Below are 144,179 nucleotides of genomic sequence, written 5' to 3'. Positions count from 1 at the left end.
GTAAAGTGGGTTCCAAAGCCGACGGTGTTTCACAGATGCTGTTGTAATGTAAGACACGGCAGGGTTTTTACTGGGGTGTAATCAGCTTTTTTCATTGTTCCACTGCTCAGTTCCCACAGTAGGGCTCGGTCCATGAGCCTTGATTCCATTAGAGGGATAAGACAGTTTGCACTTGGCCCTGTGTGGTGTAAGATCCTTAGTTATTTAGGGTTTCGTTTGCACCAAGGGCAGTAGTGTGGAATCGTGTTTATCTCAAGGCACTCCACACATAAGGAGGTGAGCCAGGTGGGGCCCCACTATTTTAAGCCTGTGCAAGGTAATTTATCTCAGTTCTGAAATACAGTTAAGTGAATTTTAACAGTGAGCTTACTGGCATTTTAGTTGCCTTGTTTGTGATCATCTCCTGAAAAACGGGGAAATGCATGACATGACATCAGTACATGGCATTTTAAAATTAAACTGATGCGTCATTAATGCCAATAAACTTTTTTAAAAGATGGGATTGAGGCATGGTTATGAAGCTGCGATGATTTATGTTAGGCTCCTGAACCAGTGGTACACTTGGAATGGTTCACAATCTAAACTGAAAAACCTGCCACCTGCCATTCTAGATCATTGGATCGATGTTATATTTGCACAACACTAATTGGACAACAATAGCATGCAAATACCTGTATAATCCTGCAGATTCAAATTCAATTTGTTAATTCAATTCCAAGTTGATCATTGATCCATCATGAGATGAAATGCTGCTAAAAATGACTGTTTTCGTATGATCGTTTCTCTTACATCGATGTATCTGCCATGTCAGTCCTCTAAAAACATGACTTAATACTCCAACAGGGATACCTTTCAGCCAAACCCACTACAGTAATGCCTGCTTGCCACATTGTACCATTACAGCTTGCCTTATTACTGTGCACAAGCGATATAATCATCCGCCTACTTGATTAATGTTAAATGTTTTTGGTTCATAATCTCTTCTTTACCTTGAGTCAAATATACTCCCATGTTGAATAAGCCATAAGGTAATCATCTTTGGTAAAGTGTGAGCATTCGCTGAATTGTACACCAATAAAACAGCATAAACACCATTTTGGTTCCCGTGAAACTGTGGGTTTGGAAGGTTCCGGCTGGAATAACAGAACGCATCGAACACACTGGACTGGAAATGAATGTGGTTGCAAGTGGAAAGGGGTTGCATAATGACCTGGCACCTGCCTACAGTGACGTGAATGATGACCAACCGGGTGTAGGCTTTAAAACCGGGAAAAGGTTATGGTTTGCCGCATAGGATGTACGTCAAGTCGAATTACAGTCGCTCATATCATCTTGCCGGGCTGCTCTCTCAAGTGTAATACTGTGTACTGGGGCCAGCATGTTCAACAAGATGAGAAACAAGATGTAGAAAACCTGAATAACATGTCCTGTAAAGCACATGAATACATACCACCATACCATGTAATTTTATTCTGTATTTGCCCTGGTAAAAATCCTTGAGAAGCCAAATAACAACCTTATCAATTACAGATTTTTGGTATTTGAGTGGATGATTGCTTTGGTGTTGCTGTTGCTGTTGTAGGTGAGAGCAGAGAATTATTACAGTTCTGCTCAGCTGTCATTTAAGGTTAAATTGAGTCATGCTGCCAGGACTGAATTTCATTGCCCTTCAAACACCAGAGTTCAGTTGAACCAGAATGAGGTCTACGTATGAAGTTTAGTAAGGAATTTAAATTCATGTTCTGTTTCTTTGGTCATTTAAATGTCAGATGTACTATTAGTTGCAGTTTTTCTGAATGTGGGCCTGTGCCTGTTTTTTGCCCCAAATGCCTTTTAAGAGCAATGTCCAGGGTAACCCGGGATTATTCGAGTCTGCCGACGGCCTTCTAAACATCGAAAGGACTGGCTATGCGCCATTAATTAACAGCCTTTGCTATTTCGTAATCGGCGTCGGAAATACTTCAGGATGTTACCTTGGTTGAAGGGTTTGTTTCTACCGTGACATAATTGCAATGCATGTGCCATGCAGTTAGCATACAATAAGTAAACTGGTTGAGTATACGGCTGTTCCACTGTGTAACACCGCGGGAAATGAATTTCAAAGAAACGCGCACACGTCACCTGGTGCTGCGAGGATGTGTAGACAGAGGTGTTTCCTCAGATATGGAGATGAACGGGGGTCAAGGCAAGGCTTCAAAAGGAAGTGTTGCACCGTTTTCTCACAGCTTCCTGTTCCTGAAGCGCTGAATTTTGTTGACTTCATGACCAAAGCCTTTCACGGGGTTGTGGGAGAGATCTCAGATCCTAACTCAGGCAGGGGGCTCAAAATATGGATTACTGTTGCCGGGACAGTGAGTAGCCCTATGACTTTGAGATTTCCCCCACATCTTCTGTAACAAACAAAAACACAACTTTGCCCTTTACCCATTCTGTTTCATATGCTAAGCTGAATCTTTCAAAGAACCTGTTTGTTTTTTGGGTCTATCTGGAGATATCACAATTGTTTCTACCTTTGTTTTGAAAATTTGTACGTGAGTCTTATTGAAGTGGTGTCCACTCATGGTAATACGAATGGAAAGTGAGGAGTCATGTTGATTTCGCTCAATTTTGCAACTGGCCAACTACACCAGATCCTCTGCTGTGAAATGTTAAAATATTCCAGCACAAATTATAGTTTAAAATGTGGAATTTGAAGGGTAATGATTTTGAACTGTGAGTAGCCTGAACTGCAGAGCAGTCAGTCTGGATACAAATAAATAGGAAACATTTTTCATCCAATCTTGTCCTTACGGCTGAAGCAGGAGCTTATTAACTTCATAACCCTAAAAATAGTGTTGGATTGATGGCTCAATAGAGCAAAGGAAATAAGGAAATTAGCTTCTTCTTGGAAGTGTTTTTCTCATCCTGTTTCAACAGTCTAATGCTCATATTGGCATGTTTCACAGCACAAATCACAATGAAAACCAAAACAATAATGTCATTGGCTCAGAAGAACTTAAAAAAATGTTATGCATCTCTTGACACTCTTCAGTTGTCTACCCTGGGCATGCTCACTGTAAGGAAATGTAGCATAAGGAGCATAAGTAAGGAAGTTAGGAACCCCATAAAACTGAGACCCCACATAAATAGATAGTGGCCTCCAGAATCATATTACTGAGAATATATTAAATTCAGTCTCTTGTTGAAAGGAAAGGAGACTAACTGATTGGCACAGTGCTTAAGACAGCTGTGAGATATCAGATAGACAACACTGTTCTGTTGATGTTGAAAGTTATGACAACATCTTTTAAAATCTGTTGTCCATTTTCTGTGTAAAAAAACTTTTTTGTATATTTTTTTTTCTTTTAAACTGTGTTACTGGTTAGACAGTCCTTATGTGTGAATGTATACAGTATCACACTTTGGATCAGGAAATTATTTTCACTTTTTTTTTTTCTTTTTTCATTATCATCTAAGGATGCTGTATATAAAGCTTGGAGCGAACATTCTCCCTTCAAACCAATTACAGATCCAATGAATAAAAGATGAAATATCATGCATCGTTTCCAAAGTACCTACCTCAGGACGATGAAACGGGATGGCTTTCCGGTTGGTTCCAGATGTGTTTCGGGTGGCTGTTTGAGGCATGGAAATGGCATGCTGATGACACGATTTATGTCAGTGTTTCCATTTCTGTCTCCCTGGTGGCCACAGTACATCTAAAAATGCCGGGTTTCAGCCTGTTTGAGCGCGCTCGTTTCCCCCTGGAGGCAAATGGCGCTTTTCAGGCGACAAGGCCCCTCAGCAACAATCACCCTGTGCTTCACCTCGCGACACACACAGTACCGTACGGTTTGATAGGCCTCTTAGTGTGCACTGTCCAAGGGATAAAAAGCACTGAGTGAATAGTTTAAGGGAGCAGGCTAACAGTTAGAAACCTATCTACAGAAGTCTGCATGTGAAATTGTACATGGCTAAAAAATTTAAACTAATGAGCTGGGCGTGTATGCAAGGTTATACTTGGCCTACAGTACGTACGTTATGAAATTACAGGCATCTTTCAGGTACCTACACTGCATTCAGGCTTAACATACAACGTGCCATGCCTGCTGAGGCAGACAGAGAATAGACATGGAGCTGGGTGTGATGATAATACCGTATTACCTTTGACTGAGGCTCAGAATCTGTACTGTTATTACTGTTATTGTCTCCTTTCCTCGCAGACCTGAACAGAGAGATCGCTCAGTCTGCCAAAACCATCAATTCGAGACACTTGATAGAGCTTTTGAGAACGGCCAAGCAAACGTCGAGCGTCAGGACAATATTTGACCTGGAAAGACACCGGACGAAGAGGTCGGTGTTCTTCCACACTGGGGTGAAAGTGTGTCCTCAGGAGACCATCAGCGAGGTCATCGCCAGCCATCAGGAGTACTACAAACTGAGAGGTGAGAGCCCCAGCATTGATCAAATTCTCCCCCCTTCTCCAGACCAGGCCTTTGCTCATTTCATACAGTGTATTTCAGCTTTTTCATTGATTTTTTTTCCTCACTTATATTTAATAAAATATTAAAAAGAAAGGAGTTTCTAAGCCATCACAAGCTCTCCCGTGCTCTGGTTTAGAGCAAAAATAAACTAAACAAAAACATTTTCAAAGGCGTGACAGAAGTGTGGATATCGCTTTATTCCTTTGCCTTTTATTTTACAGTTTGGTAACTTTTGTTGCCGTCTTATTTTCTGTTAATATTTTTAGAAACAAAAGGAATTGCAACAGCTTTCAGCGCAGCTGTAATTATCTCATGATGTACATAAGCTTTTATTTAATGTCTCCCAAGAGGGAGGGAAAATATAATCGCTTTGAGTTTCAACATGAACAGCAGAGGGAGGAACACCGTCTTTACTGCTTGTTCACAGTTGAACTTTCGTAAAATCTCGTAAGAGAAATCTCTGGCTCATTACAGCCTGCCTTAGCCAAGACCCCATGGTGACAGGAAGGAAAATGACAAGATTTGGTGTTGCAGCGTTTAGTTTTCTTGTTTACATAAGATGTGAAATTCCATTCTCAAGAGCTGTTAGAGTACTCTATTCAAACCATTTCCGTCTGCGCACCGGGTGATAAAGGGGAAGAGTGCAAGCACTGGACTGTCACCTCAAGCTCACTGAGCACTTCCCACAGCGCTGTGTGTCTTTGCTCTCCGAATGCAGGGACACCTCTCTCCTGACGTGAAAAAAGGAGACCAGGCAGTTCTGGGTTCTCCGCTTCAGTCTGGACCCACGCTCCAATATCTGTCAAAAAAAAACTATAATATTCTGCTGCGGAAATAAATCATCAAACCTTCACACCTCGAGCTGGATAAAAGAAATAGATCCTACCTCTTTCTGAATCCCCAGACCTCCTCCTCGGCCGAGTAGCTTTAAATAACACTCGGTGACAAAGTCATGCAGGCACACTTTTTTAATGTCAGTATCCTCAGATACTGCCATCCAGGCCTTACTCAGGGGAATGAACTGCAATCTAAGAACGCAGAGTATTTCCTATGTTGGACCAAGGTTATATTGCAAATATATTTGAAATATATTAAGGCAAATCAGAAAAGTATTGCAATATACCAATATAATCATTCATATATTAAACATTTATTGGTTGAGCAAAAAATATATTATCTAAAATATATTTTCGATACATTACTTTTGCATGATTATTGTCACGTCCATTGCCATGATGTACATATATACTTAAACATACACAAATATACACATAAATACATTTTATAAGGATTTTTAACCAAGCTATACCAAATTATTTTGATATTTGTCCCAAATGTCCAAAATCATTTGACATGTAATTAGGGAGGTTTATTGATGCTGTATTTCAGCTGTGTATATGTGCCAGACGTTCCACACCATTATTTCTTACTAAACTTTTCCTACACATTAGGCTTAGCCTTAATATAACCTAGCCCTGTGTCTGACCAGGAACTATTATCCATTATATAATTTGTAGAAACTCCCCACTTTTTTGTATTTGTAGAATGTGTGGAAAGAGTAATCATGTTAAATAGTGATTAGGTTAATGATTCTAAGCCAAAATAATGTGGATGCATCATAAAGCAAGATTCTGCATCCTTTCAACAAATGTAAAAAGGCAATAAAATCCTGCACATTCTTCCACAGAAGGAGGGTGAAAACCTTTTTGGAGGCTCAACACTTGAAATATAGCCAAACAAATGGAGTCTTTTCCTGGCAAGATAAAGACCCTTGCAAAACATTGATGTCTATGCTATTAAATCCTCATCAAGTGGGAACAAAAAAAATCTTCTTCAGGGAGAAAAGGGCTCTGTATTTTCAGGGATTTCCTTTGATGAACCGAATGAAATCACAGCGTAATTTGCACTGATGGGAGAGGCCTGTCAGCCAAAGTAATCTAAAAGAATCATTATGATTACGATAATGACTTGAGCGTAGATAGTACCGTTCATCTAAGGATCTGAAAGAGCTTTACAACATTGGGCTAACTTGCTCCATTCACCACCAATCTGTAGCACCTTCCTACATGTTGCGCAACCAACTTTTTGGCAACCTGGGTGCCCCGCCACATGCTATTTGTGGCAGTGAGGCAGGGATTTAATTAGCCAACTACGCGGGAGGGTGATTAGATGGCCAGGCTGCGGGAGCCAGATCAGGATTTTCGTCAGGATGTCACTACTCCTTTTCGATAAGAAGTCACAGCCATGACTTGTGGTTTGGAAAAGAGCACCTCCAAACATCACACACAGTATCCTCCTAGAAAGCGCCGGGGGCGTTATGTATCATTTAACGTGGTCCAGAGGGAAGAATATCCCCTCCCACTGTTCCACTTCTGGCGGCAACCTGGTTTTCCAAGGAAGGTCTTCCATCCAAGTGCTAACCTGCTTACCTTTAATCACCTGACAGGTGAAGGATACAGAGCAGTGTGCCTACTGACACTCACTGCCCCGCTGTTCTGTCCAGACGATGATCCAGGTTTTTATCAGTAAATTGGTCAAGCTGCTCTACCACTGAACAATGTGCTGTACATTTAAAGGGAAGAAAAGCAACAACAACAAAAAAAAACATATTTCCACGAATATGATTTATTGCTCCTGAAGGCCTGCCCAGATTCTGTGTAAACAACAACCCAAAATTATTAAATAAGGATAAATCAAGAAGACGGGGCTGTTTGGACATTTCCTGGCTTCCCTGCTGCAGTGCACACACAGAAGTCATTTTGCTTGTTTTTTCCCACATTTGTTTTGTTTCATTGGTTTCATTTTTTTTCTCTTAAGGAAATCTGTGGTGGTGTTTCCAGGAGACTGTGGCCTATGTTGGTGTAAACACTACACAATTTTTTGGACAACTTCATGAGCTTGATTTTTTCAGAAAGTAAAATGTAAAAAAAAAAAATATTTCCTTCAATTTATTGATCAGAGTTAAGGCAAAAGTAGATTGTAGTTTGATGGAATGGAAGTCTTGCTTAATCATATGTCCATTTTCTAATCATCATTGCATAATTCAAAAATAACACTGTTTTTCCACATTACTTTTTTGCTTCTTACACAGCATTATGAGCTTGATTGTCACTGAAAGTAAAAAGTAAAATAAAAAAAAACATAACTGTACCTTTGATTTGTTGCTTAAAGTTAAGTGCAAAATAGTATGCAGTTTAATGCAATAGAGGACTTGGTCAATCATACGTCCATTTCATAACCGTCATTGCATAATTCAAAAATAACAGAGTTTTTAGTGAGTGATGAGCGTGCATGCACACCCCCCTCGCTGTCTCTGCCCAGTGTGTCAGGAGGCCGTGTGGGAGGCCTTCCGGATCTTCTTCGACCGGATCCCCGGGACGGCCGAGTACCAGCAGTGGGTCGGCATCTGCCAGCGCGAGTCCCTCTGCATCTCGGACCTGGCCCAGAACTTCAGCAGCTCTCAGGAGCACACCAACATGGTCTATAGGGTAAGTGCTCAGACGGAGAGAGACAGGGCTATGCCCTTTAACCATGCCCTGGCTATGAGGAGGAGACACATTCAGCACTAAGGCAGACCTCAGATCAGTCAGACTTAGCACTGTCCACTATCTGGGTATGGTGTGCTCTGTGCCCTAACCCTCCCCTGGCTGTGAGGAAGAGACAAACTCAGCACTACAGCAGAGCACAGATCAGTCAGACTTATGTTCACATTTAATAAATTCAATGCCAGTACCCAGTACTTTTTATAGCTTAGCAGCATTTTTGAGCTATTTCTTTTTTGATTGATGAACAAACATGCAACAATCCTATCTGCTGCCAATTGCTTTTGTACACATGTCAAGTGTAATGAGATATTTTATTGAGCCATTAAACTGGCATTAAGACATAATGTACTGAATGACTGTCACCGCTAATGTAGGCAGAATAGTTAGGGGCCTGGAGCTTCACAGAAGCTCCATCACAGCTACATTGCAAACCACTGTTATGATCAGAATGAGATTTCCCAAGGTGTCAACTAATGCATGTGACACATTTCACTTTTGAACATCAAAGAGCAGCTATGGGGACCAACGCTGGCTGAAAATGCGTGTGTAGAAACCGTGTATTGGATGCTAAATCATTGCTTATGCTAATTTAATCGGACTCCAGAGTGTTAATGCAAATTGAGTTATTATATGTCTTCAGATATCTTCCGTCCTGCTGCTTATTTATATTACATTGCATCAAAGCAGTGCTGTTATTAGATTATTATTATCGGTGCTTGATAAAAAAAAAACTGCATTAGTGTGGATATAATGCATTTTCTTTGCTCGGTTCATTTTTTGATGGGTTTTAGTTATAGTCATGTTACAAAAAAAGCAGCGGATGTCTTAAGAGGAGACCCAACATAACCTCATCTTAAGAGAGCGTAATGGAATGGTTACTAATATTATCAGTACAAGTAATATTTCTACAAAAGTTTTTTTATAACTTGAATTCCATGTATGTGCCATGTTTTTACATCTTGAAAAAACTTGAAAAGTAGGGAAGAGGAGAAACATACCAGAATATTGCCTTGAGTACTACTGTCAGATGTTTTTAGATTACTACCCAAGCTATTAAAATCTTACTGACATACCTTACTTTACCTAATTACCTTGCTACCTCACAGACACCTATTTGTATGTATGACCAAGAAATGGAATCATATTCCTTATCCAGGGAGATGAGTTTGAATAGAACTATGGTCTGACACAGCCCCTCCCCACCCAAGGTTCTTTAAATCCCCCCACCATGCTTCATAACACAGGAAGAATCCCTAAGGAAAAATAATAAACATAAAATATATGTATTTTTAGAGGACGTATTCACCAGTCTTAAAGGTTCAGCTCTGAAGGCCCTCTCTGTGTACTGTACTGGTGGAGGTTGCTCTGGTGTTGCCGTCTCACTCTCCTCCCTGCTGTGAAACCAGCGGCTCTAGTTGCACGTTTCCCAGTTTGCAACCGGCAGCTAATCAGACACACAGCAGTGTTGCCATCGGGGGTCTGTCTCTGTGTCACCTGCACTGAGGCCCGTTCCTGGCCTCTGGGCTTTCCCTGTGACGCGCGTGTGTGTACGGTCAGGGCAAAACCACTCTGGTCCCCTCTGCAAGAACCTTTGCCAATCTGTTATTGGCCTGATGTTGTGGGTTATACAGCAAACATTGTCTCTCTTCAGGGCTAGGAGGGGCTGCGTGTCCCTTTCCAGCAAAAGGAGATGTAGCTGCCTCCACCAGGCATCCCTATGTACACAGCCAGCAGCCCAACTTTGATACTTGGCAGAAATCACCGCATGCAACGAAAAAGGAAACAGATGCCAGTTAGTCTATCGAAGTTGTGAAGTAGGAGTCAGCACAGAAAGCAAGAAAGACATATGCATTTAACTTTGAGAATTTAAAGTGTGAAGAGGCGTGAGCTTTTCTTTGGGTGAGATCTTATTTATTTATTTGTTTTTTTAAGATTTCTTTTCTAATGTAGTAATGTCCTCATTTTTTGTCTTTGCAGAGAGTGAGCTTGCGGGACGAGAGGCTTCGGGGACGGTAGGCACAAAAATCCAGTTGTCTTCTGTGAGCTCAGCCTGGCTGCTGCCACGCTGTGTGTTTGGACAGCCAGGCATCCACGGGGCCACTGCGCGGGCCCCTGGGACCACACGACTGTGGAGTCACCCTCTCATCTCCTCTCCCCAGCCTCTATCTGTGACCCACAAAATTAGGAACTCGTGCTGGCCTGTGTTGGGAAATCATTGGTTTTTTGTGACCCCATTCAATCCAGGGGCTGTTCGCTTTCCGGTCTGCTCAGAGAATCCTGAGAGACAAGCCAATTTACAACGGGATTGCACCAATTTATTGTTCTAAATTCTTTTGAAGGGGTTTGCGGCGCTGCAGTCTCGTTCTGTCTTTTCATACGTGAGGGTGTCCTGCCAAGTTTTGTAGTACGTGCACACCTGTCTGCGGGGGTTATAGTACATTACACTGCCTTTGCTTGGCGCAAACTCTTACCCACTGCATCTCACATATCTTAAAATTGTTACATTTTATACATGCATGCAGCTGGATATAATAAAATTTATTGAGGCAATTCAGGTTAAGTACCTTGCCTGAGCGTACAATGGCAGTGACCCACCTTGGAATCGAGCCAGCAACCCTGTTCCTATACAGTGTGGCAGTGTGATGTAGTGGATATAAATTGGGCTAATAATCGAAAGGTTGGCAGTTTACTTACTGGGGCACTGCTGTTGTACCCTTGGGCAAGGTACTTAACCTAAAATTGCCTCAGTAAATATCCAGCTGTATAAATGGGTAATATATAAAACTGTCACCCATGTAAGTCGTTCTGGATTAGAGCGTGCTAAATAACACTAATTTAATGTAATGTAATATATAAGATGATGAACCCACAAAGAGATACTCTTACACTGGGAGAAAGGGAGTTGATACATGGCCACAGTCAGAGTAAGGTTATTGTAAAGTCATACATGAGCAATTTTTAGACTTTTCAAGTGTTCTGAAATCCTTAACTTTTTCCACATGAATAAAAATTACATTTAAATGCTAAATTAAAGGGTAAGACATATGGGCATGAGGCCCAGCTGTTACAATATTAATATTTAGAAATTAGGCACGGAAAGTAGATTACGCTGTACTTCCTTTTGGGATTTAAAATGTCTGTTTCCCATGAAAGACTGCCTCATACCACCACTGAAACCCTCTTCTGCGAGGCTTCATTCCAAACATCTGTCCCCTGTTTCACTTTCAGAGAAATATCTTCAAACCAATTAAGATCCAAAGTGAGCCACATCACCCATGTTTAACAAGACATATGTAGGGCCCTCTGTAATTGAGCAGCTAAACTGTCACACCCTCAATGTGGTTTATCAGATGGCGAGGAGCTGGGCTTCTGATTACAGTGACTCTGAAGTGTATGTGGACCTTGCTTACCACCAGACCATATCCTGACCTAGTTCAGAGTCTGGATCAGAGCCTGGCTAATAAGAGCTTCACTGACAGTTACAGTAGACAGTGAAACTTTTCAGCCAGGCAGTGGAGTTGGGTCTCTGTTCCAGACCCAGGCAAAGAGCTCTTTAACTTCTACAGTATTCATACAATGAATATATTATATATATATATAATATAATATGATATATATCTGAATATATTCCAGAATATCAGTTTTAATGTGCCAGAGCATTACAGTGTGTGCTTAGCAACTCAGAACAAAGTGACTGGTGAACTGGTTATAGGGCAGAGAAATACCACCAGTACTAAAAAGAGAAATTAAATAACTGAATTAAACTGAAGTTTTCGAAACAGTATTTTAAACCTCAGCTAAGTGGAATAAAATGATACGAATTTGACACCTTGGTAAAATAAGTAAAACATGATTTGACAACTGGAGACCTACAGTATTATTGTAACTCTGTGCTCCCACTTGTACAGTATGCGTAGGAAGCTAAGCAGAAAACTATTAAAATTTCGCCTCTGATATCCCCAGCAAACCAAAGGCAGCTTTGCTATGGAAAACCTCCCTAGAAGGAGGACCCCTCATGTGGGACAAGCTTTGGGGTGCCAATGCAGGTCAAATTATGATGCACTTACAATGCCTGAACCTAATTGGACAGCCATGACCATGAGGAAAGATCGATTTTAATTTTGGCCACACAGAACACACAGATACCTGAGCTAAGGTTTGTTGACCACACACCCAACACTGACTCATCTTTGGTCCACCGTAAGCATTATGTAAACTAAATGTATGTGTGGGAGCAAGAAACTGTCAGTAACTGATGAAAACCATAATCCATAATTCATCAAAACATTTTAAAACATAAAAATATGAAAACATAATTCACAGATTTTTTTGCCATATTATTTGAACATATACAACCTTCTCAAAAAGTTGATTTGTCATCTTTCTCTGCTCTCATCTCCAGAGAGATGGTTACAGTGAAGCCTGAGGTGACCACAGAGAAGGTTCCAGAAACAGCAGGTAAAGTAAGATCTGAAACTGAAAACATTAATCTCACTGAAATGTACAGGAGGCTTTAAAATCATCAGTGATAAACTTATCTGTTGTTAAATTTCAGTCGTGATCATAGAAGCACCTGAAACAGCAGCAGAACTGCCAGAAGCACCTGAAGAACCAGCAGAACTGCCAGAGGAACCCCAAGAACCAGCAGAACTGCCAGAAACACCTGAAGAACCAGAGGAACCATCAGAAGCACCTGAAGAACCAGCAGAACTGCCAGAAGAACCTGAAGAACCAGAGGAACCATCAGAAGCACTTGAAGAACCAGCAGAACTGCCGGAAACACCCGAAGAACCAGAGGAACCATCAGAAGCACCTGAAGAACCAGCAGAACTGCCGGAAACACCCGAAGAACCAGAGGAACCATCAGAAGCACCTGAAGAACCATCGGAACTTCCAGAAACACCCGAAGAACCAGAGGAACCATCAGAAGCACCTGAAGAACCAGCGGAACTTCCAGAAACACCCGAAGAACCAGAGGAACTGCCAGAAGCATCTGAAGCACCAGAAGAACCACCAGAAGCACCTGAAGTACCGCCAGAACCGCCGACTCCCGAATCCGGTGTTCCCACTGCTCCTAGCTCTCCCACTGACGTTCCCAGTGGCACAGAGGCAGAGGAGGAGGTGAGGACAAACAAGTTTTCTTTTGGTCATTAACAGACTGCTGGCAGAAAGCAAAGCTTTAAAAAATCACTAGGATTTAGAGTTGGCCAGCTGTTGCCTTTGCTCCTCTCAGACGGTGTGGATGAGCTGAGAGCACCCAGCCATATGGAGATGGAAACCCCCTCATGTTTAAAGTCATTACAGCCTGTCTTCCTTCCGCAGGAGTCGGAGCTTCCCAACGTGGTGCCCGAGCAGCCAGAGGAACAGGTGGTGGAGTTCACCATCACCGTCCTGGACCCGGGCTTCAGAGACCTCCTGACCGAGCCAGACACGCCTCAGTACCAGGATCTGACCCGGCACCTCCACGATCAAGTGAGGCTCAGACAGGAGAGGTCTTATCGTGGGCCGCTGCACCGGTCCGGCTGCCTGTGCTGGGGTCACGATGGTTGATTCACAATGATCACGTGATCGTTTGAATCTCTGGTCTTCAGGGGCCGACTACTTGTCAGGGGTTAATGGTTTTAAACTAGTTGGGGCAGGTCAGGCACCTGCTGTGGTATTAATTCCATTGGGTACCATGACACAGGATTGCCGCCATTTCAGCTTGTGCTGGCGGTGGAAGGGGGGAGGGCTTCAGAGAAATTCACGTCTAAAGAGGCTTAACGAGCAGGGTGGTGTCAGGAGCTGCAAAGCCAGCAGATTATTGAACACTGTATGGACAGCCAGCATTTGATTTGTAGACCTGAGAAGAAAAAGCATTGACTATGTCAAAACTTGGACAAAAAATATCCCTGGGGGTAAGCAATCATTTTCCTCTCAAACTGTACAAGCTACATGCCATCTCATCCCACAGTGAACGCCTGTGGGCCTGGCTTAAAAATGTGTCATCGGAGATTAAGTGCCAATTTGTGTACACTAATTGGCTCTCTAAATATTCAATTAAAAATGAATAATGAGAGTAAAGTAAACCTTCTGAAAGAGATCAATTGTGTCCATAAATGTGATGATCTCCGGCATCTTTTCAGAGTCATAATTGGAGACTATTCATCCTTTGATCTTGGTGAGCAATTCTAAAGGGTTTGCGCTGTTGTGATTTTACTAAGAGCCGCTGAAAGGCACGACACAAAGGCTCTTCACCGCGATGGATCCCAACGCTGTTGTATAATGTTGCGTCAGCTATCTGTCTGTGGTATGTAAGCACCTTGCCGCTTGCAGGTCAATTATTTCAGCGAACACATTGTCCTGATCATGGCCCCGCTGCACGTACTGCTGTAAGAGGTCATCCATTGTCACTGATGATGAATGATTGTGCCGGATTTTTTTTCAAGGACACACTGACGTCAGCGCTGAAACACTTCGTGCTGACAAATGTGAGAGTCTGTTGCAGAAACTTCTAGATGATCTTTCCTTTGTTTCCACAGATGCGTCATGTTTTTGACAAAGTTCCGGGATTTAAGGAGGTCCAAGTGTTGGGAATCAGGTAGGTCGTTTGATTGGCACCGGTGTGATTTTGTCTAGAAAGAGTGAAATGAACTTTTTTGCTGATGACATGCACTCTATGGATATCTGTAAATCAAAGGAGTGATGGATTAAAAGGAATGCAACAAATGCACTTTTGTAAGTCGCTTTGGATAAAAGCGTCTGCTAAATAAATAAATGTAAATGTAAAATGTAAATGTAAAACAAAGATTCATCGTAGATGTGGTTTGAAAGGCCATCTCCTCTTCATTACAGGGTTTAAAATAGTCATCTGAGAAATGTTTGCAATTGTATGAGTCAGGGAGTCGAGCTCTGTTTTTGTGTCTGACTGTAAAGTCAGGTCTGATTGCCTTGTTCGCCGTTTCCCGCTGATTATCTGCCTCTGGCTTGTAGATAATGGCGATGCTGCATTCTTTAGCGCAGTGCATTAGCATCTGCCTGTCTGTGTGACCGAACGCAGTATCTGCAACCTTCAGAATGATGTCATGAGCAGATGTGAGGTCCTTCGCTGTGGCTTTCGCTAACGAACATATGGCTTCAATTGGCCCGTCTGTGACTCAACACAGCTAAAGGTTGGACACGGTTGTTAATTTCCTACCTTTTCTTTCCAAAGTTTGTGAGTTTGACTCACTCAACAGCCTCCCAGAGCTTAGAAAAAAAAGGATTAAAAGGAAGTCATTCTAGACAACATCGCCCTCATCAAAGAGAAAACAAAAATCTGAGTTTGAGGAAGAACAGGCGCCTGTCTCTCCCATGTCAAATAGCACTTGCTGTGTTTTTAATTTGGCAAAAGAGTTCAGATGAGGCAATGGTGTTCTCAGTGATGGATACACTGGGAGCCAAAGTGCCTTCCTCATCAGTTTAAGAGTTTTGGAGTTGCTCCCTCTCGCTGCTTTGATGGGCACAAAGAGGGATTTTGAAAGCCTGCATGGGTCCCCTTTATCCTCTTCCTCATGTTCGTCCTCTTCTGACAATAGTAGTCTACTAAAAGGCTATTAGCAGGGGAGGTTTGGAACAGAAGGTAAAATAATACTGCTGTACAGGTACATCCTTTAGTGACCAAGGTGAGGTTACTGTGCGCACACCTTTCATTCGTTTTAGCTCCCGTCTTTGTATCTGTGCTTCTCAGTTTTATATTCCTCATCGGGAACCTTACTGACATGGTTTACTTCTGTTTGACAATCTACCCAGCTAAAAAAAACATTTTTAATAGCTTGTTTTTTTATTTATTTTGAAGGGACATGTCTTGTAATTGTCTCAATGTTCCCATGCCTTCTCTCCAGTTAATATGTTGTATGTACAACAAACCACAAAACTGTGTTGCCTATTAATGACTCTACAGCTGTTTCACAATGTGTTGTTTCACACTCATTTCTATAGTCCCGACTGTACAATATTATTCACTGGCATAAGGCCAGAAAGGGGTTAATTATCTAAATTGGCACACTTGTGAATCTCTTCAATCAAAACCTCTACTACATATTCTTCCACAGGGGAAATATCTTGTGAACGTTAAAAGTAGGATCAAATGCACAATGTAAACTATACAAATAAATCCACATGTCCAGCACAGAAAAAACAAAGCAAAAATAGCACGTACTGTACAATATTATGACACTGGCATAAAGCCAGCATAATATATAATGTTACACAGAAAGTGGTTAATTAAATAATTTGGCACTCTTCAATCAAAGCTTCTACTAAATATTCTTCCAGGGTGAAAATATCTTGTGGATGTTCATAAATGTAGGATAAAATGTGAAATGTAAACAAAACAAATGAATCTCTGTGTCCAATCCAAAAAATCTGACCTTACACCTTCCTGTGAATTCATTCAGAAGGTCACAGACATTCAGTGTGGTCACAGAAACGTGAAATACAAACTAAGTCCAGTTCCCACTTCAAGAAATTAAAAAGATGTTCAGCCAGATAGCCAGAGCTGTATGACATGCTGAAAAAATGTGAGTTTGTGGAATTGTTTGTGCTGACATTTAGCATGCTTTACTGTAGTAGTAATGAGAGAGAGAGAAGCCATTGTGCCGTGGATACATATTTTCTCTCCTCTGCAGATGGTATAATGTCATGGCGAATACTAATAAGCTCTTTTTTTCCCGTGCTGAAATGAAGCGATGCGCAGGAGAGTGGCGGGTAATTAAATCTAAGTGATGAAAAATGTCTTGTGCTCCAGTCTCCTCCTCCTGTGTCTGTGTTTGTCCCCGCCAGCTTGCGGCTCTGTGTTTTGTACCAGTGAAATGAGCCTGGCAGCGCTATTACCAAAACCTAAAGCAACCTGGCAATTACTCTATTTGAACATAACGAGCCATACAGCATTTTATGCAACTCTTCTATAAGTTTTTCCGCTCGTGTAATTGCACACCAGTTACACAGTGCTTACCTTGCTTGCAGTTAATTTCTGATTCATCTTCTGTGATTGCACAGGTAAATTTCCATCTCTACATAAAGTATGACTTCATTCAGTTCAGCAAAGGGGTGAATATTTCGATTTAATCTTGCTTTTGGAATGCTCTGGGGAAATGCACTTGATAAAGGCGAACATGACAATTAAATAATGCATTGTAGAATCATTCATTTGTTGTCTGAATAATTGCCAAGTTGTTAACCTCCCCTTTCAGGGCTTTGTGGTGGCTTGGGCAATGAAAATAAAAAAAAATGATGCCAATCAGTACTTATGGCTTCTATTCTAATCTGATAATACATTCACAGCCGATATGACCTTTCAGCCTGCAAATAAAGGAGACTTATTTAGCTTAGTCATAAAAACAAAGAAATTAATCAACGCAGGTCATTACCATAATAATCAAAATGCCATGTGATGAATTAGTTTACCCTCTGGTTTACCCATGGGCACATGCTGAATAAGTACACAGTTCTAATTATGCATATGAATATCTGCTCAAAGAGATGCTGTCACATTACCTGCCAGCTTTTACAAACTCCAATTAAAGAGTTCATCTCGGCCTAACTTGCATGCTGAAAGTAGCAATCTTAAAAAGCAACTAGCAGATGCTCTGTAATTTATCACAATGGCTAATGGTGATGATTATGGGTAATTGCATGTGTCATAGTTTTACCTTCTTTGCTCTTCATTTCTTCTCCTGCTCTTCCTATCTGAAATGCATTCTTCTTGTTCAGATCTGTCAGCATTACAGCGTGCTTTGTGATGTAGATGTCGTGGTAATGATTATAGGTAATTGCATGTGTCATAGTTTTGTTTCTTTGTTCATTGCTTTGGTGCTCTTCCCAGCTGAAATGTGTTCTTCTCGTTCAGAACCATCGGCATCACTGTCTGCTTCGCAATAGTCTTCGATACGGATGTAACTCACTCTGGCGAGGCCGGGGGTGACAGCGCGGAGGCAGTCGATCAAGTCCCGGCCCGAGGTGACGAAGAAATGGGCCCCTCTCCCGAAACCAGCCTGAGGGACGTGGTCACCAGGGTGCTGACTGAGGACAGCTCTCTTCCTGTGGCTCTCGACACCCTAAGCTTCGACTCTGGTAGGCCCCGATGTTTTTACTCGTTCACGAAAAAAATTAGCAGTTGCAGCTGGATAAATTCTCCCTTTTGCTAAATGCAGAATGACAATAATTCAGCGCACTCAAAAACAGCAGGGTTTAACTGAGGGACATAACAGGAAATATTTGGTTTCATTAAATATTTTCAGTCATAACCTTCAATATCTGCTGCAGTGTTTGGATTTTAAGACACCCGTTTATACGTGCTTTATTTTTATGTACAAGGCCTAGCAGGCATAAATCAAATTTTGATGCCAAGCTTGACATGGCTTTCTAGATAAACAGAATATGTTACACCTTAATCAGGTACTTTCGGAGCCCTGTGTCCTTGCCAAAAATTACTGATATTATGCAGAGCCATGTCTCTTTGTCAGAAACACTGATATCAGTCTAAAAATCAAAGAGAACATGCCACTATATGTCTGTGTCTCTTTTTAGAAAAATAAAGTAGACAAAGATTTATTATGGATGTTTTTACCATTGATTTCATAAAATTGATCATTGATGACTGACTCTGATACCCTGGAGTGATTTTGACTATGGTGTACACAGTGCATCTCTTTGTTAGTCAGGGAGAAGGCTGAAAACAGGCAGAATCTGTTAAATGTCAAGCCTGATCAAGCCTGGTGATGAGAAAAGCAGAAAATAACTAGTATTTTGCACATATCAAGAGTACAGCCCTTTCATGTCATCAGTATGTTAGAGGCTCAGCTTCTGAGATAGTCATGTAATGATCACGGAACAGGTAAAAGTCATTTTACGATGTCCCATGTTTTTTACCTAAAAAATAAATGGTAAATGAGATGTTTGTTTTCCTGCTCAGTATATTGAAAGCCTTTTTTACAGATCTAGAGGCCAGCCAGCCAACTCTGACACGAACCCCAGAGAGCTCTGAAGAAGTCATCGAAACAGTAAGTTCTCCAATTTCCTTCCTTACTTCTTTCTAACTTGTATACACATTCAGCTCTGGGCACTGCATATATGATACCTCATAAACAATGTATTGACTTTGAAAACAGACTAACAGCTATTGCTCGGCCACTCCTTTAACAGACCCCCGAACCGGATTCTCACAATGAGGTAACAGTGTCCACAGAGGAGCCCATAATAATGGTGGACAAACCCAGGCTGGACGTCCCACTCACTCCTGTGGAGAAGGAGAATTTGCTGGAGACTCTTCTGGAGCCAACTGCTCCATCAGAGGAAGAGGCGGAGCAGACTGGTGTCGAGACTGCCGTCACGTCAGCCATGGATGACACTGAGTTGACACCGATAGTAACCATAGTAACCGATGATGAGGTCATAGAGGAGTCCGAGCCCATCCATGTGAACGGACTGGAGCCGACCAGCCCCCACCAGCTCACAACAGTACCGCCGGTGACAGAACCGGAGGAAGACGTGGTGTTTATCACACACGTGATAGAGTCCATTGATGGGGGCAACAGTGAGCTTACAAAGGACTTAACCGAGTACACCCAAATACCTTCCGGCGAATCAATTCCTGGAGTTGAAGCAGAGGAAGACATCATCTCACCCGTTGCTGATTTTGTCACAACTGCCATTCCTGAATACGACACTGTTCCTAACATCATTGTTGAGGAAGACGTTGTCTTGCCTTCCAGCGATGAGCAGCCAGACATAGATCTAGAACTTGACACTGTTGCTCCCATTGGTGAAGTCTATCCTGATGTCACCTCAGAAGATGACACACTTACCAGTGAGGCAGTACCTGCTCTTGATCTTGAAGAGACTATACCCATTACAACCACACAGACTCTGTTCACGACTGTGACAGTGGCTCCTCCCTCTGAAGACGAAGGCGCATCAGAGACTGCAACAGAAGAATTACAATACACGTTACCCGTGACAACTCTGTCAGCCCTCACTCTGCAGCCACCAACTGCACTGATCAAGCATCTTCAGCCTCAGGAGGACGCCGAGGCCGAAGAGGATATTCAGACTGTAGAGGACACCAATGTCATTCAGCCAGAGGACACCAGTGACCTCCAGCCTGACGACCTTGAGTTTGGGGAAGACCTTCAGCTTGTAGAGAAACCTCAACTCGAAGAGGACAAAGAGGCTCAAGCAGAAGCTGAAGACATTCAACCTGTAGAGGACGCTGAAACTGAACCCCCTGAGACTGAGGTGAGTGATGTGGAGTTACCAACCGTGCTTGCTGAGGAACTTCCCCCAGAAGAAGACAGTGAGGATATCCAGGCTGGTGACCTTCAGCCTGTAGAAGACACTACTGTTGAAGATCTAACATCTGGGGAAGGTGTTGCTGAACCACCAACTGTGCTTGTTGAGGACCTGCAGCCAGAGGAGGAGACAGAGGGCCTTCAGCCTGTAGAGGACACTTCCATTGAGGACTTCATGTCGGCAGAAGGTGCTGTTGAGCCTCCAACTGACCTCCCAGAAGACATTCAGCCGGAAAAAGAACCTGAGGACCTTCAGCCTATGGAAGACACAGCTATCCTTCAGCCAGTAGAGGATTCTGATACTGAAGACATTACATCTGCAGAAGGTGCTGTTGAGCCACCAAGTCACCTTCAGCCGGAGGAGGAAACTGTTGTCCCCCAGCCTGGAGAGGACACTGAGGATCTTACATCTGCAGCAGGCCCCGATGAACCATCAATTGAAGATGTTAAGCCAGAGGAAGACACCAAAATTGTTACACCTCTGGAGGACGCCGAAGGAGCAGCAGCTGAAGAACCAACACCTACACCTGCTGTCGTCGAGGAGAGTATTGAGGAGGTGACCTCTTCACCAGACGTCAGCGCAGCGGGTGAGAAATACCGCATTGACTTATTTCAGAACAGAATACATGCTGTGAATGTAAAATATTATATGATTAAAAATAATAACGTACCATGATAGAGCGGCACAGCTGTACTGAGTTTAGTAATTACGGTCCAACCCCTGGGGGAAAAATTAATGTTCTATTTTAGAAATCTGGCAATTAGTGTTTCCTGCTGGTAAGTGTTCTGTTTTGTTTATCATTTTACGTATTGTAAACATGAGGCTTTCAACAATGAAATCATTAATTATACACTTAAGGAGGAAAATACTTTATCAGGAGATACAGCTTTGCAAAGGATTTTTAATTAAAGGGTCTGGAGTTAAGAGAGAAATTATACTGCTTGCTCTTACACAGATATCTTCTGACATGGCAAAATGGCCTGGAGATGCAGCTAGTGGTGTCAATAGTTTTACACATAATTTGATTAAAGGTTTTGCTAAGGATGCTTGAAAACCGTTTAATATTAAATAAAGCTGAAACTGTGACTTAATATATTTAATATTTTTAATATATTAGGCCACCACTTCAGCTTTATTTGCCTGAAATGATCTAATAACGTGTCAGACTTACATCAGTGACTGTGGTTAATTATAGACAGTTTGAATGACTTCATTTTGTTTAAGAAGATTCTTGAAATACATGCAATACATTATTAGTTGTAGTAGTAGTACTACTAGAATCACTAGTATACAAAATTTCTTCCTCACTGTCTTTTCTCTCGTGAAAGTAGAGGACAGTGTAGGCGAGGAGGGTGAGCCGCCAGCAGAGGGAGATGAAGGCATTGCACCCTCAGACCAGAGCCCAGCACCTCCTGTGGAGGTGGCCGTATCAGAAGCCCCCGGCGCCGAAACCACCACATCGTCAGCCCTGGACTCCGTGTCTGTGCCTGGGGATGTTCCCACAACTCCATCGATAGACCTGGGCCTGTTTGAGGTGGTTGTCACGGAGACCCCTCTGACCACGTCCATGCTTCCGATGGAATCTTCCGCTGGCGAAACGCTGACTGATGATGTGGAGATCCCCATAGAGGAAGTAACGGAAATCCCCCCTGTGGCCACAACGGCGGCTCCCGATGTGACCATTTTCGAGGAGGAGGACACAGAGGAACTGGCTGAAACCTCCTTGCCCCCTGTGTTTGAGGAAGACCTGGACGCTGATGTGGGCGTACAAGACATCGCGACCAAGCTCGACCAGATGGATGTGGTCAGCACCGAGACCATTGACTTGCTGGGGTACGGCAGCGGCTACCCCTTCGAAGTCACTGCCACCCCGCCTCTGAAGTACCTGACCACTCCCTTCATGACCACGGCCAGCAAGGGCAAGGAGTTAGTTGTGTTCTTCAGCTTGCGGGTCACCAACCTAATGTTCACCGACGACCTTTTCAACAAGAGCTCGGCTGAGTACAAAGCGCTGGAGAACGCCTTCCTCGAGCTGGTAGGTGAACACGTTTCTCTCCTCCGTCTTGTTTTTCTGCACAGTTTTCTCTCAGTTCTTCGTCATTAGCCTCGAGGCCTCGTTTCAAAGCAGCGCATGTTGCCAAGCTCCAGGAGTTATGAGTAAACCGCCATCAGCGTGGTCATATGTTTGGAGCAATTCAAAACAGAAATTCTGTGCACCCCACAGCGAGCGCTCACCTCCCTTTGTATCCACAAAGATGGACACAAGCTGTGAATTCCCAGCACGGGCCTGGTGTGCTTGCTGTGAAAGCTTATGGTTTTAAATGTTGCTGCAAGCCTCCGCATATTAATACTCCTGTTCTCCATTCAACAGCCCAAGGTCTACTGCCTGAGATGTGAGTGCTTCAGATACAGCACAGACCGGTGTATGTGATGATGGACAGCAATACTTACAATATTTCCTACAGTACAATCCTAAGGAAGTAAACAGATTTAAAGGGCATAGAACTAAGAGTAAAGAAACCCCCTACTGTTGCTGTAATTGAGTATGTGTTTCAAAATCTGTCTAAATATTGACAGGAAAAACAATGCTCTGTACACTTGACAAGACCGCACATTTGTGGATTTATCATTTACTGTAAATTTTTGGAAATAGCTTAAGTAGATTTGCACCTTATCCTTACCTTTTCGCTCATTCTCCTCATAGGAAGAACTTCAAACACTAAAAGTATACTAAAAGTAAAAATATGATTTTTGAGAGGATTAAATGGTTATCATTTCACTTGCAGTTAATGATAACTTTATTCAACTCCACTCCATTAAAAGACCATTTTGTATCAAATGGCTAGATTTTGTGTCATCCAAGAGACACATTTCTGTGATTCCAGAATGTACCCTGAAACCTTCAGTACATCTGAAATTCAGAGAGTGTTTTAGCTTCAGTATCTTTGTGTTGAACATTAATATTGCATACAGGCCTCAGATAAAAAGCTTAAAACATAATTTTTCACTCACATCCAATGCCAGCACTGCATAATTTTCCCTGAAGGAAAATACTTTCAAGCAAAATTATTTTAAGTGCCTTGTCCATGAACTTAATGTGACTTTTTAACCTGTGGACTTTTCTAGTTATGACAAACAATGACCAGCCAAGAGCCATTTAAGACAAATCCAGTACAATAACTGTACAGAGCAATATAAGTTGTCTGGCATCATCTTGGTAACAGTTTATGTGTAATCCACGTCTGTGTGTTTGGAGAGAGTTCCTTAACTTTCTCCTCTGCTTTTGTGTTTCTGGAACCTCAAAAATATTTTTGATCCCCATTAGTGTTCTTATAATACCCACTTTTTTGTACAGAATGCTCCGTCCATCTCTGATTTAAAAAATTTAGGGGCAGCTCATTACTGGATTGGTCTAATTTCTCATGGACAAACTTTCTATGGGGCATCTTGGGCCGTTTTTCACATGTCAGACTCAACTGAGGCTGGCTTTTCCATTTCAAAATTGTGCACCCCATAGTCTACCCACGTATTTATCAAAGTGGATAAGCTTTCAATTTCACATTTCACTGCATCCTTCTGAAGAGCTTTATAAAACTTACTCACAACTAGTGAAAGATTGCTTAGACAGCTTCTCTCTTTTGTATTTATCTCTGTTTTTTGCCCAAGCCAAACTGACCTTGGCAGTGTGGACACTTACAGCAAGATGCATTAACGCACTGATTTCATTTCAGGTTTACAAAGCAGTTTACTGTCAATGACAGTTTATGTGCTTTACATCAGTAGTCCAACATAACAATACTAATATAAATTAATGAAGAATAATAAAGGCAAACATTGCAAACAATATTTGCCAAAAATAGTGCTGCTGCCATGGTGTAGTGTATTAAAAATAAAAGCCTGCACATAATGTCTCATTAAAAGTGCCTATCAGTGGCATACCCACTAACTATTTTTTATGGTCAACTGAATGGGCCCACATCTAGAAAGACGCTACAACAGTAGTTAAGTATAACAAGTACATGGGTTAGCTTACCTTTTGCAGTAAAATATTATCTAACACAGCTAAAGTCTAGTACAAATATTATGTTCACACTGGAAGTGAACCTGACATTGACATTATTTGGCTACTGCAGGATCAGAGGAGCGTAGGCTGTCATATGACATGAGTTTGGAAGCAGAGACATCATAGCAGACATGTGTCAGAACTTTGAAATTATTGTAGAGACTCACAGTGCAGCCCACTAGTCACTGATGCAGCCCGGTAAGGTTATAACGCACTTCCCATAGCTCCAGGGCATAAAATGTCATAAACTCTTCTTTACCCTTATCATGCATGTGTTATGTGTAATGGCAGCTGTTTGTGGACGGATTAAATAACCCATCATGCTCTTGTCACAGTTGAATAACCCCCTCATCGTCTCTTGCTGTCCAGCCTGTGTTTCCAGCTTGCTGCTCCATTCATTTCATTTTATATTTGTTATTCCATGAATCTCGCACTGCCTTTTGCTGTGGCGCTCCAGCAGATACCATGTGCTTACAGAAGCAGCTGTTTTTGTACATTATCGCACTGAATGGGTATTTTTCATCAGCTGTTGGCAGTCCCGCACTGTTTATGAAATGCATCACGGAGCAGAAATCCGCAAGAATTTCAAGACTTCCACTTACAGCTCGTAAGATTTTTTTATATTTTTTTTTTAAGTAATTACCGTTGCTCGTAGGACCTGACGCGCTTCACGATCCGTTCAGCTACGGCTAGGTTCTGCTCTGTTTCAACGTGGCCGAATTCCCCCAGCATTCCAGAAGCATCGTAAGATGAGGATTTCATTGGCTTATTAAACGAGTCACTAAGACTTGAGATGAACAGTTGACCATTCTTAGCATTTGCATAAATGCTATGCACATTTTTTTTTTTTTTAAAGAAAAATATTCTTGTAACATTTTTTTGTGGACCCAGGAGCATTTCAGGTAGGAACACCCAGGCCTAGTACATCCAGGTGCATTTAAGGATAAATACATGTCATAGAAGAAGAAGAAAACCTTTTCTCATTATTGTCTTGAAAATCTCTCATCCGATGGGAAGGTAAATTGACCAAAGCTTAACAAATAAATGAGATTTGCAGGACAACAGTGTGCAGAAGATTCTTCCTCTATTACACGGGGCAAATATGTCAAATAATGTCATTCAGAGGCAGACAGAGGTGGAGATTAAGTTTAATAAACCTGGCCTACGAAATGGCGGCACATCGCAGTCCATAGGTTAAGTGATTGAAAAGCAAAGCCATGCTGATGTGCGCTCAATAAGATGCATTAATATCAAGCATCCAAGGTAGTGAAGTATGCAGGTTTGCTAGCGGTTTCCGTGGTAACTCACCTGGGAGCATGTGGGGACAGCAGAGAGGTCATGCATCTCGGAGTTGTGCTGTTTGAGGTGCGTCTCAGTCGCCCTTTAGTGCTGTATCTTACCTAAAAGTATTTTTATAAAGATCCCTCATAATGATAATAATATACATTATGGCCTGCATGCAGATACAACTGCATGGTTTAATTTCTAACAGTGCTAGCCGATAGTAACACCACCTGTTTATATGTTATTGCTATACTGTCTGCCGAAGACGGTGCTGCCCCGGGTGTCTGAACATTAAAGTTTCTGCCGAAAACGCCTTAGCGTTTGTAGACTATTGAGTGTGTTTACTGTGGAAGAAGCACACCACTTTAGCCAGCACTCTAACCTGAATCACTGTGATGTGGATAAGGACAAAAAGCCAATGATTACATTTTTTTTATATTACTGTTGTAGCCATGACACAAACTTCAGATATAGAATAGATAGGATAAGGCTTTTCAAAGCAGATTTAATCTAGGTATTCATGGTTTGATAGAATTCTCCTTTGCTATCAAACCATGAATGCCACCTTAGTATTAATCTAAAATGGTTTGTGTACACTGTTCAGGGACCTCTAATGCATTTTTTGAAGGAGACAAGAAAGTGCGCGCTGAAGGCAAACTTTGGCATTACAAATCCCACAACACAGGAAATCATTGAAGTCATTGCGAATCCTTGAACAAAACTCATTGCAGAGTTTGTTGTTGGGCACAAAAGAACTCTGCTAAAGATGCAAGTTTATTCTGGTCTTATTGTCTACATCGCTGTGGGAATGGAGCCCTATATGCTGACATGAACTGAATGCTGCTGAATTTTATTATTGTAATACATCCAGAAAAAGGAACATATTTTGTATAGACACAGCCCTTTCTCCTGCTTTGTGTAATTTTGATTATATTTAGCATATAATTTTACAGGCGCACAGTATTTTTTTTCCTGATGTTGGATGATTTTGTGATTTGAGACTCTGTGCATCACACTCTGTGCCTGACAATACATAATAATTAATATTAATGTTAATATATGTCAAAGTGTGACACAAAAAGGGTAATGAATGTAACTCCCAACATGCTTCAAAATACATGCCATTTATCAAAATGACATACAGTATGTATCACCGCTTCTAGGGTGTGAGAAAGGTTGGGTTTGGAGGTGCCGAGTGAAGTCAACATGCCTTGAGTTATGCTTATTTTGAGCTGAAATCTGCAGGTGTGTAACTGCAGACTGTGTAACTGTAGAGTGTGCGCTCTGTCCCTGCACACTCTGAGTACCCTTTTCAGCCTCAGATATGGCCATGGCTGAATATCACAGTGTGTCTCTTTTGATGACATCCCTACGTGTAAGAGCCATTTTGCAACACTAAGAGAGACCTCGTCCTTCGCTGGCAGAATTATAATTGAAATAAACACGTTCCTTTGAATACATCGTGTTATATAAGAATAGATTGGTCAATCGTATCAGAAATTACCGTATAAAATGCCAGTTCAGAATTCGAGGTGTAATGCAGACATGTTAGAATGAACTGCATTGTGTGTAAATATGTAAGAAGCAGTAGATATGAATTTCCATGCAATCAAAGCGTGAAGGTTGCATATGATGTGGTTATAGCGAAACTTTTTTTTGACTGGGTGGCACCCCCCGCCCCATCATTATCAGAGAAAAGAAAGGGATGGAGGAGGGATGTGTAAGTGTGATTTTTATAGTCATGGATGGGGACTCGTTGTTCTAGTTTTGGTGAATTGCACAGGGATTGTCTGCAAATTATCTTCTCAGATCTTTGTTTGGAACATCAATATATATGTTGATACAGGGGTGACTCTTGATAATAGCAAGAACTAGTGTTCTGCTGGTCTTAAGACTAGATTATTTTGATGCCTAACATATAACAACACAGTCTCCAGTCACAAATGACAAACACTTGTAGCCATTCCAGACCCTGATGGACTTAGCGTACGGGACAAATGCCAGAACGGGCAATACAGTGGAACATTAGGTATCTGATAGCCTACAGTATCATCAACATCTTTTAACCTCTGACACAATATATCTTGCCTTCAGATACTACATGTTTAATGCATTAATCTTCCCACCTTGTCAGCCATACAGAAGCACAGTGCACGCTTGACCTCTTTCAGCCATTTTCATTGCAGCAGATAAAAAAAAGCAATGAATTTGAAGAGTCTATCTGAGACGATAGCCACACCATTTTATTCAATCTGCTGCAAAATATCAAAGTATGGGCAGCTTGGAAATGTCAAGCTTGCATATTGTGTCACAGCTAATGACAACTGAAGTAATTATCCTCATCTTATTGTTTATGTTAGAGCAAATTAGTGTCATGCTGGCACGACAGACGCAGTATGATTGACACAGAAGACTGAGGAGACAACGTGCTGGTAACGTTGCTAAAACTTGGCTAGGTCATGTGCTTCTTTCACTGATTTTCAGTCAATCTTTTTGGTTGCCAACAGTTTCTGCTTTAAAAAAAAAAAAAAAAAACACTTCAATATATTGCAATTTAAAGTACTGTGTAATGACACGTTGTGAACGACATTAATATTTTATTTCTGGGCTGGCCAACTCCACAAACAGACATAAACACCCCCTGTAGTTTCTAGGAGACTGAACAATGTGTCCAGTGTGGGCATAGATTCTGCCCACAGGAGAATCAGCAGATGATTAGAGCTCGTATGTGCAGGATATGGCATAAATAACCTATGACAAATCATGCAGAAGATATGACTGTATTCATTATAACATTCTCCACATGTTCATATTGTTATTCACATATTAACATAAGGCTGTGTATTCTCAGTGTACATTTTACACAACAACCTTTATATTTGCAAAATGGAAAGCATTGAATTCAAAGCGAATGTTTTGATTTTGCCTCATTATACCTGTGCTTTAGTAAAATGGGAACTGCTATATTTATAAATAACTCGGGATACTCTTAAAATGGCCATCTCCACTGTCGTGGTGCAGAAAATGGCACTCAGCAGTGAGTCCAGAGGCTGCAGATGCCCCATACATCCCCTAGGCTTGCAATTTCCTATTATGATAAAGTTAAGCTTTTAAACTTTTTAAACTGGAAGTACACTTTAATCTTTATTTGGAGCTTACTGTGTTGTTTCAATGTCAAGGCAATTGTGTAACTTAAAATTTCTGATTAGATTTCTGAGAGGCCAGCTGGAACAACCACAAAAAAATAACTGGGACACTGCAGAACAAAGGAATAGCACTCTCTTTGCAACCTAGTGACCACCCCACCACCAGGGCCATTCTAGCCAAAAGGTGCTTTTTATCCTCAACCTTAAACAGCAAAATTAAGCACGTCTCCATTTATGCCCATTACAAACATATTTTAGTGCTGAACTAGAAATAAGGTTAAATAAGTAAATTAATTAATTAATGCTTCTTTAATCTTGTTGTCGTTTTCTTGCATTTTATTTAAAGCATGGCTGCCAGTTCATATTTTATTTCCATTTTTTCAAGACACAAATTTTAGTTGGTTTTTATCACAATTCAGCCCTGTAAGTAAACAGCCAGTACATCCAGATGTCTTTTGGATATTTACTTGCCTCTATCTCACAAAGCGTGAAGCCCGTAGTGAGGGTGTATCACCCTGCACTGAACAGGCCGTCAGTTTGTGGGGGTTGATAAGTGCAGTAACCAGGGACAGATTCTAATGCTGCTTATCTCTTTCTGTACTGACCCAGCACAGCCAAGCTTTCTGTAATCTTCCCTGTCAAGCCCCACCTTGCCTAAAGGAGTTTATGTACACAAAAAAGGGAAAAAAATCTCCATTCCAAAATAAAATGCTCTACTTGTCCTTTATAGCATATGTATTTATTTAGAATCACCTATTTAAAATATTTCTCTCAAACCTAATTTCAGTCCCATTGGGGGTATTAATGATTAGATTTTGCCTGAGGTTTCAGCAGGGGTTCAGATTTCAAGTCATATCACACAAACCTTGTCGCATTTTGTTTAGGAAATGATTTTAGGTCTGTATGTTTTGATTTTTTACATGAAGAGTAACCTAGCTAGATTTAATAAAGGTCATTGTAAGTGGAGAAGGCACTCCATGGAAATAAAAAACATCCATGGAATTCACCTGTTACCCCAGGGTTTATAGGGTCACCATGTATCTTTCACCTGGATACACTATGAACTGCATGCAATTTTTCACTTGCAATATTTCCATTAAGTCTCTCTGTGTAGCTAAACTGAAAATTCTGTTTAAGTAATGCCGATGATATGATATATGGTGAATATTTTACTTAAACCACCCTCTAGATTTACCATTAACTATAATTTGTGAATTACTAAAGCTTCTTGCCAGTCTTCACCCATTGCAATACACCTGCATCTGACTGGATATGAGATCGCTTTGGCTGTTATCTCTGTGCATGCATCTGAGGACCATACCAGTGAAACACTAGCCAATAGTTGTCAATTGGCAATAAAAGCACATCTATGATTTATATAGATGATGTGATCTATGCTAGCAAAGCCCAAGAAAATCTGTAGTACGTTTCTTGCAAACAATGCAGAAAGGTTGCGTTCTGTTTACATTCGTGTTTTGTTTCCCCTTGATGTAAAAGCGGAGAGAAGAAATCCTGTCTTTCTTCTAACTTTTTCATTCTGTTTTGCAGAGTTAAAATGACTAAAATTATGTTTACCGATTTTGAAAAAAAAAAAAATTGCAGGCATGCATGCATGCTCTTCACTAATAATCCTGGTCATTGTGGAGGCCCAAAGAATCTCTTCTAGCCAATGATTCTTTCTGCTGATGATGGATAGGTCATGCACTGTATCAGGTGATTAAGACACTTCAAACCTATTGCATTAGTGGCCCCTTTTCAACAAGTGTCTATTATGGAGATGTGTCCTTTTCAACTATTTCATTTTGAATAGAAAGTTGCAGTGTTTTCTTTTTTTTTTTGAGAAAGCTAATTTGCGTATCATTATATTCATTTTGCATTTTCAGAAACATTTTTGTTGATGGTGAGATACATCAGAGTTCAATAGGTGTGTGCGTCATCAATGAAAGACAACACTAGCGATGAAATTTTATTTCCATATTGCACATTTTACAATCAAGGCTGTTAGAAAGCACCAAATATAGGTTTCTCAAAGGGGTGAAAAAAACATGGGACAGTCTGGAAAAAAGAACATAAACTTCTTCCCTGACCCCTCATATATACAATGCACATACAGCGTGCGTGTAGATGTTCAGGAGGGATATGGGAGTCGTGACACCTTATAGAACCTCAAGGCTGTACTGTCCCTTATACAACAATCTCCTGAGTTTCCAAAAGCAAAATTTTACATAACGTAATATTCAACCTTTTTGAAGTGCCACTAAGTTCGACCAGATGAGGAACACAATGGAACTCTCCAGCCTGAGCTACTTGTGCTGAAATAAAATGATTCACTCGGGGTGTTCCATCGCAGAAAGGACACAGTGACAAACATCACCCACACTGGAAATTTACAGGAAGAAAAAAGTTTTTTTTCAGGCCCAGAACTTTTCAGGCACATTTTACTTTTTGGTGCTTTTGGTAAAGCCGTAGACAAGCACACGGTGAACCACTTTTTTGATGGCTGTTTTCTTCAATAACGCCATGCCGTAATTCAATAGCCTATGAAGCTCAAGCTGCCACCTTTTATGACACAATTCTGTAGACCTGCACAACCATGCAGCTTTAACTCAGCCACTTGGTATTTGGAAACACACCGCAGGGAAATACCTAAAAAGTGGCGTCTCGCCGTGGTACGCCTCCTGCATATGGATAATTTCCCTTCCGAAACAGAGCTGAAATTACTACCACTATCACGGCTCACAAATCACTGTGGAAAATGAGTGTCTTGGAAGCATTCACCTTTTAATATATCAGGGGGATCTGCTTTCTCATTCTCATCTGAGAGATCAAAGCCTGCAAATCCTTCAGCTTAGGCAATATCAAAGGCGGAGAGAGTGGCGTTGTTAGGCAGTGTATTCTCAATAAGAACAAAGGGCAGTGATGCAGTGCGATGGATTCTTCTTGAAATTTCTGGGTGGTGTGAAATGAGGTGCCTTCAAGACGTGTGTGAATCTTTGGGCTTGTTGTTGTTTCCTGATAACGCACTTCACTTTGTACCCTCTTATTTTGTTCGCGCAGCTGCTTCCTTACCTCCAGACTAATCTAACGGGATTCAAGCAGCTGGAGATCCTCAACTTCAGGAACGGCAGCGTGGTGGTGAACAGTAAGATGAAGTTCGCCAAGTCGGTCCCGTACAACGTGACGCAGGCGGTGCACTGCGTCCTGGAGGACTTCTGCAACACGGCCCTGGAGCAGCTGGACATTGAGATTGATAGTGGCTCTCTGGATGTGGAGCCCGGTGAGGGAAGACGTCTCTTTAATGTGTTTACCGGCGCAGGAGTAGCGTGAAGCGGCGGCGGCGGGGGGGGGGGGGGGGGGGGGGGTTCTCTGTGTGCTCCGAGGTCACAGAGCATTAGCTCCGTTTGCTAGACACACTTATGTGAATCAGCATGGGCATGTTGCTATTCTGTCTCTTCATAACGCCCGCTCAGAAATGAGTGGCCCAAACATTTTTAGCCTGGAGTAATATAGAGAAGTGACAGGAGAGAGCAGATTGCGTGTGAAGGTAAACACTACACACCCTCTGTTATGCAAAGCTGTATTTCAAAGCTGTTTGCAAAAACATTATCGTTAAAGGGCACCATTAAAAATATGGCGTGGCAACAGGGTACACCATAAAAACGCTCATTTTCTATTAGAATGCCGGTCAGTTTAATTGCATAAGGTGACTTTGGAATGCCTTACGGTAAATACCTTTTAAAACAACCCTCACATAAAGAAGGGGGCCTCATGAAAATCAATCAAGATGCCCTTGAATACATCGCTGGCACGGGAGGATTGTCAAGTACAAGGAAACGGGGGAAATGGCGGCATTTCATTAATACTAATGCAACGTTCTCTCCTACCTTTCAGCTGATCAAGCAGATCCCTGCAAGTTTCTGGCCTGCAATGAATTTTCTCGCTGCGTGGTGAACCGCTGGACCAAAGAGGCGGAGTGTCTGTGTGACCCCGGCTACGTCACGGTGGACGGCTCGCCCTGTCAGAGTATCTGTGCCCTCCAGCCAGACTACTGCCTGAACGGCGGACTGTGTGAGATAGTTCCAGGTCACGGAGCGGCTTGCAGGTACCTCGCGACGTCACAAAGAAAAAGGCCGACTTGCGGGCGCCTGGCTTTATTGTTTCACTGAACTTTATATTTACATGTTATGGATTTTTGTCCACTTTCAAATTGTTACACTTTTTGATTTTTTAAATTTTTTTTTGCAAATGCTCTGTTTGTTCTCAAATGACAGCAATAATGTACAGTCAGCTGGTGCCCCCTATTCCTGCTTTATGTGCTTTATTAGCTTGTTGCTCTATTGAATCTGAATTGAATCTTTGCTCTGCTGACCTGCCATGTTGTACTGAGGTGTGTGAAAGGGGGGAAAGCCACACCCGCGCTGTGACTGAACTGTGTCTTCGTCACTTGTCTTTTTTTTTTTCTAACTTTTTTAGATGTTCTGTAGGTAGATACTGGCACTTTCGCGGAGAACGCTGCTCCGAGCTGGTGACGCAGACACTAGACCCCTTCCTTTTCATAGCCTGCCTTGTTGGGGTTCTCACCATTGTTTATGCTGCAATAGGTGTCTTGATATTCATAAACAGGAAATGTATACGGACCAGAAAGACAGTGACTTTGGTGTAAGCAGGTCTTTTTTCGTAAACTTTCCTGTGTTTTTTCTGTAATACAGTTTTTATAACAGATAACCTGGTAGCTAATTCCAAAAGACTCTCACTATCTCTTCTAAATTTTAGACACATCAGTTTTACACCTGAAAGCACTGTGAGCCCAGGTTTTGAGAATGATTATGTTAACTTGGCTCCCAGAATGCATTGCTTCTCAAGTATCTGTGTCAGTAGTCTGAACATCTCAGTAACAAACACCTTAGCAATACTAACTTTATTAATTTGTCAGCTTGTACTGTTCTATTTATGTGTCCTTTTACTCTATCAGTTTTCTCTATTCAGTCTTACTGTGTGTCAAGCACTTATATGTAAAGCCCATGTAACAGTATCCTCTATTGGACACAGTATCCTTCAAAAAGGTGAAAGACTTTGAAGCATACTGTTCAAAAACTGCACTCAGTTTTATTACAAAAAGATATATTTTATTATATATATTCATTCTAAAATAGATTAAGCTAAACTAAGAGCCAGATGTAGTCCAGCCACAATGTGCTTTGACTTAGTCATTTTGAGTGACACATTTCCACAAGTTAATTTATTCACTTGCAATATATGCAATATGTGAGCTCAGTAATTACATGACCGGTGCGTAAGAAACTAAAATATGTTACCCTGGCTTAAGTGCGTTACTCAAAAGTGGGGACAAACACATTGTGGTGAGATTGAGTCCGGCCATAAGACTGAAGGTAACGTATGACTCAAACGCTAATCTTTTGTCACAAACCTTGGAGTGACGGCAGCTTTTCGACTTGTATTGGCTTCACCTTGTAAGGAACCCACCTTCGGCTCTGGATTTGTTTCTTGTGATTAACCGGTTGGTTAAATCTCTTGTAGCCTGGCTTGCTTGAGCAACCTTAGAAGCATGCCAGCATCTAACCCTGCTAAACCAATCAGAGCACAAAGCTACATTGCATATTGGAGTGATGCATATTTGTACATGCATAATTTGGATCACCACCGTTGTTTTGGCTCAGATTTCAAAAGGAAAACAAACAAAAAAAAAATCAAATGGGAATGGTGCCAGAATTTAGACTCTGCTACAACAGCTATATTTCCTTTTCAAAAGAGGATACTGCCATGCAACGCATAAGCATGGGCTTTTAATCTTAAGGAGGACTTTACCGTTCTGTGTGTATGTAGATGTCCTGACTAATGTATCTTCTTTACAGCCAACCTCTTGTCGTGCTTCACCCAATGTGATTTTCCCCTTGGAATAATGTATAGTGCCAACTGTTTTCTTGTTTGTTTATTTGTTCTGTTGTTTATTCATTATAAAATATTTTAAATACATTCATTTTAAATATGTTCCCGAAAAATTCTCATTTTTTCCTCTAATGCTTACTTAACAGATTCCCAGGGAACTACACACTACCAGGCCTGACAAGTTAGTCACAGAAATGGCAGGTTTTCATCAATGTTGACTACATAATGAGGTAAGGACCTGGTTGAAAACTATGCAGTTCTCATAGCACAGTTTTTGTTAAATTGCATCTTTGTCAGCTGCTAGGACCATAGAGAGACAGATGGAGCAGAGGCCGTTTATCACTATGACAACTACGCACTCTGTATTCCTTCCTGGTCTGGCTCTGGTCTTTCAGTTGTTATTCAGATTTTGAAACCGTGACAACTTTCAGTTCAACAATGCATGGAGAAGGTTTTTGGTGTAAGATGCCATTGTATGGTATCCTGTGAGAACTTCACTTATGATTCCATGAACCTTTCTAGCAATTTAGCATCCCTGAAGCCAGCCCTCAGAAAAGCAAATGTTTGGAAAGAAATGGTTGATGAATCCATGAGGGACAGATTTAAAGACTTTTTTGTGATGTCATTTTCCCCTTCCTCTATTTATGGTACTAGGATTTGGCACAGAAATAATTTTAATTATAGCTTTTACACAGTGTAGCAACAATAATGAACAGATTAAACAAACCGTGTCCTTAACATCATAAAGAGAGATGAGACTAACTATTTTTTCCGGCTCTGTTTGTTGAGGTTAAATCGGCACACATCAGTAAGAGCTTCCTATTGCTGAATAAAAAAAAACTGTTTTGGACCAGATTGGTGAAATGTAATCCTCCTTACATGCAGGCCAAAAGTAGATTTAGAGCTGAGAGAGCAGTTTCTACAATACACTATTACCCACTTACTGTTATTGATCAGTTTGAGAGGAGTACTTACTTTTGAAAGAGTAGTCTAAATTAAGACTACAGTGGGCGTTGTTAATCCTGTTTTTCATGGTACAGAAGTTGCTTATCAAACCACGCATTCGTCAGCCATGATTCCTGTGCCCGGTTTGTCTTCCTACAATCTGATAACTTTGGTCTTTTCTTTGGCTATTTTCCAGCTCTATCTTTGTACAGTAACAAATGACATCTAATTCACTTGACAGTCCACCTATTTTGCAGTTCTGACATACTTCAACAAATCTAAATAAATTTTAATTCGTCCACATATGTGATTAATTGCATTTTTCATATATAATTCACTACTACATCCAATGTAATATACATTGTATGTCATGATGGATACAATTGAAAATTCATGTTTGTGAGTAAATCTTGATGTTTCTATATATGCTCTTGTATTCTTCATAGGTATGAAGTTTGTTGTTTGAGTGTTGCTGAAACGCTGAGCAGCTTTGTTCATGCAGAACATCGAAGGCAAAATGCTGTGCAATACTTGAGCAGAATTACTATCAGAATAGTACATGCAATGCTGAAAGACAGTATTAGTAAATTGGGATGAATTCTATTTATCAGGTTATGTCTTTTAAGAAAGTGTCACTCTTAGCTTGTTAGCTTGTCGTTGACATACAGAAACGCTAACAGTGGCTATGTCCTGTGTTTTCTGTCTCCTGTGCAGACATGGCAAGTATCGGATGAATACAGAACTTCAAACTTTGTACTGAGGACTCAAGATACCAAACGCTTTGAAGGGATGGTTTTGTGATTGGCAGCAGACCATTGACTGAGCAGCAGAAAGTGGTGCCCTAAACGTCGCGCATGTCCTCTGAAGGCCCCTCCCTCTGAACTTCTCTCACCCTGAGCCAAATGGATTTTCCTAGCTCTCTGCAAATGCCTGTTTTGGTTGGTGGACTGTGCGGACAGTTGAACCGTTGAACAGGATTACCGATGGACCAAAGGAGTGGAAAGGAAAAGAAATGTGGACAAGTATCGGAATGAAATTAATTCGCTGCAATTCACAAACTCGTGTTTTCATGTAATGGACTGGCGATAGCATTTGAATGTTCTCGCTGTGAACCTTTGTACAGGATTACTTGTTGAATATTAGTAGTGATTTTTTTCATGTGTACCCTTGGCAAAGGTTAAATGTTTTTTTCCCTCACAATGAGGTACTTATGTAAGAACTGATGCACGGTATCACGAAAAGAAACTACAGGACATGACCATAGTAGCGATGAAATTTTAATGTTGTTTTTCTGTGTCCACAGAAATTAGTATATTTCAAAATATCACTCCCATTTAGCTAGTCATTATTCTGCAATAGTGGAGTTTCCATGTAAACGTTCTGTGGCTCAAGCCATTCAGGCTAATATCCAGTTTCAGTGAACGGACTCCATAGACGATGAGACCCAACTTCCTCCTTGTTGTAGCGTCCAGTGCGTCTTACATAAGTAAGTGAACCAAACCAAAACACCTTATGCAAACTCAACCATTGTTAACTGTTGTTTGTTTAGCATTGTGGTTTAAAGGTGACTGTTTTTTAAAAATTCTTTTTTCCTTTTTCTTCGTTTGTAGCTTAAAATAGAAGCAATTAAGTTTATTTCCATGTTGTAAATGACCCTTACACATTGAAGAACCAGCATTTTCAGTGTATGAATTTAGCAGCAATTAAATCCAAAGGAGTATTTTCCTTCAAGCACAGAGAACTGTTTTAAATGCGGATGGTAAAAATACATGAAGAAATTAAGTAGGATGTGATGTTTTTTTTATTTTACATTGCATTGTAAAAACTGAAGTTAAAGTAAATTTTCCTACAAAAATATCATTCCTTTTGCTTGAGTATTTCATGGCTGACAATATCAGCTAAGTGTAGAAATAACAAAACGTTACAGAATTCCTCAGACAGTATGAGTCTTATTATTTTTATATCATTTCCAAACAGGATGCAATACCCCCTGGCCATTGGCATCGTATCTGGAGGAGATGGTGAATGCGGAGAGTTCCAAACCTTGGCACTCCGACATGCACAATGCATCTGGTATCAAACATTTGTGTCAGTGTGAGGTGGAGGAAAAGGACACCAAGCTGTACATGGAATGTGTTTATTTTTCACATCAGTTAGAAATCAGCAATTAGAAAACGCACAAGGGTGAAAAAAAAAACCATTCAATCGGAGCTGTGATTGTGCGCTCTGTCTTACCACGGCCCCGCCACAATCAACCTTAATTTTACACCGTCCGTGTTCAGGGGATATCCAGGAGACTCCCGGGAGCAATCACTCTGGTGCTCAAATCATTCAGAAATAATCAGGTGGGGCACTAAGAGATGCCTCTGACGCAGGCCTGGGAGAGGAGACCAAACAATCCCGTCACCCACACGGTGCCCTGCAGCAGACAAACGGAGCGGTCACAAGCAAGCTGGCCTGGAGGAGGCGGTCCCAGCCTGGCACGAGATTGTCTCACACACACACTCGGTGTTCTTAAAAAGCCTTGCTTGTCTCCATTCCGCTTTGTTGCAGTTAAGATATTGCTATGTTTTACAGGGGGTATAAACATGCTTGCACGTGGAGATGTTCGTTTGTTGAGATGCTAATGTCTTCACCACCCCCATCCTCTTAAATCACCAACATAGTAATTGTTTCCTCAAAAAATACATCCTGAAAATTACATAGAAATTACATACATTCTTTCTGTAAATATATATAAGATATCCTGTATATATATCATGTAAAAATAGGAGGACAGTGAGGAGAGGGAAGACACCCTGCATATTCTAATAAGCTTTTTGATGTTCCTCTGTCCAGCTCAGAGCAGCTATCTGTAGCTCGCAACACTCCTTTCAAACTTCAATCACAACAGACTTGCATGCAATCTGTGTAATATTCTTGGTCCAAATGTATATCTGTCTACAAATATACAGTCACTCTTACACTGCATCACATACAGCACACTTTCTTACCAATTTCAGTATCAAGATTATTCACTATTGAGTCTATCTGAGGCAGTACAAAACGTTTTATGATTTTAGACATCACATATCTTTCTTGAATTATTGCATCATTTTATAAATCTCATTTTTAAACATCAGTATTTGGAAACTCCAAGCCTTATTGGTAAGTAACAAAGAATTAGTTTACAGATATGCTAAGGTCACCGGTAGAGAAAGGCCTTCTGAAAGCCGATAGACTTGAGTGGAGTCACTGCATAACCAGGGGTGAACTGGGGCCGTTGGCTGCCTCCTTCTGTGTTCATCGGATCAACGGTCAAAGAGAAACATACAACAGAAGGACAATGGGGAGAAAAAGGAACGGCAATGAAATTAAGTTACATTCAGTTTTAAACGTACTAGCAGTAGTAGTTACTTGGGTAAAAAAAAAAAAATCACAAGGAAAACATCTTTTCCCACAAATGGAAGCACTGCCATACTTTGCTCACCCTGCCTACCGCAGTGGCACATGATGGAGGCGGTCAAGTTCAGTGAAATTTAGTCACGTGACCAAGTGCATCTATCTGACTGTCTTCAGGCATGCACATCTATCATTGTGAGTCCTCGGAGGTACCTGCAGAGAGTGTGTGTGTGTGTGTGTGTGTCTCTGTCAGGAATTTGAAAAATACAACACTTAGTTCATTCTTCTTCACCCCTGATCATTTCAAGTTTTACACCCTGAAAATTTTTGTGCAAATTTTGTCCCATAAAACTGAAGGCGTACGTAATGTAAATGGCAAAGTTTCCGCCGGCATTCAGTGACATTGACGGTTGAGGAGGTCTGATGAAGAAAGAAATCATTATTGGACTTTCTGCATATACATGTAGCATTAATAATAGTATAACAATAGAGTGTGAGACAGTTTAACGATTGAACACTATCAATATGGATATCTATCGTTTATTCCTTTTTAACAGGTTTATTTTGGAGAAGCAGCTTTGAGATTCTTCCTATGCTCAGCAGTTACCTTGTCAAAAAGGAGTTCTTAAGGCATCTCAGTTAAGGGTAGAGCAAGATTAAAGCAAAGATCAGATTTGCATTGAAATACAAAATCCTGAAAAGGTCTAGCTAGCTGACTGACTTTCCCGTGCAGATTCACAGCAAAATAAAATAAAATTTAAAAAATCCAAAAAAAAAAAAAAAAAAACTAAAAAGTCAAAAACTAAACAAAAACTAAAACAAAAAAAGGACAAAAATGAACAAAAAAACCTGTTCATTTACAAGGTTGGATGCCCCCAGTCGGAAACGGATGTTTTTTTAAATGCCCTCTCGGACGGGGAGTGCACTCTTCCCTTTGCTCCGGCGGGACGTGGCGGGCGGCACTCTATCTGAGCATGTTCTGCAGCATGGCGGTGGCGTAGGTGGGCCGCGCCTGCCTGCTCTCGATGGCGCTCCTCAGGTACTGGATCCCGCCGCAGCGCTCCCAGATCTCCTCGAACTGGCGGGGCAGGATCTCCGCCCCCCGCTTCCGCGTCAGGCCCGTCTCCTCCAGGCTCAGCTCACACATCTCCATGTCGTCTTTCCCTGCAGAACGACGGACAGACAGACGGACAGACAGGCCTGAGACGGGGACAGCAGGAGGAAAGGAGCTGGAACAGCGACACCTTGGCAACAGTGCAGCATAGTGCTTAAGGAGCAGGACTCCTAACTGAAAGGTTGCCGGGTTCAATTCCCCGCAGGGACACTGCTACTGCACCCTTGGGCAAGGTACTCAACTTACAATTGCCTCAGTAAATATCAAGCTGTATAAATGATACTGTAAAAACCTGCAACTGATGTAAATCGCTCTGGATAAAAGCATCTAAGAAATGCCAATAATGGGAAAGAAAAAAAAAAAAAACCTGGGCAAAGAGTGTGCCTCCTAGTGGCAGAGACAGAGTGGAACGGGGGAAACGCTCTAGCCAGGACTGGAAAGACTGGTACAGTTCCATGTGCATGTTAATTTGCATTTTTGCATGTTGTGGAAACATTATGGCTACAGTACCTAACGATCACCAGCTGAGTTGGATTTAACATCTAACCAATAGCCACAGAAATGCTGGACGTCTGAACAGGTCATTTCTGAGGCTGTACAGAGAGCACAAAGGGAGCGTGGGTGTCAATCACACTGTTTACATTACCAAAGTGAGAAAAATTGAGCAGGTGCGAAATGATCAAGTAACAGCTGAATCTGGAGGCTGAGGTGACTTCCACTTACAACGGCTGGTTTGGTAATTAGCATATAATTCTGCAGTGTGATCATGTCTGTTGGCCTGGGGAGTGATGGAAAATAAATTTGGCAGGCTCAGTACAACCTTCACGGTACACAGCCTGGATCCTTAAATAAATCTGTACCAAACAGGCCGGTGGAAGCCTGAGTGAAACCAAACTCCCTGATCTCTCTGGCACAGGTGGGTACCCATCACCCAGAGAGTGCCCAGCTCGGCATCCACCGCCCGGGGGATGCCCAGGCTGGTACCTATCACCCAGAGAGTGCCCAGGACACTGACCTGCCACCAGAAGGATGGGCTGCTTGTCTGGGTGGAGCTCCATCTGCCGGGCGATCCAGGGCCCGTCGAAGTGGGCGTACCACCAGCCCTTCTTCTTGTTCTGCGGGTCCTTGTACTGGTCGCCGGGGCGGACAAAGGGAATTCGGAAGTAGCGCTGCAGCCGGTTCATGGCGATCTCGTGGTGCCGGGCCGGCACGGGCGGGGCGGGGTGCTGTTGGGCTGCCATGGGGGACAGGGTTGTTAGACTAGCCTTAACGCTGTCAGTCATCCTCTCCCTGTACTGTGGCGCTAACGTGCTAACGTGCTAACGCCAGTCTGTTTCTCTAGCGCAGGCATGGCGGAAAGAAAGCCCGTGTCAAAGACCCTGAGAAATTTACACTAATGCAACAGTGTTCTGTGCCACACGAGTCCATGCTGGCTCTACACTGAAAACACAGGGCAGTGATTTTACAGGACACACCTAAATCCTACATCATTCAGCCCAAAACCACTGTAGGGATGATCAAAAGTAAGGCAACAGATGAAGAAAAAAATAAAATAAAATAAAAATGGAAGTTTGGAAATTAAAAGAGAGGCCCCTCCTCAAAGTACACCAAAGGAAGCAGGGGCGGGGGGTTGGAGGGCCACCTTGTCCCAGCTTTGCCAACATGTCAAGGTGACCCACTTCAAATCTCACTGCAGCAAAGGAGCCTCTCACACCCTGCGCCAACAAAACAGACCCCTGTGAGCGCATCCAGAACCCTCGCACCCAGACACGGGGGGCAGGAAACAGGGTGCGTTACATTAGCGGGGTACAAAAAGTGCCCCCCTCCCTCATTCAGAGCTTTCCTCTACCTCAGATGCACCAATCCAACGGGAAAAAGGAAAACCCCTAACAAGCTAACTAACAATTTCAGTATTGTTTGAGTGTATTAATATTGGCATATTAATACAGTCAGATTTTTTAGTTATAGTGTCTGTCACTGGTTAATGTTCTTGCATACCAGGATAACAATAGGTTGCTGTTTTCCCCAAAACTAGGTTGGACAAGTTACACCTCATAAACGAAAAAAAGCAAATGAGGGGGGGTTGATGCACTCGAAATTTGAACAGGAAGCATAAAAAAAAGAAATTATGTCAGGCACATCAACACGAGAGCATTGCTAATTTGGCATTTCTGATTAAAAAAAAATATTAATATAATCAAAATATATACACTGTAATCAGCATGTGTGCATGAATGATTTAGCAAATCCCTGTCTTTCTGCCTGGGTGGAAATCAAATTGCCAGCCTTCCCTTACAATCAGCAGGTGAATTTGTTAGGTTATTGCGCTCTCATAAATCTACAGTAATAAGACAGTCTCCTGCAGCCGAATGAAATTTAGACAAATCGCTCTGTTTGCCTTACGCCTCCGACTCCGCGCAACCTGATCATGTCTGAATCAAAGTCAGCCACAACGGTTCAGTCGCTTGAAGACGTCTCCTCATTTGTCTTCATTCTACGGCAACATGCTTTGAGGTGACCAGACTAACAGGAGACACCTTGCTCATCACACGAAATGCACACGCATGCACTGCCCATAAACACCTTCCGTTGGTCTATGTGGCTAATCCTCTCACCCCCAAAAGGGAAAGTGGCATCGGTATTGCTCTGTGCTTCTCAAAGGGGTTCAAACTGCTGTTGTATCCTTCATAAGGGACTTGGCCTGAATTGCTTTGGTAAAGACCCAAGTGTATAAATGGATAATATGAAAAATACAGCCACCCTGGCTGAGGGGGTCTTTTTTTAAGCACAGAAATTAAGTAAATGTAACACAATTCCACAGGGTAACCGCTTCACAAAGAAACCACGTCGGCGCAATCCGGCGGGACAAACGTGTAATTAAGGTTGACTCTTGCATTTAAAGTCCCTCAGAAAGAAAATAATCATTTAAAAAAAAAAAAAAAGAAACAGAACAGGAGCCCTAGTGGAGAGAAGCACAGCGGCGTTTGGCTGCAGTTATGTTTGAAGGGGCACAGCAGAGCCTTAACGCAGGCCTGAGGGGAGGGGGGGGTCTACAGCAGCCGGCCCAGAGCACAAGCAGGTCTCTCCTTTCAGCCCAGCGTTAGTGAAAGGGGGGGTTTAGCGCTGCAGTTAGTCACTACACTCTCAGTCACCACTTACATGCTGTATTCATGAGAGGTGCAACATCTGAAAACAAACATGCCAAGTTACTCAGGTCAAACAGTGCATTCGTGCAAAGTACAATATTCAGTGCATCCCTAGCAGTGTAAAAAAACGAATACTGAAAAAGCATAACGAATGGCTACATTCATCACAATCAAATACATTCATTTCATATAAGAAACATTACATCGTAAGGAGATCTGGATAAATTATACAGTGGAAAAAAAACACATTAACACCTAAACTGTTTAAGAAAAAAAAAACTATGATGAAGTGATGAAACAATTAGTACAAATATATTCCAATGAATGTCATTGTCTGAATGTCTTCAAACCTTCAGACTCCCAATGGCTCTGAAGTGGCTCAGACAGTAAAAGATGCTTGTGTCATGTGCAGACTGAGCCCTAGGGCCCAGGGTTTGAAACTGGCTGTGTCTCCTGGGTGCCTACGAGTTACTCAGATAGCACCAGGAAGGTGCACCAATCCTGTGACAGTGTTTGCCTCCTGGTGCATTGTGGGACTTGTAGTGCGAGAAACAGTCGCAGTGTTGTCACTGTGCATGCAGAGTGATACGGAAATGCCCAATTAGAGGACACAGCACAGAAACCCAGCAGCGTGGCAGTAAAGCCCACCCTGCAGGAGGGGGCTCTGGGTAAGACTAAACACAGGGAGATTACAGATTAAGTCCTGGGGCAAAACAACCAGGTGTTTTTTTCCCCACTTCTCTTCTCTACTCATTTTTTTATGGCTCATGTCCACGTGTGGCTTTGTCATGCTCCACAGAAGGAGCAGCAAAATGGTGCATTAAAAGATCAACTATAGTATTTCTGCAGTCCTTGTGCCTCACACATTTCCTCCCTCTCACTCCTCTTTGTCAGACATGCACCTCTCCCCCAATGCTCCGGGGTACGCTGGGACTCCCTAAAAGGAAGGCGATTTGGAGGGCGACTGACATGCCACTTACCGTAGTCTGTGACCGATTTGGGGGCCCTCTGCTCGGTCTCTGTGTTACGCTTCTTGTTCTTTGACTTCCAGGCGTGGTAGACCTTCAGGCGGCGGTGAAACTCCTCCCGGCAGGCCGCCAGCAGCTCGATGTCTGCACAGGAAGTCAACAGTCGGATTAGCAGCGGAGAGTCGCACGCAAAAAAAAAAAAACACCAGACACACAGAGGTCACATCCGATTGGACTGATACGGGTGAGAAAAACAGGGCATAGCAGAGAATCCTGAATTTAAAATGAAATCAATGTACACCACATGAAAAACACTTAAGTATTACTTGACCTACTCATCCTTCTACCATGTACAAACAGACAACGTACTATACAAATACGACAATAAAATTAATCCGGCACAGGTGGAATTAATTTCAGTAAGGAGATATATTGGACTTTCCACTTTAACTCACTTCATTTGAGAAAGCACCTTGGTGAATTTCCTTAATGGTGGTTTCTTATGGGGTGGCAGTGTAGCATTGGTAGCGGTAAGAAGCAGGGCTTTCAACTAAAAGGTTGCTGGTTCGATTCCCCGCAGGGGCACTGCTGTTGTAGCCGTGGGCAAGGTACTTATCCCACAATTGCCTCAGTAAATATCCAGCTGTATAAATGGATAACATGTAAAACACTGTAACCCGTGAAAGTTGCTCTGGATAGGAGCGACTGCTGAATGCCAGTAATGTAACGCAACGCAACAAAATGCTTGCAGTCCCCCAATGCTGATACTTTACTCTGTGATTTACACATTAATCAGGCTCAGCCAGGTGTCAGAATTACAGCCCATATTTTCAGAGCAGGAGGATGGCACACGTTTTTCCCTGGATGTGGCCACTGGGGTCCATCAGCCAGCAATTGCTGTGATTGCTTAGACAAACAAAGAGCTTGGGTAAATGTTTTACGCTTTTCAGCGGGCGTGTCTGACAGAGAGAGAGAGACCAGACGACTCCATCTGTCACCGGAGAAGGACTGATGCCACGCGAGCTGTAAACCAACAAAGGCCACGAGATTTTTAACTGGCATATTAATTGCGTCTTTGTCACGGAGGGTTTCCCAGTCTGGAGTTTTGCTTTGTCCAATTAAGTTTCCAGTTCTGTGCATCAGCACGGATCGCTGCTTTTGTCTGGGACGAACAGACAGCTACAGTCAATGGAGGCCGTTCTCTGACGCCACCGCACAGCAGAGAAAGGTGGCGGAGCTGTGAATGTTTGATCTGCAGCAGGTTTGAAAAGCGTGTGATGCTTTCACGCTGGCTGCGTTTCGAACAAAAGGACGGCGCGGTCGCTCACGAGCTTCGGCGTTAATTAAAGAAGTGAATGAAACGCGCCTGATGATGAGGAGGACTGTTTTTATCCCCTAGGCATCACCATCACAGAGGCGTGAGACATCATTAGAAACGCAACGGTGTGTGTCCGCTACGCTCTGCGCGTGGGATCTCTCTGCGCTCTGACGCTGGGTTCAGGGTTCAGGGTTCAGGGTTCGGGGTTCGGTGCAGTGACGGGTTCTTACCGCAGGAGGTGTTGATGGCGTCTCGCAGCTCGGCATACTTCCACTTACTCAGCTCGTACTTCTTAGCACCGGCGGCAGCCTTGGTGGCCTGCACCTGCGGACCCCTGGAGTCATGCCAGGGAAGTGGACACAAGGAGGGGTGGGGGTTAGCGAGGGGCTGCAAGCTAACAGGAAGGCCCTGGAGGGTTACCGCTGGAACACAGGGGAGACTCCGCGTGGGGAAGGACATCCAAGAGGCTTTAGCACAGCGATACGTGCTAAAGCGCAGTTCTGAACCACAAAGGAAAGATCAGCAGGTGCGTTTCTGTTTCACCCTTTTATAAATTCACAGGGGTAAAAACCGTCTGATAATGCAGGTAACATATCACGAGACACAAGGAAAACACAGGAATAATGTGTGTTCTCTGAAACAGCAGTGAGAAGGACATTAAAATTAATAAAACTTAACAACAGCAATTAGAAAACAGCGAGTACAAACAATGGGTCGGGTGGGGCCAGATAAGGAAAAGTACGTCAAATGATGATTATGAGGATGATGATGATGATGCAGAATTAAGAAATCACCAAGGATCTGACTGATGGAAATACGTGTGGAATAATCTAACCGAAAATGTTTTATTTTTTTTTCCCCCTCGTCACCTGCAGCTGTGTAAGTCCACAACGCCCTTGGATCACGTTGCAGCCCGCCTCTGCAGAAGCAAAACGCCTAATTCAATCAACTCTGGGATTTGCCCCTTTTAGAAGAATCTGCGGAGCTTGGGGGCGGGGTTTGTGTCATGTCAGGCCGCCCACACTAATCCTATTGGCTGACTTAGCCTTTCCTTTAGGGGACCTGCCTCACAGCCGTGGCAGCTATTCCGAGCTCGCCGGCACCACACGGTGCCAACGCCCTTCTGCCTCCGTTTCCAATGCGCGCGGATCTTCGGGGGCCGGTGGGAGGCGGTTTGAGGCAATTACTCACCGAGATACTGCCGGTGCGCTGGGATTAACTGCTCTGACCCAAAAAACCCACCATTCACTCACAATTATGTGTTTATGGGCTAACGAGCTCTGATTGAGTGCGCGGTACTCAGAATTAGCTTTATCTGACACGGACCACTCTTATCTATCTTTATATAACGGGACGGCGTTCCAATATATCTTTTAATCGATGCCACTTTGAATAGCTTGAATAGCAGATGCAAACGATTAAATCCGAGGGACCACTGGTGAGGCAAAAGATTTGAGATTCTAAGAACGCCTATCACAAATCAGCACTGAAGATGTTCCAGGTATGCCGAGGGGAAGCCCCACCCACACAAAGCTCTTCAAGTGATTGGTTCAGGCTGCAAGTGGGTGGTACCCACTCGCACACACACCATACATGTAATATCCAATTCACAGCACAGTGAAATCTTGTACACAATTATGAAAATTACATTAGTGAATTAGGAGGTCTGTAGGCATGCACATCTTCATATTGGGATGTATAATTGTTCTGTTCATTTTACATTTTGTAGATTTATGCGATTTTGGAAATTCCGTTTGATTGAGCTGGACCGGGTAAACCAGCTTGACTCCACCCACCTAGCCAGAAGTTCAGACATTTCCTTGGCCATTTCCTCCCTAAAAGGACAGGATAATTCCAGCACACAACAGTTAGAACGTCAGTCAACCGAATCACCCACACACCCTCTCTGATAAACCAATGAACCAAAATCATCTACACTAATTATGATCTCAGACCTGCTGCCATCCCAGCAAACACATTCCATTCTAATAATATTTCTGCAACGTTGCAGAAACGCTGACATAAGGTTGTGAGGAGGTCACGAAGTGAATGGCAGTCACCATGTTGTCTGACCTGGGTCGACATTGTGACAATGACCCACACATAGTTTAATAAACTGGCTCACTGCACCTCCATGCTGGAGGTCATTTAAAGGGTGAGGAAGTGGAGCAGGAAATGGGTGTGGTCAATGACAGCCGAGCCTGCTGATTGGAGCAGGCATTGGGTGAGTGGAACCACCATCTTGTGGACAACAGCACAGCACAGCCTGGGCCCTGGAGCAAAGAGTCCGCTTGGATTCACAGAGAAGATACTCCAGGAGAACCGCAGGGGGTTTGAAGAACAGACTGTCACTCACAGACCTCCACTCACAGGAGGCATTCTGCCAACTGTGCTCTAATTAAAGGAAGTCTGCCTCTGCGATCCACACACTCTCTGGAGGAGCTCAGTCTATCAGTATCTGTAGTAACGTTGGTGACTGCACCACATGGTTTCTTTCCTACACTCCACCAAAACTGATCCAGCATGCATCCGTGCATCTCAAACAGGAAATTATCTCAAGAACTGCATTATGCTAAATAATAATGCAACCCTACATGAAGCGACCAAAAGCAATACATTTCAGGGGCTACCGATCTCACTATAGAAATTCGTCCTTTCTCCAATCCACAGTCTTATATTTTCAATGTGCCTGTTTGGACCTTTTAGAAGCGCATCTAGTTTAATGCTGTTGCAGTGTGATGGTAAAAGAGAGCAGTTGTTAGAACAAAGAATTAGAGAGTAAACTTCAGTTTTAGTTCCCTTGATGTAACATATTATCTGTATTAAACAAAGAGATTCATCAGCCTCCGTAAATGAAGGCAGGATATGAAGCGTCTGTGTGCACTGATTCTCTAAGCCAGCGTATCTTAAGTCTCAAAAAAGAATTTATATGGAAGGAGCTGCTGGCAATTTGAACAGTGATTCCCCTCCTTCTTCCTCAATCTAGCTCTAAAAAAGTACTTTATACTCTGTGCAAATATATGTCAAACTGCCAAATCTATGTAAAAGTCACATTATTATTATTGTAAAACTATGAAAGTAAAACCGGGACATACATTGTCAAGGGCTTGGCCTTTTGAGGTCTGCTAGCACTGTAAACAGAAAATAGAGGGTTAAACTCCATAACCATGACACCAGATGAATCAGTGAGGTTGATCAAAAACTGGGAAAGGTGATTCCTTTTGCTTGGCCTGATTCAGTGAGCGAATGATCAACCATGTTGTTTTGTTTTGAGCAATCTGAAACTATGACATACTGTACTGATTCTCTGGCATATTCATTCATGCCTGTTCATACCATTCATTCATCCTGGACGGTTTGATTTTTAAACTGATGAATCGCAAATTTACTAATTTGTTTGTTTAAAAAAAAAAAAAAAGAAGAATTAGTATGTTGTTAATCAGCGAATTACAGTGGTAATCACGATGTGAGGTGGCAAGAGGTTTTGGTGAGAGATTGCTACAGAATGCAGGACTGAGGGGAGGTGATTGTGTGCAGGGATTTGCTGGGATCCAGGGGTTAGTGTATGTCTTACTTCACACTCTCTGGGAACCCAACACCTGAAGTTCCGTTACTGGGAGAAGAGAAAGAGAGAGAGAGAGAGTCAGAGGTTACACAGCAACGCGGAAGAGAAAAGCTTCTGTCCCGGCTCAATGAAGACAGGCAAACAGCTTCACTAAATGCGTCTCCGAGGACTCGTGTCCAGCACTCCTCTGACTGACAGCAGTGGTACCAGCCCCTCTCCTCTGATCCTGCTCTTAAGCCCGGGCTGATGTCAGCGATGGGAAGGATCTATGGCACCTTAAAGACAGCAATTAATCCAGGATCCGAGCATCAATGTGACCTGTGCTAGAATGCTCTGCTAGCGCACCAACAATGAGTCGCCAGGACTCTCCGTGTCCTTCCTGATGTTCCCACAGAGTGCTCTTCCGTCTCTGGGGGTGTGTTTTTGGATGAAAGTACATGCATGAAAATGCAGGAGTTTGGTGCAAATTTGGCCTGAGGTGGGCGTGGCCGTGTTACCTGCGCAGGCCTGTGTCCACCTGCGTCTCCTCGGCGATGAGCTCGGCCTCGCTCTGCGCGATCCTCATGGCCAGCTCGCGGTCCCTCCTCTCCTGCTCTAGCACGGCCTGCCGCTGCGCCTCCTCCTCCCGCTCCGCCTCCAGCTGCATCTCCATCTCAGCCTGCGAGGGACACAGCAGCACCACGTCACACACGCGCGCGCACACACACACACACACACACACACACACACACACACACGCGCACACACACGCGCACACACACGCACACGCGCACACACACACGCGCACACACACACACACACACACACACACACACACACACACGCGCACACACACGCGCACACACACGCGCACACACACGCGCACACACGCGCGCACACACGCGCACACACACGCGCACACACACACACACACACACACACACGCGCGCGCGCACACACACACACACACACACACACGCACACACACACACGCTACAGAAACAGCAGCGCCCCTGGCTGTGGGGGAAGTGTGTGGGGAGAGCCCAGGGACTCCTGCTGACCTTGTTTCCTCTGTCACGCTGTGTAGGACCCCCCCTTCCTTTACTCTCGGTAATGAGGAGGGAAGGCAGGCGTGTGGCAGGGACAGGGTGATGGACGACCCCAGGGCCTCTCCGGCCTCCCCTACAACGCCTCACAAGCCATCTCTACTCTCACACACGCGTCTGACTTACTGAAGGGCAAAGGAAATTCAGTTTTGAGGACAGGCTAAAACTCCACTGCAATGAGTCTTACTTTGGTTTGAACATTCCTCCTGTTCCTTCCTGTGTCAGAATACGCTCTGGAACACAGGCTCAGAGTGCTCTAAAGCTCAGGCTCACCAGCGCTTGGGCATATCGCTGGCACCATATAATGGGGAATCAGACATTCTTGACAATCACATTATCTAAAACCCTAACATCAAATACTACACTTTCTTTCGTACACATGCAAATCAAACTCACAGCTAGCTGGCCAGGTTAAGGGACAGTCCGAACCGATCTGCTTTACTCCCCCCTGGGCACCATACATTCTCCAAAAACACGGAGAGAGGCGGGGGGAGGGGGGTGTTTGGGGTGGCGATGGCAGTCTGTGTGTCAGGAGCCTCTGAGGTCACGATGAGGCTACAGGTATCATAGCCTAATACGACTTATTAGGAGGGCCCTAATGAGCCTGTGGTCTGTGGGTGACCGTTTACTGAGCAAGATCCAGGCGGTCAGTGAGAAAAACAGCTTTCCCTAACACTGTCCGGGGTCAGGGACCAAGCCTATTTAAGCTTTCACAACTAGGACATCATTTGGTTCCAACTGGAGGAGTTTTTGGTGGAGACTGAGATTAGGACGGGGGCGAGGGAGGATTCGGTTCGCTGAGAGTGCCGGCGACTCTTCCTCAGGTGCCAGCAGCTAATGAAAGCAACTGAGGCGGGAGCAGGGGTGGACTCTGACGCGAAATCATGACGGACAGGCAAAGTCTGTGCGGTGCGTTCCAGCCCTTAAACATAGCCCGGCTCACGGACACGGGTACGAGTCGGCTGTGCCAAAAAAGGCTAAGGACATGCTGTTTGCAGTTCCCTTTAAAGGGCACAAGCTTGCTCCAGGCTTCGGCTCTAAGGCCTGAGACTTTATCAGAGCCTTTCACCTCTCCAGGTAGCCCTCAGGGCAGGCCAGGATAAATTTCGGCCAAAAATAATTTTGAGAACACAACCTATCCACCCTGCCTTTGCCAGTATAAAACAGAGTGAGTGCTGGTTACCAGCCAGGCAGATGAGGGTTTGTGTGTGAGAGAAAGAGAGAGGGAAAGAAAAAGGGAGAGGAGAGAGAGAGACTGAAAGAGATGGAGAGAAACAGAGAGGAGTACAGGAGCATAAGAGTAGGCATATCAGGAGTGTGGGGAGAGACAGGTGAGAGCGGGAGAAAGTCAACATGAGCTCTTACTTAATCTATCAGGCGTGTGTGTGCTGGAGAACTTGTCAGAGATATGACCACTTGGTCACCACAGGAGATGAGAGAGAGAGAGAGAGAGAGAGAGAGAGAAAGTGAGAGAGAGGTAGAGAAAGGGAGAATGACTTTCACTTCACAGGAAGAGGGCCATGTTCTCTTTTGGGGGGGGGTGAGGGTGGGGGCGTGTGTGTGTGTGCGTGGAGATTAACGAAGGTGTCCCGCTCACAGCTGAGCAGGCTGTCAGAATCCTGGGCAGGAATAGAGCACAGATTAGTGTTCCTGGCAGCCCGGCTGCTCGCCCTGTGACGGAGAGAAGCAGAGGATGCTGGGAAACACCGGAGCCCTCTAAGCAGGGATGGCTCAGGGAGGCTTAGCCCAACGGGCAAGAGAGGAGCGGGAGCTCGGAAAAAAACGCCCGTAAGCGGACACCCACCTGCAGCCGCTTCTCCTCTTCCTCTCTCCTCTTCCTCTCCTCTTCCTCCTGCTTCCTCTTCAGCTCCATCTCCGCTTTCCTGCAGGAGGAAATTGGGAGGATGGGGAGGGCAGGGGGGCGGGGGGGGCAGGGGGGTTACAGGCAGTGAGGCGAGTGGAGTCAGGTGACATACAGGTGATCAATAAAACGGGGCTCTTGCCGATCAATAACGTGAACGCGGCAATGGGTCCACCCTGCAAAATCCTGAAGGCAGCTCCACTTCCCAGCCCTGAGCAAGGTCACACTGACTGTAAGACCGCTAATGTCTTTTTAAAGCGGCGCATTGCAGTTACGGCACAGGCCAGAGCCCGGATCATGCCTGCCCCGGTCCACACAGCCTGGGGGTGTAAATCGCTCAGGGCTGTATTTTCAGAGAGCCTGTGAAGTGTCCCGTTTAGCGCAGTTTAACCCACGCTACAGGGATTAGCGCACAGACGACTACCCCTGGGGGGTCCTCCCACAGGGCTCCGCCCCCGGCACCGCCTCCAGCATCATCCCAGCCAATCCCCTTGGCGGACTGGGGAGCGCAGGAAGATGATCATTTGTCACAGGTTAAAGCAGGGGCCTCCACCTTTAAAGTCTAACACCGTCAGCACAGCTTTTAAATGCGAGTAAAGCACAAAGGTGTGAGTGCTACGCTTACGCTGGAGTTGCTGCGCTGAATCACTAACATCTCCAAACAGTGCACACGTCCCTTCTAAAAAGCAAAGGATCGCCACCAACATTCATCTCAAAACGCCTTCTTCTGTCCCGTGACGAACGCGTTTATCTTGACTGTAAACAGGCATTTAAGCGAGTAGTTGCAGCGCGTTCTGACACATCTTACAGCTCACGTTCCCATGACACAAACGCCAGCAGCAGCCCCTCCCTGGGTGACAGAGGAGGGGGGGAACGGAAAACTAAAATGATGGAGGAGACCCGTGAAGCCTGCTGTAGAAGATGCGGAGTGCGTGGGGAAATCAGGAAAGGAGGGAAATTTGTAAATTGCGATAGAAGGGGAAAACAATTGAGTAAAGCAATCACAACCGCGCAGCCCTCAGGGGGACGATGTTTGCATCCATGAATCATGTCCTCCTCTAAATGGCATCTTCCCCTCTCCCTGCGGCCGGGCGCTGTTTGTTTGTCTGTCAGTATAGACCCATGTTGCATGCATGAATTCTGAGCCAACCATTAGCGGAGCTGACGTGAATTTATATTGCCTGTTGCGGAAAATGCGGAACTTAACATCCGCACTGAAATAATTGCTTTTTGTTTGCGGTTCTGTAACTCTGTAAATGTGCTCTCAGCAATCCACACTTATCGTGACGTCAGTCAATGCCAGAACTGTTTCATATATTATATTATTGTCATTGTCAACCGTTGTGTTGAAAAAACAATGTCTGTGAAGGAGCCAATTCCACGGCCTCCGCCCCAGGCTACAGATCTGACTGCAGTGAGTTCAACGGCGGCCGTTTGGATTGCGTTTTGTGAAACTCATGCCCTCTCCGTGACCCCCGTGACCCCCCCCCGCCCCTCACTCACAGACGCCGCTCCTCTTCCTCCTGCTTGCGTCTCTGCTCCTCCTCCTCGCGCCTCCTCCTCTCCTTCTCCATCTCCTCCTGGATGCGGCGCAGACGCTCCCGCTCCTCCTCCTCCTGCTTCTTCTTCTGCATGGCCGCCAGCAGCTGCTCAGAGCGCTTCACCAGCGCCTGGTGCTCGTGGTCGATGTCGATGCGTGACATCACTGTGCTCTGGGGACGGGGCGGGGCCACATACACACACAGACACACACATGTGACTGGGGTCAAGGGTCAGGGCTTCTGCATACCTGCACATAGATGCCCATGTCCTCCAACCCCCCCCCCCCCCCCCCCCCCAACAAGAGGCCTTCTGAGTTTCTACAGTACGTCAGAATAATACAGATACAATACATGTGTCACATAATACAGCCTCCTCAGGACAGTCCTTTTTAGTGATAGGTATGAATCCTTATACGTAAAAGACGGTATACAGTAACAAGTTTGTGGCTGAATTCTGCAGAGACAAAGATACTCTTCATTTATATACTAGCACGTACAGCATTTAGAAATTCTTTTTCATGAAATTCATTTAAAGGAAGGAAAAGTTCCAGCCTCCACATATCACTTGCAGTCCTTCCTCACTAGTTAAGACTCCTCAGTAGTCATGAGTCTTCTCTAGGTGCTTCCTGAGATGCTGGAGACTTGCAGAGAGAGCAGAGAGTTCCCTCTGTGAAGATCACCTCCCTGGCCGGACTCATGGATATTCATGGACCAGCAGGCCTGGAATGCACCTCTATCTCTAATGATGGCCGGCCGAGAGGATCCTACACATACTGAGAGAGATCTGAGCCAGAACCAAGCCGGTCCTCACCGCTGACTGCTACTGAATATTCATAGGAACCTATCTTTGCCAGATCTCCTCGGGTTCAGCGATGGCAGGGGCAGAACGTTCAGTCAGAAGTGCTGAGGGCTACACTCCTCAACAGCTTATAACAGCTTACGGTCACAGTTCAAAAGTGTATTCAGCTCTGCTGGTAACGGCAGACGGGGGTATGCTGGTGTATGTAGGCTTTCCTGTAGGCAGTGTTTGACAGATCATTACACTAACGCCTACGAAAACTAACAGTGGGAAGAATGAGGAACACAGGAACAGACAAAATGACACCTTCACACAGTCAGGGATGCTACATCCTGACTGAGAAGAAATAAACAACGAATGGTGATAATTACAAAACAGAGGATTATTATAAAACACATGAGAATGCTTCAGTATGGAAGGACTGAAGAAAAGCATGAACATTCATAGCTTGATGATAAATAAGACAATGACCTCAATTAGCTAGCTATAAATTATGATCAAATATATAATATAAACATAAAGATGTTGTGCTGAGCTGTAAAAATGCATAGTCATTACCTTATGTTTTATGGATAAAAATACTCAGACACTCAAACAGGGGGAAAGGAGAGGTGTTTCTCCATTTAGAGCTGTCTTTCCTATCCTTCAGTCACTCAGTGCTGAAACATTTTCATGTTTTTTACCCATATGGAAAATTCTGGTGAATGATGAATATGCATGCTGTGTCACTGTGCCAGGCAGACGAAGGCCATTACAGCTGACATGCTTTGGTGATCTGTGCTTCTACATTTCCTATATCTAGATGCCAGATCATAGTTATTTTTATAAAGGTACAGAGTAAAGAGGCTGCCTTGTGTTTTTTTATCTCTAAATACAGTTGATGCAAAAAGCTAATTGAGCCTTGATGGTGCTTCAGCTTTTCTGAGTCTTTATAGTTTCTGTTCATAATGACTGTGGCCCTGATTCGCTCAAGTAATGGCAGGACAGATAAAAGAGAAGGTTGTTCTTCCACACACACACACACACACACACACACACACACACACACACACACACACACACACACACACACACACACACACACACACCTTGATCTTAGCCAACAGTGCAGTGATGGAGGCCTCCAGCTCCTGGACCTGCTTGCTCATCTCCTGCTTGCCCTCCTTCAGCCCGTTCACCACCTCGTTGAACTTGTCCATCCTCTTCTGCAGGTTTCTGACCTTCACCAGGCCATCGATGCTGCCGCCAAGAGAGGTCGCCAGGGTCATTGGATTCATCAGGGTAACCAAAGTGCATCCAAAAAAGCCCACTAAAAACAACTTTAAAGGTGATGCCAGTTGGTGAGTCATTTACTGCCGAAAGCTTTTGAAAGGCAGTAAGAAAACTGCAGGGGGGTGACCTCTAGCTGGAGGTATTTGGAGCGTTAACACACAATGTTCTGAGCAGCCTGCAGCCGTGGCGAGACTAGGCACCGTGAGCCGAGGGGGGGAGAGGACTCACTGCGGCAGCTGAGGGGGAGAGGACTCACCGCGACTGAGGCAGTGCTGTGAGCTGAGGGGGAGAGGACTCACCGAAGCAGCTGAGGGGGAGAGGACTCACTGCGGCTGAGCGGGAGAGGACTCTCCGCGACTGAGGCAGTGCTGTGAGCTGAGGTGGAGAGGACTCACCATGGCAGCTGAGGGGGAGAGGACTCACTGCGGCTGAGGCAGTGCTGTGAGCTGAGGGGGAGAGGACTCACCGCAGCAGCTGAGGGGGAGAGGACTCACCGCAGCAGCTGAGGGGGAGAGGACTCACTGCGGCAGCTGAGGGGGAGAGGACTCACCGCAGCAGCTGAGGGGGAGAGGACTCACCGTAGCAGCTGAGGGGGAGAGGACTCACCGCAGCAGCTGAGAGGGAGAGGACTCTCAGCAGTGCGGTGAGCTGAGGGGAAGTGGACACTCACCGCGGTTTGTGCTTCCTCCTGCAGAGCCACATGCGGACAGTCTTCTGCATGGCGACGCAGGCGGCGGCACGGTAGCGCATCTTATTCTTCACTGCGGGAGAGCAGAGGGAGGCAGTCAGACACTCGAGCCAGGTATAGATCGCCTAAAGAGGCGTCTAGCGCCATTAGCCTCGACAGCGTAGACGGGAAGACGCAGCTCTTCCGACGCCCTATTGATTCAGCTCGCGTGCTGAGAATTCGAGATTCGCTTTGCAGGCGAACGTTAACGGGAGAGCAGCGGGCTGGGGCAGAGAATAACCCCGCTGATGACACAGCAAAGCGCCCCGCGCGCGCGGGTAATGGAGATGCACCGAGTCTAATGCCTCCTCATTTGTGAAATGAAACCTGTGCTTCCGCGGCACTCTGCCAGGTGGAAGAAGAGAAAGTGTAACACCTGGGTGCAGACTTCAAAGTTTCAAGTGACAGTTTTCATTTTTCTAAATTTTGAGAAGTTTCGAAATCGACAAGTGGACGCTCTACAGCCCGACCGTGAACACAGCAAGCGGCAGAGAGGGAGTGCTGGGATAATCATGGCTCTGAGCGCTGTATCAGTGTCTGAAAGTGTAACCGGACCATTTCACTGATCGCAGTGGCTTCTGATTCAGGTCAGGGCCTTAAACAGTGGTGGGGGTTCTGCCGGAGCTGTGAGCGAGGAGTTTTACCCTGAAGGTGCCAGCAGACCTGTGCTGTTTAAACACATAGAGGAAAGTAGTGTGATGTGGGGGAGGCCGGAGTGACACCGCTGATACTTACGCTTGATGACGGACAGCGCACACCACTGCACCTTCTTCCAGCGGCTGCAGATCAGCCATTTGTTGACCCTCTGCACCAGCTCAGCCAGGTGGTCCGGGTCAGACTTCATGATCTGATCGAACTCTGCAAACTGAGGGAAGGAGGGAAGGAGAGGGAGGGAGAGAGAGGCGGAGAAACAGAGAGACAGAGACCGTGAAGGCCCAGTCGGACAGGGAACAGTAACAATAAATGTAGTGATGAAAATTCAAATGGCTCGAGTTTAAATGAATGAAGGTGGTCATACTACAATGACACCTTGTAAATAACCTTACATAGACGATAACGTCTATGGCTGGGATCACTTTCAGAATGATTTTCTAGATGGCTGCAGCAATAAAATATTCCTATTTCAGAATGGGAGGTCACATTTAAAATGGGTGAAATACCCATAGTGAAGATGAAAAAATTCTATGCATGACTAAATCAACCTCTTTTTCAAGGATAAGAGGGTATTAGGATAATAGTGAATTCATGGTGACATGTGGAGCACTTTGCTTGTGTCTTCTTTCAAGCTAGCATGTGAGGAAAGGGAGCTGACTGACAGGTGTGTCAGCTGATATAATGTTTATTTTCGATGTCATTGTAGAAAAATGGCTTGTTGTCAGAAAGACAGAGGCAGCCCTTACCTTCCCAGGTCTGAAGAAAACCCTGGTCAGTCCAAACTTGTAATCTTTCTCATTCAGTCCCAGTGCCTTAAATAAAGCCTGCAGGGAAAAGGAGGGGGAAGAGCAGGTGAGAAAGAGACAGGTGTGAGCAACAGGTACAGGTGGTCCGAGTGTGTGGGGGACAAGGAGAGAGAAACAGGTGTGAGAAACAGGTGAAGGTGGTCAGAGTGTGTGGGGGACAGAGAAAGAGAGAGAGAGACAGGTGAGAAACAGGTGAAGGTGGTCAGAGTGTGTGGGGGACAGAGAAGGAGAGAGACAGGTGAGAAACAGGTGAAGGTGGTCAGAGTGTGTGGGGGACAGAGAGAGAGACAGGTGTGAGAAACAGGTGAAGGTGGTCAGAATGTGTTAGGGACAGGGAGAGAAAGACAGGTGTGAGAAACAGGTGAAGGTGGTCAGAGTGTGTTTGGAACATGGAGAGAGAGACAGGTGTTAGGCGAAGGTAAAGGTGTTGAGAGGTGGTAAGAGCTGGTAACATGGGGCAGGTGTGTGAGGCAGACCTTGCAGAAGAGGCGGGGGTCCAGACGGGTCAGTTTGGCAGGCATGTACTGCTTGTACATGTTGTAGAGCTCGTGGAAGGGGGCGCGGGAGGGGAACCCCCCCTGCATCAGGTCCAAAACTGACACCATTCCTAAGGGAGGGGGGAGAAGCGGGGGTCAGTGCATCACAGCCTGAACACAATGCTCACACACACCTTGGACAGGACAAATGTTAGTACTGCAAAAGCAGTTATATATATGATAAAGTGTTACTAAACGCATACATGGCCACATCCTTCTCTGCACTTGCAACACAAATATACATATGTGCATATGCACATTATCAAACTATATATATCAACAGTAAAAGCAAACATAACAAATATCTATGCTCAGCCCCCACAACAGGTGGCTGTAGGTCCTCTCCCAGTATAAGTGACAGCTTTTCTGTGAGTCCTGATAGCAGATCTGAGAAGGGGGATAAGTTAGAAATTAAAAGAACGTCTCTCTTGTTTAGGAGGATTTACTGCAAAGAAGGAGGTGTGAATCTCTCTTTCTGTCTGACAACCAGAGATCCGGCCCTCCCCTCTGAACCGGCACTGCCTGAGGCAGCCAGGCTGTGGTCACTGCGATGCATTTTGGTCAGGATTGATCCGTGCTTTGTGTTTTTGAGACTTACAAGGTCTCTGTGTGTCTGTCTCTCATCCATCAGAAGCATCGCCCTGCCTCCCTCCGTTCAGTAAACTCCTGTTACCCTCTTCCCCCCCCGCATGGCAGCCTCACACAAGCACCTCCTGCACTATTTATCTCCATTTCTAAAATCCCCCCCCCCCCCAAAAAAAAACCTGATGTCACAGATGCGGTATGATTTCAAAAAAATAAAAATAAGAATAACAAACTTGGTATCTGAAAGGTTACAGAAGGAAAACATGCTGGAGTATTTTTTCAAAATGAACCGGTCAGTGTCAGAAATAGAGGCCTAAATCCCGTGTTGAAAAGAGAGCTTAATCCGAAAAATGTTATTCTATTTTATTCACTACAGGCTCCACACTGCTATTAAGCCAACGTTCCCAGCAGTCCAGCTCACATCAATCACACTGACATGAAGACGTGTAGAGCTGTACGTAAGGATGAATTCAGACAGCCTGACACTGCTCTGTATTGGCTGTGAACCCTCTCTTTCTACATGGATGAACGCGCCGTACTGTAACGCATCTCCCCTCTCTCTGTGTGATGTGTGCGGTGCGTCTCCCAGCCCGTACAGACCTGAACACTGAAGCTGCGACAGGATCTGGGCTCCCTCGAACTGGTGGCTCACCATCTTCAGGTTGGGCTTCACACAGCGGATGAAGCTGGAGCCCTTTAACAGGTTCAGACAGCACATACGTTAGCGAGGAGGCAAAAAACGACTCTTGGGCTGTGAAGTGAATGACAGGGTGGTTGGGGGGGGGGGGGGGGGGGGGGGGGGTCATTTTCTGCCCCAGTGAAGCCTCACACACATTAGGTATGGTGAAAATCACGGGCAGATGTGCTGAGTCACGCTGACACACTGTGAGACTGTTCTGCTGCAGAACGGGTGGAGTTAGGGGCGGCACAACACACAAGTTTGGAAATTTGGGGAAAAAAAAACGTATGCATTTCCAGATCAGGACAAGGTAACCTGTGATGCTGCTAACGCCAGTGAAGATAACCATGACAAAAACTGCACAAAAACTGCACATAATCACAGCTGCCTCTGGAAACCACACGCATTTCCACCGTTTGCAGTTGAAGGTGTCCAAGGGTGGATTTAATAAGCCCTCACCCTCTGGACACGGCTCAATAAATTTCTCATCTTCCACTTGTGCTCAGCGTGTGTATTTGTCTTGGAGCTCACATCTTTCTCCACTGTATTTATTGCTTGTCTTTCTGAGCCCGGTGCTGTCACTCTGAAAAGTAACAGTTTGCACAACACCTGTTTCTTGCTGGCACAGGACAGTACAGGATGCGTATTTTTCACCGGCTGTCAGCAGTACATCTTGCTGTGTGAAACCCAACACCAAGCAGGAACTTGGGGAAATTTAAAGCCTGACAGTAATCCACTAGCAGCTCGAAGTTGCTCACTGGAGGAATTGTTCCTGCACACAGGCACCTGTTACACTAAACGATCCAGGGTATTTCAATTAAGCATTTCAATACATAGCAAACTGTAGCAAATGCATAATGGCTATTCAATTGAGACTAAAATGCCACTGTATGTCCTAGGCTTAGCCCCTAATAATAAAAAACAATGGCTGACACTCACCGTGCTGCGAAGCTTTTCGAGCAGGATATTCAGCTGGGTCTGTAAGACAGGGTGGAGTGTTAACCTGTGAGTCCAGCTGTGCAACACACCCAAAACATGCTTGCTAACGATGCAATGCTTTCAGCTCTCCATCCAAAAACACACAGCACAGACACAAAAAACCACAAACAGAGCTAGCAGATTCAGGGCTTCTTATTCAACACAAACCAAACACATGGAGCGGATTTCTTTTTTTAAAAAAATTTATTTCATGCAAACACCACTGGGGACGGATGAACACACAAGGAGCCGTGCATCTTGGGAAAACAGACAGACAACCGCCTTCAAACCGTGTCCTCGGGGCTACGCGGTCTCCCTTCCAAAAGCGCAAAGCGCCTGCTCGGTGGTCACGCTAGGCCGCGATGGTTTGGCCCTATTCGCTTTGATATCGCTCCAACAAACACAAGAGTTTTGGCTTGTTATCTTAGAGCGAAAATGTCTGGAGACTCACGAGTTATTTTTATTTGCTGCTTTGCTGTGTGAAGTCTACACCAGGCTCGTGTTAACACTGTGCTCAAGCTCTCAACTGTGAGCTGAGACAGATCAGTTCATCTATTGTAAAACACTGGTGTTGCTGTGTGCAAGAATGAATCAACATGGCAGAAATAGACCTGCAATAATACAATGAATCCACAGCACACAGCTTTTTGCGTCCCTGAGGAGATGATCTGTCTTGAGTTGTTAAGAAGTCCAAACCTTCGTCACACTGATCTTAAACAGTAATTGCTTAACTGACAAAACTGCCACATCTGTTTTTTTGTTGCTGTATGCGCTATGCAGTGACTGACATTAACTGCTGAATTCATTTTACCTGATTTGTGAGAGTAAACCACACTAATTCTGTTCAGCTATCACAGAAACATTCCACCAGCGCCGTAACAGACGAGGGGTTTTCTGAAAAAGAGGGCTCATTTGTACACACTCACAGAAAAAAAACCCCCAAATTACAGACGATGATATAATTTCAGAGATTTTCGCTCTATCTCCAGGCATTCGTTTGGCCATTTTTCATCCGAAAGCCACGTCTCCAGAGCGGACTCACAATAAATCTGAAAGTGACACCAGCACTCTGCGGACAGCAAAGCTCATTGAGGGCACACACTTCACAGCTTACAGATACATTTTTCATCCAGTTCCCATCAGGGCCACGTCGTGCAGCAGGGCGCGAGTCTCAGACGCCCCCAAGTCAAAGGACATACTTGTTGCCATCACCCGTTTCCGCTTAGCACTAAACTCTGTACAAGTGGAATACAACTGCTGGGGGTTACCTGTGGCTGGCTCTGAGTTTTGCCATTACTGCGGTCTTTTTTGCAGTTATCACTTTTCTGTGTTCTCAGAATTTTAAAAAATGTATAATATCATTTGAAGAAGAGATCCAACAAACGATTGCTAAAAAACGTCTTATTCTCAAACAAGTTCTCTAACGCTTAGAGGTTGACGTGTCTGTTAACATACAGGATTGCAGGCCAAACAGGCATGACAAGGCGAGGAAAAAGACAACAGGATGGAGAAGACAGGCTGGCTGGAAGCAGGTAACTGCCCGCAGAACAGAAGCAGGTGGATAAGCTTGTTTCACTGATGCAGTGGGTCATACAAACCAAAGGAGACGTGTTACCTTCTCTCCCTGGCTGATTCTACGTTTCACCATGACTGATTTTTACCCCACTAAAGCTTTGTCTCTTTCTCTGTCTCTCTCTCCCTCTCTCTCATTCCCTCTCTAGACATCCTGAGCTGGTCTTATCCAGCTTAAGGGACAGATTTCTTAGGGAAAGGATGGAGAGACAGGAGATGGAGGAGGAGGAGGAGGATGGTGTGGAGAGAGAGGGGAAAAACAGTGGGAGGGAGAGGTGTTAGAACACATGAACATAGATAACACACACACACACACACACTCACACAGACACACACACGTGCATGCGCGCGCGCACACACACACACACACACACAAACACATACACGTGCAAGCACGCACGTACACACACACACACGCACGCAAACACACACCACTTCATGCCAGAGAAACAGCAGTATACTTTCATATAACATTGTTTCAGAAATCATCCTTAATCATGACACATTAATTACAAGAGTGTAAAAATTACAGCTCAGTATACAGAATATTCTCAACACATGACTGAACACATTAAATAATGCTATAGTTACTTGGTTGTATAATGTGAACCCAACAGTATAAATCAGACAAGCAATTCAAGGACAAAGCTTTTAAAATGAGATTAAATATGGATCTTAATTCCAACTTTCCTGCACAGTCAGACGGGATTATATAAAATGCAATTAATGAACTGTTGATTTTCTGGGTGTGTTATAGTTTCCACATCTGAACTGCTTGACAGACGGTTAAAAAGTGCTATCTTTTATCATCGTCTGCTTTTCATTTCTGATATCAGAAACCAATATCAACTGAATCATGGATTTCGTAGTCCATAATATCCATCTTGTACAGATTGTATCATCATTGCTTAGGTGTCTTTTTTTTGCTAGAAAGAAAAGGGGGAGAAACTATGAAGGAATGAAAACATGGCCACTATATGTGCAATGAGCAAACGTCCTGAAAGACCGGGAACCACGCTGGAATCTGTAGATATGATAGTGCAGACGCAGGGCATCGGTATCTGTGCATAAAGCATCCAGGGGTGAACTCCCCTTTGCTTTGCTTCCCTACATTTTCGTTAATTTCGGCCTGAGATAAAAGGGAAACCTAGCGGAGAAAAGCAACACCTCTCCCCCGCATTTGTTATTCAAATTTAATCAAACTGCGCCGGAAAATGGCGTGACACCCGCCCTGTGCGTGTGAAACGCGGGGCGGTCGGCGATTGCGTCTCCCTCACCTTGAATTTGTTCCCCACGCTGATGAAGCTCAGCTTGCCCGCCTTCTGCTTGGAGTCCTTGGAGTTGTTGGAGTTCTCGAAGAGCTCCCGCACAAATCTGTCCTTGGACTCGCTCACCAGACACTCCAGCGACATGTGGAGGGCGTCGTTGTTCTTCTCCACAAACTTCACCTGAGGGACAGGAACACGCGGCTCTAACACTGCTCACTGCTCACTCACTAACGCGCATGTATGTGTGAATGTATGTGGGCAAATATACATGTATGTGTGAGTACAGTATATGAACCCCTACTAGATATGAATGTGTGAATATATGTGAACCTCTCATGGTATACGTATGTGTGAACATACATACACAATTATACATATATGTTTAAACATACAAAAACCCATAATGGATATGCATGTGTGAATATATATACACCGACGTACATGTATCAGTGAATACACACGAACCTCTAATGTATATGTGTCAATACACACAGACAAATGTATATGTACATGTGAATATATAAAAATACAAACACCTGTGTGTGTGTGTATTTATGTGCAAAGGATAATTGTATATGTATGCGTAGATATACACGGATAATTGTATATGTATGTGTGAATATATGTGGACCCGTAATGGATATGCAAGTCTGAATATACATGGACCCGTAATGAAAAGACATAATTCTTAAACGCGATGTTTAATATTCTTTCTTTCCGTGCTAATCGTTATTCATAACATAGTGCTGAACAAATCTGTTTCAAAATCTCTCATCAGCCTTCTGGCGTAAGGAACAAAACTGTGAACATGCATGGCCAGGCGTAACATTAAGCGGGAAGAAAAATGAATTCAACCCGGAGATTACAGAAGCGATGTGAGAAAGGAGGTTTGGGTGAGGCCTGGAGAGGGCCTCCCGGGGACAGGAGTTAATGAGGTACAGGCAGGTAAGAGCGTGTCTGTGTGAGGTACAGGCAGGTAAGAGCGTGTCTGTGTGAGGTACAGGCAGGTAAGAGCATGTCTGTGTGAGGTACAGGCAGGTAAGAGCGTGTCTGTGTGAGGTACAGGCAGGTAAGAGTGCGTCTGTGTGAGGTACAGGCAGGTAAGAGCGCGTCTGTGTGAGGTACAGGCAGGTAAGAGCATGTCTGTGTGAGGTACAGGCAGGTAAGAGCGTGTCAGTGTGAGGTACCGTTTCATAGCACACGGCTCCAGCAAAGTGCCTGACGATGAAGCCCTCATCGTCCCGAACGTTCCTGTGCACCGTCAGCTTGGACTTCCTGGGCACCTGAGAGCAAGAAACACTGTCACACACTCACACACACGCAGAAACACACACACACACACACACACACACACATGCAGAAACACACACATACACACACACACTCACACACACCACACACATGCAGAAACACACACGCACGCACACACACACACATGCAGAAACACACACACACACACACACCCACCACACACACACCCACAAACACACACACCCACAAACACACACACCACACACACACCACACACCACACACACACCACACACCACACACACCACACACACACACTCACACACATGCAGAAACACACACACGCACACACACACAGCGGCGGGGGGTCGGCGTGGTCCTCACAGTCAGACGGAAGTGGTCCTTGTGTTTGCTGTGCACGGTCTCGGTGAAGTGCTGGTCGCTGGGCTGCGGCAGACGGTTTTCCTCATCCAGGATATCCAGAATGCCCGTCAGCTTGGCCTCCACCAGGTCTGCGGGCAACGGAGCACCCCCATGAGTGGAGAGGGCAACCGTATGCCACTTTACATTATATTACATATACATTTACACACCCATACATACATTTACATACATTATTACATTCCATTACTGTCATTTAGCAGACACTCTTATCCAGAATGACTTACACAGGTTACAGTTGTACCCATGGCTACAAGAGCAGCAACCAATGGAATCGAACCAGCAACCTTTCAGTTACGAGCCCTACTCCATACCACTACTCCACACTGCTGCCCCAGCAGCTTATGCAGAACAGCGTGTTAAAGCATCCCAGTTTTCATAACATGGGGCACTGCAGCTGTTCTTAGTCAAGTATTTATTAGCGGTTTATGATGCATATTGCTCTCATGAATAAAGCTTGCATAACTGGGTTGCAGAATAGCTGAAAGCTGAAAGCCCAGCTGTCTGTCTGTCTGTACTGCCTGGCTGTCTGACTGTCTAGCACAACACGTCTGGCACGCAAACGCGGCACAGAATTGACAGCATGGAGCACGGAGCAGGCCTCCGCTGAACCAGATACATACATTTGCATAAAAAGACGCCACCTGTCTGCCAGCCTGGAAGAAGGAGAGTATTGAGCGAAATCGATGGGATTGAAATCAGCGATCAAACCACGGCGTGAGACGATGGCAGCCCCAGAAACAGGGGAAACGCCAGAACTCATGTAAACACTCACTATTTCATCATTAAGACCCCTCCTGTTTTTTTTTTCTGGGGTGTGAATTCTCATGGAAACTATTAACTGTCCTCTCTGTGCCAACAGCTGGCCTGTGCCGCCTGGCGCTGACAGCAAGCAGACGGCGTTTGACTGAGTCACGACACCTCAAAGCTCGGCGTGCCCACGGCACCTTTCATGCTCTCAGAAGCCGAAAGCAATTTCACACAATAGACTGCAGATCAAGTTTATTCTTCTGTCAGTTTACCCAAAGCTTTCTTGGATTTGTTACACCGTTGCAGTGCAAACGCGAGCGTAAAAAAAAAAAAAAAAAAGAACACTACAAACAATTTCTGAATGGAACAGCCCTCATATTTTTGGTACCTTATAAAACAATGTAAATGTCTTGACTGACATTGTTGCATTCATGAGTGTCTGTGTGTGGTGTGTGTGCGTGTGTGTGTGTGTGTGGTGCATGTATGGTGTGTGTGAGTGTGCTCCTGTGTGTGGACACATAGGTGTATCTCCCTTTCTCTCTTTCCCTTCCTCCATCCCACTCTCCCTCGTTCTGTCAGATCTTTCCACTCCCACCTCACAGACACAGATTCGCCGCTGGGATCTCTGTCCCCTGGGATCACAGTTGGGGCGGTGTTTCCGGTCGGGCTCACAGGAGCTTGACCTCTCTCACGGACAGCAGGCTTTGCTAGCCGTGCCCTTTTAAACCCCGGGATTACAGACCAGCGCAGGAATGCAGCCTGAGACCTCAGCTACTGCACAGAACATCAGACACAGGGCCATCCCCTGCGCCACACAGCTTACGATGCAACCGGGGAGATGCAGTGTGGCATAGCAGCAAGGTACTTAATCCAGAATTGCCTCAGTAAATATCCAGCTGCATAAATGGATAACAAGTAAAAACTGTAATCTCTGTAACTTGCTGTGGATAAGTGTGTCTGCTAAATGACAGTAATGTTATGTAATGTGATGTAATGAAAGGGAAGCACGGGGGGGGGGTTTAGGCTGGGAGGAGGGGGGCTGAGACGGACCTATGCAGTCCTGGTTGTCGACGTAATGGACTTCGTTAACCCCCAGGCCCTCCCTCTGGTACAGCTCCTGCTCCTGAAACCACAGGACAGCTCCACGTCAGCAATTCAGGTCTCACTAAGACAAATTCAACCCAGGAGCTTGCCTATACAACCTGTTCACGGCTGGGAAAATACAAGATAAAAAATACTCACAATGAAATAAAAATCACCTGTCCTGCCTCTATTGCATTTCAATGCATCTATTCAGGTCAGGTAAATGGATCACACATTTAAATCAGAGTCCATACAGGTTCATCTGACAGGTTAGTCTGGCACAGTTATATCTAAATTAACCTTTAACAAATTTTCAGGAGGTAAATTACAGCTTGGAAGCTACAGTCACACAAGTCTGTTGACACAGAAAGATGATGACACTCAAGGACCTTCGCAGGCATGGCTAACATATGAAAGATCAGGGAGCGGGCCGGCCTCCGGGTGCGTCTCGTTTGACAGCGCGCCTCTCGGAACCATCGCCGCGGTAATGGGGGCGGGGCCGAGGCCGGCGGCACTCACCTCCTTCAGAATGCGCTCGTTGAAAAATTGCTGCAGCTTCTCGTTGCAGTAGTTGATGCAGAATTGCTCGAAGCTGTTGTGCTCGAAATACTCTGCGGAGACATTAAGTAATTTGATAAATGTTTTATGAATTTACCACTTTAGCTTTATTTTTATGAATTTACACTTTAGCCCCTGAAAACAACCGGCTGTGCGAGCGGAGTGGTTTTCCATGAAAGCTGAACGAACACATCAGAGACTTTCAAAGAGGAATGGGGTGGGGAGGGGGATAATGAACTAACCGAAACCAGCGATGTCCAGGACCCCGATGAAGTTGGCGGAGGTGTCGAAGGGGAAGCACTGGTTGACCCGGGTGACCACGTGGTCGAAGAGGCGGCTGTACACAGCCTTGGCCAGGGCGTCCCGCGCATTGTTGGCCTGCTCCACCTTCAGCGGCACCCTGGGGACACGGAGACGAGGACACGGTGTCGAAAAACGGGGCCAGCGCTTTCCAAGGGCAGAGTATGCTGCCGAAATCAGCCGAGACACCGCAGCCTGGATACACAGAGCAGGAGCAGGAGGTTCACTGCCGCTCCCTTTTCAGAAACGCCGGGGTGCGTCTGACACAGGACAGTCAACTCGAACCCGATGCGCGTTTGACACAGGGTGCGTTTGACACAGGGTGCGTTTGACACAGGGCAATCAGGTCAGACCCAGTGCGTGTTTGACACAGGGTGCGTTTGACACAGGGCAATCAGGTCAGACCCAGTGCGTGTTTGACGCGGGGTGCGTTTGACGCAGGACAGTCAGCTCAGACCCAGAGGGTGTTTGCAGGTGGCTGTCCCTGCAGGAGACAGATAATTACCTCCTGCAGAGGTGAAAGGATGTGATTTAATGATATCGGTTAGAAAAGAGAGGAGGGTTTCACAGGGGAAGGAGGAGCCTTATTAATCACCAAACGCCCTGTAAAGCCCTCTGCACACTGTAAAAACCTCTCTATCTCACTGTAAAAACCTCTCAGTCTCCTGCTGGCCTCCACAGCCACCAATGCTCTCTTTGTTATTCAGGACAGTGAACAGTCCAGAGAAAAACAGCATCTATGTTCAACACGCATGAGAACGCAAAACCTTTCTTCATCTGACTCATGCTTTTTCATCAGGAATTCCTCTCTCTGCTACACCTGCCAGAGACTCTGGCCAGATAAAAATACCTCTTCCCCTACCTACCCCCTCTTTTTCAAAGGTGAGTTGCTCCCACCTGCCTTCATATGCCCTCACCTGCCTATCTGCAGGTATGCTCCATTCCCACGCCCAAACCCAGGTAGGAACTGCTCACTGCCCGACTTCATGTGAAGCCAAATTCACACCCCCTTCCTCCCACCCTAACTACCCCACCAGCAGCCACTCAGAACACCAGGCTTCTACTGACTGCAACACACAGGCACGCGCATATAAACACACGCGCACACACACCTTGGCACTGATGGGATCAGAGTTCCCTCCACAGTATGGAATGCATTATTCATGGGGCAGAGCTAAGCCTAGGCCAGCCTCGGAGAAGGGCCTCCAGTTTAAATATTTAACTCGCCGAGGTGCTGCCCCTTCATTCAAACACTCAGGAGGTCAAAACGAACAGCCCACGATGCTGTGAGCTACTTGTGCTCCCCAGAGAACCCCAGCTCGCTGGCAGTCATATTTCTGATGCTTGCCAATCCCTGATTTTTTTTTTTTAAATACTTTTAATCACTTGGCGTAGGATGTAAACGTATGTTTCGGTGTGAACGAGGACCCTGCGACACTCCGGTCCTGGCTCGTCTGCTCTCCGCTGAACTCTCCGGTCGAGGTGAAAATGATTAACGTCTCCTCTCATGAAAAGTGCTAAAGCCACTCTGACGCAGACTAAATTTAACCAAGGCTTTCCCGCTTATACAACCCATTAAAATAGACGACTTAAATGCAACAGACAGGCTCAAATCCCCGCTGGCCTCCTAAGTCTTTTAGCCACTTTGGTATTGTCAGTATTAATTGTCTGCTGTATAAATATGCTCAGGAAAAGGAACGGGATTCGCGGCCAGCGGATCACCACTCGTCTGGGATGTGAGAAGTGTCCGCCGGGCCAGGACTGGTGACAGAAAGGCTGGGAGGAGCGGACGCACACTCTCAGATTTAACAGAGTAGAGGGAAAGGCCAGCCAGCTTGTGCTCCCTCAATAGAAAGGTCCACCAAAGCAGGAACCCTGAGTAATCGCTGTGAACGGCCCCACAAGCCCACAGCTCAATAGGTTCAGATCCTGGGTGCAGTCACCACGACCTTCCTTAACGAAGCTGAGGATTCCACCATATATGGACTCATTTTGAAATGTGAACCAAAACTGGCAACCCTCAATCCGGCCCTTTGAAATCCTCCTTTTCCCCCCATAGCCTTGTCTTACTTTATCATTTTTTCCGCTTAATTTTCCCTTAATCTTCTCCCTCTCCACTGAAGCTCACTGACTTAAATATCAAAGCAAATATCGCTCTCCATTTGGGCAAAAGTAAAAGAGAAACTAGCATAAAAACTCATTAAGTGGAATAAGCAGTGGAATAAAGAGCACTCGGAGATGGTAGTGAGAGTAACTACGGCGCTTACAGAATCCTATTTTTGCCCACCGCCCAACATGAGGCAGCCACATCCTGGTGTGAGTGGAGAACAACACCTCGTCCGCGCTGCTCCGGTTTCTGTGGTAACGCGAGAGTGAGTGATCTGGTGAGAGGCGGAGCGCGAAGCTGCACCAGTCACCGCGGCTGCAGACGGGGGACCGGGAAGCCGCTGCCCCCCATCAGAGCGACTGCGCCCGTAATCACGTTCATGTCCGAAGACTCATCACACAAAATTTCAGATAAGTGGGAGAAAAAAGGATTTAACTCCTCTGTTGCTGCTGTCAGGGGCGGTTCAGGAAGGACAGCACGTATTACAAGCACGAGTATACCGATCAAGCAGAAACACAGATAAAATCACTCTGCATCGGCAAGCTCTGAGAAACACAGAAATAGACCTGAATGAAACTATGCATTTCAATAAAAACTATTTTAATTAACTTAAATTCAGCAGTTTTTCCCTCAGTTACTTCAAGCAGAACATATCTATCATGTCCCTGCCTTCTTACGGCTGGTGAAAAGGCTGTGTGGAGGCTTACTTGATTACTGTTCCTTTGGCGCCCCCTGCTGTCGTGAGCATGACCCTGGTGGTGAGGCTGACTCGCAGGTCCTCCTCGTCCAGCCCCAGTAACTCGGCGCAGAACTCCAGCGACTGGCTGCACTGGTTCTTCAGTGTGCAGCCACCTGACAGTGCATACATTCACACACACACACACGTACGCACGCACGCACGCACATGCACACACACACACACACACACACACACACACGTACGCACGCACGCACGCACACACACACACACATGCACACGCACACACACACACGCACGCACACACACATACACACACACATACACAGACAGACACACAAACACACACACACACACACACACACACACACACACACACACACACACACACACTCACAAGTCAGTCTCATTTAAAAGACACAGAAAAGGAGTGACTCGCAGAGTTACCCAGATCAGTGACGCTGCCATATGGGTAATACCACCACATCACCCACTGTACATTATTTGCCTACAAAGCCTTACCTATTTGTTATAAAGTATTCATTCACAAAACTTGAAATTTACTGAATACAGACATATGACACATAGTAATGTAAAGGAATATTTAATGTACAGAAGACATACACAAATATCCACACACTTTCTCTCTCTCAGACGCACACATATCTTACTTAAAGAAACACATAGTGTATACTGCCCACACACAGCCACACAAGCACCTATACACACTCATTCACTCTCTCTCTCTCTCTCTCACACACACACACACACTAGTCATATCTCTCTCTCTCTCTCTCACACACACACACACACACACACACACACACACACACACACAGAGCTAATCACCGGAAAGCAACCTGCAGCTGTTGCATACATAAACTACAACTTAATTGTATCAAATTATTTACGCTTGGATAATTACAGAAACAACACCACACAAACTACAAACACTACAAATGAACATCCAAATAAGATACATTTAACAAAGACGCATTTAAGACTGACCTCATGTGGCATCAATGCCGAGCTGCATATCTTGTTTTAATCTACACTGGGATGCATGCGTCTCAATAGTGATTTATTGACAAGAGTTAACCTCACTGCTCATCAATTTAGAACTGAAATGGCTTCCATCAGTCCTTACTTATCTCCTGCCATCGGTGCTGACATTACTGTGCTTGCCAATACATCAAAAGCTAACATGATGGCTGCTGAGAGCTGGGCCTGGTCTAAGGAGGCAGACTGGAGATCTGATTCTCTGATTCTGCTGTGTGCGTTTACAAATAGGCCACCCCTTCCCTTACAGGCCCCAGTGCCGCCATCTCTCTGTGGTCATGTGACCAAATCGCTGGACACGGGACCCCGCTCCTGAGAGATATTAACTTTCTCACTAAAATATAGCAGTGTAGCATAGTGATAAGGAGGCTCGTAACCAAAAAGTTGTTGGTTTGATACCTCACAGGGGCACTGCTGCTGTACAATTGGACAAGTAATGTAATGTAATGTAATATGGCAGGTGTTTATGATTATACATTTTAAAAACCTAGTTACAGTTATCTGATCAAAAAACATAACACTCAGTGCAGAGTTGCATAAGAGACATAATGACACTAAACCTGTCAAGAAAGAGAAAATTTGGTTACCCTGGGAGGAGGGATCGTTTCTCACGCGTAATTCTCGCTGGGGCAAAGGCTTCCCGTATTCTCCCCCCTGCAGATCCTCTCGGTCCCGTGACGCACTGGGGCTGGTCATGAGATAAGCGCTAACCCCTCCCCCGCGGCCTGCTCACCTGAGGTGCTGCCTGCCTCCTCGAAATCGATGTTGCCCAGATGCAGGACTCCCGCCACCACCCGGAAGAGGTCCAGCTTTTCCTCGTCGTCCAGCCCGATCTTCTTCATCGCCCCACACATCCTGCTGAAGTCGCCGTGGTCGTCCAGCAGCGGGTCTTTGAGAGACCCTGCCTTTAGGTGCTGTTAAACCACAGGAATCACAATACTCTCTCTCTCTCTGTTCGGGTTTTTACACAAGTCTTCCCGATGCTAAAGCTAGTATATATGAGCAGACTTGTCCAAATACTTGTGGCTGGATTACAGAAACACATTGACCCCGCCATAACTAAATCACATGTGGCAAAGGAGCAGCAGAAGGAGTCTATCAAGAGGTCACACGTGCTGAAAGTCTCCTAAGATTGTAATGAATGACAGCGTGAAATACTTTACAACTTCAGTGTATTTGCACTTGCAAAAACCCATTTCCCCACACGTACATTTCCACACTGACACCCCAAAATGGTTAAACACCTCTGCTTGCTTGAGAAATTGGTTTGACGCCTTCTACAGTTTCAGAACAAATCTGCAGACAGAGAAGTGGTAATGACAGACAGACAGTCGCCTCCCCCCCCACACACACACACACACACACACACAGACAAACATACACAGTAGAATGTCACAGTATGAGATGATACAATGGCATTGGAGGGGAAATGTAGCTACTAACACCAGCGTTCCAGGCCAGCTCCTCCAGCTCCCCAATTTCCATTTTTATTGTCTATTTAGTATTTACAAATGCTACTGCTACTACCACCTCTACCACTACTACTAACACTACTACTACTACAACAATATCTTATCAGTTACAATATCTTACTGTGACATTCTGGGCCAGACAGTAGCTGGACATTAAAAACCCCCACCACCATCAAAAGTCTCCCTGAAAACACCCCTAAACTACACAACCGAATAAAGCTCATCTGAGGCCCATGCATGCTGTGGCCCCCGATTCTCTCTTCACAGACATGAACCCCAAGAAGAGAGAATCCTGAGATTAACATCACAACAAAACTCTTCTTAAAGCCTGGCCAGAAAAACAAAAAAACGAACAAGATCACCTTATCGTCCTGTATTAGACAGAGAAGAAGCAGTGTGGAGAGACACACAGTCATTATTACAACAGTGAACAGTGACACACACCCCATTTCAGACACAGTGACCGCTGATGATGGACGGTGAGGTTTTCTCAGCTCTACAAAGACACCTCCACACAGGGCAGACACCTGTCCCACAGACTTTATGTCTAGGAGATCTACAACAATTACAAAATCACAGCCCTGGCACTTATGCCACACCGATGCACATCAGGTTTAACTGCAAGTTTCTTTGGCATTTGCAAAGCTTGGTGTTTTGGAGGGGAAGGCCGTCTGGGATCGTCCTCAAACAAAACAATCGATACTTGATGAATATCATTATTGCAAGAAACAAATACCTTCAAGGGCACTTGGGCCCGTTATCTGAAAATCAGCAGTTTACATTACCTTACAATTAAACTTCTGTATGTATGTCTGACATTTGTCACAGTTAGACTTTCATTTTAACCCCAGGCAGATCTGATGTTTACTTTGATGCACTAGGCACACACCAAGCCAATGGCCCTTACCAGGCAGATTTACAAACACTTCCAACAAAACAACTTTTCCTGGTTTAATTTTCAAACACTTTAAATTTTATAAAAACATTATAATATTTGTGGTTTTATGCTCTTTTGGTGGCAGTAGGATAAAAAGCTGGGCAAAATGTAGGAAGCAAGAAATAGACGCCTTACTTGGCCAATTCCTTAGCCAATACTGCAATCGTGTTCAGTCGAACAATTTTTATTTTTTTTTTTATAAGAAGTCATAGGTATAACTTAAAATTGCGGAATTACTCGTTGAACATACTGACCATTAAAAACATCTCACACACCAAATACTACACTTCAGGTTAGCAATGAAATTACTTTTGCACAAACATATACATGTCACTAAAGGAAATATATAGATCCACACATACATACACATACACACATACACACACACACACCCACACACACAGACATTTTAAAAGTCATTAATATTACTATTCCAAACCCTACAGAAACAAACTCTGAAATAGTGCCCCGATGAGGACTGAATGAATGAATAATTAATGTCATTCAAAGGGAAAGAACTCAAACAAAGTCCATCTGCTATTCTCAATAACAATAATAATTCATAACGCGATTCCTGAAGGGGTGTCATATAGCGCAGCAATAATGAAATTTCCCTGCATAATTAATCAAAGGAGGAGCACAGAGGCAAACTCATTTCGCTGGATAAAGAATTCTCGCTGATACGCCACACTGAATCCATTCATGTGTGTTTTGTTTGACTGGGTTTTTTCCTAATTAAAATATTTGCCAATTACAGGTTTCGTATGTCCCTCCATCCCCAGCAAGTTAAAGGGGTCTCTTCTGAATGGGACGGTTCATTTCGGGGACTTCTGAACGGGACGGTCCATTTCGGGGACTTGCATGACTTTCATTTTAGTGAAGTCTCATGAATGCAGATCAGAGAGTGGGATTTTCCATATCCGTTTGCGTTTCATAAATCCACATCTCGAGACACGGCCTCGGTTAGACATGTGAGTATATATCTGAACTTCAGGAGTACTGCAACACACAAAATACATGTAGTTACAATAACAGACACAAATACCTCCGCATATAAACTGACACTGCAGGTACGATGCCAATCTGCACAGCATCAAAGACAATGAACTCTCTCACTCAACCAAACTAGAAATGACCATCTCACCTGTACCAAGTGGACTTACACCAGATGCCTTTGCTGTTACTAAGGAAAAGCTTATTATTATGTGATGGTTTGTTTGAATTTTTCTGCTCGCTCATTTCTAGGGCTCCATCCTACGAGCAGCCGAATTTCAGTTCAACATGATGCACCATCTGTGGTGGGCATATTTTAGGACTGTATTTTAGGACCGGGCACCTGGAAACTCCCACATCAGAGATAAAAAGATGGAAAGGGGGGCTTATTTTATTATCTTTACTGCTCGCAGACCTCCAGACAACATGGACTTAGAACAGATATCAGCTCCCGACTTAATACAAAAACACTTCTGTGCCTTTAACAAGTAAAGCACATCAAATCACCACAGGCCTTCACATCAAATCACCACAGGCCTTCACATCAAATCACCACAGGCCTTCACATCAAATCACCACAGGCCTTCACATCAAATCACCACAGGCCTTCACATCAAACCACCACAGGCCTTCACATCAAATCACCACAGGCCTTCACATCAAACCACCACAGGCCTTCACATCAAATCACCACAGGCCTTCACATCAAACCACCACAGGCCTTCACATCAAATCACCACAGGCCTTCACATCAAATCACCACAGGCCTTCACATCAAATCACCACAGGCCTTCACATCAAATCACCACAGGCCTTCACATCACTCTCCTGCTTTCACATCACTCTCCTGCTTTCACATCACTCTCCTGCTTTCACATCACTCTCCTCTGTTTCTTAAACCAGAGACTCATTCATGGCACCTAGCACAAATGCAGCTGCTACTACTACTACTACTGCTGCTACCACTCACTCATGGCACCTGCCTGCAGATTTGCATAGAGGGAGGGAGATCCAAGCCCTTGTCTTCATTTCCTCAGAAGCTACCAAGCACTTTAAGACCCACCAGACCTGTGCTAATTCAGGAGGCCAGTGAGTGGTTTTCACGGCCACTTTCTGAGAGGGAGAAATCCTTCACGCAGAAAGAGATTTGAGGGAATGTTCTGATGCGGTTTTCCTCCTCGTGTTGTGAGATTACCAGGAGATGTGCAGATAAACTGCCCCTTCCCATCATTCGAGCCCAGAAATTCGACCCGGTTCTGGGATTGGGAGGGGCTCAGGACAGAGGGCTAAGATGTACCTTACCTCTGGGCTCTTGCGGTTCTGCTGGATCTGTTTGTCTGTGTCTTTGGTGGAGAAATATCGGGTGCAGCCTCGATTCAGGTACTGCAGAGGGGGGTACAGGAACAGACCAAAAGGTTAATAAACACGGGGCACTGCTGGCAACTGTGAGGCTCCTGGCATACATGTTGAACAAATTACCGTTATTAGAGATAATTTAAGTGCTGTGACACAGGAACTGCAACAGTAGACTGGGCTGGGGACCGAAAGCTTGCATTTTTCACCAATAAATGCCCGTGTGATTTCAGCTGCTCAAACCAATTCAACACCACTGGTGTAAATTACACATTAAAAACCCCACAGAGAGCAAAGTGTGATGGCTACGTTTCAGTCAAGGAAACAGAAATGACCTGACATAGATCTGAACGGCTGAAAAATAACTCCTTACTCAAAATAGGTCATAAATTTGTTCCACACGCCACACAGACCAGTTAGTGGAACTGGTCACACTCCAGCAGAAGCACGTCACTCTCGATTTGCTGTGTCACCACACCGCACATCAGCTGGGACCAGCCTCCACAGTCCTGACATCACAGCCCTGATGTCACAGCCCTGACAGTCTGCCTCTGACATCACAGCCCTGACAGTCTGCCTCTGACACGCTGTCAACAGGAAGTTCCTGTGTCCCTCTGCTGCTTCCTCCAGGAGGGTAATGACTGAGAGCTGAGGATTTTTACAAGCTCACAGTGAGCGTTTGGTTTCAATCCCCATGTAATTGCTCTGTCTGCTTTTTAATGGCTTTTTCCTGCCCCTGCATCTTTTGTAAAGACAATCACTGTGAAGATTTGATGAGGTGATATATGTGAGAAAAAAAAAAAAAACTTCCCACCAGAAAAAAAAATCTTTTACTTCAATGAGAAACGCTGATGTCTCCCAGCAGATAGTCATAGGGACTGCTATGCTGCCTCTAAGATAATCTCACAAAGAGCAGCTCTTTCTCCTGATCTGCTCCACAACAGCACCAAGGGCACCACTGTTGTGCTGTCAACCGCTAGAGAAGCCACCTATAGAATTCAGCTTTGATTTTTCTCAATTAATTACAATATTTATCCTAACAAACACTCTCCATGGGCCCTTCGGTTCATCACTATGATGCCCCTCCAGACAGAAAGTGTTAGACAGGAGGCAGTTCTGGACAGAGCCCAGTTCTGGGCTCAACACCAGTTTAACTGACCACCACTGGCAAGAAAAGAACCTCATAGGAAATACGGCTGTGAAAGTCAAAGATGTAACATCAATAACATCAGTATCCAATAATATAACGCAGAAACGGGAAGCCTGCCAGGAAAGCGGCTCTGTTTTTATTTGCAACCGGAAAATAAATTGGAAGCCTCTGACTATGCAGACTGTTACAGACCTGGCCCTTTGACCTTGTGACCTGAAAGTTGAGAGACTCCCGGTGAGAAAGTGAGGACAGAACATCTGCGTCAAGTTTCACCAAACGCCATGCATAATCTGCCATGCTAGACAAACTAATCCACTTTCCTAACAGATCCATGTAAGATTGTTAGGACGACTGGAAAACATTACATTATTGTCGTTCAGCAGATGCTCTTTATACAGAGCGACTTACTTAGGTTACCATTTTTACACTTTATCCTTTTATACAGCTGGACATTTACTGAGGCAATTATCGTGCTCCTTACCACTATGCTAAGGCACACAGAGCCCCTTTCACCACAGTCAGCATTACCCATTAGCATAGGTGAGAGTTCTGAAAAGGCATTAAGAAGGAGCTTACTGAGACCATTGGTGGATCATAAAAAAACAGCACTATGAAATGGAAGCAAAACATTATCTATAACACTCTGACACGTGCATTTTCTGCATAGCCTGCCGTTGATCATTACGGTAATAACCAGCTAAGGTTAGGAAATAATGCTTCTGAGCTTCTTCAGAAAAGTGAAAAACAATCTCATGCCTCAGCATGTTATTTTGAATTGTTTCAGCATCATTAGTGGTTTAATACGTAACGCAGAGAAAGTCATTACTCCGCTTTAAAATCAAAAATACTCCGATCCCCATTTGACACAGTCCTATGGAATATATTGAGCTTTAAAGCGGCTGTGTTGTGTTAATTGCGGAACAAGGTCATATCACTCAATAACAGTGTCAGAAAAAAAGAATTATTAATAGAAAGTAGCCAGCGTTGTGGGACGAGCCGAGCACTCCAAAGGTCAGGACACGTGTCCTCAGTTTAATTAGACCACAGCAGAAATGTCAAGGCAAATGTCCCATTAGCACAAACGAGGTCGGTGCCTTACTGCGGAGTCAATAACACATTACCTCAGTGTCAAACAGAGACAGAACATTAGCAGTGAAGGCTGAAGACACTCTGGAAAGGAGGGTGGGGGGGGGGGTGTTCATTTGGAAGATTCATTTGGAAGATTCCCCCAGGAATCTGCTACCTATTAACAGCCTCTGTAGACTTCTATTAAACACGGACAGGGAGGTAGGAAATCTCGCCGTTTTAAGCAAGCATTGGACCAGTTAATAAAGAGCATATTGTGACATCTAGTGGCCAGTATAAGTATACCATCAAACACAAAGTTTTCACTAGCTTGCACATCCTGTTGATACTGTCCAGCACTACAGTCCTATAAAAGATGTGAGGCTCATCTGTGAGCACCAGGCAAGGGGTTACAGGGGGCTAACTGCGTGGGGCCGGCTCTCTCACCCTAAAGGTGTCCGGGGAGCTGAGGTGGAACTTCTGGCTGATGTCTTCGGGCGCCCCGGCGCAGAGCCTGTAGAAGATGTGGTAGTTCCTCTCCTCGTTGCTCTGTGTGCAGATCCTAGACTTCTCCAGCAGGTAGTGAGAGACGAACCCCCCCACCACAGCGTTCTGCAACACAGGGAGTGGTGGGGGGGGGGGGGGGGGGGGTGTTAGCCTCTCGCACACTGGAGACCTGGGGGGAGTGCTCCAGGCACACAGTGAAACTGTGGCAAAGTGACCAATCTCTGCACAGTACACACTGCAGTCACTAAAGCACAGGATCAGAGGGTCATGGGTTTCAGTCCCAACTTTCAGTACAAACACAACAGCAAACGGCCGAGGATGTATGCTCTGTAAGCAGCCTAGGACGAGGCTGTCTGCTGATATACACAATGAACTATGAAAAGGACTGCCAGACGGGCGGGTGAGTGCTCACAGCAGGAGAAATAAGGACAGAAATCTGACAAGTGTGACTGGCTGCAAACATTGAGTGTCTTCCTATTGTAAACAGAACACATCATCTTTACAGCTGCATGCCAGAACACAGATCACTTTACTACGGGTTTACAATCTGAGACCGAGACAATATAAACAAAGGATGTATTCTTGACATCTTCCAACTTCATATTAAAAACCAGTTCAACCATTTCGAAGTTCCCACTGGTTTCATCCCACGATCTGTTGAGCAGGACACCGAGAGGCTGGGCTGCGGTACCTTTTGATTGAAGTGGATTTCTACAAACTTTCCGAAGCGACTGCTGTTGTTGTTCCTGACAGTTTTTGCGTTCCCAAAGGCCTCCAGCAGGGGATTGGCTGCAAGTCAAGCAGTGCGAAAATCACAAAACAATTACAGCCAATCCGAAATCTAAACGCCTGTCAGTATTCATACACTGTGTGAACAGCTACAAGCTGCTGTAACAGATTTCATAGCCAACCATGCAAAACTCCTTACTCATACCTTCCACTATTCTCTCATCAATATCCTGGCCCGTTCCGTAGGTTGTTGTCAAATACCTGCAGCAGAGATGCAGCAGAGATGTGAAATCAATTTTTACATGATCCACATAAACACAGGGTGGTAAAGTTTAAAGTAAATTCACTGTTACGTTTTCTGTATTAACATGGTTATGATAAGTTTGATGAGTTTTTACCGGAGCACAAATTTGGTGTTTTCTGTCTTCCCAGCACCAGACTCTCCCGACACAATGATAGACTGGCTCATCTTCAGCACCTTCATGTCACGGTAGGCCTTGTCCGCTGAGAGAGAGGGACATGAACTCAGAACTCGAAGGGTTAACCCACTGTCACTCCATACGTCTTTCTACAGAACTATATTGTGAGGGGTATGTGTATAGTGGGGTGCAGTGTGGTGTAGCAGTGTGGTGTAGTGGTAAGAAGCAGGGCTAGTAACCGAAAGGTTGCTGGTTTGATTCCTCGCTAGGGCACTACTGTGGTACTCCTGGGCAAGGAACATAACCCACAATTGCCTCAGTAAATATCTAGCTGTATAAATGGATAAAATTGTAAGTCGCCCTGGATAAGTGTGTCTGCTAAATAACAATGTAATGTCTCAAGGTTTACAGACAGGACTCCCTTCACTACTGTAAAAATAATTAAAACTTCCTATCCCGTCACTTAAGTTATGAGCAGAAATTCCAGAAATTTTTTCCAGTGATTTTCATGGGCTTTACGCTATAATTAGGTCACAATATGACTATGCATGATAAGTGCAGGCGCCCCCTGGTGGACAGTGAAGAGAGTGTCATAATCGCTGGGCTGCAGATCCTTATGTGGAGCCTGGCTCAGGTGGTCTGTTTCATGTATCCTTAGGAACTCACCGATCGCGTAGACGTGAGGTGGCAGTGTACCCAGGGACCTCCCCTGGTACTGCTGAATGGTTTCCGGGGAGTAGAGTTTAGGGATGTCATAGTAGGGGTTAACCGCAATCAGGATGTTTGCGACATAGGTCTGAGAACAGAAGAGGCCTGAAATTAGAATTCTGAAAAAACACTGCCTTAAATAGAGCTGAATAGCACATATCACAAGCTGCATATAGACTTAGACATCCACACAACTCAAAGGAGTTCTAGCATGCGTTATCAGATGTAGTATGCTGTATATTCCTATTAAAGTAAATGTTTTAAAAATCTGTTTCAGAAGGGATGGCTGCATTCAAATAGGAAACACAGAGAAGTCATTTACACAACAGGATTGCACACAATCTTTTGCTGGCCATTCCTTAGCGTGTCGAGCACAGCGCAACTTTCCTTCCTTTCCAAAGCCCTTTCAGACAGCTGGCTTTTCCCTGGAGCAGCTCTGCTTATGGAGCTACACTCTGGGCATTGTGCTGGGTATCAGTGCCCTGATCATGTTCCCATGTTTCTGTCATTAGGCCAATGCCCCCGCGCCCGACCACCAGACAGCCTCCTTACAGCAGTGGGCGATGGGTGACATCTGGAGGAAGGTGCCCCCCCCGGCCAGCTGGCACCCGTCCCCCCAGGGCAGATGGGGAGTGGGGTAAGATGGGGTGACAGCCGTGCCACTTCAATAGACCTAATTATTTTGACTGTGGAAAGGCGATAGCGTCCGCCGGGCGGTTGTATCGGCCACAGAAGTAGAGGGGGACTCAAGCCAGCAGGGGGCGGCTGGGGGGAGGGGAGATGGGAGACCCCGGGAAGGAGGCACTGCGGGGCAGATACTGCAGGGAAGCACTTGGCAAACCAACAGCTGCTCACAGAGGTGATGGCGGCCACATCACAGGAGCCACCAGGGCTTATGCGTTCCGGGAAAAGGGGTCGATTTCAGAGCGCCAGTACACAGCGTATGGACCGATTACTGCACTGACTGGATGTGAGCAGAACAATGAGGGATTATCCAACCCTGAGCTCATAGTGACGGCTTGCAGGACTTTACAGCTAGGCTACCTAAACTACAACACCCAGGGCAGGGATGCCAAAACTACAGCACCCAGGCCTCTTTCAGTTCAAGGATGGGTCATAACAAAAACCTCACCCCACCAAAGAGACGCATGTCCGTCTTCTCCTTCCACAGCAGAATGTCAAGGATGATAAGATTCAAGGACCATTTTCCTGGGTATTTTCTTCTCATTTTTGGAGAATAGATAGCAAATAAATACGAATATGGAACATTCCCCTTCAAAAGCCCAAAGGATGTGGAACTGTGGGCGGTAACAAATGCTCTTGGTTTACAGGTACAGAAAATGGCTTGTTTAGTTGCAGAGGCAAGCAGGTAACATTGAATACCATACTTACATATATTTTGTCTTTGCTATAGCGCACACGGATATTGTTTAGAAGTGTAGCTTCATTCAGGTACATGAGCGAACCTGAAACAAACAGAGATATTAATTTCAGCAAAATCCAGCTCCTGGATGCTAAGTCAGTCACTCCCAAACAAAAAATTACAATCAGATTTTGTTAAGGAGACTACCAAGCAGGTTTTCCTGACGACAATCTGGCTGGTTGAAAAACGCTCGGCAAAGAGCTTTACAAAAGAACTGGGTCACAAACTCATTTTTGCAGTTTTAACTTCTTTGTGCCCACTTGACAAAGCTCCAGTTGTGACCCATTTGGGACAGCAAAAAGCACCTCATAAAACAAACACATTTTTTTATTCTAACAAAGATGTGGTCTGTCTTTGATACTGTCCTGTTGGCTAGGTCCACACTGGGGGGCCTGGCACTCTCCACAATGGACCCATTCTGCTAATCTGGGTTCATTTTAAATTGGGAAGAAATTAAAGGCGCTGAACACCATAGGCAGAAGACAATGTTTGTGATGGTAGCAGCTGCATGACACTCTTTGATTTTTTTTCAGCTTCAGATCATTTAGATCCCGCATCTTTGTTGGATCACATGACTGTACTTATTGTGCTTGGGTATTTCACCTTTCTAAGACGCACTGAAAGATAATCATTTTACTGTATGGTACAATGTAGTGGTACAATTTGATACACTACAATTTTACCGTTGGATATACTGTACGTTTACTGTAGGGTATGTTGTAGTTTCACTGAGGGGTATAATGCAGTTTTACTGTAGGACACCTGATGGTCTAACTGCAGGCTATGTTGTAGACACCTATGTATTGAATGCACTTATGAATGTACGTGCTGGTTACCAGCACACCGTGTAAGGGGCTGGTGGATGTTTGGACACGGCCTGCTGTGTGCTGTGCAGACCCTTCTTCACGCCGCTTTATCAGACGCACTTCCTGCTCGCTCTGTGCAGGTGAGCAGCTGCTGAATGTCAGAGTGTGAAAGTGACATTCACTCACAGTTGTCCTCCACATGCTTGTTGACGTCATCCTCTGCCGGAAACACCTGGTTGATGGGAGCCAGGAAGGTCTGCAAAGTGAAAACAGAAGGCGCTGTGAGTGACCCGTTTCCATGGGTACTCTTAAAAGCGGCACAAGTCTCCATGACATCAGCATAGCAGCCTGTCTGCTGAAATGAGCTGCTGTAGTTGACTAGGACCGGGTCCAAGGCCCTGGAGGTGCAGCTGTGTTCACTGCGGTCTTCACAGGGCTGGCCCTCTGAGATCGGCCTCACGGGGCATGACACAGACTGCTGAGAGCAGCACAGACTCATGGGATACCGGGCCTGCTGCTGGCGTGATGGTGTCACAGAGCTGGGCGGACAGAGGGTGGGGTCAGGAGGGGGCGGGGTGCAAATATTATGACATCACACATTCACCCTGTACTTGAGACACGTGGAACACAGCAGAAAATAAAAATCCCTCACACAGAAAGGAGAAGGAGCAGAGAAAGGAAAGGGAAGCGTGATTTGCATGATGTATTGTCATTACATTGTGACTGTGCCCATTACAGGACCCTCCAGCTTCTCTGAGCAGAACCTACAAAACAATAGGAGACTGAACACTGGAAACTTTACATGCCTTCCTCCCTGAGAGAAGACGCAGATACTACCTGGTCTAAATGGACAGCACCTGGCCTGGGGGGGTGATCAAGGACACACTGATTGTTCTTAAATGCTCCTGCAATACGGCGGAAGTTTCTTGCAACTGAGCAAGACACTGAGAGTGGCAATCACACAAAAACCTGTGTTTTAGCAGCCTTGCAAAATGAGAAGAAAAGTGGCTAAGACGTACTTAATTTTTTTTACTTATTTGACGGTGACCTCTCTGTAATCATAGGGAAAAACAACTCAAGCCAGTTTCCCATCCTGAGGTCCCTGTTATTTTGGTGTAGACGGCCTTCATGGGTGTTCTTGATGAATTATTCTGCAGGTGGGAGAGGCAGCTGTCCAGGCAGAGAGACGTCCCTCCCCACGGTCACGGTCGAGAGCTGTGCGCACCAGCGCAGACGCATGCATTATTTACTGCGACTGAATGCACACTAATGAGGGTTAGTGTTCACAGGCCTGCGCTCACACGTGTCTCCTGTGAGTCTGCAAGGCTCCTCTTTCTGTCTCCGCTTCATTTTGGCTGAATTCCTCCCTTTTTGATCGTGTTTACTGTTGACACATCAGTTGGCAGGTGTTTACACTGGGAACGGAGCTATTCTGGATTTTTTCCCCCTTGAGCTGCAGGGAAACGTTGCAGGGTAATGTGCCATGTGAAGAATGACTACCAGGCTGACGAGGGTTTCCTTTTCCTTTTTCTCTCTTTTCTTTTCTTCCCTTTTCTTCCTTTCTCCCCCCTCCTCCCTCCCTCGTTGACCTCACAGAATGCTTGAAAAGTTGCCACTTCAAAGAGAGCGGGGTCACATGCTTCTTCTTTGCACTCCACTGCCCGGGAACAGGTCTGCACTGTTCCTGACACAAACAGGAAACCTCCGAGGGCCGAGCGCATGTACGGCCGCGACGCTTCCAAATGAAAAATCGCTCAAATTAATCACTCCTTCCAGCAGGGAAGCGCTGGGAACGCCCGTTATGGTTTCTAAATAAACACACGTCCTACTCACTGGGGTGCAGAGGGTAGAGAGGTCAACAGAGAGTCATCGCTATGTTTTTAAACAGAGTACAAATAAAATTAATCAAACAGCATGAAAGCATACATTCCCTTGCTCTCATTTCTGTATATGGGGCAAGGTTATGCAATGGAAGCTGTGAGCCTTCAAGGAGAAGTAGCGAAAAACAAAAAAAAAAAAAAACACAAACAAGTGTTTGAACCCAGGCCATGTGACCTTTGAATATGTGGGTCAGGCTCCTTGGCTCCACCCACTGCCACGGTGCTCTCCCGTGAGCTGACAGTGAAAGGCAACTGTTTCTGCATTACTTTACAGCATTTCAAAGGGTTATAAAGGGTGTAAGGATGGAGCAAGGTAACATGGCTGACTCAAAGGGTTTTAAAGGATGAGAGAGTAGCGAGCTAACACGGCTGATTCAAAGGTTTTAAAGTATCTGAGGGAGTGTAGCGAGGCAATAGCACTGATTCAAAGGTTTTCAAGGATGAGGGCGTAGCGAGCTAACAGCACTGATTCAAAGGATTTTGAAGGATGTAAGAGTGTGTCAAGGTATCGGGACTGATTCAGTCTCTCACAGGACGTGAGACATAGGGACGTGACAGAGTGCAGAGCTGTAACGCTGACTCGCTCCAGCCACAGCTAGTCTGGCGTTCTCTGCACCGATTGGCAGGACTCCGGCCTCCCACCGAGGGGATCTCCGTGGGGCGGCCGAGGGGACAGCGGCGGGTGACGCAACCCCCTGAATTTAAGCGCGGTTGCCCCTGCCAGCCCCCTCCCGTCCGGGATGAACAGAGAGAGCAGGAACATGGGAGCTGCCGGCGCATTACCTAACCCGGGGAACACAGGCGGCCATTGTCGGGGGGGTGACACGGTGTCATGCGCTCGCCTCTCTCTCAGCGAGCGGTTTTGCCCCGGCTGCCAGCGCGTGCACCGAGCCGCCCGGCCCCGCCACGGCATGCTGGCACAGACAGGCCGCCACCGAACAGACCGGGCATTGTGCCCCCCCTCCTCCCTGAGCTGCCAGGGAAAGGAACGCCCGCGGCACACAGAGGGGGAGAGAGAGTGAGGGAGAGAAAGAGAGAGCAGCCTCTCCATCTCTCTGCCTACAGGCGCGCCTGAGATTGCACTCTTACGGGCGGATGTAAGCAGTGCCGAGGGCGGAGTTTAGCCCCGCCTGCCACGTGAGACCCCGCCGCTAAAAGCCATGGTTTGGCGGTGAGGTTGCCACGGCGACCACGTTTCACCTACATTAGCCTGTTTGCATCACCCCATCGATTATCCACTCCAGCGGAGAAGCAAATTAGCGCAGGCACCCCTGAGAGGACTCTGTGGGCACCGGTACGTGGGGGAGGGGTTTTTAATACACGGCAGCTGGGTTCACACGCCCCCCCGAGGGTGCGGTCTGCAGGGGGCTGCATTTGGGGAATTTCGTCAGCGCCTTCGCCCCTGGAGGAGAAACACCTGCAGCAATGTGATCTGTATGAGCAAACGGTTAGAACGTGGTACAGAGTGGCCACCTTTTCCCACAATCACATTCTGTTCCCCAGGCCTCACTGACCGCACCGCTCCTCACAGTACTGTAACGCCACGGTCAGTGCCAATCATGACATGAGTTTTACACATGGAAATTACGCGGGGGGGGGCAGGGGGCGACTCCATCCTCACTCTCTGACTGGGCCTGGAAAGTGCTGCAGGGAAGCGGCAGCCACAGCTGGAGTCAGAGTGTTATGTAAGAGTGTAGGCCTGACTCAGAGCTACAGCTGCACAGGGAGCAGAGGACAGCAGGGAGGATCACATGGGGGGGTGGGGGGCGGGTTGGGGGGGGTCACCTGGCTCTGCAGGGAGGGATGCACCCTGGAGAGTATAAGAAAAAAAATGTGGATGGAGAAGAAGAATGCGCGTCGATGTAAAAATCCGTCTTTAATCCAATAAAAAGCAGTATTGAAGCACACGAAAAAGCACTGACTTCGGGTTCAACAATGTCGGAGTTAACCCTGATCAAACCCATTCCAACATATACAGTTTAGGCTACACTCTTGACGTAAATTAACCAGACCTGTCGCCTGTATGATAAGGAAATTAGAATACCATGTTTGAGTAAGTCAGGATACCATTTGTCTGAGATGGTTCTCGATCTCGATTACAGGAGAGGGGCGCAGTCACACTCACCTTCCCCCGCTGTTTCAGGGGCTCGATGGTCAGGCTATCCGCCCCGATGTCCACGATGGTGCCCAGCTGGAACCCGTCCGTCGGGTGGGGCGCCCACACTGGCTTCCCATCCTCCATCACACCGCGCGGCTAAGCCTTGGGGGGGGGGGGGGGGGGGGGGGGGGGCACAGGAGAGTCAGAGGGGGGCTTTGCCCGGCTGAGCGCCCCGACATCATACAGGCAACCACAAAGGATGCGACAGATGCTAAAGGACCTGATGAGCAAGTCTGCAAATGCTTATGAGGGTCACTGAGATGGCAAGACAGAAGCAATCAATCAATCAATCAAGCAGCCAATCAATCAATCCTCCAAATTTTATTTGTCATAATCCATTTTTAAAGTAGTAATAATATTTAAAAATAAAATAAATAAAAAATAAATAAAATAATGACATTTAATCTCAAACTCCAATCGGGTGCACGTGTTAACTGACAACTGTAAGTTAAACCGGCCCCCATCCACCAGGGGCTGGCCATGGTACTTGTTATTATAGTGGCACCTTACTGCTAACTGAACTACACACATCCAGACTGTGTGCAGAATCACACTCTGTACTGTTACACTGTTTACGATACTCCAGAGGCCTGCAGAGATGCTGTTGCTGTCAGAATAATCTGCTGATCCAGCAGGAGAGGCAGGTTTGCAGAGCCGTGAGCGGCCGCCCGCAGGGGACGCTACCCGCACCCAGGGGATGCACTCAGCGCTCAGTAATAACGCAAACAAGAAGCACATGCAGGACATCACAGCTGCTGCAGCGTGCCACGGGACAAACATGAGCCTTTCAGAGCAGCAAAACCGAAACCGCACGACCGAAGGCAAAAAGAAGGGAGGGGCAGAAACACGTTCCCTCCAATTGCATTACTGTCATTTAGTAGATACTCCTCCTATCCAGAGCGACTTACATGGGTTACGGTTTTGATATGCGATCCATTTCTACAGCTGGATATTTAAGTGAGGCAATTCTGGGTTAAGGTACCTTGTCCGATGGTACAGCGGCAGTGTCCCAGCGGGGAATCGAACTGGCAACCTTTCAATTACTAGCCCTGCTCCTTCCCGCTAAGCCACACTGCCTCCCAACCCAGAGGCTCCCCCACGCCTCTCTGCATCAGAAAACATGCTTAGTCACTCCTGTCGTTTAACTGAAAATCCTGATTTGCATTCAGCGCAGGCCTTTTCTCCCCTTACAGTGTTACTTAATGTGACTGAGGAGAATTCCAACCAGGGTGCCAAGGTCCAACTGCCAAAAGAGTGGATTCCTGATGATGCTGTAACCAAGGCACCGGAAAGGGAAAAGGGGGGGGCTGCTGTCAATACACAATGCACCCCCTCAGAGGAGGGGCCGTGCTCTCCCCCGGAGACGCTTTTTATGCTACGAAGTGTCCCAGACAGAGTGCCTTCACCCTGGGACACAAAGCTCTCCAATTTGGCCTGAGCCCAGATCACAGCCTGGCTCCAAGGCGGATTTTCAATGCTCACTTATCAATCACTGGAGGGCTCTGGGAATGACTTACTGTGCGTGACAATCACGTTATTCTCTCCGCTTTGGCCAATATCTGCTCTCCTCCGCTTCCAAACATCATTGAAATTCATTCCAAATCCCATGAACACCAAACTCTCTTTGGGAAATGATGTCAGAGATGGAGGAGATTTACTTAATCACAACAGAGAGAAGTGGTTAACTTTGTGCCTGGCTGGTACTTTAAAAATCTCAGAAAACACACACTAAAAACAGCAGACAAACAATAAATTCTGTGTGAAAATATGGCAAATTCTTTGCTTCCCGGTATTTACTAACTTGTTACAGATTTATGCTAAGCATATCTAATCCGACTCTTACAATAAATTGATTCTATTTGCAGAGAGCATGTCATTGTAATTCATACTGAGCATACTGTTTTTCTAACATCATTTATTAAAAATATAAATCCAGTAGAACCCCCTGTGATTGCTCCTCACAGTTTTAAAAATGGCAGTGACATTATTCCAGCGAATTTGGCCAATATCCCACTGCTGTTCTTTTTTTTGTGACAAAGATAAAATGCCCAATGCTCTGTGCTCCCAGGTCTGTGTCAAAACTGTCAAAATAACAGAGAGGGAGGCTATGCGAAGTTTACTCAGAGAGCTCCTCGATTCAAAGCATCTGTCACAATTTAGAAGGGGCTACTGAGGCGCTTTTCACATCGGGCTAAAAATAGACGCAGGATACAGCGGCCGGGCTGGGAGACAGCATTTAGCGCTTAGCGCAGCGGAGCGCCGCTCTTCCTCCACCGCCTGGCGGTGACCGCAAGGACCATGGGAACAGAGGGGCTCCTGCTAAACCAACGGCATCACACACTCTCTACACGCCAGAGCCACCTGAAACAGGCTCAAACTGGCCGAAGTGCAACCTGCTGAAGCCGGTCTTCGAACAAAAAGAAAAAAAGGTTTTTCGAAAACTACTTTTACAGACCAAGGAGAAGAGTTAGGCCCATCTGGAACACGTGACCCAGAACAATGGAAGTGTGAGTCACACCAAAATAGATCAAGAGGGAACAAAAAAAAAAAAAACTATACACAATAGAAATTTAAATGAAATGAAGAGAGAGAGTCTGTTTATGAGCTTCCTTTTAAGAGGCCATTCACTGAAACCACCCCCTGCACTCCCACTACAGGCATGGAAAAAAAGACGTTACCTCTTGTTTAAGCTGTACGGCATTCCTCACTTCTCACTACAAATGAAGTGTGTGAAACTGTATCAGTACCAGTACAACTCTCCCCACATTTCCCCGTTCCTCAGAGTGAGCAGCGAGCTGATACATGAGCAGACTCATGAGCAGACTACAGTTTCAGTTCATGCCCTCAGAACATATACTGCTGGGTGTCCTACACTGTCTCATTAATTCATATTTTCACCAGTATGTTTTCTTTTTTATTGGATTGCATTTGAAATGCACAGTGACCACAGTGACTTAAATTCCCATTCAGCTTGTCACAGAACCATGAAGGAATTTCAGTTTTCAGCTCCTTTTTTGCATGATAAAAAAAAAAAATAAAGGCTCTTTCAGGTCAGGTTTCTTATTATTAATTTGAGAAACGTAACATACACATAAATAAACCAAGATAAAAACCAGCAAGGTGGTTTTAGCTGGGCATTTTAGCTATGAAACCTGTGCAGAGACAGAAAGGAATAAGTTACCATGCATATCCATTGGACACTTCGCTAAGAAATTAGCTGTAGATACAAATTGTACAGTATCAGTACAGAGATTTAGAACCTGAACAAGCTGGACACAAAAAAGGCAGTTAGCCACAGAATCCATAGCTAAGTACAACTACCAATAACAGTAACCCATTACATAACAAATTTAGTAAGCTAACTAGCAAGCAAGCTATGACAACATCAACATTTTGCCTTTTGTCTTTGAATTTAGCTAACTCCTTGTTGTCCTCAGGTTATTCATAAATCGTTCTTCACTTGTTTCATTCAATATCGTGTCTGTCACTGCTGCCAACGCTTAGCTCGGCGGTGTTGAGGGGCAAACAGCACTTTAAACGGAAACATGGTGATTCAGGATTACATGAAGCTTTTGCTGTTGTTGACAGAACACAATAATGACTTCAGTCTGCACACTTTCACTGGTGTGCGTCATTAAAGGACCAGTTTCCCGGTACGTTTTGTAAATACAGGGCCCAGTTCTCCTGTCCAATCAGACATGGTGGAACTGAGGTGAAGTGTCAGACGCAGGGGACTGCCCAGGGCAGGGGGGGTGGGGGGGTGGTTCACCTGGTTCCTGTTCCTTCAGCAGAACTCACCTCCTCCTGCTCCAGCAGACTGCTGTGAGAGAGGAGAGACGGGTTCTGCTTCAGGACAGTACTGCAGCCCCTCTGTCCTCTCTGAACAAATCATTCCCAAAACCAGACCAGATTCTCATAATGTAACAATTAGCCTAGTTCTATCTCTGTTCCCTGTTGCTGTGATCTGTATTCCATTTCCTGGTTTCCTGGTCTAGTTCATAACCTCCAGCCATCTGAGCTAAAGCTCTACTGCTTAGAAACTTCATTCAACTGAAGTCATTACAATGTTGAGTTTTTTTTCCCTAAAAAGTGCCAGAGAACTGTTTATCATTTATCATAAAAAAGCATTTCCCCATTCCTCTTCATTATCTGTGTAAAAAGCAATAAAAATTTGATTCATCTTTATGCTCATCTTTTGCTCATCTTTATCACTGCGTAGCTGTAACATGGATATATTTCTCAGACTGCCTAGGAGTCATGCAGCACTCCCTTTCTCCCCTGAAATGAACATGACTTAACTTGATCGTACCCAGAGCGGCCTGCTCACAGCACGCCAAGCGTTTGTGAAACTCATCTAACCACATTTCTACCCCAAACCTCCCCTTTAGGGCTCGTCTGTCGCTAGCATTTTGGGGGTAAAAATGAAGATGCTGTAGGCTGATGTACAGTTTCACTGAACCACAAACCGCACAGGGCTCACACAGGAAAGGAAGCTCACTACAACGATGCTACACAGCTACCTCACCATGGCAACAAGACACAGCTCCTTGTAGATGTGGCACAGAAAAGTGAAATTATGCAGCACAGTCATCTGCCTGTACTGACATGACACAGCTCCTTCACCGCGTATATATATGACACAGCTCCTTCACCGCGTATATATATGACACAGCTCCTTCACCAAGTTGATGAAGCACAGCCTAACCCTAACCCTAACCCTTAACCTCAGAAAGACTCCTAACAGCAGGCCTTACTCTGTTCTGTGTGCATAAACCGCTAGAGGTGGAAAACCCTGGCTTCAGAAAGTAAAAGTCCTACCATGCATTTGTTCTAGCCATTCACTAAACAAGGTGATTTCACTAATTAGCTCCTCTACCTGGCTGAAGAGTTGTGCTATTTAAATTCAGCTGGTGTAGTGCATGGGTGGAACAAATACGTGGCAGGACTTTTACTTTCTGAAGCTGGGGTTTTCCACCTCTGTTAAACCGCATACTCAAGGTCACCTGTTTCAGTTAGTTATATCAATCTAATGAAACATCACCTGAGAGACTAGAAAATCCAATACCCCTGGAATTTACACATGACCGTTATTAGATGTGTGCAATATTATCAGCTGAGCACACAGACCACGTGATGATTGCTTCTGCTACACATATGCCTGGTTTTACTGGTCCCTGGACCATTATGGTCACTCAGCCACCACCACTGCAAACTGACAGGCAATAGTAAAGACAGCTTATTACATGGAGAGGCAATGAACTGGCCTTGCAATGTGAGAGTTGCAGGTTTGAACCCTGAGTGAGGCATTGCTGTTTGACTCTGAACTGACTCAGCAAACAGCCAGCTGTTTAACAGTATATCCACTATAATCTGCTTCCATAGGTGAGCAAATAAAGATAATAAATATAATAAATATGATGATAAATAAATGATGATGATGATGATAACAAAAATAAACATTATTTATATAGTACACCTCATTTGCAGCACAAAGTACTTCCTAGAACTGGCTGGGGTTATTTTTGTCCCCCCACAACATATGCTCAGAGGTCAGAAGAGAATGGAAACTGGTTTAAGCTAACAACCTCTGTGTTTAGACATTAACAATAATGACTACATGAAAACCTCACTGTTGTAAGTGAACACACATCAAGCAGGCCCGCATAAACAAATTAATTCTTTTCACCCTGGATAATAAGCCAAACTGAATAAATCTAAATGTAGCAGCTCATTTTAATTCATAGTGCCTTCCCTGCATGACGCAGAACATGTCTTCCAGTGTCAAAGGGCACTCTCTCAGTGTGGGGTAGATGACTATGCTTGTGGGTCTGAGTGGGTGTGGTCTGGCCACTATGGCTACAGGTGTGTGTTTCTCACTACACTGCTGTGATTTACTCTGGCTCCCTTCCTTGTGATGCATGTCTATCTCATCTACAGTTACCATAAGATAAGTGAAGGATGGGCTGGCACACAAACAGGCAATGCAAACATACAGGGCTATTTCCAACAGTATAGAGGGCAGGACAACAGCACAGCCAGGTATGAGTTTAAGTAAAGGGTGTGTCTGTGCCTGTTAATAATAGCACAGGTAAGGTTTGGTCACTGCCCAGCTCAGCTGATCCAATGACAGAGGTTGCAGGATCCAGGGCTCTGAAGGCAAGCCTGACTGTGTCTGCAAAATATGTTAAATGCTTTAGGTTTTACACCATTCACGTAATAAACTATTCAATGCTAAACAGCAAGTGGAATGTACTCTGTGTAACTAACGTATGAATGAGAAATATGAATTGGCAACAATAATCCCAACTATTTCTATTCACATGAATGAAACAAATGAAGCAGGGAGGTCACACCCAAAGGAAGCAGTAAAGTGCACCCGCAAAACGAGAACGTCTGCCTCCTACCATCCAAAAACCTACAGTCGGCATTCAATAACTGCGTGTAATCACCCACAGCAGCTATTCCAGTCATCCAGAGAAAAGAACTCATTACTTCAGGTGAGTACACACAGGTTTGCAAATTAGGCACGCCCTTGCCTGCTGTGTCTCTGTGCCGCTCCGCAGAGCCATGCCTTTTTTGTTCTGCAGGGTAACCAGCACAGAAGAGCTTGACCTGTCGATTCTAAAGATCTCAAAGATTTCCCGTGTAGCAGATTTCTGAGAGAAAGGTCTCTGTGCACCTGCCCTGCACAATGGTTTTGTGGGGGGAGGGGGGATACTGGCGTGACAAAAGGGCTGATTGTTAGTCCCTGACCGCCATTTTCATATGCAAACAGATCCTGCTGGAAAAGCCACTCTGTCTGCACTGCCGTTTGCCATGACATGCCCAACGTGACGCAACTCCAGCAAAGTGCACTGCATTCTGCTGGCAGCACAGGGGAGCCGGGGCTCGCAGAGCAGGACCACAGCAGAGCACACCGCAAACAGATCAAAGCCTTGACCTTCTCTGCTCCTCCGGGAGACCTTCTCTGCTCTTCCGGGAGACCTTCTCTGCTCCTCCGGGAGACCTTCTCTACTCCTCTGGGAGACCTCTCTCTAACCCACAATTCATCCGCCTGGTTTCCAGCTGCAGCTACAAAACAATAAAGTTAAAAACAAGGACACTACAGTTCCCACAAACCCACCCCTTGCATGGCTCACGGCTGGTGGACTCTCTTATGCAGCAGGAAGCCATGAGGAGAGAGGTGCACTCTTTTCACCAAGGAGCACATGACTCCAGAATTCAAATGAATGATGTCATAATGCTGTGTGGTCTATCTGGCCGCCAGAGAGAGGATACAGCCAGTTCCCAGCTGCCCTGTGTCTCCACACAATGCGGGAAGAGGGTACCGCAGCTTCTCTGAAAACTGCCAATCAAGGGCTGGCACAGTGTGGGAAATGGCTGCAGGCAAAAACAAACAAAAAAACAAGAAAATGGAGGAACTCTGGGAACAGTGCATTGTCTTAGTGAATGACCAGGAAGGTCTCATCAGTGACCGCCCCCCAGCCGTCAGCAGAAATGCAGGATGTTGTCGGGTTGGGGGGGGGGGGGGGGTAATGTATTCCAAATGTATTCAGATTAAAGCAAATCCTTGCACTCCATCAGGAAGCCTTGGGGGACAGTGTGTGAGTAAGCTGAGTTATGCATGTCAAACCCACTCCCCGACCCGTGTGAAGACAAGCACGGATTGTTCCTGCCACATTCACTGTTCGTGGTCACTGAGGGCGTAATGCGCGCCGATGGAAGGTCATGTGACCAGCCCGTGCGCATCCACGCAGGGAGCATGGCCTCACGTCGTGTTCCCTGACAATGGCCTCAGAGATGTAGCTGCGCGCACCGAGGTCATGCTCCGACAGGCAGATACAGGCTGTCAAAGTCCGCTGTGCAAACTCTGACGGTGCAATCTACAGCCATTTCAGCTGCTGCTGTAATCCACATTAACAGGATGTGAATTATTATTCCTTACCTGTTATCGACATTAAAAGCATAAATTGCCAGATAAGTCTTATATCGGGCCAGGCACATGTCAATGCTAGTCGAGAACTGCAGTGCACAGCATCCTGCTCCAGGTCGCAGATGTTTCCTTGTCTAAACTCTGGCATGTGGAGTGGAACACAGAACCCAATAAATACTAAGGGTTCCATGTTCCATTCCACAGGTTTCAGCAGCTGTAGTAACATTTAAGGAAACCGGCATCTCCCCAAGGGTCTCTGGAAGAGGTGCAATATCTCTGAAACATTTCCCAAATTACCCAAGAAACCTACTGACATTTACATCACAAAACGCAGGCTGGTGGAGCTGCCGTGCTCCCCGGCAGGGCCAGGAGTGACTGTATGGCTGCACAGGTGTGCTGTGCAGGTCTGTGCCTCTCCTGAGTCTTTACCTGCAAGGGCGTGTCAGTCAGGGTCGCATTCCTGGCTGATCAGCAGGTAGACATTACTGTGAGCGATCAAAGCCATGCCTCTAACAGCAGCAGGGAATGGTTTTCATAATGATTTAACACAAACTGCCACACCCCAAATTCAAAATGGAAGGAATGCTGTGTCATCTATTCAGACAATCCTATGGCATGAGTCACGGCAGCTACGAGGTATAGCTATTTTGCTATGAAGAGGAGAGGTTTCCAGTCATCAGGTCTGGAACCAGCGGTTTTTTGACAGACAATAAATAAATACATGAGCACAAGAGAGGCAAGACTCCCCATTTTATACACTGTCAGAGCAGCATGTTCCAGGAGGTCCTGTGGTACAGTGTAGTAAGGGTGGGTGGGTCATTGTTGTTCCCCTGGCCAGTGGAGCGAGAGACACCTGTGTCAGACGAGGTCTAGAGAGGTGGGGCTGCAGGGAAGCCAAGGCCGAAGTGACCAGAGGTCACAGCACAGTTAGCAAGATAAACTAACAGTTCTGGACTCCCCACTTTTTTTTATCTGTGCCAGCCACACTGTATGAGGCTCTGGTCTGAAGATCTGGGCCTGGAAAATCTTTCAGACTTTTCTGATCTCTTTGAACTCATAATGCAGAAACTAATAAAAACCTCAGAATTGAACTGGGGACCCACAGTGGCTCTATGAAGACAACTGGCTGAAAGAGCTATTTAAGTGCCTTGTTTAAAAAAAGGCTACAGACACTGCCTTCAAGGAACAGGATTTCCTCTGGATAAACAGGTTGATACGGTGATAACAGGAGAATGCCAGAAAGGATGTACAGTGACATCACATGCTGGAGACGTTCTTTCACAGTAAGCCATCTGGTCTTTCCCCATTTCAGCTACAAGAGGCAGTCCACAGGTCAAAACTGAACATCACCTTGAAATCTTACCATTGCATAACGTGTCACATCTCTAAAATTAAATTACACTCCATTCTGATCCCTGCTACACCCATGGTATAGCATCTATAAAACCACACAAAAGGTTCTGGAGAGATTTCGTGACGCACTAGCAGTAAAACCGGATTTGCCGCTGCCTTGAATAACTGTTCCCTCATCTCTGCTCTACCATAAAAATGCTGTACTCGTTGCTCTGCGTGCTCTGCTCATAACATATAACATAGAACTTTTAAAATATTTATATTTTTATATATATTTAGATTTCTGAGCACTAAAATATTTATACCCTCAACGAAGCTAAGTAATGTACGTGAGCATGCACTAGCTTTAGTATGAAGGTGACATCTGCTCCCTACATCATGAGCAGTTGCAAATGGAGTCTGTAATGCCAAAATGGCCAAAGATGACTTATTTACACTAAATAATGCAATAATTACTGCATATACAAATGCAAGAATTTGCTTTGTGGGAACTTCAACACTGGAGATGTACAAACGCTAAATAAAATCAGTGCCAGACCTGCCATCATCGGGAGAGGTTACACACAAAACTGCCAGTCAACCGTCACACCAAGGCCGAGGGATATAGTAATTGTTACCCCATCACACTCTGCATCAGCTGGTCATTAGCTCGGATCCCACTGATTAGCCCACCACACTCTGCATCAGCTGGTCATTAGCTCGGATCCCACTGATTAGCCCACCACACTCTGCGTCAGCTGGTCATTAACTTAGATCCCGCTGATTAGCCCACCACACTCTGCGCCAGCTGGTCATTAGCTCAGATCCCACTGATTAGCCCACCACACTCTGCGTCAGCTGGTCATTAGCTCAGATCCCACTGATTAGCCCACCACACTCTACGTCAGCTGGTCATTAGCTCAGATCCCACTGATTAGCCCACCACACTCTACGTCAGCTGGTCATTAGCTCAGATCCCACTTTGCCCCCTTCTGAAAGGCACTTTGCCTCAGTTGCTCCCATTCTGCAGTTCCAGCCGTGTGACACTGGATTAAATGAATGTGGAAGGTGTAAAACTGCAATCTTCAGAAGGGCGTCTGCTGAGTAAACACTGACGTAATGTAATGTACACTATTTCAGAGTCATGACTACCGGCTCAAACGTCTCAATCAAACAGAGGCTTCCACCTTCAGCATGCATGAGTTTGAAGCTGTTGTGTGAAGTCCTGGTTAAGGTTATGTGAACCAATGTCTGTTTCATGACTTCAGAAGTCAGAGGACCCCCCTCCCCCGCCTCCTTCCCCCTACCTCTCCCTGCACATTTCAGCAGTATGGTTTATGATGACTTCAGCAGGGAATATCTCCAATCCCTAACTACAGAGCACACAACAATTAACACGGCTTAAAGATTGACAAAGTTTACCTTCCTGAGTTCTACTCTGACACCAATAAAAGGACCAGACCAGTGTGACTTGGCTGCTGAAAAGTTAACCATTGCAGAAAGATTCTCCATTCTCCTAACACACTTATAACAGATACGCGAGGCCCCCATCCACCTTGCGCCTTACATGCATTTGGACGTGACTCTACACTGGTGCTTTTAACCTTCAGTTCAATGCCCGACCAGAGAGGCTCTTTAAATTGACAGTGAGATGGAATTAGCCATAGCCTGAACACAAGGCAACACAGGAACCGGAAGCACTGCAGCTGCTGTTTTTACATCACACAACACATTTGCCTCTGGCAACTTACATGGTATATTTACACATCTATTTACAAACATTTGCATATCCATGGATATCCCTGGTCATTTTACTGAATACAGACCTTTTTAAAACTTATAACAGCAGTGTTCAGAAGGAACCACAAGCTTCTGGTTAAAATCTCAGCACCTCAGCTGCTCCTCCACACTCCTTCCATCAGACTATACCACTTCTATACTTGTCAATTGTTGTGAAACTCAAAGAATACAACACTAATATAATATCACAACACGTATGGAAAAAGTTTGATATTTCTGTGATGCTTGCGATATGCATTCATCAAGTGTCTCCCTAAAAAACACAGTGACATCATGTTAGAAACGTAGCTGGACAAAACCTGGACGGCAATGCTATTTGACAACCTACAAATAACTTCAGTTGCATTCAACTGAAGTTATTTCAGTCAATTCAAACGATGAAGAAATTACACATTAACCCTACGTAAACTGAACTCGGACAGCAAGGAGGCCTGACTGCAATGGTGGTACTGAATGGCAAATAAGATAAGCACTGCTCAGCTGTACCTCACACCACACTAAACAAATCAGAATCAGAATCAGTCAAACAGAAGAGCTCTGAATCACGAGCATTAATGCACCACAGAGCCTTATTGCACAACAGCTACCAGGAACATGATCCAGGTTACAGCAATGGCAATGCTGAAGTTCCAGCTCCACTTCCTGATTGGGAAAGCGGTGTCAAAGTGTCATGGAGAGACTCCAATAAAAGTCAATAGATCGGTAACCGGAACCATTTATGACTTCCAGATTTCCCTGATTCAGTAGACTGGCACGTACTGCTGGACTGGCATCCACACTGAATGGCTCCAGAGAAAACCCGCAGCGGTTTACACATTAGCACAGTGTTCATTACATTACATTATTATTATTATTGTTGTCAATTACAGACATTCTTATCCAGAACATTTTTTTTACATATTATCCATTAATGTATAGCTGGAGTCAATTTTCAGGGTTATGTACCTTGCCCAAGGGTACACTGGCAGTATCCCAGCAGGAATACTGGAAACATTCTGGTTATGAGCCGTACTCATTACCACTACACCACACTGCCACCACACTAGCACTTCCCAGTCATTGTCCCATTTCCACAGCACCACAGCAAATTACTTGGCATTCCTTGCATCACATTCAGAAACATGACTTTCAATAATGTTAGTAATAGTTACAATAATCCATTACAAAGTACTGAGCCTGATGTATCACATCACCAACATTCTTGTGTGAAAGGACAGAACGTATAGCCCTCCCACTGAACCACTGGCGTTCTCACAACTCAGCTTCCAGCTAAGGAGTTAATAATGAGGTCACTGGTAACTTTATAGGTCCACGGGTCCGCCAGGGCAGTCTCCGCTAATCCAGAAAAACACGAGTACAGGACAATTATCATAAGGGTCAGTTGTCTTGGAGTCTAAGCTAGCCTGCCTCGCGTCTCTGTGAGCTAAGTTCGCCCTCACAGACTGCAGCCTTCTGCCTGTGTGAGCTAAAGACACAGAAGCACTGTGCACCCGCTCGTGTGTAAACAAGGCCAGAGGTACACCGTGGATTTACTAGCGCCAGTAGCCGTTAAAAGCGGAGAGCTCCATCCAGCCTGAGCTACATCAGCCTCCCTCTGCTGTGAGGCAGGCCTCTGCCAGACTGCAGCCTCTCTCCCACGTGAGCCAGGCCTCAGATACACTATGCAGCTACTTGTGTGGGAAGCTTCCCACGGACGCATCATGCATGCGGCTTCTCCTCTGAGAGCCAGCCCTAAGCCATCCAACCCACGGATGCACACAGCGCTCTCTCTGCCGCGTGGACCAGACGGAACAGTCACGGCGCACTCGCTCCGGAGGAACGGACACAAACGGCGTCGTAGCAGCAGATGGCCCAGGATACGGGGATCTGAGGGGCCCTGCCGGAGCCTGCACGGAGCTCAGCTTCACCCCCTCTCGCTGCGGGATGTGGGAAAGGCGTAAAGACGACTAGCAGAGAGAGGCCAACAGGAAACAGGGAGGGGTGCCACATGTCAGACAGCTGTAGCCTAGACTAAGACCCTCGCTGGGACGGGGACTCCCTGGGTGGCTGTACCCAGGCTGCTCGAAGGCTCCGTCTGGAAAAACAGCACACGGACGGGGAACAATGAGGGCAAAGGTCATGCAGACGCAACAGCGCTCCTTACAATAACAACGGAAAAAAGAACCACATCACCGAGGAGCGTCTGAGAAAGGACAGATTCACAGAATGTCTATGTCCTATGTAGCAGCCTTCCGGTCAAAACAGAACACAGAAAACTGAATGTGACTGTAAAAAGACTGTAACAGCTAAACAAACCCTTGCACTGTAATGGCTTTGTTACTAGTATGCCACAACACAAACACTGATTCAATCTGGGTCACAGCTAGGAAGAAAATCCATCAACTATTACAAAAGAGGAACTGAACACCATTTCTTTGTTTCATGCAAGGGCCAATAACCAATCCTGCCCCCAGACAGAGAGCTTACATCACTCAAAGTGGCAAGGCTGCAGGCTACTGCAGCTATTGTCTTAAATCTGAACAGAACCCTCCCCTGTATCACAGGAAGCAGAGAGAGAAAAGCACCATACTCTGGAATTTAGTGCATTATTTGTTTCCTTGTTTGTTGGTAGTTATCCCTATCTGCAGGCAAATTACAAAACACTAGAAAATAGAAAAGCAAATAAATTGGCATGGGCATGCATGGTCATAAAATTCATATGTACCTAATAAAAGGCCATGAGATATGTCATCACTACATCATTGCAGCTGTTACTGTATTCAGTCTAACACAAACTGACATACACATAATCAGTGCTCACTGGTCTCCAGCCTTACTGGCCGCACAGGAGGAACGTTGTACAAGCGGTACCCGTGAGGTAAACGCTGAGGTAAATGCTGAGGTATTTGTATTTATAATTTTCTATTTATAATCATCTGGGTAACGATCAGCAAAACTTCAGCGGCCATGCTGGCATTGCAGGGTTTGGCATCAGCTGAACACTTTCTGAGAGAGGAGAGAGGTCTTCTGAATCTGAGCCACAGCTGCCTTAGCCCCGCACCACCGTACATAGGCACATACACCCAGGCGCGTACAAACACACACACACACACACACACACACACACACACAAACACACGCATGCACGTGCACCAGGGCGCACACACGCACACACACATGTGCACACACATGGTCACATACACACACACACGCGCACACACACGTGCACCAGGGCACACACACGCCTATCTCACAGCAGAATGGTGACTGCATGCACCATAGTGACAGGAGCAGGACTGGGCTTATTTGCAAACGCCAGGAGCTAAATCAGCATCAGTGGATAAGGCTGTCTCTCCGGACAAATGCAACCACACATGCTTCAGCAGTCACTGACCAGAGAGGCCCCAAATGTAAATACCACGCCATAGCAACCGGCCTGCCATAGTACAGCTCCTGTGTAGGCGTTTGGCACTGATGACACAAAGGTTAACAGAGAGAGGCCTGCTAAATCTGCAGCCTTCACCTACAGTGTGGTGCAGCAGTGTAGCATAGTGGTTAAGGAGCAGGACTTGTAACCGAGGGGTTGCTGGTTCAATCCCCGCTGGGACACTGCGGCTGTACCCTTGGGCAAGGTACTTAACCCACAGTTGCCTCAGTAAATATCCAGCTGTATAAATGGATAACATTGTAAAGAACTGTAACCTATGTAAGTCGCTTTGGATAAAAGCGTCTGCTAAATGAATAAATGTAAATGTAAATGTAAAAATGTGCAGCGGGTGGGGCCCTAGAATTGCATTGGGGTAGAGGACTGCTGAGCGAGAGCAAGGTCCTCCACCGTCATTCATTCTCTGTGATAAAGGACCAGCACTGCGTAAGGCCTTGGAGCTTGCCCCCTCCCCCCTGCACTTCAGGGGAGTGGTACTCAATCACACCTGGCTCCCTAAAAGCTTCAGAGAAAGCTTCACAGAGAAAGAAAACAAGCCTCGATTGTCACGTTCCTCCTTCATTAGGCCCCCTGCAGACAGCGGTATATCCTTTCTCCTAGCACGAAACCGCAATTCAGTCTCACTTCACTACGGACGTTAGAGAAGCAACGCAATAATATAATTACAAATAAGGTCAAAACACAGGGAGCTGAAGACAGAGATATACCTGTGGAGCTTAATTCTGATGAAAATGCTGTAAAGATGCTGGTTTTATGTGAATTAGGTATTATTTAAGTTCTTGGGTATTATTTAAATCACTGATGCCCGCAACAACTTCTGGTGGAACTTAGAAAAAGATGTCTGAGATTCTCTGAGTGCCTGATCTCAGCAGAAGTTAGTTGAGGAAAATGTTAAGGAGTGGGCGCACTCCAAGAGCACTCCTCAAAGGTGCAACAGAGAAGACTGTGGAAATATATCGTCAAAAGAAATGAGAGTACCTGGAGTGTGACCATCCTTTAACTTTCTAAACACAGGTATCAACCACTAAAGTCTGTGCTGTACACTATTAGTGAGACACCATCCCTGTGGCGGGGGGAGATAGGTGACAGGGTACACTACACCAACCCCCAACACAGTGGCCCGCTCTAAGGGCTGTGACTAACTCATCTCACGTTCCGCTAATCGCAATGGCACATTAGTGAGGTAATGGGGTGAACGACCTCTTCCACAGACAGGGAGACCCAAACCTCTGACGGTTCGCTTTGCTATGGAGTCAGCTGCATGTTTTGATCTTCTTCTGAGTCACTGTGGGTGGGGCCACGCCCTCCGAAGAGGGTTACACCTCACTGGATACGAACAAAGATGGCAGCTCTCTATGCAGTATAGTCCCTCCAGTGTACAACAGAAAATTCCATCATCTGAACTGCAATTTGGACAGCAACTGCAGCTCCACTGCCCAGACCAGGAAGTAACGTATGGTTTGATGTCCCTTTCAAGCCGTCTCTGATAAATGGTCTCTGATGTTGCTAAGAGGACGTCATATTTATGTGTCAGCAATGCTGTCGATAGCACGATCCAACGACTTGCACATGACTCCCAGTGGTGCATTTCTATTGGTGTATAGGGCCTAATGCTTACTATAAGACATGCACAGTACATCATGCCTTTATGTACCAAAACATTACTCCCTGGTGAATGGTTTCTTGGTATGAAAATGAAAGGATGACAAGCCAGCGGGGGGGATACCTGTGCTAAACACCATTTACTCCTCAGCTTACACCTGGCCTGCATGACCAGGACATGAGTCACAAGCCTCAGGCCGTTTAAAGTGCAAAACTATCCTCCATAAATAGCCTACAGAGAAAAGTTTGAGGAAATCAGTTCCTTCGCTGGAGCATACATGTGCTGGGTTACAGCAATGCTACTGCTGCACGTGGGGGAATTCTTACATTCATCTCAGCGACCTTAAAAGAGTATCCAATTTACGTCTCTTGAATCCAAAGATTTTACCTTAAAGTAAGATCCATATGTTGAATTAGAATTTGGAACAACTGTTTGGTGCTCTGGGAATGGCCAGTGAGTATCTGAAAGCTAAACACAAGATAAGTGTTAAGTCAAATGTACTAAAGCCACATTGAGTAATTTGACCGTATGGGGTTGTTTTATGAACACTTGACACATCCAACCAAACCCTTTCCCTGGGTTTTACCATCCCACTGCACCAGCAAAGCAGTCCGTACCGCATTCAGCACCAGTGAAGATATAAAAAAATATCAGCAAGTCACTGGTCAGTCCAGATACCCTGACTGTCCACGCCCTGCAGGTTAGACATGGCTTCAGCCACTCCCTATGAGAGGAGTGCAGATGATCCTCCACAGGCTCGTTTTGCATAGGCTATGATGGAATTTGACTCCACAAACATGACAAGAGCACAAGCTTCCACAATGGATCAGACTAAAGCCTCTGTTCATCTGAGGTTAATAATATGTCTTAATCATTTACATTTACAATCATTACTAAAGTTATTACAGAGTTTTTGACCTTGGGGACAAATAAAATATGATTTCTGAGAAAAAAAAAAAAAACTTTAAAATAACCTTCATAACTTTTTTGCTGAGGAAGTAAGTCTGCCTCTTTCATGCCAGACACTTCATGAATGACCTCCCTGCTATCCTCATAATTAGACACTCTGGCCTCTAATAATTAAAGTACTGTGCTACAGAGGACCATGGTCTATATTTATACACTTCACCTCTGAAAGTTCTACCCTTGTGCCATGATGGCAAAAGCATTTATAGCAACCTACAATCTAGCTCATTTATTAGACTCTAATAATGACCATAGCTTATACCCAGCCTGACACCTCATTCAGTCCAAAAAAAATTAAAGGACGTCACTGCGCACAGAGATATCATTTCTGAGTTACCATGGAATGCGGGTAAAAACCCTGATTTGGTGATGATGATGATGACATCAAACATACACACATGATACTTCAAACACAGAACTTACTCTAAAATCTACTCCCTGACCCTCAAAAGTGTCCATGGGATTCAGTTGCATGAATGTGTGAATACTATTGGCATGTAATGTTGGGATTACGGTTTTAAAATAGTGCCCTGGGTTAACTGCACAGTAACCTGCCTTCAGATGGGACAACCACAGGAATTAAAACTGACATCTGCAATCAGACCTCACCTAATGGGTCAAAGTACTGTGCATTCCTCAATCGGCTCCTATGGGAAGGCTTCACTTGACTGGCTCAAAAACAAAGAGGCATATGGAACTTTTGTGACACCCATGTTTCCCATTCTATGCATTCAATAAGGAACACAAAATACCATTTCAAGAAATATATTTTGTATTAACCATACAGCACAGTAAGATCTCTATGCATTTCGCGTAGACTATTAACAAAATGATCTCATTTTGGCAGAATTTGACATTTTCCAGAGAAAACGAATTCTCATAAACTGTATGCAATTCTTTGATACAGTATGGTTGGTTTTCGAATTTAATTTTAAACCACCCCAGGCAGTATTCTGACAGGCCGTTTCCTGAATCCATTTTGAACTTTCGCCGGTTTTACTGCATGAGGTAAGACGCAATCAACTGCACGAACAGTCACTATCGTCATGTGCAATTTATGTGGCCTGTTCTCAGTTTATGTGAAATTACTCATAAACTAGATGGAATGCCCGGTGCAAAGGGCAACAGTGGTAATTGCACTTCATTATACTTTAAGTTGGCTAAAAATCTTGACTTATGCATATCACTTTTCACAGAATTTAAAAGAATTGAGTATATGGCCCGTGCGCTCCCGTTCAGCCCATGAACGTAAAATTGGACCACCGTCACATCCATTTTAATTATTGCTATTAATTCACCAAATCTTCTGCATTACTTGAAGGGCATAGTAATCTGGTTGTAGCTATCAGATGACACCACTACGCAATCCCGTCCTGTATTTTAATTACCTTAATTAAAGTACTTCAAAAATCAAAGGCCGACACCTAATACTTAAAAATAGTTTTGACCTCTGAGAATTTTGTTTTGTGTCTGGTGTTTTTATTCAGACGCACTGTGGAGCAGTGTACGGGCTTCGTGGCTACGTTTTACAGCTCATTGGCTACTTTCACGCCTTCTACTGAGTGAGGCCGTGAAACCCAGACCGACTCTTATTCCGAACTTTTGTCGAAACATCTTTTGCGCCGGAGACTTTTCAAGTTCAAGCGACGTATTACAGTTTGCACCATTCAAAACCCATTCACTACCCCCAGCATTAAATATTTCCCAAGAAGGCCTGCAGCTGTGTTCTTTTAGGCTCCTACGGACTTCATAGGCAATTGTCCCTTAATAACCAAAGAACAATGTAGTGTAACGTGACCCGAAAGGGCCCTAGGTGTCACACAAATGACTTCAGTTTATGGGGCGAGTCGAACGGGTTCTTTTCCTCCTACAGCTATAGCGCACACTAACACCGTCCGGAGCTACATCTGGGATGAACGGATACAGAAATATCTGTTACAAAACAGCCCTCCGCATTCGGACTGAGGAGGCTAAGCGGCGTTAGTAGCAACAATGCTTCACAGTCAATGGACCAAGCAGTTTGATCCGTCTCCAGTCTGCCGTCCCGTAACGTTGGTATCACGGACGATCAATAGGCTATCCAACGATAATAACACAATGGGATCCGACATCATTCGGCTCGGAGAAACAGGGCGAGCTGAATCCCATAATCCAGGACGCAATATTTACGATCGGCAAGGAAGGATGACCGCGATGGCCCTCTTTCCCGTGTTTTGACAGCCACCGTCGCCGTCAAAGCGATCTGTATAGTTGGCTTGCTACCAAGCTACTGTCGCTAGCTAGCTGCTTGTTTTAAAACCCTGAATACGATTGCGATCCAGCGGTCTCGCTGCATCCATGCCGCTACCAACGCCGCGCAAGTTATGGGCACTTACTTCTTTATGTGCTTCAAACTGTACCGTCCGTGACTTCTTTTTCTGTGTTTGTAAATGGAAGTTTAAAGTTTCCTGCAGACTCCCGGCTGCTGATCCCGGCACCGATACACCGTGCCGCTCTTCCTGCAACAGCAGCCTTTGGACTCCTTACTCCTTCGGAATGAAGTCCAGGGAAACGGTGGTGACGTAACGGGGAGTGAACACTAGGCATACTGGCCGAGGGGTGCGCTTCACACGGTTCACTTTGTTATTTCGATGCAGTTTTGTAGCTATTCGAGTGGATTCGTAGTAATTTAACAGTGGGCATGCACGAGCACAATCTCAGAGACCCTTTGGCATAGTGTTCATCTTTTGGTAGGCTATTATAGTGTTTAAACACGAACATGTTATGCAATTTGCAGTGCGTCTTACGTTTCGTACGATGTGTTTGTTGCGCGCAGTCTCTCCGCTTGGGGAGTTAGATTTAACGCAACTGCATGCAATTTTCGCACAATTGTCTTGAAAAGCATTATTATGGTTGTAGTGGTAAGCCGTATACGTGCAGGAATATATGAAGGCACACCCCCCATCCCCCATATTCGTGTAATTTAAAAGTCGTAATATGCATGTGACACAAACAGTAAAATATCCCAAAAGCTACTATACTAGTACACATTTAATGTTAACTCTAACGGTGGCGAGGGCACCAGGCATCTAAATTGTACGTACATGAATAGATAGAAATTCAGCGTCCGTTCTGTTGCGAAATATGGACTGGATACACGTCTTTGCCTGAACGACAATAACAGAACTAGGGCATCCAATCAGAAACACCTGATACGACCAGAGCTGTGTCGCGACTCTGCACGCGGCACAACACAAAAAAATGTTTCTCGGCACGTTTACCTTCTCACGTCTTTCACTTTTTCACGCAGATAATAGACGGTCACCTGGGCACATCCTAGAATGTGACGTCAGCAACATCACTAACGTCTGCTGGAGCTGAAATTTCATTTCAGTTGGCAGGTTCCTGATGTTGGTTCGTTTCTCTGTCATGCATTAAATTAACAGCTGTTAATGTCAAATGAAAGGACACGGAAATCTTGCACAGGGTTGGGGATTTTTTAAATCGGCCAGCCTAGAAAATGTGTATGTTATTTTCATACTGTCAGGGCCACGACATTTTTGTTTAAGAGACAAAAGTGGAGCAAAATGTTCCTAATAGGTTGTTAAATCCAGTACTGTGACAGGGGCTAAGCAAAACAGCCTGCAGTTTCAATAATCAGCTTTTCTACCGTGGTGGACATGAGGCCATCATTCCACAAACCGGACAGCTGACACAGAGTGGAGGAGGTAAAACAAGAAACAGAAAGACAGAAAGAAAGGGGGGGGGGGGGCAGACTTTCAGTGCAGGCATTCCTGAGCCTGACAAAAGCGGATCAAAAAGGGCAAAATGCATACAGAGCTGTATGTTAGCAAGCCCCACAGCACAGCCACTGCAGCTACAGGGTGGAGCCTGCAGGATGGTACCTCTGTGAGCAGATAAGCGAAGTGCGGGATGCCCCAAATATCACATCCTCTGTGGAAACCACAGCGAGATCTGTGTCAATGGATGCACTCAGCATGCCAAAAAACCCTGTCTCCTTCGGGACATATAAAATATTTACACGATTGTTATTCAGCTATGAATGAAGCAAGCAGCTTCAGGAGGTACACTCTCAGAGTATAAACATAGCATCTGGGACAATAGAAATAGTACAGCTCTAAACCTGGGGGCAGTCCTGTCTTATGACGAGTGCCAGGACTGTGCCACTACGTCACCAATGTTTTGGGAGTACCAGGGGAGCTCCATGGTGACGAGTCCCGGGACACTACACTGCTGTAATCTCACAGGTCAGAAGAGATGTTGCTCAATCGGACACAACACTTTTGCACTTTGTGGGCTGGTCACTCTGCTCTCACTCACTATTGGTAAGAAGAGTTTTTTCCCCACACACCTTCAAGTACAAGAAAAACACATTATTGAATAATGGAATCTGAATAATTATGTGAAAGGCACTTCAGATTTGGTTAGGATCAGAAATGATGTCAGGGTACAACTAATCAAATCAGAAAGCATACACTTCTTATGCCTTCCTCTGAACACTCGTGTGATGCTAATTTGTTACGTAATGTTCATCCGTAAAGTTCATTTAGTGTTACAGAGGATCAGAAAATATCTCATTAGTTATCTTCCCCATTGATGCATTACATAACGTCAAAGCAAGTCTACATTAAAACCCAGAGATAATTTGCATTGAACACAACTTGGAAAAAAAGGTTCAACTTGAAATCTGGTCAAATAAGTTCAAAAAGAAAAAAAAAATGATTTCAAAATAAGAGTCTGGCAAATCCTGAGATGGCCCACTGTGTTAATGCCCACTTAAACCCTCTCCAGAGTGCATGCCTAGACTTGCTAAGCTGATAATACAATTATTATATCTTGAATGGGTTTCTTTCTCCAACTCACAATGCTGTTGTAGCACAGGAAGTTAATCAAGTTTAAAGTTGGGTTTTGTCACTCCTTTCCCTTTTTGTTACTGAAACTTTTATAGCAATTCCACCTTAATTAACACTGAAACAGAAACACCATGCCATCCTCACGCACTGATTCTTTAAGCAGAGGTGGCATCTCACACCTGTTGGGACACAGAGGAGCAGGCAGTCAATTCTTAAGTGCTTCTGACAAATACTTCAGAGTACCAGACCTGAAGGTTTCCTATGTGGCAATCTACAGATGCAGACAAGGACTCTCTACAGAGACATCTGCCCGGGAGAGGCAGCTTCCCATACAGCCACAACAAATAACACCATAATGACTCCAGACACTGAAACATTCGTTTTATGTTGTATAAATTAAAGGCAAGTTCAGTCCTCCTCCATCGTATTTTGTTCCAATACTTCAGATTCACTCACTCATACCATTTGCTTTCACTTGTTAGAAAGCATTTTACAGGCACTAACTAACCACCACCGTTCATCAAATCAAACTGAATTAAGAAAACGATATAGTTACCCCATTTGGTGCATATACTTTACAAATAACATCCATTTCCTACAGAACTCAAAAGCATTAAAAAAAGAAATAATGCGTGAATATTAAACAGTATATAATGCACAAATCCTTCGTCATGAAAGTACGCAAATGTGATTTCTATTCATGTAATGCTATCTAACAAGTGGGGGGGGGGGAAACTAAATTACAAAAGCAGCACAAACTCCAACATATGTACATATTTTATTTAATACAAATTTAAAATGTTCTCTGCTTGATAACTGAGGGACTAGAACAGTGAAAGGAAATGGAGAGAGGAAGTAGTCCAGCAGCGTACGATCTCGGCGAGTCCCAGCGAGCCCTTGGCCGGGCCAGTCTGGGCCAGTCTGGGCCAGTCCAAACCGGTCTGAGCCGGTCCAGGCCCAACCGGGCCGGAGCGGGCCCAAGGCAGACCATCTCAGATTAAGAGCACAGCGAATCCAGCGGGGTCTCAGGAGCTCACAGCAGTGTCGGTTTGGGCCGACCCGGCAGCCGCCCCCGGGTCGGGCTCATTGGGCGGGTTCTGGCCCTGGCTCGGACCCAGACCCTTCTTGTCCATGTGCTGCTGGCTCTGGATCCTCAGAATGAGCTCCTTAATCTCCTCGCGCTTCGTCTTCATCCGTTGCTGTGGAAACCAGTCCGTTAAGTTCATGGGGAGGTGGTAGCTCGGGAGCGGGCTCTAGAACATAAAGGAACAAACAAAACAAATGAAGACACTCGGGTGGATGAACTCGTGTGGTTAAAAGGTCTGTGTGCAACGTGCCAGGCCTCCTGTGGTACTGCCTGCTTTTCTGACCAATTACGGCAGCTATTAAAAGCACAGCTTCCTCACATCGTGAGTGTGAAAGCTACAGTGCAGAAACAGCTAAACTGCTCGGCTTGCCCCATGCTGGTGCACGTCGCTGACTGATCCTCCGTTAGTGCCGGGCTTGGGTTCAGGCTCCGAAAGGGCTGCGCGTGAAGGCAGACGCAGCTTCCTGCTGCATCCCAGGATCCTCACCTCGAAGAAGCTCTCCACGTACTGCAGGATGTAGACGCCGCAGTCGCTGTAGTTGTCCTGCTGGGGGACTCGTGGGCTGGATCCTCTCAACACATCCTTCCCGAAACTCCGCGGGGTCCCCTTCCGCACCTCCCACTCCACCTCCAGGTACCTGCAGAGACGCACACGTCACACGATGAGTACACGCACGCACACACAAATACACACGCACAAACAAACACACACACACACACACACGCGCGCACCCCCCTTCACAAACAAACGTGCACGCACGCATGTACACACAAACACAAAGACACAAAAGAAAGTGGCTGGGCTCCGTGTTACTATCAGATTCATAACCATCTGAGAGATGTGTCATCTGCTGAAACCGGGCTGCATGCTGGCATAAAGTAGCACTGAAGCAATTATTCTAAACCTATTTTTGGAACGAATCGACTGAAAGAGGTATAAATCACAAGTGGCAGCTGCGCGAGTATAACTGAGTCCATGTTTACGTCAAATAACACACAAATAATAATCCGTGAACCTTCATCCGACTACACACGAAGCCTCATAATACAGCCACCTCCATTTTCTGCAGACTACCAGATATCAACAAAGCCCATTTCCAGCTTAATCAACATCTGACTGAACACAGACACACACACACCACAGCATCATCGGAGACAGGCGCAGATACAGATTAGGCATCCTCTGTATATCCCTGCTATGGATCTTGCTGCTCACGAGACCCCACAATGAGCCACAGCTCAATTAATAAGATCCAAGGACAGTAAAGGTGTAAGATTATTAGCCCAATAAGTGCTCTAATTCACTGTATCTCTGGAAGTGCAGATGGTAAATAAATGATGAATCATTGACTTACTCCCGTAAAGTTTTCACCACTGTTGATCTGGTTGGGCCTCGTAAGGAATCCATAATAAGAATACAAGGCCTGGAAAGCAATAAGACATGTTATCCATGTAAAAGCTTACTACACGCTTTCTCTTACTTTTATTTTCCACTTGGAATACACATCAATTCAGTGTGACATTATCACACAGGGAGTGTCTATGGCAAACATGACCTGCATTTATTTGGCAAAAATTATTTCTGCATATCATATTTCTGATAATAAAAAAATAAACTAACAACCTCATCTAGCAGGTTGGAGGCTGAAGGAGTGGGAAATGTAACAGCACCATCTAGTGACAGGTAAAAGGACTGCATACTTCGTAAAGGCTGAGAACTAGGTCAAAGGTCAGCCTCAGATACTGACTGTTTACAGATGGTGGGTTTGGAGGTCCACTCCGTGGTCTCGGGGGAGTTGAGCGAGTCATCAGCCATCGCACCGTCCTCGCTGCACTCCTCCTATAGAGACGGAGTCAGAGAGACCGAGTCAGAGACAATCAAACACACAGGCATGACTCACACCCCAGGCACACGGCCATATACACTTTCCCCGCTGCGTTCACACAGACAGCTCTTTCATGAAATTCCAGAGTATTTTTAGACTCCCACGCGCTTAATGACAGTCTTTATTATGAGCAGGTCAGGGGAGCCACAGAGTGAAGTGATCTGATGCGAGATAAACCCTCTAAATCTCTGTAATCCTCCACATGGCCAGAATGGCAGGGAAAAACAGAAGAGCGAACTGAGGATGAGGATGTGTCACCTGGCTGGAACTTTGGTCATCGGAGAAGGTGCAGGCGTCCTCAGCTCCGTCCCTGGACCCGTAACACACGCTGATTCTGTGCAGGGCATCTTCAGAAGGAAACGGACTCAGTCAGGGAGAATAAGCCAATCACACCACTGCAATTTCTTCAGGAAACATCATTAAAAATAAAACATTGACTTTCTGATCCATATCTGGCAGCTCAGGTGAACAACACATGATGAGCAGAGAGACAACGAGACCCCCCCCCCCCCCATCCTTTAGCCAATTCTAGATAGAAGAGGCAGCCTGCAGTGTCCCAGGCTGTAAAGCTGTGGGCCCTGCTCCTGCGAGTACCTGTGTAGTGTGGCTCGGCTTTGCTCTGTGAGTACCTGTGTAGTGTGGCTCGGCTTTGCTCTGTGAGTACCTGTGTAGTGTGGCTCGGCTTTGCTCTGTGAGTACCTGTGTAGTGTGGCTCGGCTTTGCTCTGTGAGTACCTGTGTAGTGTGGCTCGGCTTTGCTCTGTGAGTACCTGTGTAGTGTGGCTGGGCTTTGCTCTGTGAGTACCTGTGTAGTGTGGCTCGGCTTTGCTCTGTGAGTACCTGTGTAGTGTGGCTCGGCTTTGCTCTGGCCGTTGACCCCCGCGCTGGGGGCCCTCGCGCCCTCCTGGGCTCCGTCGGAGGATGAGGCGGCGCCCCTGGGCTGGTCGCTGTTGGAGTCACTCTCGGAGGAGGCGTCCGTGGGGGTGCTGAGGCAGGGGTTGCCTGACGTGGGCGTGGGTGTGGGCGTGGCAGCAGGCGGGGTCTGCTCGGGAGCGCCCTCTGCCTCCTCCTGCCCTGCGGGCTGTTTCCCCTCCCCCTCCCCCTCTTTTGCAGACGCCTGGGCCTGGTACAGGGGGTTGGGCTCGAACCGAGGGCCCTCCAGCCCCGGAAAGCAGATCACTGCCAGGTACCAGTGGGCCCTGCGTCAAAGGGAAGGGGACCCAGAATTCAGCATGCTCTTATTTTTACTAACTGGACTTCAGTAATATGGTAGGATTGAAATATTTCAACATTCCACATAATGTGAAAATCTGAAAACATCCTAATTGTGAGACTTCTCAGAGATGTTTTTAGAGAGGCCTCATATTAACAGTTATTAATCCCTGATGTAAAAAACTGCGGAGTACAAATAAATGGCACTCCTTTCCAGATTCCTTTCCAGAATTGATCAGAATGTAAGCAGTACTTTCTGAAGCTGTCCGCTTCAGCAGCCCACAGCTCAGTGCAGAGGTAATTTAAATGGAAGCCCTGAGAGACTCACGACTCGTTGATGGGAACGAAAATGAAGTCCTTCTGGAAGAGGTCCACATGCCGAGTCCACGTCTTCACCCGGTTGTGCTTCCTCTTCTGTATCCTGCAGAGGGACAGAGAGGCCGAGCCAACGCCAGGGATCAGAACTCAGTGGCTTACAACATGAAAACACTCTCCTTTCAGCATCATCTCCATGTGCTATATACTGACAATAAGACAACAATTTAGTTAACAATAAATACAATAACAGACTTCACTCAACTTTAAGAGCCTGTAAATTAACTTTAAGAGAAAGTGAGGCAGGCGTCAGCATAATCCACTTAGCCACATTAAATACAGAAAATGAGAAGGCACTCACGGCAGATTGGCTGTGTCTGGCACAACCCTCCTCTCTCTCTGGTTCAGTCTTTTGTAGAAGAAAGAGCTGAACACATGACTCCTGTGGGCATCTTCCTTTTTTAATTTCTCCAGGAATAAATATCTGCGGGTGAAATAGCTCATCAATGCTCATCGGTCTCAGTGAACCACAAAAAGCTACAGCAAATCGGACAATAATTCGATATTTATTAATATCCCTGTTATGAGTGTTAGTAAGCATGCAAACAGAGAGGGAAAAAAAGTTGACTAACTTTAAGTAGAAGTCGATAATGACGTCGTTTAAAAACTCTCCATCATTGAGACAGTGTAGGTCCTCGTTAGTGACGGATATTCCCCCTTTGGCTGGCGGAGGGGGGTACACTATTAACCTGGGGGAGAAAGAAGCACACATGAGCAGGGGCCAAACCACAGGGGTGCGGAGCGTGGCACCGGAACGGGCGTGGCACGGAATCACGTCTTACTTTACGACCGGCCCGGTGAAGGTGGGCTGCAGCTCGGCCATGTCCTCCTCCTCATCGTCATCGAAGGCAGCCTGGAGGCGGGAGGACAGGCGGGTCTGCACGCCGGTCTCAGAGGCCTGTCGCAGAGCAAGTGCGTCAGCGTCATCGTCATAACAACACTGCTACTGCTACTAACACAACACCGCTACTACTATCGCTTCTACTCTTCACCATCATCGCCATAATTATCACCTTCATCATCATCATCATCATCACTGCCCAAACCCCACCCACACCCCCACTCCGGCTCTACATACGGGTATGTCTACGCCACTGAACCAAAACATTGAAAACAAACCGTGACCCATGGCCATTTACTCCATAACAACGCTACACCAATCTACACGCTCCTCCTGTGGTGTCAGTCAGTGTGATAGTGGTTATCTGTACAGCACTGCATGGAGTACTGGGGCCCACAGTGACAGATCATCCAATGATTCCACACCTATACAGTGCTTATAAATGATACAACTTATAAATAATCCCGTATCTCACATCCACTCACACCGTACTCACCTTCCCTTTGGCTTTGTTGTACTGCACCAGCCTGATATTCGCTTCTTCAAATGACAGCTTAGCCGGGAAATCGGGGAGCTTGTTGGCTCTGCCGATTTCCTGGAGGATGTCCTCCAAGATCACTTGCTCGGGCATGGACAGTCCGTTCTCAAAGATTAACACAATGTACTTTTCATCTGGATCTGAGAAAGAGATGGCACAGCTCACGTGAGTCCAGACCGGTTTCTGAAGGTTTAGAAAGGAAACTGAAAGTGGCTAGTTGAGCATAAATGTTTGTGTTCCTGCATTTGGACGTAATTAACTCTGGTGTGCACCAGTAGCTCACTGAGAACAGAAATACTCATTGTCCTACATACTTGCTCATTTATGCTGATATTTTGAGGTTCCGCTTTGACCCGCACAGGGTCCTGCTCTCAGCAGATATTAAACGGCAGTGCTAACGGAAGCCTCAGAGCTGCAGGGGCGGGGCACAGGGGCGGGGCGCAGGGGCGGAGCCGCACCCACCTGTGCTGCTGCTGTCGTACCACACGCCGCCGCTGTCCCGGGACATGTGCAGCTGCGCTCGGAGCCGCATGCATTCGGCGGGGGTGGTCTGCAGGAAGACGGAGGGCAGCTTGCGTGTGCTGCACCACTCGCAGCTGACCAGCTCCGACGCCCTCAGCTTCACTTTCTCCAGCATGTCCTCCTCGGGGGCTGCCGCGGGGGGAGAGGCAGGGGGGGTCATTTCATTCGGTCATTCATCCATTCACTCATTCATCCATCCATTCATTCATTCATCCACCCATTCATTCACTCATCCAGCCACTCACTCATTCATCCACCCATTCATTCATTCATCCAGCCACTCACTCATTCATTCATTCATCCAGCCACTCACTCATTCATCCACCCATTCATTCATTCATCCAGCCACTCATTCATTCATTCATTCAGCCACCGATTCATTCATTCATTCACCTATTTATTCATCCATCCATAACATGCCATTTGGATACTTTTTATACATGCTCCATGGTGCAATGTATAGACGCCATAGTTCAAAAACCCCCCACTCCAAAAAAGTTATGTAAAGCCAATAAATGATACCAGCATGAAAATCACAATGCCAATTCAATGAATCAAAAACCTATTACACACATTAAAATGGAAATGCAGTTCATATTCAAATCAAGTGCACCCCATACTGGCATAGACTGCTGAACACTGGGACTAAATTGAGAACACCCCCCATTTCAATTTTTTTCCCCATACAGCTTTGTTTTCCAGAAACTAACCTTTAAAATTCTAAAATGCTAAAATAGCCTTTGAAAATGTGAACCACTTCAAATTCAACAAAGCTTATGATCACTTTGTGAAGAAAGCTCATTGCTCAGGGAGAAAGACAGCAAGGTAGGCCAACTGCATAAAATGTTTTTGTTATCTCACATTAAAATACAGCTACGCTTTCCACACAATTTTTACACTCCATTAGCGATGTGTGTCACAAACAGGGGCATTTTTACCACACAGGACATAGTAACCGCTGTGGGTTGCTTACCTTCAGTTTCAATCTGAATGTACTCCACTGTAAACTGAAAAAGAAAAGTAAATCATCATCTGCACCTTAAACCACAACAAACATTTCCAGCTTTACCCTGTAAAGATAATCTGCAAAAAACAAATTCAATAACTTCGTAAACATGAATTTGCAATGGACTCGTTAGCCAATTTAAACTAAATCAAGTTTACTTCATTTACAAACATGCTTACACAAACAGAGCTTACACTCTGATATGTGTTAACCTCATTCTTCTCACGATAACCACTTTGGTGGTGACTGAAGCCATGCTTTATCACATGTGCAGCTCTCGCTTTACCTGGTAGTGTTGCTCAGCTCGCCCATGCCTCCTTCAGCCATGGCAGCTACCTGTACACCTGTACAAACTTGCTACTTAATCTGGGCTTGAAACCCAAGCCATCTTTACATTACCGGCATTTAGCAGATGCTCTTATCCAGAGCGACTTACATAGGTTACAATTCTGACATGTTATCCATTCACACAGCTGGATATTTATTTGGTAATCTTGGGTTAGGTACCTTGCCCAACATTACAGCAGCAGCGCCCTAGTGGGGAATCGAACTGGCAACCTTCTGATTGCGAGCCCTGCCCCTTACCACTATGCTACACTGCCATCCCCGTCCTAACAGCCATATTCCATATTTGAGGAGTATATGAGCAGGAGTAACTTGAGGGGGGGCGTGGACACCGCGGTGGGCGGGGACTGTGTGACTGACACGGCAGAGGGGAGGGGCTTACGATGACGGGCTTGGTCACCATCCTTCGCAGTGTGCCCAGCCTCACGCTCCTGCAGTCCAGGATGATGCTGTCCAGCTTGAAGGACAGGCTGACTTTCCGCCGTTTCATCTGGCTGGGGCTGTGGTTGGAGCCATCTGGTACCATGTTTCCGAACTGCGAGCAAAGCAAACCACAAAGAAAAACACACTTTCACTCGCACGCTGAACAAACAAACTGCTCGCTGTGTACCCATGCCGACGTGACTGATATTCTCCTTTCATCTCCTTTTCGTTTTCCAAGCAAGTGATAAATAAAATGAGTGGCTCAGGTAAATCATTTGCAATTTTCATTGTCCATCACAAACCTGCAGATACCCCCCTATCCAATGTATTCTGAAATCTCAGTCATTACAAATTTACCCCCAAATCACAAATTTCATAAATAATCAGCAGTTACGTGCAGGCACTTTAAGGGGCAGCTAAAAAGTGAACGCAGTCTACCTGGTCTTTCATGCGAGACTTCCTCGGCACCGCCACTTTTGAAATGACGTCGGTGGCGTAGCCGTCGGTCACCTCCTCCTGCTCGGAGACGCCCTTCACCGCCGCCTCCACCCGGCCACCAGAGGGCGCTGGCGAGGAGTGGGCGGAGTCTCCGGGGCGCGGGGAGACGCTGTCCATGCGGTTGACGCTGCCTGTGCTGGCGTTGTCTGTGTCCTCTTCCTCATCGTCGCTGGACAGCACAACTGCAACAGCAGCAGAGGGGTCAGGGGGCATCAGCGGGAGCAGCAGAGGGGTCAGGGGGCATCAGCGGAGCAGCAGAAGGGTCAGGGGGCATCAGCGGGAGCAGCAGAGGGGTCAGGGGGCATCAGCGGGAGCAGCAGAGGGGTCAGGGGGCATCAGCGGGAGCAGCAGAGGGGTCAGAGGGCATCAGCGGAGCAGCAGAGGGGTCAGGGGGCATCAGCGGGAGCAGCAAAGGGGTCAGGGGGCATCAGTGGGAGCAGCAGAGGGGTCAGGGGGCATCAGCGGGAACAGCAGAGGGGTCAGGGGGCATCAGCGGAGCAGCAGAGGGATCAGGGGGCATCAGCGGAGCAGCAGAGGGGTCAGAGGGCATCAGCGGAGCAGCAGAGGGGTCAGAGGGCATCAGCGGGAGCAGCAGAGGGGTCAGGGGGCATCAGCGGGAGCAGCAGAGGGGTCAGGGGGCATCAGCGGGAGCAGCAGTTTGATGTAGCAGTAAGGAGCAGGGCTCATAACCAGAAGGTTTCTGGTTCGATTCCCCCACTGCAACACTGCTGCTGTACCCTTGGGCAAGGTATTTAACTCTAAGAATTGTCTCAGTAAATACCTAAGTATAAATGGATAACACAGTATACGGAAATCCCTTTGGATAAGAGCATCAGTTAAAGGACTGTAAAGCGATGTAATGTCATTGTGAGAAAGCTTGCTGGGAAGGACTTCACTAATATGCTGGTTCATTTCAGGTCACGCAATGCTCCCAGGGCTCATTCACACAGTCAGCTTTTGCAGACTCATTTTAAACTTTTTAAAAAGACAGAGCTTCCCTCTGCATTCTGCAACGGCTTGTACACTTTAAAGGGAAATAACAGAAATAACTGTCTCAACAGCAGAAGAGCTGGGCCAACAGAACACCTGTGAACCACTGGAAATTGCTGCCCCCTTCACTACCACACCAGCACCTGTGGCATAGATATGTATGCCTTACAATCAAAACACATGCTGTCTAATACCAATTTAGGAGAGGCCTAACACACTTCTACAGCTGAACCCACATGTTTTTTTTTCTCAATTACTATAAAGGAAATAACGGCTTAACATGCCAATACTGTACCAAAACAGTTATTTAAAAACTCTGACTAAAAGTGCAGCAACTGACAGGAAATCTGCATCATTCACCAAAGCCTGGAAGTTTCATCTGAGGTTTCCATTCTGACAGAGCAAAAACCGCACAAGCAAAGGGTGAGGAGGTACAATAACGTGCACATAACTAAAAATACTTTGTGCCACTCTTCCTTCTCTTATACACACACACACACACACACACACCACCATGAGCACCATATGAGGCCACTGTGTTTGAAAGCTGTGTATGAGCAGAGTGCAAGTGAACAGGGTCTTACTTGGCTTGTACTTGTGTGGCACACAGATGTATGTCCGTGCGTGTGAGTGGACAGGGTCTTGCCCATGTTATGCATGTATAATGTGTGTGGACACATGGTAACCAGGTTTTACTGGAGTCATGCATTTGCAGTGTGTGGTGACATGCTATCACAGGGGCTGTGAGTGTGTTGGGGTCTCGTGTGTGTGTGTGCACGCGCGCGCAGTGTGAGGTATCCGGGCTCTTACTGAGGTCATGCATATGCAGCATGTGCGTGTGTGTGTGTGTGTGTGTGTGTGTGTATGTGTGCGTATGTGTGTGTATGTGTGTGTGTGTGTATGTGTAGTGTGAGGTATCGGGGCTCTTACTGGGGTCGTTGAGCTGGTCCTGTTTGGCGGCCGGCTGCCTCCTGCCCTTGGGGCCCTTGGTGCCGTAGAGCCCGGCCCCGCCCAGCCCGCCGGGCCGGCCGTTGTGCGGCAGCAACAGGCTGCCCCGGGTGATGCGCACAGGCGGGTTCATCACCACGTCCACCCGCGGCACCCGCGCCACCGACGCCGAGCCGTAGAAGCTCTTGCTGAGCGCTAGGCTGGTCGGTCCCGGGGAGGCGTGCGGGCGGACAGGGGGCCGGACCAGCGGGGCGGCGGGTTCCGCAGGCCGGGGGGCGTCCTGGCTCAGCGGGTTCCCGCAGTTCTGACACTTCACGTGGTTCTCGCTGGGCTTGCTGCACTTGCCACAAACTGTGAGGTAATCCTGAGGATCCAGGGCCTGAGGAGCGCACAACCACACGCACGCACGCACGCACGCACACACACAAACACACAAACACACACACACGCACACACACACACGCACACACACACACACACAAACACACACACACACAAACACACAGACACACAGACAGCATTTCAGGCGTCTCAGGAGCACTCAGTAACACACACCCATTTGTGCTGGTTTCCTGCAGGGCTCACAGCTCATGGGCCCTGCTGTGCTGATGCGCTCATTTTTACATCACCTGGATGACCCGTCCCACGCACTGAGCCCACTGCAGCAGCCAAACATGACCGTAATCACACAGAGTTTACATCCTACAATGACCAGTATAATAAAACAACCCTGTGATAACCTGGTTTTAATGGGATTCAAAATGCTGACAGTTTTCTATTCAGGGACATCACAGGATTACATATGAATTAAAATGCCATGGTTTCACAATCAATTCTGGAATAAATTATCTTTATGAAATGAATATCTTTCTGAGGCACACTGACCAGGTGGGGGCATTCTCCAGAATGACACTTTCACTGCCTGGACTCTACCGACATCAGGACCACCACTAGCTTTTAAAGGGGGAGGCTTCGTCCACCTCAGAAACCCCATTGGCACAGAAGGAAGTTTCCTGCTGCTAAGAGTTAGCTCAGAACATTGTGCTCTTTCCTTTGCGACTTTATTGTGAGGCCAGTTCGATTAAGAATTAACGTTTCAAAAACCAAAATAACAATATCCCGCAGTCACTTCACTGACTCACCTCGCTGACTCACAATAAAGTTGAATAAAAGCTGATTAAACGCCAAACAGAAAGCAATAACGGTGAATTCAAACCAGGCTCTAAAATTTTAAGGTCTGAGAATCAAAGCCAGAGAGGTGGCCATGGTCCAGGCTGGGGAGTTTTGTAAGGGGACCCAGAACTCTGATCCCTGGAGGGGGTCGCTGACAGTGCACCAGAAGCCACTTCACTCCTTCCTGCAGAGAGCTACAACAGAGGGAACTCCCAGCCAAGTTTAATAATGCAAAATGCACACGTTTCTCACCTTTACTACGACAGGAGTCCACACCAAAGTGCCTTCATTCTTCATTCAGCAATGAAACAAGATCATTTGAAACTGTTTCATAGTTTCTTGACTGACTGGTGAGGGTTATCAAAGTCTCACATAAGCCCTGAATGCATTTTGCATCTGAATGAGGGGAAAGGTTCAGACAGCTGTGGTATGCCTGCTGGGGATAACAGACAGGGAGCAGCAAAGCTGAAGAGACCGAGGTCTGGTACCAGCTGATGTCTTACCAATTAATAGCACACAAATAATACTATATGAATTAATCGGAGACGGCCACCTGAATCATGCTTTTTGGATTCATACTGTGAGTGTAAAAAGGCTGAGCTGTTCAAGGGGGTCAAAGCTCGGGCATCCACTCATTTCTCACTTCCTGGAGTGAGGACACGTCACATGGCGATGCTTCAAGAGTACAAACTGAAAGCAGAGAGAGCTCTCTCTGCCCCCGCGGTGATGCAGAGAGTCTCATTTGCATGCCAAATGAAGCTCCCGTTAAGGAACAGCATGAAAGCGGGAGTTCTTCAGCGGCTCGGAGCTCTCTCACCTCCACTTTCTTGGCCGGCGGCAAAAAGCTTCCGGAAGCTTCCAGCGAATTGCTGCGTTTATTCTGGATTCGCCGTTTGATGTCCCCTCCGAGAACGAGGCTGTTGGTAGCTGAGGGACACAGAGAAATGGACATTGGTCATTCACATTCACTCACTCCACTCTGGAGGTAGCCAGCAGAGAAGACGCAAGCTTGGCCCTGTGGAGCTTTATCAACTGCTGTACAAACAAAAAAAACAAAAGTCACAAGGGCTGGTGTTGTAAAGTGACCTTGAAAACCTTCCCTAGCTTGTGCATGGTATTTCAAGGTCACCTTGCCATGCAATCTGCTTATGTTCCCCTGGCAACTCAAGATATCCACAGATACAGCTACTCCCTCTCCATGTCTGGCCTGGTCTCAATCGTCCTCTGGCACGCAGATGGACAGGCTCATGCACGCACACACACACACGCACATACGCACACACAGCCCATAAGCTACTAACTGTGTTGCTATGCAGGTGTTTGCTTACCTGGGATTTCTGGACAGGTGAGAATTATGCTGTCTAATTCTACTCTTTGGATCTGTTGGGTTGTGTAGTCTTTTCTGCGAGGGACAAATGGTAAATCTTGGTCAATGTAAGTGTGATGACCATCATCAGGGCGCGCACACACGCGCGCGCACACACACACACACACACACACACACACGCGCGCGCACACACACACACACGCACACACACGCACACACACGCACACACACGCACGCACACGCACGCACACGCACGCACGCACACGCACGCACACACACGCGCACACACACAAAAGCATTCATTTAAAAAAAAAAATCAGGCAAACTTGCTTTAGGTTTTAATTGCCGAACAATGTTATGCAATTAAGCTTTAGTACACAATATGTTACTTGTATATTATGTTAATTAAATGAAGTTTTGGCAAACACATATACACAATCCATGCAAAAGAAGGCCATAACCATATCCACGAATAAAAAAAAAAGACAAAATTAGTGTTGAGCAAGGTCAAAGTGAAATACATGTGCCAAACCACAGACAAGACCACAATGTATGCAATGACAATATGAGGCAACGCAGGAAGATTCAGTGCCAACACTAGTGTGGTCACATGCATGTCTGAACCAAGCGTCCATCCACCTAAACCTTCGGCATCACCACAGCCTATAGCAATATGAAGCAGGCCTAAGCAAAGCCACCCAGTCAATCATCCTACCTTTCCTTCAAGTCAAGGTTGCTTAAGAATAGAAACAGGAGACAATAAGGAACTAAACCCAGAAAGCAACTTTAAGCAGGCTACACGCTATCTGGGTACTCAGCGAGAGAAAAATTTTGGGTTACTCTTAAGAACCCAAAACACAGCAAATTAATTTAGACAAACTCAAAGTCTACAATCCAGTTTATATCCCAATATGGAAAACCTGAAAAATATGGAACATCATATTTTAATGTGACACTACCCAGTTCCAGAGAGAAAGGAATGCCACGAAGAGGTGAAAGGAAAAGGGTTTTTTGGTACACAAGTTACTTATGAACATTCTCAATGCAGCCCTTAAAAATAAGATCAGGGGATTTACCCTCACTTTCTAAAAGCTGGTAGGAAGAGATTGCCACAAGCACAAGAGCTTTCTATGGTGCTTTTTCGTGTCTGTGAGAGAGCTTCGACGCAGGTGTGACTCCCACAGTCGACCTCACAGGTGAGTCCGTTCGTGAGCGGGCGTACCTTTGGGCGACCTTCCTCACGGCACCAGGAGCATTGGCATGCTGGAAGAGGCGTCCTTGAACAACAACCCCTTGCGAGGGAGCAGGGCTGAGGATGAAGTAGTTTGTTCTGTTGGGGACCGCTGATGTCACAGTGGGCATGGTTTCGCTTCGGAAGAAGAGAAAAGTCTTTTGAGCTCCACGCTGAAACATGCGCAGGGAACGTATCCCAATTCAAAAGCCAACAGCCTCCCTTTCCTGCCCACCTCAAAAAAGACGCATCGCGTGACAAACCAAAACACGGACACGGGTGTGTCTGGTTTCAAATGGACAGAGCATCATTCTAGAAGAATGTGGCCACCAAACGTTCTGCATTAACTCCAGCTCATCCTTTAAAGGCTATGCCTGTCCGTGAGTGACACAGCAAATCTGTACCTGAGCGGCTTTCCCACTCCCAGCTTGTTGGGCCCTCCGGCGTTTCCTTTATACATCCTTAAATGATTTGGCCTTCGCTCGTACGTCTTCAGGGGCTCGCTAGTGCAGAAGTGTTTCAGAGGAGGAGACTGGTGGAGGGACAGAGAGGAGAGAAACCCTGTTACAGCTGTGTCCTGATGGTGGGAAACTCAGACAGGGCATTTCCGCTGAGAACAAACACTCACTGTCACCGTCTGTACTGTCACGCGCTAAATCATTGCTTTACTAAATATTTGCTACTGAAGTAGAAGGTAATAACAGAAACCAGCACAGTATTAAAATGTTTTCTGGATACATGTGCTACTTTGGTCCTTTGTGTATTACGCAGCATGGCTTGATTTAGCTACTGAATTAGAAAACCATGAAAAAGGAGCATATGTGCTAGATCTAATTACTCAGCAATGCCAACGGAGGCAGCATGCTTGAGCACAACTTTTGTGTTTAATCAGGGAGCACCGTGATTAGCCAGCTATGATTTCCAAAGCACTGATGCACCGTTGCGGAACGGGACAGGGGAGGCTGTTGTTCAGTCCTCCTGCTGAACCGGGAATACAGAACAAAGGCATCTTTCTGCCTTTCCCCTACGGCTGCCGTCCTGCAAATAACAGCCGTCTGGACCCATACCTTTCTCTGGACCCTGTCAGCTAGTTAGCCTTTTTCCCCTTTCAGTGCTCAGGCCTGGTAACGAGCACAGCCTCTTGAAAGTGGAAAAACTTAACAGAAAAGCAGCAGGCTCTTGAAAAAGACCCCGATAGCATGTTCAGTCTGTTAGCTCTGTGTACTGCCACACAACTTATTAATAAATAAATTAATTCATTCATTCATTAAAATAAAGCAAGCAGTCCTGACATTAACATCTCACAGGCGCACAGGACTCCAAAGTGAGCACGCCCGTGACTCACTCCAGCACTCCCGTGTGCCCTCCGGATAAACACCTTTCCCAGCGTGTCACTCCCGATGCATTCATTCAGAAGGAACCAACAAAATAACTCAGAAAGGTGAGGACAGATCGGTGACAGTACCTTCTCCCCCTCCGACGTCGCGCTCCTCCGGTTATCCCCCTCCTCCATGGTCACCACAGAAGCACTGCGAGTCACAGGGAAAGAGCCGGAGTCAGCGGGACACGCTACTCTGCCGTCCACCCAAACACGCTCAGTACGGTCACCTATTCAGACCCACTGCTGTCTCACTCCGCTCACTGAAATGTTAAAGTCTCGCTATGGTTTTTTTTGCTTGTGTTGTACTCTACCTCGCTTGTAAGTTGCTTTGGATAAAAGCGTCTGCCAAAAGAATAAATGTGAATGCAAAGTAATGTAAGCACGAAACACAAAATGTGCATTGTCAAATTAAATTAACATTATATCCTACTGCCATCTCCATTACTGCTAAAAGAGTCCGGTAGATAATCACACTGCAATGGACCATTGCAAAGTTAGATTAAAGAAGCCGTCCAGTAAACCTTGGTTTATGTTCTGCGTTACAATAACAGAGTAGACCAAAGTAAACTGGATCACAGTATCTTTTAAATTCTATTCAGTAATGTCGTCACGAAAATACTGTTTTCTGTGTGTGTGCGCGCTTGTGTGTGTGTCACTTAGGAGCAGTCAGGATTCCTGGTTTGAGTGTGGATGGGCAGTGAGGTCTCCAGAATCCCCTCTATCCTCAGACACAGATACGCAGTGATGCATTGCAGGCCCGGACGCTGAGATGAGACGCGGAGGAACGCTTACTCGTTGCCCTTCTCCTCTTCACTGTCATCAGAAACAGAAAAGCTCCAGTTCTGCTTGAAACCTCCATCTTTCTTGGCCTCTGATCTATCTAGAGCTTGAACATAAATAAAACTAACATCAGGTCAGGCTGAAGTGCGGCTAATTGCAGTAATCAGAGTACTTAAACAAACCACTTGCTGGATTCCACGGCATTGGAGCCCTGGGTGATACCTGACCTTTGTGAGTGCAGTCTGTATTGCCATGGGTAAACCTTCACAGCTATTTAGACAGTCTAAATGACAAAGACTGGAACTGAAATGATTACTGCAGCTCGCATGTAAAATGACATGTAAAGGCCTTGGGTTTTTTTGGATGGTTTTTCATTCACTCTGTAAAACTTCGGAACTAAATGATTTCTTTTGACAGCAAAAAAAAAAAAAAAGCAAATGTTTCCTGATTAGCTAAAATAGGACAGATGTTCAGCTAGGGCTAACATGAAACTACATTCACCTCTCTTGTTTCATCCGTTTCTAACTGTTATTACAGATCTATCTTCATCTTCTAAGAGGTTCTTAGTTTACCATATGGCCGCTGTACGCATAATGCCTGGGTAACCATGTAATCATGCAGTAAAACTGCTCCATATACATCACATTTACAGATGCCATATCATAAAGCGTATTTCTGTTCACCTAAAGCTGTTAAATGCATGTGATTTTGTGTGTCCAATATACAGGCAATTCAACAGAGCCCCAGCGACAATACTGCAGGCTAGCTAGTGAAAATAACATGGTTACAATTTCATAGATCAGCCGCAGTTGTAACATTACTTCTGCTAAAATAACAACACTTCAAAGCGCTTTTACTGAACCAGGCCTTACCCACTACAAAAATAATTCATTTTAATATTCAAAAGTATGAAGGTGCTAAAACAACAGGAAGCTCAAATACAAACACAAGCGCAATTGGTGGACATTTTCACCAAAAAAAAAAAAAGGCAAAAAAAGCTCCACAGCATTTCATTCACAACCCAACCACTATTCCTAGCTAGCTTATTTACATACCTTTGGTCAAGGTACACAGCCTTCTGAGAAGCAGAAACAGGGAGGACATGCACTAGCAGATATTGTTTGAGGGTTTAGATGCCCGGCTAAATAGGACTGTCTCTCATGACTTGCTCCCATTATCTAGTTTTTATGCATTGAAGCCAACTGCCAACAGAAGGCCTGATCTGGTCTGAGCTAAACAAAGCTTGCGGCCTCGATCAGAAAAGTAAACTTTCACTTGTTTGAGGCTTACTCTGCTATGTAACTGCATGGAATTTGTTCACGTGCAAAGCCACACACATATATATACTTCAAAGTGAACCCAAATCGACCAATGTCTAACAAACAAAGCCGCTTGCCTTGGACTCTAAACTACACTGCATTAATACCAGGATGCAGATGTCTGGATGCAACAATACTGGCATGACCTGAGCGATCAAGTACATCGGATTTACTTGTACCTCACTGCAGAGGCTCCTACGACAACCCAATGACACGTCTAAAATATGTATCATTAATCAAAAGCCTGAGTTCCAGTGCTGTCTGCAATTTTTGTCCCAACTAAGCTGTTAAGCACCCTGTCTGAGCAGTAAGCTTGAACCACTTTCTTCATTACGTTTCTCTGCGGATTCCTGCTCTCATCCCTAGGTTTCTGGAGTAAGCACTCCCCGAGAGACCATTTCTCATTTCAGACTCTCCTCAAATGAACCCACTTCCCTATATCTGGTAGCAAAAACACAGGCGACGGGCAACCCGAATGCATTTGCCTCTGTGCTAACTTGTATGAGTATACTTTTTGTCCAGGTCCAAGTAAGTGTGCTCACGCTGCTGGACAGACCTGTACCTCAGTTATGCATGCATGTGCATGACAAGTTCATTCATGGAAAATGTTGGCATCTTTCATTTCAGTTTACAAAAAAAGGCACCGGATACAACTTTTCACCTTAAAGATATTAACTGCCAACTGCCAAGATACACGAGATTACAGGCGTTCGTTTTCCTCCAATAAGGTCAGACAACATCAAACTTAGTTTGCTTATTGATCGCAGCTAACTCCTACTGCTCCCCAACCCCCACTGTAAAACCTCACAATCTGAGACATTCCGCACCAACATGGTAACGTTAGCTAGCGAGCTGCTAAGCTAAGACCTATCCTTATGCTGATTTTAAACTTAACATATTTGTATAAGAGTTCAGTAGACCATCTCTCCGAACCGATTCATTCACATTTTCACGTCACGTCGCCTAGCTAGTTTTTGAACATAGCATTTAGCAGATATACTAGCTAGTTAGATATCCAAAGTTTAACCAGTATGGTTTGTTGCGAACTAAATGGTGGGCTAGCTAACTGACTCACCCATGTAAGGTTATGTAGCTACGCATTACTATGTAGCTAACAAAAACGTTTAAAGTGTATATCAACACGCCACAATCTATCGCAGCATTAAGACAACCAGCTAAGCGTTAGTGTCTTCGTAAACGTTTTGTAAAAACAAAGGTTGTCTGCAAAAACAGAATGGAAATTTCAGGTTCGTTTCTAGCAAAAGAGTAATTTCTGTCTACTACTAGTTTACGAAAAACATTATTAGAAGCGCTAAAGTTAAAACAATATACTGTAACGTTATATTTTCCCATACTCTTTAGGTTGTTAGCTCGCTAGCTAGTTTTAGTCTTTCCTTGCAGATTCATTTGAAATGCATTGTTGTGCTTCTGCAGTTTGAAATCTAAAATCTTAAGATAGCTAGCTAATCTAAATAATGTAATTTATTGACATGCTACAGTGTTAACATAACTAGCTAACGTAGCAAGCTGGCTCTCTGCTATTAGCATCAGAACAACTGACTAGCTGCTTAACGTCAACTATAAAATGATTATGTTACACTATTTATGGGGCTGCCAGCTACTTAGATAGCCAAACTGAGATGTTGGGACACATAGCTAACAAACATCCGTCATCTGGGCATAGGTAGCTAGACAGTTTTTGCGTATTTTCGCATGAAATAACACGGTAGCTCGCTTTCAACAGTCGAGGCCTTAGCTAACGTGTAGCTAGCATGTTTCCTGTTTAGATGGTTAGCTAGCTAGCTGCACGCTAGCCGGATCAGCCAACATTGGACGAGTGGTTTTGCTAACTTAGCTAACGTTACACAAATAAAACAACATTTCAGTCGCACTAAGCCAGATATCCAATAACAAGAGTCTTTCTAGTTAAATTATACAATGAATAAATGATACCCTAACCAGCTAGTTTCCATTGTTTAGGTGGCTAACTGGCTAGGTAGATCTTCTGCCTTACATCAATATAAAACATATATTGTTACAAGGCCTACCTTGGATTAAAGTACTTCTCTTGTGGGCCATGTTTTAGTCCATATTGTTAGCTAACGTTAGCCAGCTTCTCTCAAAGCGACCCGCAATGTGTCTGGTCTTGCAGCTGAATGCACGACACAGATGCGGCAGATCCGCGTCCTATCCCCCTAAACCCGGCAGCGGAGCAAAACCTCTTTTCCTTTGTTTTGCTCCACGCCTGAACAGCTTTCTGTTTGCAACGGTCACCCGGCAGCCTAATGATACATGTAACGTTAGTTTCTGTTTACGCGAGAGCGATCGGGATTATTATTTTTATTTATTATTATTATTATTTTAGCTAGCCCGTCCCTTTCGCCCTCCTACTATCATCGAGTATTTTGCTTGCTCAGTCCAATTGTGGCCGATCGTCGCCTCCATTGCACTGCATTCGTGTTTGGATCGCTGCAAATATGAAAGAAATATGATAAAACGAAAACAAGTAAGATCATGTAACTTATCTTACTGAGAATTTAGACTATGAATGCGGATCCGACCGATGTCGCAAAAGGCAACTCAATCATTCTTTCGCCCAAGGGGTGCTTTTTGGAATCAACCCCCACTTAGCTATAGTCCGGAGTGAAAACTAGGATTACCATCTCAAATCAAGCCCCCGGATGCAATAAGCATAGGCCGCATGGTTGGGAGTTTGCTAGCTAATGGGGCCCGCATTCAAAAATGTTGCTAGTTAACTAGTACCTGGCCAGCTCGCCTGAATGTATTAAGGCGGCGCATTTGTATTTTATACCTGATTAAAACATCAGGTACTTTTTCACTGTATTGATTGAAATGCAACTGATGTGCAGATTACTGCTAAATTAGCTAGCAAGCTAAAATATCGCAAGCTGCACAGCAAACTAACTTGCCGGTTATTAGTTAATAATTTAGGTAACTAAGTTGTTTGCTACGGTAGCTGTTTTGCCGTAACCCTGATTGCATTTTTCGATGTAGGTGTACCAACTAGCTGTATCAAATGTGATATGATCGTCAGCACCCTTCAGCAGCGAAACACACATCACTAATGCTTGGGGTTACTCAACTTTGATCCTCTAAAACGTATCAGAATTATTTTTGATCCTCCTCCAATAACATAGGGTTCCTGAGCGTCAAGTTCAGACGGCAGATGGCGATATTTTGTCTCAACTTTCAGTACCGAGAGAGCGTCAGTTATTCTTTATGTACCAGTTCAATAACCAGTGCAGCTAGGGTAAAGCCGGATAGATACTGAAATTTCATAGTACATGTTTAGGCAGTGAGAATTTCCAGCCAGTATTGCACGTTGAGATTTGGTATAGGAAAAAAGTTACTGGGTGTTTTTTAGAGGTGTTCGTTACAGTAATGAAAGATGCCACGGCTTTGCATTGACAGATATGTCTGACAACATGAAATTCTATAATGGGAACTCCATGGCAGAAACAGGAAGGATTAAATAACACAGCCTCTCTTGTGCTGAAATTCATAAGCCTAAAGCACAATGACGTTCCCATTCCTCAGAATGTCATTTTCCCTTTCTCGTAACTCTACACTGACTGCGCGCTGAAAGATGTCAAAACCGTCTCTCGTAGTAAAAGAGATTAGATCATCAGCGATCTTCATCTCTGCGGTACCCCATAGATAAGGCTAACTCAAATGGAATGCATGCAGACTTCACTGGAATGAGTACTGCATCTGTTTTAGTGGGCTGTGTGGCTGTGAGATGACTTTGCGAGGCCTCCTAATGTTATGCAGACATTTCTTCAATGCATACATCTCCTCCCACTATGAAGGGCATGCGTGAGTCGTTAACACAATGTTCGGCACAGTTCTTGTGTTCACTCTCTTAAAGTGGTGGCAGTATCTTCCATTATACACTCTGTCCAATGTTTACCACTCTGAGCTCAGAGCCAGTAAGAGAAAAAGCCTCCACCCTGACAATATCAGACACGGCTGCAGCACAATAGAAAGTGGGGGGAAAAGAAAATTTACATACTTATTTGTACTGACAGTACAAGAAATGCCAGCAAAATTTTGGAGGACAGTCTCTGTCACTACGGTAGGAATTTTTTCTTGTCTTTTCATCTGCATGATGACTGAACTTCTGAATACCCTCTTATGTGTTCAGTGACAGAGGGAGATGGAATTCAAATAGCTGAGCTGCTTGAATGTATATGGTGTGTTCTTACAATACTAATCTGTATAACCATCCAATCATGAAATATCACATTCAGTGATACTGCACTTATATTGTGCATGTCCTCCTTCTTCAAAACTGGCAGAACACATCAGCTTAACAACAAAAAAAAAAAAAAAAAAAAAAATTTTTTTGAATATTTTTTGATTACTCTCTTTATTACGTTGAACAATTTCCCCCATCTGTATTACGTCCTTTATGTACAGCCAGTGATGTGCATTTACATGATATTACATTGCATAATGATGCTTGTACATTCTTGCATAAGGAGGGCACAGTGATAAACAGCATATCAACTGCTGACAGGTCCTAACCCTAACCCTAACCCCACATACAGAAAGCAGTATTGTTCTGGTTATTCGGTTATTCAGTATTTTGTGTCATTGAGAACTATCAAGACACGCTATGCTTGATCTGTTGTAACTAATAAAATGAACTTGGATAATTATTATAAACAGTTTGCTACAGTGAAATTAACGAGGATGAGCAAGCTAAGACAGAATGATGTGACTAGAGCTAGCTAGTAAGCTAACTTGTTTATATCTGTTTATATCTTGTTTGTATCTTCTTCAGGTGATTTTAGCTAGACAGTGACATTTTTACATCAATGCAGATGCACACCTGGTATATACAGATAACACATTTATCTTCTGTGATAGAACATGCTGGAACTGTACACATTATGCAACATTATGCAACTGGAACTGTACACATCCTGTCCCCGTACTGTCGCTATACTTGCTGTATGCACTTTTGTAAGTCGCTTTGGATAAAAGCGTCTGCTAAATAAATACATGTAAATGTAAACATGCAGGAAACAATGAGGTTAAACATGGCTGGCTGTCTGCAAATTGACCACATGTCACTTCTCTCCAGCCATCATTTAAAAATCCTGCTCTGGTGTGTTGCAAGGTACTGTTGCTGTTTTCACACACTGTTTTGTTTGCCATGCTTGTAACATGATATCAAAGATGCAAATGAATACAGTGCGGGAATATTGACCCTGGTAATACTGTAGTACTTTGCAAGATACATGACCACTTGGTGGCAGTAAACTTTAATGATACTCCACAAGCACCTCTACATGACATGCCCCTACAAAATACACACTGCACAGGAATAAACAGTACACAGCTTAACAAAGTTTAACAAAATAGTTTAACAAAAGTTCTTGCTCGCAACAGATATGTTTATAGAGAAGGTATGATGCACTTTTCAGCAGGACCTGTTATTCTTTGACTCTGGCCGTAACATGTTGTTGAGTTAGATAGTGGTGAATCATTGTCTTCACTTGTCTAGTAAAGTGAGTGAGAGGACTAAAAGGAGTTGGGGCCAGAACATTCCTACGCAAAAATACTGAATCTGAGTATTTTGAGGATTAAACAATAGTTTCTCACGAGTGAAAGTGAGAGCGATCTGGCATAAGTCTGGAAGAGAGAGAAAGAGTGTGTGTGTGAGAGAGAGAGAATGACGTTACTGCTAAGTTGGAAAGTTTCTGATAAAGCTATTGACAATTCATTGGCAGATGTCAGATGTTTAAACCATAGTGTAGTTATGGTGGAAAATTGAAACCCTCAAAGCTGCTTTAGTATTTCTCCACATCGCGTGTGTAAAACAGGGATAATGTTATTACTTCTTTTGAAGAAATAAGATGGGGAAAGCACAACTGTATATCACTTCGGAAAATCATCTCAGCATCAAAACCACATGGATGATAATTGTTGTGACCACCCCTGTGAAAAAAACTGGAAACAAATACTGTTATTTAAATTTCACAGAAAGCAAGTTGACATCATTTATAATACAGTTATATAATGCAGTGCCATTAAATATAAGTATTGCTCTTATTGTTAATCGAAATAGGCACAATTTATTAAAGTGGGACAGAACATTTTGTTAAACACGTTGCATGTCAAGTAATAACTGATTCAGCATAGGATAAATGCTAAGAGCAATACATTTTAATGATTATATTCAATAAACATGAGATCACTTTTTTTTGTAGGCTGAGAGTAGATGATGCAGTCTTGAAGACTATGTATTCCAGTGTAAATATGGTTGAAAAAGTCCATAGTGGAGGTTCACAGGCATAGCATATATTTAACATACATTTAGCTACAAATATAATAAAACTGACTTATATTTAAGGTCGTTTGTATACCTGTATGAACTCATCTCTGAATCACTAGTGAATGGCATAGGAAAAACCCCACACCCAATACTATGGCTGGGCAGCAAGAGTAGTGTGACCCCTATGGTTAAGAGTGGGCTGCCGAGAGCAGAAACCACAAGAGTGGGTTTCTCAGCTGGAGAAAAGTGGACAGGCATTCAAGAGAGCTGAGGTGATGTCTGGACTGAGAGGAAGTGGGCTGACCTGTGGTCTTCACAATCAGCACCACCATCATCTTCATCATCGTCTGCCGCGGTGTTTATAGCGTCGGAATAATGGAAGCTTCCGGAGCTGTTTCTGCGTGACGCACTAACACTGTTTGTGCGTCTGTGCCGTCTCATTTTGTAGGTGCTTGCCACAACCCATAAAAAGCAGCATTTGACTTCTGTAAAATAAAATGCATTATCGGCACATATATTTTAATTTCAACTGAGGTCACAAAGCAGACATGAGTAAGATATTTATATGCACAATAGCACATGTATGCAATAAAAATTACTTTGGTAAGTTGGTAGCACAAATATGTAATTACACTGTAATTAATGCGTAAGTACTGTGTATCCGCCTTTTGACACTCAGCTGCTAAGTTGGAAAATGCCTTCATGCAGTTTATGTATATATATATATATATATATATATATATATATATATATATATATATATGTACATATGATATGCATATATACCAAATAACATCAGACCACACCCAGTTCTTTATATGTTTCAACCAAGATTCACTGTAATCCACATCAGTATTGTTTTAATGTAGCTGTAAACATCAGGACAGAGTTTGGTAATATAATAAATGTTATCATTAAGAGGAAATCTTAGTCATCATTTTTTTTTAACAAACTAGAAAACCACTGGCCACCACCTGGCCACAATTCATTAATTAAGAAATATAATGTATATCGCACGACTTTACACCAACTTCGGCATGACAATTCTGAGCAAAATCTCATTCTTGTATATACCCATAACACCTTAGAGCATATTAATATCTCCTGTAATATCAAGTTGTTTTTTTTACTGTGCTATAAAGTACTGTCTTTATGAGCTTGGAGCTATAAAAACATGAGATACAGCAGCGGTTAGGGTTTACTGAGAGGTAAAAACGTACGGCAGGTTGGTAACACATGCCGGGATCACCCCTGTGTTACACACATATTTCATTTAATGTGTTATTCCTGTAAGTCTCAGGTTATTCACAGCTGATGTATGAGTTCCTGAAAGTGATTCTGTGTGTGGCCCTGCAAACCATTTCCTCAACAGATATAACCAACTAGGTGTATCACTTATATTGAGAGGGGAATTTCTGTTACACAGAAGTGATAATATATGATAATAATTGTATTTGGACATTTTATCACTTAAGTGGCATTAGTATGAAGTGGCTGATCTAAGAATAAATGACATGGCAAAACAGATACTGACTGTAACTTATGGTTGCAATACAGTAAAGTCTTAGACAAAATATTGTCTAAAAATTAAGATATAAGCAGTCTGTTACCATGCAGGTATTCATACTTTAACACTGTTTTGTCCTTTTTCAACAACCAAAAAAAAGAAAAAAAGGTGATGATTTATTCCCTTAACAGGAGACAATTAGTCTGAAAATGATAAAAGATCAATGTGACCCACAGCTTACAAAATCAGAACTACTAAATAAGTTCTGTACCTCAGCCAAATTGATTGCATTCAGTACAGTACATCCAATGTCATTTTTGGTTTCGCCCGCTCATGAACATGACAAGGACCTTGATTTTACAATCTCAATAAACACCTTTTCAAAATAGGTCTAGTTGCTATGTGGCAACCCAGTGGGTAGAGCCATGTGCCTTGGCTGTGATCTGTTTAATGGCTATATCAAGTTCAACTCTCGTATGTATATTTAAACTCTCTAATCCACTTTTATAACTGCAAAATAAATGTAAATGGTTGTGTCTTCATTATCTGAAAGAAGAGACTAGATAATCAGAATTCCATAAAGATTAACACTTGGCAGCAATATTTCTTATGACTGTGCTTCATTTAGGACAAGCTGGCATCCTATACCGTGTCTTTTTGTTGCTGTTGAAAGAACATGACCCTTCTCTCACTAGATATATAGAAGTAAAATCTCATGATCTCATGGTATTTCCTGCAGTTAATTCTTTAAACTCTGCAGTTTCCACTGGCCATGGTATATTGTGTAATGTGTCCATTCATAAAAACATAAAAAAAACTCAATACAATGACACCATCCTTCTTCTATCTACTCATTTTAAAAATAAATGGGGGGGGGGGGGGGGGTATATATGTGTGTGCATTGGGGTAGCTGGTATTTGGCTGAAGAATTGGTAACAGCTACATCCAGACAGTGATCATACTCCCTTCTGTCTATGAATCATTGAAACTTTGAAAAGAAACTCTAATGAATTTGTTTTAATGTAGTACGAGAAAAGGTTTTAAATATGATAATCATCTCAGAACATTAGGTGGTGGGGGGGAGAGAGCCTTTCACAGATTCAATTAGCCGGTAATGAGCTGTACAAGAGACTGCTCGCATCAGCAGGACGTGCTGTTCTGCAGTGAAGCATTTATCTGGAATCACAATGCATTTTCCATCTGCAAGGTGTAAGGGTCAGTATTTTTTTTTTTTCAAAATATTTGTTTAATGACTTTTTCATGCCATAGATCCTAAATTTCTTTGTGTTATTTTTAATTATGAACACAATGGTTGTGCTATTGTAAATTAATTTCTCCAGTGCTGAAATAATAGCTATAAATTAAGGCAGAATATTTCGGTTTATAAAAACAAAATTAGGAAGTGTTTACATGGTGTTGTTATTGTGACCATCAAATTAGACCGTATAACACTTTCACAGCTACACTACAACTGACTCACATTAACCACAAGTCTAACTATAAACCACAAAGAGGAGACCACTGTCTCAAGGATAAAATATGAGCCCAGCCTCTTTAAAACAACAACCGTCTTCAGGAAAACAGAATACATTACTTCACATGGGTGTGTGGATTATGAGATTCAATCCAAACAGAACATTGCATGACCTCAGCGTGGACACATCTGTCTCTGTGAGGCAATACAGTATATTTGGGGTGGATTTCATGGTGCTCTTCAACAATCAGACGTAACTAAAACAATTACTCACCTGATTTGCTTTAACACATTCCTTATGTGAGCTGTAACCATAAAAATAATTTACTCCCTTTCAGTTACCAGGCTTCATGGCTACATGCTTATAGGAGAAAAATACACTAAGTACACGGGATGGATCAGCAAAAATAACCTTTCACTATGGATACAGGCTAATATAGGTCCCCCTGGTATGGGCCTAGGTTATGTGGACTGCTTACATGGGTGAACTTGTTCAAATTCATACGAATGGATGTATTTACTTTGACGGACACCCCAAGTTCAAGTGATTTGTCTTCTAATTGATGTCATACGACCCTTTTGTTTCTTGAGCCTGCAGGAGCAGGGCTCAGCACACACCCATAATCCACTGCAGCACTGAGAAACATCTGCAGATTTACGACTATCATTATTGACAATATAAACAAGGACAACATCAGGAAGCTGCCTTTTTAGAACAAACAGAAATCATCAAAAAGCTTGCAAGTAATAAAATAACTGGCCATCACTGGTATCACCAACCACTTTTCTGAATATATGTGAGTATCTCTTTTCAGCAATAGCTTTGGGGTATTTTAACATTTCTGCCATAAAAACATATTTTTAAAATGCAGCTAAATTCCCATTTAGATGATACACTGACGTTGTTAATGGTACTGGATGGTAACCCGTGCACTTAAACAGAAAACCTCCCAACAGTGTAATCCACAGGTCCAGCCCCCGTGTTCATCTCTAAATCTAATATCTGTCATTCTTTGTAAAGATCAAGGAAATGCCACAGACACAGGAAGGAGATGCCTTGGACAGACATATTTTGCACTGCATGAGGATGGTAGACAAAGAAACAAGATTTACTTCTAATAGAACGAGGACACTAAGCTGGAACTCCTGGTCATCTTCTTGGCTACAGCTATAATCATGTTATACTGCTTACTATTCTGGGTGAACAAGAAGTAAAAGTATAATGATGAGAAGTGCTTTTATGGGGGATTTTATGGGGAATTGCAGGAAATGCTAATCTAATTGTGGTAAACACCGGGTCAGGCGCCCTGCTTGGTAAATCTGTGACACTCGGGTGTCAACGGAGCAGTGTTTGCAAAGACATGATGTCACCTCTGTGACACACTGCAGCTGGAAACCCTGCACAGGAGCGGATCCCTGCTTCCCGTGTGACAGGTCCTGTTAGGAGCAGCGGTTTATAGGGGACAAACGTCCTCTAGTTTATAACGCTCACTAAATAATTCCTCAGATGGCTCATGCTGACTTTTGACACATTTCCCCAGCACGAGTTGACCTGATGAAGTCAAACAAAGCAAAAAAAAAAAAAAAAAAAATTTATGGACAAATGCATCCGCTTAATTTGTCCAAATTTAAAAATAAACGTCTGTATACTGCAGCGAGGGAGCAGCAATACTGAGAAAAAACATGATTCGCTCCTGCATTGACTTGATGTGTCTTTGACTACAGTACTAGCCAAAAGTTTGGACACTTGTGCTACTTCTTTATTTTTACTTTTTTCCACATTTTAGAACAGTAAAGACATCAAAACTATGAAATAACACAAATGGAATTACACGGTGACCAAAAAAAGTGTTAAACAAATCAAAACCATCTTATATTTCAGATTCTTCAAAGTAGCCAAAAATAGAAGAATAATTTTTTTTGGGAAATAAATTCATAACTAAGCATCAACTTCACTATTTATATATGTCTCAGAAACAAATTTCAAGCATTTAAGCATAAGTCTTTAGATCAAAATGTCTTTGAATGCATGTTCCCCATTATCTTCATCAGGTGTGTCCAAACTTTTGACTGGTAGTGTGCTTTGGTGTGTAGCACTTTCTATGAAAACTGTTTCTACTAAGAGAAACTGGGAAGCAGTTCTAACTAGGCGATGAGGTGCACGATTAGGAGCCCTGTCACGGGCTGGTTCTCAACCCTGCCTACCGCCGGATTGGCTCCGCTGGACTTCACCGGCGTGAAACAGCATGATAGCTCAGCTGTCAGAGGGTCTGAGAAAAGCCTCCCTGAACCCACCCAGCTGCGAACAGCCATGAGTGACTGAGAGAGCAGGTTAAATATAACCCTGACACAGCGCAGCCCCACACAGCACACACACAGGGGAACAAAGGGGGAGAGGAACAGAGAAGTGGTCTCCCGGCAGAGGAAACCAGACCTCTCTCCTCTCGCTTGCTCTCTCTCTCTCTCTCTCTCTCCCTCTCCCAGAAAGAAGTGAACTTTCCAAACAAAAGTGGGAAAAGAACCGTTCTGACCTCCTCCGCTTTGCTATTGGTCTCTCTCTCTCGCTCTCTCTCGCTCACTCATCCTCTCAGCGTCTGTGTCTCTCTGCTGGGTTAAAGCTAGTGAGAGGAGAGAGGACAGTCTTTATTTTCTGCATGACCCCTCTCAACAGAGCGGGAAGAGAGGGAGAAGAGGAAGAAGAAGAAGGGACCAGGAAGTCCATCTTGGTGATGTTAGGCGTTTCTAGAGTTTTGGCAGCTGAGGTGAGGTGTCTTTGGGATGGACTGTTCCTGCACTAGGATTGAATTATTCGCTACTGAACTTTGACCTGTGAACCGGGACCTGTGACCTGGGACCACCGTGTGCAGGTAAGCATAGACCTGTCCATTCCACTTCCCTGGTAACTTACTGGAAATGCTTTATGTGACTTCACGACCCTCCCTGGTTTCCGTTAAGCGCTGGTCACTGTAAATGAAGGTTGCGTGGCTCTACTGCTGCTGACAGGTGAAACAGATGCACAGTGTTATGTTTTATCAACATGGGGCAGATTATGCACTTTAAAAAGAACCTGTCAATCCCCTCAGTTACAGAAAAATGGTAGAAAACATGGCTTATGTACTAGTTACTGTATCAAGTCAAGGAACTGCTGTTTCTGCTAATAGAATGTACTTCCATCACTCATTCTCATTAGCACAGCAACAGATGGGCAATTTGTTTTGATTTCCTGTCCTTTTTATTCATTTCTTATCGGAAAGGCATCTCCTGGGACAGAGCTGTATACACGCTGACTCACAAACAGATCCGCGCGCAAAGCCTTTCATGAATCACAACGTTAAGGAGCCCACGGTTTCTGAGCATTGATTCATGAAGTCTCTTACCAGAAGAACTCTCTCACTCGAGGGATGCAGAGTTACATGTACAAGCAAATAACCAGCAGAGCCAGAGTACTTCAAAGAAATAGAAAATTAAACATAATGCATTCATAAATCAGGGGTCACTGCAACTTTGTAGTAATTTTCCCGCCCGACACTGTGAAACGTTCCCATGACTTCAACTCTGTGAAAGCACAGAGGCCCTGTCAGCCTGTAATAATTCATTTTAGATGATCTAATTTTATTTTATCTACGTATTTGTATGCCTTTCCATGACTTCTCTTGCTGCTTTCATGTCTGCCCAGAAAACTACTTGTTTTCAGGATGATTCAATAATCTTCTAAATTAACTCTTAATCCTAATATTTCTGATGCAAAATCTGACGTGTAAGATATAAACGTCTTGCTCTGTGAGAATCAGGGGGCCTGCATCTGACAGATATTGCCATACATATAGAGGACCATAAAAATCCCCCCTTTGCTTTCCTCACGGACGTTATTTGAGACCGCACAAAGCCCCTCCTTTTTAATGCTCCACAATGAACTTTATGGGGCATCTTGGGCTATTGATGTCATCTCCACAGGTCCGCAGCCAAAGCGACCAGGGCACAATACTCAAGCCTCTGGGGACCAAAACGAGTCTCTCTCCTTTTTCCACTTTCAATACGTTTTCATCCTGAGTTGTTTGTAGTCACCACATTTTGTGTGCTTGATTTTCCTTTGTGAGCAAACAGTGACTTGGAGGAGATTTTTTATCTTTCGTTACTGTGTGTTTCAGTGTTCAGCCCTGGCTGGAGTCCAGTAGGAGCCAACATCACTGCCGCTGATGGGGGCTGAGTCATTAGATGAAATCATTTATGTTTTCATACATCATGCAATATAGCCCCCTGGGGAGTTTTTTTCCCAAACCCCTCACTATTACTTTATTTGGTTAAGCTGAATATCGTATAAACATTGTTCATTTTACAGCTGATGGCCACGTACAGCCCGTATACTGATTCATCAATATTGAAGTTGACCACTCATATTTTTTCGGGAATTGTCTAAAATGTCTTCTGTTTCTTGACTTTTCAATTTACGCCATTGAAAACAAATTAAACATTAAAAGGATAAAACTTTTTATTCATTCCGAGAGAAGAGGCTGTTAAATTTATTAGTGCTTTATACTAAAGAGAAGCAGTTGACAGTGTCATGGTGCACTGCATTCAGAGGAGAATTAAAAGCTGACAGGGAAAGATGCATGTTGATTCAGTAACACTGCCTCGGTCATTAAACAGTTCCTACATGTGCAGATGTTTTTGGCTCCGTCTGCAGATAACTATCAAGCTGGATAATTTTCAGGCCTTCTAAATCAGTGACCTTCTACATAAGTGACGCTTGAATGAATACTTTTGTGGTCATTACTGAAAGTACAGAGGTTATTTGTGTTTAGTGTCTAATTCCTCATGATGATATTAAAATCCCCTTTTATAAAGGTTGTAGTTTTCTCCAAATAAAAATGTTTTTGTCAGATAATGAATGTTTGTCCTTGACGACCCGCATTCATGAAGATGGTCAAACATACTGACGTAATATGAATCGGTACTATTTTCATATCGTCTTATATGCGCTGCCGCCTATTTTGCGCTGTGAATGATTGGCTTCAGCCATTGTACGCGTCACTGATTCACTAACAGCCAAATGCCAAGCGATAAGGCAGGGACAGTGGCAGTGAGATCACTCTGCTATTTCAGCACAGCCTTCTGACAGCATGGGAAATAACAGCCTCTGCCTCAATGCTTACATCAGCAACCTCGCTGTTTCCATGACAACAAAACACGGTCCCAATTCAGGGTTCTCGTTTGTTTATTTGTATATATGGCTTCACAATAAGACACACATAGCCATAGAACAATGAACTAACATACTGTTCTCCTGGTGAAGCTATCATGCATTTTTTATGAAGGGAATCATAAGTAACTGGGAAACCAAGGCAAGTTTTAGAAAGCAGTCGTACATGCAAAGCATTATATGTTTTTTTTTATTATTACTGACATTCGTTAATTGTTATGTCATTACTTAAATATCATAGATGTAATTGTCCTGTGTATAGCTGGGGAGGGGAGTAAACTCACTGCTTCAATGGAAGTGCGAGAACAGCAGATATGCTTGCAAATGGTTCTTTAGAAAAGCTATTTTAAGTTTTCAAGTACAATAAGGAAGGAGATGGAAATGCAAAAAGGAAGTAAACAGTTCTTTGGAATGAAGTCAGACAGCTCATTGGCCAATAGAGAAAGAGTGGGTGGTCCATGGCTTGGTTGACATCATGCTGCTCAATTCGATCTGAAGCCCACTGGGCCTGGATGACCGAGAAGCATCATGGGAAGACTTGATCAATTTGTCTAAAGGCATTAAGGTTTTACCATGGGAGCCAGACAGCACAGAGAGAGACGTTATTATTACAGACTTTCTCCCAGTGAAAGGCCAACCGCAGACACTCTGCTTGGAGCTTGCCTTCAGCGCCTGCTTCATATCAGCGGGGCTGTGCTCTGATTGCCAGGGCAGTGAAAATCACCCTGCCGACACTTCACTGAGAGCAGAAAGGGGCACTTTTCAGATTAGCCCCGGGGCTGGTTTTGGTGGATGCGGCTGCACAGCACTCTCCCTTGGGGGTGGTATGTTATGGCTCCAGTGTGGTGATCAGTTTGGTGACAGGTGTGTCTGACACCAGGAATCCCAGGACTCTCTCGAGGAGCCCACCAGACAGACAGAGTAACAATAAAACAAACAAGGCAATTGCCCTGGATGCACCGGGTCTACCTCCCTGTGTGCTTCCCCACCTGTCCCTGGTGTGCGGTCTCACCTGAAACAATCAATCAACCAAGTGATCAATCAATCAATCAAGTCTTATTTTGTTTAATTGAAAAAAAGACACCGCCACAGAGGGCCTTCTGCAAATGCACTCTGTCACACGCACATCAGATATTTTCCTGTTTTTCTGTAATCCGATGGCACATACACCATGGCAATTAGCAAACCCTAAGGCACATGCTTTAGTGATAGCAAATCAATGCATGTAACTAACATGCTGCACATTAATGTGAATCTGTCATATGACTTCTGTCCCAATGAGAAACTGTAATACAACAGAGAGCGTCTGGCAGGAACATATTGGACATTTCAAGGGTTTGTCTAATGGGTTGATCTGTTGCCAGGATTTTGTTTTTCATTGAACCCCTCCCTCCTCAGCCCCTCTTTCCAGGTATTTCTCTTCTCCTCTTTCTTCCAAGGAAGTGAAGACGGTACACTTAACCTGACCGCTGAATAGACAGTGGAGTGCTTTCAGGTTTATGCAGATAGATACTGGGAGTAAACAGCAGGGGAATAGGACTCAGTCAGCAGTAATCTTGTCTCCCGGCCTCTCTCTGTGTTTATGGGGGAAGTGACTTCATTCCCATCCCTCCAGAGCAGTGTGAGAGGCTGGGCTGCTGGAAAACTGCATCTGGCCAGTGATGTCACCGTTTTGGACGGGTTTCCAAAGATTAGGTCTGCTGCACAGAGGTCTGAGGAGATAGAAAAATTATCTTTACCAGGTTCCTGCTCTTGTTAATAATTTGTTCTGGCTGACCACCTGGCAAGTCCAGCCACTGAGACACGTTTTATATTCACTGCTGGGGAAAAAAGCAAGCCAAAATGTTTTTTTAGATTGTCAATGGCTACATTTTAGAATTAGTTTTATTTCCATACATCGCTCAAGAACTATCAAAGCTGTGCAGTAGTTTACACAAAATGTATGGCTGAGATAAGCAGGGCTGGTCGTCCTGCTTAACACTGAGACTGTCCCAAATTCTGAGTGTATGTCTCATCAGCTGACAGGAACGACTGGGATGCTGTTTGCTCTGATATTTGAGATGAAAACCTTGGAAATTTACTGTTCTTTTTAACAGTAAAAGTTTTTAACCAACTACTAAAACCTGTTTATGCTACTGTTCTGTTGGGAGTGGAGTGTCTGTTCTAGAATGACAGACTGTGGGAGTTCTCAACAGAAGTTACTCATTCAGTCAAACTGTTTATGAAAACTGCAAACTGCCCTTAATTATGTGCTCCATCATCACTGCTTGCCAATTGGCCAGCAAACATCCCATTTAAATATATTTAACATATGATTCAATTTACATGCAGGTTGAAAGGACAAATGATACCAAGGTTTGTTTCTGTGGCGATGATCTTACATTTACTAGCAACCTTTTCTGCATGAAATGCCAGCATCTTGCATATGTATTCTATTCTATATGAATAGACAGTGATAATACTTTTTCAGAAATCGGCACATCTAAGTCTTGACGTCTATGCAGCAACAGACAAATCTCATTGAAAATGTTGTAACGTTG

General features: G+C 44.8%; 3 protein-coding genes across 7 annotated transcripts in view; 1 reads left to right on the top strand and 2 right to left on the bottom strand.

Annotated features, from left to right (window-relative positions):
* Positions 1 to 37,920: 37,920 nt before the first annotated feature.
* On the bottom strand, positions 37,921 to 106,954 carry LOC118792729 (unconventional myosin-VI-like). Its single transcript, XM_036550635.1, has 36 exons — positions 106,796 to 106,954; positions 87,330 to 87,464; positions 83,511 to 83,580; positions 82,488 to 82,561; positions 81,054 to 81,183; positions 80,367 to 80,472; positions 80,174 to 80,229; positions 79,931 to 80,028; positions 79,180 to 79,344; positions 76,467 to 76,547; positions 72,496 to 72,676; positions 70,714 to 70,858; positions 67,842 to 67,999; positions 67,561 to 67,652; positions 67,009 to 67,081; positions 65,152 to 65,279; positions 64,705 to 64,800; positions 63,527 to 63,697; positions 60,639 to 60,677; positions 59,621 to 59,714; positions 58,376 to 58,506; positions 57,840 to 57,917; positions 57,175 to 57,304; positions 56,383 to 56,473; positions 55,529 to 55,679; positions 53,604 to 53,812; positions 52,044 to 52,122; positions 49,652 to 49,812; positions 49,164 to 49,202; positions 48,685 to 48,720; positions 47,386 to 47,424; positions 45,820 to 45,923; positions 44,284 to 44,415; positions 43,317 to 43,343; positions 41,173 to 41,391; positions 37,921 to 40,207 (listed from the first exon to the last, which is right to left on the bottom strand). The coding sequence occupies exons 2-36, from the start codon at positions 87,444 to 87,446 to the stop codon at positions 40,008 to 40,010; spliced, it is 3,900 nt and encodes a 1,299-aa protein (XP_036406528.1). The 5' UTR covers positions 87,447 to 87,464; positions 106,796 to 106,954; the 3' UTR covers positions 37,921 to 40,007.
* Positions 106,955 to 110,192: 3,238 nt separating this feature from the next.
* senp6a (SUMO specific peptidase 6a) lies at positions 110,193 to 130,146 on the bottom strand. 4 transcript variants are annotated; one of them, XM_036549980.1, is made up of 24 exons: positions 129,685 to 130,146; positions 125,848 to 125,941; positions 125,140 to 125,203; positions 124,079 to 124,206; positions 123,666 to 123,812; positions 123,159 to 123,179; positions 122,445 to 122,518; positions 121,934 to 122,043; positions 119,926 to 120,322; positions 117,946 to 118,187; positions 117,467 to 117,619; positions 116,707 to 116,740; positions 115,674 to 115,862; positions 115,170 to 115,351; positions 114,615 to 114,730; positions 114,405 to 114,521; positions 114,134 to 114,256; positions 113,786 to 113,878; positions 113,086 to 113,444; positions 112,505 to 112,593; positions 112,109 to 112,200; positions 111,716 to 111,784; positions 110,848 to 110,998; positions 110,193 to 110,526 (listed from the first exon to the last, which is right to left on the bottom strand). In XM_036549980.1, exons 3-24 carry the CDS (start codon positions 125,185 to 125,187, stop codon positions 110,299 to 110,301), a joined length of 3,162 nt encoding a protein of 1,053 aa, XP_036405873.1. In that variant the 5' UTR covers positions 125,188 to 125,203; positions 125,848 to 125,941; positions 129,685 to 130,146; the 3' UTR covers positions 110,193 to 110,298. The 4 variants fall into 4 exon arrangements, with proteins under 4 accessions (XP_036405873.1, XP_036405871.1, XP_036405872.1 ...); XM_036549978.1 differs by lacking the exon at positions 129,685 to 130,146 and adding an exon at positions 129,203 to 129,667; XM_036549979.1 differs by lacking the exons at positions 123,159 to 123,179; positions 129,685 to 130,146 and adding an exon at positions 129,203 to 129,667.
* An 8,730-nt stretch (positions 130,147 to 138,876) lies between these two features.
* Positions 138,877 to 144,179, top strand: part of LOC118792621 (filamin-A-interacting protein 1-like) — a 30,313-nt gene continuing 25,010 nt past the window's right edge. For both annotated transcript variants that reach the window (XM_036550507.1, XM_036550508.1), the window contains exon 1: positions 138,877 to 139,306. The gene's annotated coding sequence lies outside the window, so the exon portion shown is untranslated. The remainder of the gene's footprint in view (positions 139,307 to 144,179) is intronic.

The sequence above is a fragment of the Megalops cyprinoides genome, chromosome 17 (genome assembly GCF_013368585.1).
Source record: "Megalops cyprinoides isolate fMegCyp1 chromosome 17, fMegCyp1.pri, whole genome shotgun sequence".
Lineage (NCBI taxonomy): Eukaryota > Metazoa > Chordata > Actinopteri > Elopiformes > Megalopidae > Megalops > Megalops cyprinoides.
The sequence above is the reverse complement of the archived record's forward strand: the minus strand, read 5'-3'. Positions and strand labels throughout refer to the sequence as shown.

Bases quoted from the DNA above. Each gene is read 5' to 3' on its own strand.
- LOC118792729 (XM_036550635.1), bottom strand. From the start codon at position 87,446: ATGGAGGATGGGAAGCCAGTGTGGGCGCCCCACCCGACGGACGGGTTC. The intron at 68,000-70,713 runs GTAAGCCTCCAC...CCGTGTCCCCAG, and splicing joins GCCAAAGGAACAGTAATCAA to GGTGCCGCTGAAGGTGGAGC. The intron at 55,680-56,382 runs GTGAGTGTCCAC...TCTTGGCGGCAG, and splicing joins AGGAGGAAGCACAAACCGCG to CATCGATGGCCTGGTGAAGG.
- senp6a (XM_036549978.1), bottom strand. From the start codon at position 129,233: ATGGCCCACAAGAGAAGTACTTTAATCCAAG. The intron at 123,180-123,665 runs GTACGCCCGCTC...TCTATTCTTAAG, and splicing joins GTGAGGAAGGTCGCCCAAAG to CAACCTTGACTTGAAGGAAA. The intron at 114,522-114,614 runs GTAAGACGTGAT...TTTCTCCCCCAG, and splicing joins TTCACCGGGCCGGTCGTAAA to GTTAATAGTGTACCCCCCTC.